The sequence below is a fragment of the Diabrotica virgifera genome, chromosome 6 (assembly GCF_917563875.1).
Source record: "Diabrotica virgifera virgifera chromosome 6, PGI_DIABVI_V3a".
NCBI lineage: Eukaryota > Metazoa > Arthropoda > Insecta > Coleoptera > Chrysomelidae > Diabrotica > Diabrotica virgifera.
The window spans coordinates 22,609,911-22,754,089 of NC_065448.1; the positions used below are offsets into that span (position 1 = coordinate 22,609,911).

The 144,179-nt window shown below is 33.1% G+C and overlaps 1 protein-coding gene across 1 annotated transcript; it reads left to right on the forward strand.

The window, feature by feature from the left end:
- The first annotated feature begins 23,894 nt into the window (after positions 1-23,894).
- On the forward strand, positions 23,895-111,400 carry LOC114331432 (doublesex- and mab-3-related transcription factor A2-like). The gene is made up of 3 exons (XM_028281015.2): positions 23,895-24,384; positions 105,770-106,175; positions 110,395-111,400. The coding sequence occupies exons 1-3, from the start codon at positions 23,931-23,933 to the stop codon at positions 110,693-110,695; spliced, it is 1,161 nt and encodes a 386-aa protein (XP_028136816.1). The 5' UTR covers positions 23,895-23,930; the 3' UTR covers positions 110,696-111,400.
- The last annotated feature ends 32,779 nt before the right edge of the window (positions 111,401-144,179 follow it).

A 144,179-nucleotide genomic window follows, 5' to 3' on the forward strand; every position in this document is an offset into this window, starting at 1 on the left:
TTGTGGTCGTACTTATTTTCATGTACTTCGTTTTGTTGGTGTTTATTATTAAATCCGTTTTTTAGTCGCTTCTTTTAGTGCTACATACGCCTCTCGTACAACGTTTTTCATTTTCTTAACAATATTAAGAATATCTTGGGGGCGGACTTCCAATGAAAATCATTGCGGGAGGTAAAAATAAGCCATTTAAGGGGTCCAACCGCCTTCTTTTTCTTTCTTCTTTATTCGTAAAGATAAAGGTTCAGAAGAGAAGACCAGATAGACGCGTAGAAACGTGGAAAAAAGTATCGAGAAAGAAGTTTATGCTACTGGGAAAACCTGGGCAGAAATAAAGATCAATGCAAAGGATAGGACAGAATGAAGGCAGACAGTTGACGCCCTATGCTCCTCACGGAGTGAAGAGGAATAAGTAAGTAAAATCTAATCCTTGTGAACGTTACTCCACTAATAACCCTGTGTGTTTAATATGACCTGTAATTTTCTAAATAAAAAAAAACAAAGATCTTGATAAAAATTGAGTAATTTATCATATTTACCGAGTTCAGTTGTGACTATAAAATAAGATCGAGAATAGAACAGGCCAGAAAGTCATTCTAAAAAATCAAAAAACTGCTTTGTGATTCTCGAATAAAACTCGAAATTCGACTACGTTTATCAAAATGCTACGTCTGGTCGACCCTTATTTATGCATTTGAGACATGGACCCTTTAAACATCAACCGTAACTAAATTGGAGGCCTTTGAAATGTGAATCTACCGGAGAATCCTTAAAATTTCATGGACATTGCATACCTCAAACGAAGAAAGAGAACTTTTCAACACAGTGAAAGTTAAAAAAAACATCATACCTAGGCCACATACTGAGAAATAATAAGAACCAGTATGCTAAAACTTACAGTGAAAGGAAAGATCGAGGGAAAGAGAGGACTAGGAAGGAACAGACTAGCGTAGCAAAGAGACAATTGACAAGGAACAGGGCTAAATTTTGAACAGCTGAAGACAGAGAAGAGTTTGCAGTTGTAGTAGCCAACTTCCATTGAGAAGAGGGCACTTTAAGAAGAAGAGGAAGATGAACAATGGCCCAAAATTATACACAATCACCATTTTAATAACATTTACGATAACATAAAATTTCTCTATGGCGCAGTCAATAGGATGAGATAGATAGAAACCTGCACCGAAGCGAGTATATCTTTTAAAATAAAAAAAAAGTCCCGCATCCGCGAAATTAACAAGAATCCTTCGAAGTAAAATTACAAATGAGATTTCATCTGAGCGCTGATCTTATACAATGGAACGCTATTTCTGAAGTCATTCCGCGTGAGATGCGCCATTGTCGTGCGGTTTCTTACGTCAGAGATAGACTCTCGGACTTTTATGCACAATTACATGAAATTGTCTCTTTGAATGCGAGGACAAAGAGCGGTATGTGAAAGGTTATATGTAGAATAAAAGAAGGGGATAATGACGGCTGAGACGCAATGTTGCCGCTGTCTCTCTCCCGTTCTTCTGCTCTTGTCTGGAATTTTCATTAAATAAGGATTAAGTACGACTGCGGGACGGAGAATGGATACATTCGGTACAAAAGATGATGGATAATACAGTTAAGGGGTCGCAGTATTGAGACACCTTTATAATTAACTTTATTTTGAATAAAGATATTTCGAAGGGTAACTTTTATTAGTATTCCAGGCGTAACACAAACGAAAGTATGTCGAATGAAATGGAAAAAGAGTTTGAATGAGATTCTGAGATAATGTGAGTTCAATTTTTGATACAAAAGAATCTAAAAGTATTAATAGAGTAGAATATAAAGAATATAATAACTAATGAAAGGAACATAACATAACTAGATACATTTTCATTTTAGAGAGTTACAGTGACAGTTTGGTTGATGAAGTTTTTGTGATGAAGGACGTTTTTGTGATTGAGAAATATGAATGTGGTTACTATATCACTATATCACTATCACTATATCAATGAATGTGGTTGACCAGAGTATCACAGATAGATCTAAAGGCTGAAAATATGGGCGTATGAATATGGGGAACGAATTATGGGCGACGAAAAGAAATAAAGGGAGATAGAGACATGAAAGTGGCAGAGTGGTTAATAAGATGTGAGAAGACTGACTGACTACATGAGAAAAATTTCAGTTACATTGTATTCTCTATATCTGTATCTCAGTTTCACTTTTAAAGATTTTAAAGACAAAACATTTATGTTGTAGTGTGAACGGAGACAGACATTTAGAGAGGAAATGGAGGGATTTATGTATTAATATACAACTATGCTGCCCTGTTTAAAAGGCATTACAACAATATGCTTGAAAATCAAGAAAACGAATTGTAACATGCAGAACAGCCTTCTATATAAAAAAAGAGAATTGTCAATATAAAGGTGTTCAAAAAATATTACGGATAATTTGGTGGACTAAATAAGTACCCAATGAAACAGTCGAAAGAAGCGTGCAAATAAGATAAAAATTGACATACCCTCTTAGAAAACTAAGAAGTCGATAAAAAAGAAGAATGCATACACAAGCCAACTTTTTAGAGTAGCGGCAAATAAAATCAAAATTGACATAATAGTCCAAGAGGCACCGCTGAAAAATCTCTTTGAATTTACTAAAGCTAGATTTTTCACAGTTGATTACTGTGAGCGTGTAGAGAAACATACTGCGGTCGGTCAAGCGAAACATAGAACAGGGGTTACTGAGAGGGTATCAAAGTTGCTTTCCTACGAAGGTAATTAAATCCATTTACTAAGGCTGAAAATCAGTACACACATTCTAAATTAAATATAAATAAAAGTTATTATAGTCGGTCAGCTGTATGACGGGACAGAGCCGGTCCGTCGGCCCCAGTGAATGTACAGGGTTATTCACTATATTTTGACTCCTTGTAAACTGCTTTATTTACAGAATTAGAAAAAAATGTAAAATACAAAAGTTATTCAAATTTTAAATTATGATTTTTTGACATATATATCTTACTAGTGACGTCATCCATTTGGGCGTGATGACGTAATCGACTATTTTTTTAAACGAGAATAGGGGTCGAGTGCTAGCTCATTAGAAAGGTTATTCAATTCCCTATTCAGTAATATAAACACTAACATGATTAATTATACAGGGTGTCCAAAAAAATTCTTTAATTAAATTAATTGTTTAATTAATAATTCAAAAAACTTTTTTGGACACCCTGTATAAATAATAATCTTAATGTTTATAGTACTGTATAGAGAATTGAATAACCTTTCAAATGAGCTAGCACACGACCCCTATTCTTATTTAAAAAAAAATAGTCGATTACGTCATCACGCCCAAATGGATGTCGTCACTAGTACGATATACAGGGTGAGTCACCACTAACGGGACGGAAGATTACAGCGAAATGGTAAAAGATTTGAAAAAAAATTTAAATTAGTAGTTTGTAATTTGATAAAATCTACATTTTAAAATTATTTTCAAATATACAGGATGTCCCAATAAATGGCGGCGTATCAAAGTTATATTTTTTCTTATGGAACACCCTATATTTTATTGCATTTTTTAATTATCCGCAAAAAATAAGGTATAGTTTCATAAGGCTTCCCTATACCTATGTACGGAGTGTTCTGAGTTATATTGATTTTTCTTAAAATGTAAAGTTTTAAAAGAAGGCTTATTCTCAAGTTATTTAAGAAATTATAAAAAAATTACTTTTATATTTAAGTATTTGGATATTGGTTGAATGTATTTCATGATTAATTATTACACATTTATTTACAGGGTGTTCAAAATTTACAGTTTCATTATTAGATTATTCAATGTGTCATATGATTCTTATTTTAAATAGAACACCATGTATATTAATAAATAAATATACTAATCAATTTTACCTCTTTCGAATGGTATATGGATGTCCTATACCTAGGTCTCATCGTTTTTGCGTAATTTACAATTATTTAAATTCTTAATCTGTAAATCGATTTTAAAACAAAAGATGTAGTTAATTAATGGCATTGTATGACATTGTCACCTTATGACAGTATGGTCTGGTTTTTATTTTATAATTAATGTATTCCGTGATTGATTATTACACATTTATTTACAGGGTGTTCAAAAATTACAGTTTCATTATTGGATTATTTAATGTGTCATGATGCTTATTTTAAACAAAACACCATGTATATTAATAAATTATTGTACTAAGCACAGGTTCCTCTTTCGAATGGTATAGGGATGTTCTATAACTAGGAGTCATAGTTTTTGCGTAATTTACAATTTTATTAAACGGTAAATTGATTTTAAAAATAATATTTATAGTCACTCTCGATTTTTAAACAGTACGAAATAAATGTTTGTTTACTGTATCATAATGAAATGAAAATTATGTCTATTTACTAGACCATTATTATGAAAAGTAGGTATATTGGTCTGTATACAATACATTAAAAAAATTAGGATCTTCTATAAAGTCTAAATTCCATAAACGATAAGTTAAATATTTACCATAATCCTGTTTGGTCTAATACTGGTGTAGTTGAGTTTTATACGGATAATAATGGTTTTCCTTAAGTATTCTAACAGTCGTTTGACTGATTTACAATTCACCCGAAATTTTTTTCTTTGCTAATATTTGGGTTTTCCGTAACAGAAAGCAGGACATCAAGCTCCTTGACGTCATCACAAATAACTGGTTTATTTTTATTTAACTTTCCGTATGCAACATTACCAGTAGCACGGAATCCATTGAAATCTCTCAAAAACGTCCAACGTCCTTTTTGGGTGTCTTCTATCAGGATAATTTTCAGCGTAAACTTAAGAAGGTAACATACAATTTTGCAAACACTCCCCAATGCAAAGTAAGTACCATGCAGTGGCGGATCCAGAAATTTTGTTTGGGGGGGGTCATAGGTCTTGAGAGATTTAATTACCTATCTCTGATGCAAGGTGACTTAAGGTTGGTCTTACCAACCTTAGGATACATGGATTTACAATTATGGGGGGGGTCATGACCCCCATGACACCCCCTGGATCCGCCAGTGGTACCATGTCTACTTTTTCGTAGATTATTCATTTTTAGGAACAATTAAATTTGAATTTCATACACGGATGTTTATATTGTTGATAATTACCAGACCGTACTGTCATAAAATGACGATGTCATACAATGAGATACATCTTTTGTTTTAAACTCGATTTACAGATTAAGAATTTAAATAATTGTGAATTACGCAAAAACTATTAGACCTAGGTATAGGACATCCATATACCATTCGAAAGAGGTGACTCCGTTTAGTATAATGGTGTATTAATATACATGATGTTCCATTTAAAATAAGCATCATATGACACATTGAATAATCCAATAATGAAACTGTAAATTTTGAACACCCTGTAAATAATTGTGTAATAATTAATTATGTAATACATTCAACCAATAACCAACTATTTAGATGTAAAAGTATTTTTTTCATATTTTCTTAAATAACTTGAGAATAAGCCTTCTTTTAAAACTTTACATTTTAAGAAAAGTTACCATAACTCAGAACACTCTGTACATAGGTATAGGGAAGGCTTATGAAACTATACCTTATTTTTTGCGGATAATTAAAAAAGGCAATAAAATATAGGGTGTTCCATAAGAAAAAATATAACTTTGATACGCCGTCATTTATTGGGACACCCTGTATATTTCAAAATAATTTTAAAATGTAGATTTTATCAACTTACACACTACTAATTTAAAAAAAATTTCAAATCTTTTACCATTTCCCTGTAATCTTCCGTCCCGTTAGATGTGACTCACCCTGTATATGTCAAAAATCATAATTAAAAAATCGAATAACTTGTATTTTACATTTTTTTCTAATTCTGTAAATAAAGCAGTATACAAGGGGGTCAAAATATAGTGAATAAACCTGTACATTCATTGGAGCCGACCGACCGGCTCTGTCCCGTCATACAGCTGACCGACTATAATAACTTTTATTTACATTCAATTTAGAATGTCATTGTGTGTATTGATTTTCAGCCTTAGCAAATGGATTTAATTACCTTCGTAGGAAAGCAACTTTGATACCCTCTCAGTAACCCCTGTTCTACGTTTCGCTTGACCGACCGCAGTATGTTTCTCTACACAATCACAGTAATCAACTGTGGAAAATTTAGCTCTAGTAAATTCAAAGAGATTTTTCAGCGCTGCCTCTCCGTCTATAATATTATTTCCAAAGACTCAAATCTTCCATGAGGAAATGAAACTAAAAAAGAAGAAGGACTGATAGCTGTGTGCGGATATCTGGGTATTAATTCCAAAATAGAGTGTTCTAAAAGCACTATATGAAATTTAGATAGAATTTTTATTTTACAATTAAAACAGCTATTAGAATGACTACTTTTCTATGCTTAAGGCCTTTTTAATACTTAGACACTGTTAGTACTGTTATTGTCTTATGTTGTGTAGTTGATATTATACTGCAATTGTAACATCAAAATAATAATAATTAAAAAAAACGGGACCTAAAATAATTGCGTAGTTATTTTATTCTACCTACTTGTAAAAAACGTGTAAAAATTAACGATAAAATCAATTTAGGTCTATTTATCTGTCTATTTACGGGTACAATTATGTTACCATAATTATTTAATTGTTAACAGCATCTTGCCGTATTCCCGTCATCCTTTGCCCAACCTCTCTGTCCAAGGCATCGTCTTCTTGTACATTTCGGTCATACATCGATTTCCTGACGCGCTCATTCTACGACCCTCGCGGTCTACCCCGCTTTCTTCTTGCTGGTGGTCTGCACTGAAATATTTGTTTAGGCCAACGTTTGTTTGTTTAGGTCAATTAAGAATGCCTGAAGAACGGTAAGAAGAATTCTTAATAGGTCTCCAAATCATTGCAATGATCTTCTTTCTATTTGCTTCCCACAATTTGCCTGCCTTTCATGATTCTCTGCTTTATCTCTGCTCCCCCCAATCTGGTCTTATCAGGCAATGCTCCTAGGTATTTTAATGTTAGGAATTAATCAGGTGGAAACATTTAAATGTTTCCATCTGACATTTAAATGTAAAACAATTTAGGTCTACAACGTTTAAATTACCCAATAATTAAAACATCAGTTATACAATTCAGGCGGTACCATAAATTCATTTAATTGATCCACCCACTATTCTATACAAATATGTTAATTAGCTAGGTGAAAAGAAGGCGGTTATATTCTTTCACTAACATCTATCCTAGTACCACCTTAGATCATCCGATTGGCGAGTGGTTGCTGTAATCAGTCGAAATACGAGTATGTGATTCATCACCAACAATAATTAACTTTTAGTAATTAGCATGTTTGTCAGTTTTTCGGTATTACTCACATAAAATGAGAATATAAAACGTGCTTTTAATGGAATACATAGAATGTAATACGATTACAATATATTGATTTAAAATTTATTGGTATTAAAAGTATTACATTTATTTGCAGTTGTTTAAAAAATAATCCCAGAGGAGGGTTGCTCCTGGTTGTTTCTTATCGTCCTTTTTGAATAATACGATTAGCTGACTTGTTATCCATTGTTCTGGTGATCTTCAGTATTAACTGAAGAATTACTGAAGATACTTTAAGCATGTGAAATGCGGTGCTATAGACACATGTTGAGGATTTCCTGGATCTGGATAGATAGGTAAAGTTACCAACGAAGAAATTCTACACAGAATGGGTAACGGGGCGAACTAATTATAACCATACCATGTTGCAAACTAAAATACCTGGGTCATATAATAAGTAATGAACAACGATATGACCTACTTCGGACCATACTTCAAGTCAAGATAAGATGGATGGAAAAAGAGATCCACTAAGAAGAAGATCCTAGCTTCATAACACAACAAAAATTATTTAATTTGACTACTACCGGCTTTAGGGCAGCAGTCAACAAAGTCAAAACAGCCATCTTAGTGTCTTACATCCGTATAGTCCGTTCTTTAACGGTAAAATATTGCAAAACCTCTAAATTTTAAAGAACCGCTTGGATTGACATGAAATTTGGCATACACATAGCTAACAAGTCAAAGAAAAAAAGTGATATTGTGCCGATATGTGCTTTTGCACTGGGGGTGGTTTCCACCCCCTTTTGTGGGTGAAAAAATATTCGTCCAAGGTAAGTCAGAAAATGGATAAACTGGCTAATTTTAAGTAACTTTTGTTCTATAGAATTTTTTCAATGAGTCAATACTTTTCGAGTTATTTGGCAGTGAATATGTTCATTTTTTCAACAAAATAACCACGCTTTTAGACGGTTTTTCGCAAATAACTCAAACAGTAAGTAATTTGTCTAAAAAACATTTTTAGCAAAAATATAGCCTGTAAAAAATTTAAAAGAATGGTGTATATATCACGTCTCTATACCTAGTAGAAGCAGAGTTATAGCTAATGAAAAATAGGTTCATATTCGTCAAATTCCAAATTGAATACTTTAACGTGATATAACCAAAAATGAAGCACATTTCGGGGAAAACTCATTACAACTTATTTAAAGTTTTTAAAAAAAGCTTCATTTTTGTATTATAAAAAAAATTTCTGGCACTAAAAGTAAACAAGTTACGCTCAAAATAAAGTTAGTCCCTTTTTGTTTTGGTAAAAAAATCGAGAAAATCACCCCTTAATTAGTATCTTAAATGAACTTAATCGTTATGACTTCACAAGTTTCTTGACTCGTGTATGTATTGTTTATATGATCTCTAAGTTTCATCGGTTCAAAGTCCTTATTATTGAAAGGGCTGTAGTTAAAAGGGTTTGAACGAGTCACTGATCACGAATGTATGCAAATTTAGAAACACCAAATCTTAATAAATTTTTGTCTAACAGAAAAACAAAAAAATACATGATATTCAGAAAAGCAATGCTGACTTTTTTTGTTTTCCGAGATTTTTGGTATCTAACAATTTTTAAGTTATTTTGAAAAAAAGCATATTTTTCAAAATTAAAATTTTTAAAAATTTTTAAAAATTTTATTTGAAACCAATTTTTTTCAAAAATAAGCACTTTGAATCGATGAAACTTACAGATCATATTAAACACAACACAAGTAAAATAATTTGTGGAGCGGTAACGATTAATTTCATTTAAGTTACTAATTAGGGGGTGGTCTTCCCGATTTTTTTTTGCCAAAACAAAAGGGACCAACTTTATTTTGAGCGTAACTTGCTTAAATTTAATGCTAGGAACTTTTTGTAAAAACATAAATAAATCTTTTTTTAAATAGGTACTTTAAAAAAGTTATAATGGGTTTTCCCCAAAAAGTGCTTAATTTTTTGGATATTTCACGTCGAAATATTCTATTTGAAATTTGGTGAATATGAATCTATTTTTCATTGGTTATAACTCTGGTTCTACGAGATCCAGAGACCTAACGCATACACCATTTTTTTTTACTTTTTTATAGGCTATATTTTTGCTACGAACGTTTTTTTCGACAAAATACTTACTGTTTGAGTTATTTGCTAAAAACCATCTAAAAATGTGGTTATTTTGTTGAAAAATAAACATATTCACTCGCAAATAACTCGAAAAGTGTTGACTTGGCGAAAAAGCTCTATAGAACAAAAGTTACTTAAAATTAGTCAGTTTACCCATTTCCGGACTTATTTTGGACATATATTTTTTCACCCCCAAGAGGGGGTGAAAGTCACCCCCAGGGCAAAAGCACACATCGGCACAATATCACTTTTTTTCTTTGACATGTAAGCTATACGTATGTCAAATTTCATGTCAATCCAAGCGGTTCTTTAAAATTTAGAGCAAAAACCGTGAAATAATGTACTAGTAACGGATGAGCACCATAAGAAGAAAAAGAGATTGAAATGAATATCAGGTAGCTTTGTATGCTATCCCGAATGAGTACTATGTGTTTGTCCATTAAAACAAATTCTTCTTCTTTTAGTGCCTATTTGTTTCGAATATTGGCGATCATTCTGTCTATAAATATTTTATTAACTGCTGCTCTAAATAGATTAGTTGTTGTGGAGAACCATTTCCTATCTTTAACCATGCTTTTCCGAATACTTTGTCTTGAGTTGAGGGATTATTTTCAGTAATCATTATTTAGTGCCGTTTCTCATTATGTGTCCGAGATATTCTAACTTTCTCTTTTTAATTGTAAACATCACTTCTTTCTCTTTCCCCATTTTTAGTAGTACGGTCTCGTTGGTTATCTTGTCCGTCCATGATATCCTTAGGATTCGCCTGTATAGCCACATCTCGAAGGCTTCAAGTTTTATTAAAACCAATAACCCTTATATTTTTTATCAAACAAATAACCCTTATATTTTTTATTTACCTACTTAATAATACTAGAACAAATTAATGATTTCTCAAATGCTTAGTTATTTTTTGGTAAAGCAGAGGCGTGCGGTCCATGGAAGCGGGGGAAGCACCGCTTCCCTATTTATACGTCGGTATAAGAAAATATATTATTAATTAATATTTAATAATCAAAAATTTTTTCCTAATTCAAGTAATCTACATATTACCTAGGCAATAGGTATTGAAAAATATTAAAAATTAATCGCGTACGAACGAACTCAATATGCACACAATTCAACTATTCGGTCCACTCCTGACAGAAGCGCATCTCAAAATCGCCGCTTGTCATGCAGTTGTCCCGTTTAAAAATTGGTCAGGGTTCAATGACCGCACCCACTAGTCGCGCGAATTTTGGTACCCTCTGGAAGCGACCGTCCTATCGCCTTCCCGAAAGTGAGATGCCCCGACTGTTACTGCTGCGCTAAGGGGTGCTTAGGTATTACATACATTCGCTTAAAGAATATTTCGATTTAAATTTTTTTCAGAGATTTTTCCTTTTACTGATCTTTTATTTGACATTTTACAGAAATCAAATGGTATTGCATTTTGTATAAGACAAATTGATGACTTTATTAATACGATAATTAAAAAAACGAGAGCAGTTTAAAAATATTTGGGATAAAACTGAACATATGGGGTTTGAACATAAAAGAAAAATAAGGAAGATTGATAATTTCGGAGACAGAGAGACAGAGAAAACAGAGGAAACAAAGAGACCTTTTGATAATATTCTACAACAAATGAATTCTAGCTTTCAAAATTTTAACGATTTAAAATTTGTAGAATTATATATAATCTTAATATTTCTAATTATAATTCATCAAAATTTCCCACAGAGGAATTTATGTCACTACGATTAAATAATGAAAATTTTTTGATATCCCAGCTTTGCATTCTCAGTTAAGTGTCATTTATGAAACAACTGACATTACCCAGAAATACCCAGAAATCTGGGATTTCTTTATAACTACTGGTTTAAGCAAGTCACTGTGTGAAGTGGTCAAGTTGTGTGAATTAGTACTATTAACTATCCCAGCCACAAGTGCATCAGTTGAACGAAGTTTTGCAGTATTAAGATGCATTTAAAGTTTTAAATTAAGAGTTTAAAAGAAATTCAACAAGCGAAGACAGACTTTGAAAGTTAACCCTATTATCCATTGAAAAAGACTGCATTCAACAATAATTATCAGAAGTTGATAGGAGAATAGACCTCGAGTATAAATAAGTGTCATTTTAGTGAAAGTTGTGTGTTGTGGAAAATGCCTCGGAGTATAAATTTTTTTTTTAAATAGGATTCTTCTTTAGAAAACCAAGCCCGGCGCGAGGACTCAAGGCCCGAGCTAGCAATACAGATCAATGATAGGTCACTAGTCACTAGAAATAGCCAGAATAGAGTGCCTCACGCATTCACGCGTCACGGATTTAGTGTGTGAGTCCTTGTACCCAGGACGTCTCACATAAGTACTTTGCTACCTGCGCATCAGAGTGTTATCAGGTGGGAAGTGGCTCGACCCTCGACCCTTAAGAAAATATTTTTATATCCTTATTGAATCGCTTCCCCTTTCGAAAAAATCACCGCACGCCACTGGTAAAAAGTATATGACTAATTAAATAGACGGTTATAATACACGACACACAACTAATATTTTTCTTATACTTGCAATTTTCACTATAGAGATCGGTTAAATCTACACAACTATGAGAATAAACTTTCACTCACTCAACCTGCTAAATTGTTCAATGAAGGAGTACCTACCAACCTAAATGCGAACAATCTAACAGGTGTCCCCAAAATCTCAACGCCAAACAAAACCAACCTTGTACAAACACAAACACAAGCAACCTTATCAGCGAAATCGATCCTTTATCTGTCATCTACATATTGAAGATATGTCCCAATTTTTTCGCTGCATTTATCTACTGTTATTTCAGCTCCTATTTCTTGCCTGATAAACTTCTTCTTTGACTCTCGCAATTTTTCCTGCCCAATATTTTTTATTGTTGAGTCCTTGGACTAAGTACTATATTTTTTACTCATTTTTTACTTTCTATTTTTTCCACTCCTTCTTTCATCAAACGAACTCTTTTTTTAGTTGCTTCAGTTCTTACATGGCTTGTTCATTGACTTTCTTCAGATCTTTTATTTCTTTTTTGTATTCTTTTTGTTCTTCTTTAATCTCCTTGATCTCCTTACCAATGTTTTTCATATTATCTTCGCCATATTCAGGTATGTACTTCTTCCTTTATTTCCTTCGTGTCGTTTGTTAGTTGTTTTATCTTTTTTATCATTACTTGTAACAAGCTTTTACTTTCTTCTTTTTTGCGGTTCTAGGTGTTGCTTTTTTGTTCTTTTAAATATAATATCTTGTGACTCATCTGTTATATTATATTCCATTAACATAATAACCGTTGTATTTTATATCTTCTTAATGATACTAGAAAAATTGATTTCTCAAATTTTTAGTGATTTTTTGGTACAAAGAATACGACAACTATTTTCCATACACTAGCATTGCAATGTTTCCCCATATAAAACTGTCAAATCCACACATCCATGAGAATACACTTTCACTTAACCTGCCAAATTGTTCAATGAAGAAGCAACAACAAAAATGCGAACAATCTAACAGGTGTCCTTAAAACCTTACACAAACACAAACACAAGCAAACTTATCAGCGAAATCGATCCTTTATCTTTCATCTACCTATTGAAAACTGTCACTATACGTACCTACCACCAAAAATAAACTCGAGATAAGATCAGCGAACAATGGCAATTAGATCTTCGGTGGCTGTCTATACGCAGAGAGCCGGGATTGAATACCAGCCCTACTTGTATCACAATAAAGTTACATAATAAAGAATTAAGCCATAGCCAAGAGGGCTCATCTCTATCACCGTGGAAACCGCAGCTCCCACGCAGGGCAGTGACGTTCACTTAACGACGAATATTACAAATGAGACAAATATTACTATTTAACATTTGGTATTTTTTAGGCACTGAAGAAACACATTTATATAGATTTATACCGATAACTTTGTTTTCATATTTCATTAATCTTTTCCTAACAATGTTTGCAAAGTAGGTTGATAGACTGCTTCTAAAAATGCTACATCTCTATAGTTTTCGCACTCCGTTTTGTCGCCTTTTTTTTCCATTGATTCGGCATTTCTTCCTTTTGTCAAATTGGTAATATCAAGAGGATTACTCTTTTTCTGTCTTTAAAAATCTGCCATGCTTAAAAATCTCAGCTGAGAATGCTGAGATACCACTTTCTTATGTCCTTTTGTTATTTTTTAAGTTTCTTATTATTTATTTAACTTTATTTCTTTCTAGTTTCTTTTGTCTCTTGTTATCAGACCTTCCAAGTATTCCGGCTATCTGTTTAATTTTTCTGTAGTTTCTCCTAGGATTAGTGATGAGCAAAACAAGAACAAGACCAAGACCAGGCTAGTCTTGGTCTTGGTCTTGTTCTTGCAAGCTTGGTCTTGGTCTTGGTCTTGCAGCTAAAAGGCAGTCTTGGTCTTGGTCTTGGTCTTGCCCTAGCCGGTCTTGTTCTTGGTCTTGGTCTTGCTGCAAGAGTCTTGCTGGTCTTAATAGTTTGGTAGTAATAATTTGAACCAAACAATTTCGAATAAAATGTACATTGAAATAAATGAAGATGTAAAGAATGAAACTATATTTTTTGCTTTAAATTTTTAAAAGAATGTAGAATGTAGTTTCAAACGGATACCAATTTTAACATTATACATTCACCTAATTATTTCATTAAAAAGTATGTTTCAAATATAAAGGTTTATTTTCAAATTTCAATTTTAAATTGAATTGAGACACAACCTGCTTTTTATACATTCAATAGCATATGATATAAAAGAAAAAAAAAGTGGAAAAAAAAGAAGAAAAAAGAAAAAGTTATCAGTTACATTTTATTTTATTTGGAGGAAATACGCGCTTTATTTAATTATACATACTTATATACAAGGCAAAAGCAAAACTGTGTTTTTTATGTGGAGAAAAAATTTAAAAAACCTTCAATTTTAACCAGATGTAAAATTCCTATTGAAATGATGTATCGAACGTGAACACTGATTTCTCATTAAAAAAAATATTCTCAGTTCATATGAACGTTTAACCTATACGCTCTGAGCTTCGCTGGTGTCGCTCCTAGCGGATTACTAATGCAACTTTCAACGGTAATTTTTAAATTTATTATTTAATTGTTATCGCTTAAGAGGAAACAGTAGCGATCAACAGGTAGCGAAAACGCGTTGTAATTTTGAATATTTTTTCGAGATATTTGGCACACGTATTCGTAATATAATAAAGAATGGCGGTACAGAGCCCAATTTGAAAAATATATTAATATGTGGAAATTACTCTGTTATTAAATACAATATTAAAAAAACGAGCCTGTACCGCCATTAAAAAGAACAAAAAATACACTTTCTTCAAATAAACTTTTTTATCCGATGCCTAGATTTTGTGTCACTTTGGAACTACTAATGAAATAAAAAATTTTAGTAGTTCCAAAATGACACAAAATCTAGGCATCGGATAAAATAGTTTATTTGAAGAAAGTGTATTTTTTGTTCTTCTTAATGGCGGTACAGGCTCGTTTCTTTAATATTGTATATAATTACAGAGTAATTTCCACATATTAATATATTTTTTAAATTGGGCTCTGTACCGCCATTCTTTATTATATTACGAATACGTGTGCCAAATATCTTGAAAAAATATTCGAAATTATAGCCGCAATCTTGGAACGCGTTTTTGCTACCTGTTGATCGCTACTGAATCACCTTAATATTCACAACGCAAAAAAGTAATCAAATCGTAATCGATTTTTTAAAGATTTTGCTAATTGTTTTAACGTTCTATTAATGAAATATTAATTTCTTACTTTGGATACTTTCACAATTATCGTGTAGATGGCGCTTAGATTAATTTATAATTGCATATAATTACATATTATAAAATATTAAAAAAACTTAAATTCAGTATTTAAAACGTAAGTATATTTAAGGTAAAAATATACACCACAGCTTTGAACAACTAATATTATTTCCTATTAATGTTTATTTCAATGTTTTAAATTAATCACTTTGCCATTTATGTCAAATTTCCAGTAAAAGCTTACAGACTTGTCACTACTGGCGCTCGCGAATTTTTAATTATCCCCTCTACCTTCGAGCTCATAGCGTATACAGTTTGTACACATACTTAGTAAACATTCTGCATATACAGGGTGGCTGTATAGTGTGACAAAGCTCGATATCTCGGAAACTGTTCATAATAGAGAATAACTGAAAATAGAAAAATTAAAGAAAATCATTTTCCGAAGAATCCAGTATCACTCAAAAAAATTTCATTATTTTTAGATTTTACGTTCCAATTAGAAACAAATATGGCGGAAAATCTATTATACTGGAAACTGTTGAACTGTCTTAGGAATAATTTTATTTCCATTTCTACATATACGGTTTTTTAAATGTCATTTTTGGGTACTACAGAAACGACGTCATCAGTATTCTTTTCATAAAATGTGTTCTTATACGACATTCTAATACGGATCATTTTTTTTTAATTCGATTGTGCTCCCTTTTTTTGACGTTCGATTGCTTTTTTTGTTATTTGAGTGGCCTGCTTACGTTAAATACCCTGTACTTACTGTTGTAAAATTATAAGATAACGCTAGAAACGTTAGAAGAGGAATGTTAAAACCAATTCCATTTAATCTGTTTTACTAGGTACCGATCAAAGTATATATCAAAATTGTTGATTCTTAGCTTAAAATATTATGTATTTTAAAAATTCGATATTGTTTAAGGTTTATTACAATGTCAGTATATATTATTGAACTAAAAAATAAAGTTAAATAATAAAAAACCTATTTCGCAAAAAAGTGCAAGAGTCTTGCAGGTTGGTCTTGGTCTTGCGTAGTCTTGCAAGGTTCGGTCTTGGTCTTGGTCTTGGTCTTGGTCTTGGTCTTAAATACCTGGTCTTGGTCTTGGTATTGCAAACCAAAAGGCAGTCTTGGTCTTGGTCTTGGTCTTGCTGCAAGACCAAGACCCAGACCGCAAGACCGCAAGACCAGTCTCGCTCATCATCATCATCATTCTCTTTGCCTTATCCCTATGCGGGGTCGGCTTCCCTAATTGCATTTCTCCACACAATTCTGTCTTGGGTCATATCAATGTTAATCCCCTTTACCAACATGTCCTGCCTTATCGCCTCCCCCCAGGTCTTCTTTGGTCTTCCTCTCCTACTCCTTCCAGGAATCTGCACTTCAGCTATTCTTCGTATTGGGTGATTAACGTCTCGACGTTGAACATGACCGAACCATCTTAACCTATGCTCTCTCATTTTGGCATCAATTGGTGCCACACCTAGACTTCCCCTAATATACTCATTTCTAATTTTATCCTTCTTTGTCACTCCACTCATCCATCTAAGCATTCTCATTTCCGCCACATGCATTCGTTGTTCCTCTTTCTTTTTCACTGCCCAACATTCAGTTCCGTACATCATAGCCGGTCTTATGGCTGTTTTATAGAATTTTCCCTTCAGCTTCATTGGAATTTTTCTGTCACACAACACACCACTCGCTTCTTTCCACTTCATCCATCCAGCCCTAATTCTACTGCATGCATCTCCATCTATTTCTCCATTACTCTGTAATACCGATCCTAGGTACTTAAAACTATTGCTTTTCACAATCATTTCACCATCCAAAGATACCATTTTATTTGTAGTAGCTCCATCTTTAAATGAACATTCCAAATACTCTGTTTTTGTCCTACTAAGTTTTAAACCTTTTTCCTCCAGAGCTTGCCTCCACTGTTCCAGTTTTTGTTCTAAGTCTCTTTCACTATTTCCTACTAACACGACATCATCAGCATACATTAAGCACCATGGAATGTTACCCTGCAGTTTCGCTGTTATCTGGTCCAAAACTAATGAGAATAAATACGGACTAAGCACAGAGCCTTGGTGCAATCCTACTTTCACATGAAATTTATCAGTCTGTCCCATACCTGTCCTAACACTAGTCGTTACTCCCTCATACATATCCCTCACAATCTTTACATATTCACCAGGGACTCCTTTCTTATTGAGTGCCCACCACAGAATCTCTCGAGGAACTCTATCATATGCTTTCTCAAGATCAATGAATACCATATGAGCGTTTGTTTCTTTACTCCTGTATTTTTCCATCAACTGCCTTATAATGAAAATTGCATCTGTTGTTGATCTACCCTGCATAAAGCCAAATTGATTCTCGGATATTTCGGTCTCTTCACGTATCCGTCTGTCAATTACTCTTTCCCATATTTTCATGGTGTGGCTAAGCAGTTTTATAGCCCTGTAGTTTGTACATTGTTGTATATCTCCCTTGTTTTTGTAAACAGGTACCAGTATACTGCTTCTCCATTCGTCTGGCATTTGTCCGACTTCCATAATTCTATTAAATAGACCTGCTAGCCACCTTGTTCCTGTCTCTCCCAATGCTCTCCATACTTCCCCAGGAATATCATCTGGTCCTACCGCTTTTCCTTTCTTTATTTTTTGAAGCGCTTGAGCCACTTCCTCGTTGGTTATTTTGGTGACCATTGCTGCTACTGTCTCCGTTGACTCTACAGGCTGTCTGTCAAATTCTTCATTTAATAAGCTGTCAAAGTACTTTCTCCATCTCTTTTTGACTTCCCTTTCGTGAACTAGTATTTTATTATTTTCATCTCGGATACATCTAATCTGATTAAAATCATTTGCTTTCCTTGCTCTCTGTTTGGCTATTTTATATATCTTCGTTTCGCCTTCCCTGGTATCAAGTTGATCATATAGGTTTGAATACGCTTCTGCTTTGGCTTTTGCTACTGCTACTTTCGCTTCCTTTTTCGCCACCATATAGTCTTGAAGATCTGTGTCGGATCTGGTTTCTTGCCACTTTTTATATAATTTTCTCTTCTCTTTTATTTTTCCTTGTACTTCGTTTGACCACCACCAAGTCTCTTTATCCTCAAACTTTTTTCCTGACGTTTTCCCAAGTATTTCAATAGCAGTCTCTCTAATACTACTGGCCATTTTTCTCCAAATTGTATTAGGGCTTCCTTTCATGTTCCACCATATTTTTTCTACTATTCTTCTCCTGAATAGACCTTCTTTCTCATCTTTCAGCAGCCACCATTTGATTTTTTGTGGTCCTCTCCGATATTTTTGTTTAGTTTCGCTTTTTACTTCGATGTCCAGAACAAGCAGCTTATGTTGTTGGCTTACTGTCTCACTCACTATTACCTTGCAGTCCTTGCATTCACGTATGTCTTCTTTCCTTATCATGAAGTAGTCTATTTGGGATTGATGTTGTCCACTTTTGTAGGTAATAAGTTAAGTTTCTCTCTTTTTAAAGAATGTGTTAACAATCGCCATATCCAATGCTGTTGCTAATTCAAGCATGTCATCTCCAGCTTCATTTCTAGTTCCAAAGCCTAATCCCCCATGTATTGTTTCATATCCTGTCTTGGTTTGGCCCACATGTGCATTGAAATCACCTCCTATTATAACTTTCTCCTCTGCTGGAATATCACTCAGTACGTCTCCTAATTGATCATAGAAAGCTCTTCTTTCATTCTCACCCAGACCTGTTTGGGGAGCATACACACAAACAACATTCAATACCTCTTTATCAATTACAAATTTCACTGACATCATTCTATCACTCGTTCTTACAACTTCTACTACGTTACCTTTCATTTCACTATCAGCAATTATACCAACTCCATTTCTAGTGTTACTACTCCCTACATACCACAATTTGTATCCTTCACCTAGTTCTTTCGCCCTTTGTCCTTTCCACCTAATTTCTTGAATACAAGCAATTTGAACTCTTCTTCGTTTGAGCGCATCCACTAACTCCAGACTCTTACCTGTAAGACTACCAAGATTCCAAGACCCTATCCTGATTTTTCTAACCTGCAATGGTGTTCCCCCTGAGATAGTCCTCACCCGGAGATCCGAACGGAGGCTCATTTTACTTCCGGAACATTTTACCTCAGGAGATGCCATCATTTCAGTATAAGTTTTTACTGCGTTTGGAGAAGGTCTTTTCATTATTATGGCCTGAAAAGATTTTTGGATATTTGATGCCTGAATGCCTTTTCTATCAGCACCATACCCTGCCCTGCACGTTTAGCCAATACACCACCAATGCAACCAAAGTGCAGTATTACCCCACACCCGCCTGCATTTTTCTGTATAGGCCAGGATCCCTACTGTAAGGACTGCCCTATAAGCCAATGTATTGTTGCCCGTATCCCGCCGCTAGGAGGCACGTACTTTGGTTATTTCGGGATACCAGTCTCGCTCATCACTACCTAGGATTAAACCTTCATGATTTTTTCAATATTTTGTATTATTCTTTTTAGTGTTTCTGTATTTTTTAACTTGGTAGAAATTTTATACATCTTTGTTTATGTATACTTCTTCTATAAAGAAGCAATATAGTAGGCCTGTATCCCGCGTACCAAAAAAAGTTTATTATTAGCAAGCTGAAAATTTGTCAATAGCTTAACGATGTCCAGTCGGACAAACTTTGATGCATGGGAACACTGGTACAGGGGAAGTTTTAATAATTGTGGAACGTGATTTTAATTGCGGAACTTGTTTGTCATCCTGACAAGTTTATGATTGTGAAAACTAGTAGGTTGTTTTTAAGATTATTCAATAGCAAACTTTATATATCTAATAACGTCAGTGATGTGACAATACCTCCTATCTGTTTTTTCATGAATTTTGTAAGAGAGATTTCAAACTTTTTTTAGGGTCATCTCCTGTTTTCATATGATATTTTTTGACTGGTTTTGTAGTAAATTCAACTATTTATTTACTACAAAACAAGTCAAAACTTATCTACATATGAAAACAGTACTAGGTGACCCTAAAAAAAGTTTGAAATCTCTCTTACAAAATTCATGAAAAAGCAGATAGGAGGTATTGTCACATCACCGACGATATATGAAAAAGTGTGTTCGACTAGTCCGACACATGGAACATGTCAAATGACTATGACAGGAATTATGTTGGTGATAAATAGCAGTCTGACTTTTGCATGAGAGTTTAATGAAAGGGCAACAAATCAATTGGAAGTTCTGTCCGACAAAATACATGGGACGTTTTCGTAATCTGACGTTCGAAACCTGTAACCTGTTCCACAATTAAAACTTCCCCTGTTCCAGTGTTCCCATACATCAAAGTTTGTCCGACTAGACACCGTTAAGCCACTAACAAATTTTCAGCTTGCTATTAATAAAGTTTTTTTGGTACACGGGATCCAAGCCTATAGGTTATCCGTACGTGCAAATGTTTGGAATAAATTCGTTATTTCGTAAGTAGGCGACTTTAAAAACTTTTGAGAATAAGTGGACCTATAGCTACCTAATACAGTACTCCAAGAAATTAACGCGCCACCTTAAAAATGGGTAATTTTTGATGTCTCGAATTTTCTAAACCTGTTGTCCGATTTATACAGGGTGTAACAAAAATACAGGTCATCAATTAAATCACATATTTTGCGACCAAAAATAGTTCGAATGAACCTAACTTACCTCGGTACAAATATGCACAGAAAAAAAGTTATAGCCCTTTGAATTTACAAAATGAAAATCGATTTTTGCGAATATATCGAAAACTATTAGAGATTTTTTATTGAAAATGGATATGTGGCATTCTTATGACAGAAGCATCTTATCGAAAAATTATAGTGAAATTTGTGCTCCCCATAAAAATTTGATGGGGGTTTTGTTCCCTTAAACCCCCCCAAACTTTTCTGTACGTTCCAATTAAATTATTATTGTAATACCGTTAGTTAAATTCTATATTTTCAAAACTTTTTTGGCTCTTAGTATTTTTTCAATAAGGCAGTTTTTATCGAGTTGCGGCTTCTTTTTTAATAGATATGTTTACATAAATATTTTATGGGGGTTTTGTTCCTTTAAACCCACCAAATGTTTGTGTACGCTCCAATTAAACTATTACTGCGATACCATTAGTTAAACAAAATGTTTTTAAAACTTTTTTGCCTCTTTGTATTTTTTCGAGAAGGCACGTTTTATCGAGATATGGCTTCTTTTTTAATACGGTTCAAAATATACCTAAAAATGTAAATCATACATAAATTTTCATATTATTACCAAGTCTCCATAATCGTACTTAACCATATACAAATATGTGGTGGATTTGACAAATATTCAAAATATCTCGATAAAAACTGACTTTTCGAAAAAGTACTAAGAGCCAAAAAAGTTTTAGAAATACTGTGTTTAAGTAATGGTACTACAATAATAATTTAATTGGAACGTACACAAAAGTTTGGGGGAGTTTAAAGGAACTAAACCCCCATAAAATTTTTATAGGGTGTCCAAATTTCACTATAATTTTTTCTTAAGATGCTACTGTTATAAGAATGCCATATGTCCTTTTTGAATAAAAAATCTTTAATAGTTTTCGATATATTGAAAAAAATCGATTTTCATTTTGTAACTTCAAAGGGTTGTAACTTTTTTTATATGCACATTTGTACTAAGGTAAGTTAGGTTCAATCAAACTATTTTTGGTCCCAGAATATGTGATAAAATGTGTGACCTGTATTTTCGTTACACCCTGTACATATATGTATATCTAAGCGATTTTTTTAATATATTGTAGGCTTATTCTTTAACAATATCGCTGTAATAATATTGTTGTTAGACAGCTAAATTGTCATTGTATACCGGGTGTATCAATAAATGTGTTTTATTCTCAAAGTTCACCACACCCTGTGGAATAGTCTAGCATTTATAAAATACTGAAATTAAAATCCAACTATAGCCTCAGTTTTTCTTAACATTATGTTTCTTTATTCATTCGCTTATGTTGGATAATAAAAAAGTTAGGTAGTTTAACAACTAGACATGTTCTTCGCCAATAGAATGTGTTTTTAGTGCGACAAACTTTAAGGGGTAATTTTGCATGAAAAAATTATGACAGTTTGCTTTATAAACATACCTATGTCCGCAAGAGCTGCGTTTCCGAGATATGGGATGTTGAAATGTTTCTTGAAAACTGACGATTTATTTATTGCTTTAGAACTGGTTGAGATATGGAAATGAAATGTGGTGGGTTTTAAGAGGTAGTTATTGCGGATTTTTTGAGATACAATTAAAAATTTTATATTCTCCATTGGCGCGCATACGGGTCATATTACTATAAGTTTGTTAGTTCTAAATTTGTTGGCACATTGATATAAAAATTACATTTAATAGGTACCTATACAGTTAACCAGTTTTAGAAAAATTTACAATTACGGTATTACTTTTGTATCAGTCACCCTGTATATATATTTTTTTAAATTGTAAAGAAGTAAAATTAGACCGTTCAAGTATTACGTAAAGCAGGTTCGGGGGGAGGGAAGTAAAAAATCTTCAAAAATTGCGTTACGCAATAGTTATAAACTCCCATAAGAGTGCGTTACGTAGGGAGGGGGGGTTAGAAATCTTCAAAAATCGCGTTACGTAATATGAAGAGAAAGAAAAACGGAAATCTCTTTTTCCTCAATGTATAAGTTTCAAGTCGTTATTTAATTCCCCAAGGAACATTTAAAAAAATTCAACATTTATACCTACAAGAAAGTGAGAATAAATTGAGAATAATGCGAGAATTTTTCGAAAACTTGTGATCTGGCAATTGACACGAGAGCCCGGAGGGCTCGAGTGACTTGTTAAATGTGAGAGTTGTTAAAACTAGGAAATTCGTTGTAAATAAACAGAAACAATCTACCTATAAATATTCCCACTATAATAACCTAGGTAGAAAATTCCCACTATTATCACTTGATGAAAAATCTTACCACAGAATTGGAAATTAAAGTTTAAAATCATTAAAAAATAATCGTTTAAAAATCTCTAGTTTCATTCGTCTATTAGCTTAGGTTGTTCTTATACTGAATAGATAATTTTTATATTAACTTTTTACTCGAAGAATTAAAAGTGAACTGAATCTCTTCCAATCCCTACGGATTTTCGTAAAGTAGGATTTTGAATAGAATTCTAGCTGATTCCAAACTCACTCCAATACTCCAAATAATCTCCGAACTACATCCATTGTTCACATATTAATAGTAAAACATTTAATTCCCATTCAACCCTCAATAGACTCCCATAAAATCTATCCAAACTAAATTATATAGTATCGCACTCAAAAAGCCCAACAATAGCATGTTAAGAGAAACTAGGACCCTCCTTCAGAGTCCTATTATAATACCGGCAATATATTTGCCATTCAAATCTAGTTTGTATATTCCTATTGTATATAATACACTGAATATCCTGCGAAGGAGGGGCAGAGCCCTACGTCATCTGAATAGAGGCGCGGCTTCTCTAAACTCTCGCTTCTCATTGGTCGATGTAGCGAGGCGCAAGCGACCAACAGATGGGGTACTGTATCCACCACCGGTAACCGTATCATTTGACAGTAACTGTCAGTGAGTGCAACATCCCCGATTTGTGCGGCATAACGTCACCCCTTCACGTATGTTTTTGAACTAATTGACAATGAGTATACCCGGTGCTGGAGTGGACATGTCTGCTCTAATGTCTCAACACCCTGTGCTAGGAGCTATCCCCCCGGCTTTCTTTCTAAGAGCCTCCGAGAGATACCAAAGAACCCCTAAATGTGCAAGATGTCGAAATCACGGTGTTGTCTCGGCTTTGAAAGGACACAAAAGATACTGTAGATGGCGGGATTGTAATTGCGCCAAATGTACCTTGATCGCAGAGAGGCAGAGGGTTATGGCCGCTCAGGTGGCTCTCCGGAGGCAGCAAGCTCAGGAAGAAAACGAGGCTAGAGAGTTAGGGATCCTCTTTCCCACGCCGATGACCCAGTCCGTTGGGGAGACCCCTGTACCTCCTCCGCCAGTATCCAACGCATCTGATATGGGGATGGCTCCTGTTTTACAAAGAAGTACCTTCACCACGGCGTCTGATTCTTCAGAGGCTTCTAGTCCAAGTAAGTGTTTATTTATTAATCAAAATAGAAACATATCAGTGGCAAACTTTGGTAATGAATCACATCAAAACACGATTGTATCACTTTAATTATTGCATCAAAGAATAAACGTGAAATAATAATCCAGTTTTTTAATTGAAAACATTTTACGTAGACAGATAAATGTTAAAACAGTAGCAGGACTTAAATAGACAATTAAAAAATAGGTCTTCTCTTTTCAGAAGTTTTTTTGTTATACCTTTTGTCTATAGTTGAACCTATAATATTAGATTTATTTTATTCTGATAGACCCACAGGCCACAAGTGTATTCCATTTTTTAAAAACAATTTTGCGTGCAGATAATAAATAATATCTACCCTTCGATTGTTTCTCTTTTTATGTAATATTTTCTTCTGCTTTGAGCATAGAGTATTTTCAATATCAACAATGCCAATAGGTGTTGACTACAAACTTTATTAAAAATAGAAAAAGAATCCATTCAACCATGGATAGTAAATAAAGTACCTATCCAATTTTGATAATTTTGCACCAGTTTTTGCCTTCCACCAAATAGAATGCCCCCTTAAAAATTAATTTACAGTATTGAACAATAATTGTCCATTGTTTTACATTAATAGGGTCTTAAAATTGCCGCTTTAATAGTTTAAAAATCTCCATCTTTTTCAAAGTTGGTTCTCTTTAAAGCGATATTAGATGATATCTGCGTAGAAGATCTTCAATAAGAATCTAAGCAACAATATTTAAAAAATGTTTGGAGTAGTTATTTTTGTGATTTATGTGAAGTGATATGTTACTGCCTCCTACTAAAATACCAGGAATGTGCGATATGTATTCAGTTTGACTATAGCATGTTTTTATGTTGAATTGATTTATTTTAATATGATTAGATGATTTAATATTAATATCTTCTAACGGAAAATTGTTCTTGATTGTAATAATTGTTTGCTTTCCTCTGTTTTACTATATTTATAAGTTTTTATAAAATTCCGAATAGGTAGGTAGGTTATTCCCTATATAATATTTGAGCACGTCATTGTATCATTTGCTTGTCTTCTATAATACTTACCTATGTTTTTTTATTTTATAACATGCCTTCATAAATTTCAACTAAATCCTTGCTAACTATGGATTAAATATCAATGATCCTTGTAGGTATAATAGGTATAAGCTAATATACCAGACCTCCGAATGTACTAAATGTCTTTATTTCGTTTCCATCCGACCTCTTCATGTACTGTAGTAATACTAAAGTTACCTACTATCTACTATCAAACTTCTAAGTTACTTTTAGGTATACATTATTCTATATTTGTTATTTAAAGTTGTTACAGTATTATTTATCTAAAAACGTTATATAGGTCTGGATCCCGCGTATGAAAAAAAAGTTGATTAATAGCAAGCTGAAAATTTGTTAATAGCTTAAGGGTGTCTAGTCGGACAAACTTTGATATATGGGAGCACTGGAACAGAGGAAGTTTTAATTTTGGAACGGTCAGACCACGAAAACGGCACATGTATTTTGTCCGACAGAACAGACTTAAACCCTCCGAACAGAGATGAAACTCTCATGCAAAAATCAGACTTCTATTTATCACCAAATGGGCGTTTTAATGAGTGGAACATGTAGAATATGCCAAATGACAGAAATTATGAGAGGTGATAAATAGCAGTCTGATTTTTGCATGAGAGTTTAATCTCTGTTCGGAGAGTTTAAGTCTGTTCTGTCGGACAAAATAAATGTGCCGTTTTCGTGGTCTGACCGTTCCAAATTTTTAACCTGTTCCACAATTAAAACTGCCCCTGTTCCAGTGTTCCCATATATCAAAGTTTATCCGACTAGACACCCTTAGGGCCGGTTGTTCGAATGCTAATCAACAATGATCATTATCAAATATTTAATTACTGTCACCAAAACTGTCAATGTCAACTTTGTTTGGGTTGCTGAAAACATAATTAATTACAATTATGAGATTTATTATTAATTATGTTAATAATTATTGTTATATTAATTGATTATAGACTCCACAGACTTTTTAACAACCCAAACAAAGTTGACATTGACAGTAAATAATTATTTGATAATGATCATTGTTGATTAGCGTTCGAACAACCGGCCCTTAAGCTATTAACAAATTCTCAGCTTGCTATTAATCAACTTTTTTTTCATACGCGGGATCCAGACCTAATAGATTTATTAACTAAAACACATTTTGATTCGAACGGAATAATAATAGTTGTTTTTTAATAACAATATTACGGTAGCAAGCTCTATATTTCTTGTAGATCTTATTAAACATGTTTAGAAATCCTGCTGTATGCGCCAGTTATTACAGCAATATATTTTCTATAGTTTTCACTTTATTTTCTATAGCTTCAAATGAAGAGTTATAGCGACAAATATTCAAAATGATGTATTATTGTTCTTAAGCTTGATTTTAGTAGATACACTGTTAAAATGGTGTAAGTTTGATATCAGTACACTGTTAAAATGGTTTTAGAATTACACAGGACAATTTTGTTTGCTATAACTTTGTTGTAATAATATTGCGATTCAACAGAATACCTATGTTTTACTATATGTGCTGTATGCTCTTTAATATTTTATTCATCATAACAGAAGCTTCAAAAGGGGAAAGAAAGCTTAAATGAATACTGAATGTGAATGAGTTTATTAATTAATCTTAAAATATGATTACAGTAAACCTGGAGGAAAGCAATATATTGACCAACTTCATATACCTACTTGATTCATATAAATACGGACTCATAATAATCATGGTATAAATTTTTTTAACATCGACCTCGTGCCATCTTTTAATATATAGGTATATATTATAATTAATTTAAAATATAATTAATATATAATTAATTTTAAAATTTAATAATAGTACCATATTTATATTTTAATAATCTTTTAAATAGATATAAAATATATAAATAAATTTAATAATCTTTTTTTCTTAACATTCTTCTATTTCTGTAGAAGGAATAGAACCAGTGCATTTTGACATATTTTCTTTAACATATTTAATACGTATCGTGAAAACTATATTTTTTTCCAAGGTACAAAATTGATCCTAGTAGGTATAAATAAAATAGCGAGGATTAAGTCAGGGCGAGAATAAATGAGCGAAATAAATAAAACAAAATATAAAATAAAATAAAGCAAAATAAATAAGCGTAGAATCATAACACGATTTAATGTCCGCTGGTATATTATTTGATAAATAATGACATGATTTCGAAGTCAGTTAAATATGAAATAATGCCCTAGGGCGTTATTTTGAAAAATAACGCCCTTGGGCTTTAAATTTAAATAACTAGTTAAATACTGTCAAGTTGACAAATAACAACCTAAATAAAACTATGGTTACAATTATTGCGTTACGACTATTGCTGCTAAATTAAATGTACTTATTTGAAAACTAATTAATTCAAAATTCATTCAAATTTTTTGCATATAAAGAAGAATTTAGTCGGACATTACACGTTGAAGGCACCACGGATATTATAAATAATAACGCTTTCGGTCAACGTATAGGTATACTTCGGGCCATAGGCCCTCTGTATATATGTTATAGTCAAAGCCCGAATTTTAGATACTCCTAGGTTTGACTAGGCAATCCTCAGGTCTGACTGACTGACGGTCTTAGTCAAAGCTGGAACATCTTCGAAATTAGGAAATTTCTCTTTGCATTCTCTTATTTGAGTTCTTGAAAAAAGTGTGTTTACTGTTCCGTATTTCGTACCAACTCTGTATAAACCGTCAATTGTTTTATCTTGTATGCTACTCAAAATATTTTGAGAATCCTCTTTGGTTCTATCAACGCTGGGGATAAGTATTATTATTACAGTTCTTCCGATCGAAATTGAAGGATATTTTTTTTTCACTTAATTGTTTCATAGCAATAGCCTAGGCATGAAGATCTTTAATCGCATTTCCTTTATTTAGTTTAATCTTTTCTGTCTGTGCCCAACGCATGCTCGAACGAGTGCCAAGGAGATGCTCGAAATATTTTTTGTATCATACAAGATAAAACAATAATTTACGGTTTGTATAGAGTTGATACGAAATACGGAACAATAGACATACTTTTTTCAAGAATACAAATAAGAGAATGCAAAGAGAATTTTTCTAATTTCGAAGATGTTCCAGACGTTAAGCTGTCTCTAAGAGAAATTAGTACAAAAGGTTCTAAATTTGGAGGACAAGGATTTCTAAAATACCACTGCAATAAGAAGTGCTCTTCAAAACCATGTAAGTGTAAAAGATCTAACGTATTGTGCAACTCAAAATGCCATAATGTTTCAACATGCGAGAATAAACACTAATTTTTTTATTTTAATTACGACAATATAAACATTACAACTAAAAAATGACATTTTAATAGCTGATCGGGGTTTGACTAGTCAAACCCCGATTTCATAAAATTAAATTTCGACCTTTGCCTGACCAATGTAGTCTCTCCTAGGTTTGACTAATCAAAGGCCGATACTTTAAATTTATTTCGGGCTTTGATTAAGACCGTCAGTCAGACCTGAGGATTGCCTAGTCAAATCTAAGAGTGCCTGAAATTCGGGCTTTGACTAATATGTTACAGTCAAAGCCCGAATTTCAGGCACTCCTAGGGTTGACTAGGCAATCCTCAGGTCTGACTGACGGTCTTAGTCAAAGCCCGAAATAAATTACAGTTTCGGCCTTTGACTAGTCAAACCTAGGAGAGACTACGTTGGTCAGGTAAAGGTCGAAATTTTATTTTATGAAATCGGGGTTTGACTAGTCAAACCCCGATCACCTATTAAAATGTCGTAATTTGTTAGATTATGTTTAATAGAACATCATTTTTCAATTGTAATGTTTATTATTTTTATATTGTCGTAATTAAATTATGGCATTTAGAGTTGCACAATACGTTAGACCTTTTACACTTACATGGTTTTGAAGAGCACCATTGCAGTGGTATTTTATAAATCCTTGTCCTCCAAATTTAGAATCTTTTGTACTAATTTCTCTTAGAGACAGCTTAGTGTCTGGAACATCTTCGAAATTAGGAAAATTCTCTTTGCATTCTCTTATTTGATTTCTTGAAAAAATGTGTTTATTGTTCCGTATTTCTTACCAACTCTATATGAACTGTCATTTTATCTTGTATGAACCCCAAAATATTTCGAGCATCTCCTTGGCATGCGTTCGAGCATGCATTGTGCATAGACAGAAAAAATTAAAAAAAAAAATAAAGAATATGCGATTGAAGGTCTTCATGCCCAGCCTAATGCTATGAAACAAATAAAGTGAAAAAATGTCCTCCAATTTCGATCGGAAAAACTGTACCAATACCTATCCCCAGCTTTGATAGAGCCAAAGGGGATGCTCGAAATATTTTGAGTAGCATACAAGATATAAACAATTGGGGGTTTATATAGAGTTGGTACGAAATACGGAACAATAAACGCACTTTTTCCAAGAAATCAAATAAGAGAATGCAAAGAGAAATTTCCTAATTTCGAAGATGTTCCAGACGTTAAGCTGTCTCTGTCTCTAAGAGAAATTAGTACAGAAGATTCTAAATTTGGAGGACAAGGATTTATAAAATGCTACTGCAATATGAAATGCACTGCCTTTACTGTCTCCATTAGCTCAACTGGTGTTCTATCAAATTCTTCAATTATTAGACTGTCAAAGTACAGTTTCCATCTCTTTTTGACATTTATTTCATGAACTAATATTTTTTTTATTTCATCTCAGATAAGTATAAGTATAGTCCGTCCGCTATAACTTTTCCCATGCGGTACGATTCATTTTCAATCAAATTAAGTCAAAACAGAAAGTGAAACGTACGCCGATGTGTGTAGTATATAGTATACAGTATACAGTATACAAAATGTATGTACACATCGACGTTCGTTTCAATTTATGTTTTGACTTAATTTTATGGAAAATGAATCGTACCGCATGGGAAAAGTTATAGCGAACGGATTATAAGTATCTAATCTGATTAAAATCTGTTGCTTCCTTTGCTCTCTGTTCGGCAATATTATACCTATATCTTTTTTCCCTCTCCCTGGTATGAAGTTTATCGTATACGCTTGTGATTTAGCTTTTGCTACTACTACTTTCGCTTATTTTTCGTCTATTCTTCTACTTCGGTATGTTTATTGGAGTAATGTGCTTCGGTTGTCATTCCAGTTTGTTTTTGATGAGATTTTGTAACTGTAAGAAGGAATACCTAGTGCCAGTGAATTTTGATAGTTTTTTAAAACTTTTTAATACGTATGTACTTTAATACTTTTTAAACTTTTAAACTCTTGTCTCTGAAAAAAGTCAATTACAAAAGTATCTATAGAAGAATTGTACAAAGCGTTGTAGGTTAGGGATGTTAATATTGTTTTATTTCAGTTGTATATTCAAAATATAAAACACACTGTTTCTGTCCTTCTTTATATTAAATAAATAAAATCATTATTAGACTTTGTAAGTGTTATATCTATCTCTCTAAGTCTCTAAACCATTATCAGTAACAAGACTAACAAGCTACTGAGGCAAGCATAACATTATTGAATGATTATTGTCTTAATATATTATAGCTACCAAACTTTTCTTTTGAATAGTCTTAGAGCCAGGCCCGGCCCCAGGGGTGGGCGAACTGGGCGGCCGCCCAGGGCGGCGAATTCAGGGGCGGCAAATTTTAGAGGAAAGCCAATTTTTGAAATTGAAGAAATAATAACTTATGTGTTTAATATTATAAAAAATCAATATTATGAACAAGAGCGGCAAAAATGCAATTGTAAAAACGAGAATTAAGTAAGTGAAACAATAACAAGTCAAGGTTCATTCGACGGAAAATCGACAACACCGCCTTCTTCTCCATCATCGCATAAGAACAGTAGGATTAGAACTAAACTAAATTCACTGAAATTCACTTAAAATTAACTTTACTGAAAGTGGATGTACCTAATAATAATTATTAGAAACATATATGGTTAAAGCTTTGTCCAGCCACGCTAAGTCTCCATCTCATCTACAGTCACAGCGACAGTGGGTAGAACTAGCAATTAGACTAGAATCGGGAAAAATCATAGATGAAGAAACACAAATAGTTCTAAATTCAGAAACTGGTCATTGGAAAAATGTAATAAGTACAACGACTTATATTAATAATACAGTTCTTAGCACAACCGTGGCTTTCATTGAGGGGCGATTCTGATAAACATTTTCATCAAAACAATAATTATTTTTTAAGGTTTTTGAGCTCTTTAAAAATTTTAATTCTGTTTTACAAGAGCACATTAGGAGAATAACTAATGGAAGTAACAAGCAGCATCACTATTTGGGAAAACGTATTCAAAACGAAATTATTCAGCTCCTCCATGACCAAATCAAAAATAAAATTTTAAACTTTTTGAAATCAGCAAAGTATTATAGCATAATTTTAAATTGTATATCTGATATTGCTGGGGTGGAACAGATAGCTATTGTTGTACATTTTGTCGATTTAGGTTCTTGTTCACAAAGTGTTAAAATTGAAGAACATTTTCTTGTATTTGTACCTGTAGAGGAAACCACTGGCTTGGGAGTTCAAAACAGAATTTTGAAAATGAATCCTAGAGCGTTTTTTGTCCCATGTTCTAGCCATTCACTTAACTTAGTCGTGAACGATGCTGCTAAAACCTCACAGTTTGCAGTTTCTTTCTTTTCCTTAGTGACAAAAATTTACAACTTTTTCTCAGCATCTATTCATCGTTGGACTTTGCTGAAAAATCATATTTCTAGCCTAACATTGAAACCTTTGTCTGAAACTAGATAAGAAAGTAGGATAATTGATGCAATTACTCCCATTAGATACCAAATTAAAGAAATTTACGATGATCTTGTAGAAATCAATGTGAATAAAAACAACGATAAAATGGTTGCTCATGCATGAGGCAAGCTGTTTGGCAAATCAAATCCGTGATTTTACTTTTCTTTGCCCTGTGGTAATATGGCATGACATTTTACTTCACATCAACGTAGTCGCGTATGCAGAGGATTGATATGGGAGCGTATCAAGCTATCAGTTTATTAGAAAAATCAGAAATCCATTTTAAGTCTCTCAGAAGTGATTTAAAATTCCAGTGCTAGTTGACAGACGCAAGAGAGCTCATTAAATTTAGAAATTGAGAACCCGAAAAGAATGTACAGTAATAGCCAGAAAGAGAAAAGTGAAAAGACAATTTGGCCATAAGGCTGAAGATGAAAGTATGGACTTAGATCCAGAGACACGATATAATAAATTTGACTTCTATTTAAAATTTATGACACAACCTTTAATGCATTAAGTGATAGATTTAAGCAAATTAAGAGCCATGGTGAAATTTTTGAGTTGTTGGGTATACCAAGGGGGAGAGGGGCGGCGGTTGCCGATCTGGCCCAGGGCGGCAAAATCTCTAGGGCCGGGCCTGCTTAGAGCTAGTGAACCCTCCGAGTAACGGTCTTCCTGTAAGGCTAGAAATTTGTATCTATAGTGATAATATAGCACACCAAGGCTAAAAACCATGACCTGGCAGGCATCTGCCCTGCACGTGTATCTACCAGGTGAATCGAAAAGTGCATAGTTTTGGGGGAAAATAAACATTCTCCTGTAAAGTTTAAATTTAAGTATGTGTTTGAGTAAGTCATTTAAAAGAAATGTGTACAATGACAGGCGATTCTGAAGAGCATAAGACCTTGCCAGGCGAGGGGAAAGATTAGGGGTTTTTCCTAAAATTATTTTTTTTTCGAACAAAGTTTTTTTAGGATTTTTTAATCATTCCAAACAGAAAAGGTCTTTAGTGACTTTTCTCTTAGGTTAATAGTTTTTGACATATAAGCGATTAAAAATTTACAAAATCGCGAAATCGGCCATTTTTAACCCTGAATCGGACATTTAACTGAAAATTTCAATGTTGCTAAGGTAGGTAGTAGATATTCTTTAAACATCGACGATGAAATCCCGAAGGGTTTTTTGCAATACAATATCGAAAATCTCTTTGTTTTTTAATTGCTAATCAAGCGGGCGCGACACTGTAGTATAAGTGAGGACGTTTATATTAAAATCCATAAGGAAAGATTTTTTCCTGTAGCTGACTCTATACCATTAATTACAAAAATTGAAGAAAAATATCTTCTGTGTAAAAGGTATATTAGTTTGACAACCATAATAAAGGGGAACAATAAAATACAGAACGTTTAATACGAAATAATAATATTAATAAATAATATGCCAATATAAGACCTTTGGTCGGCATTTTAAGGGTTTTAACTTTTAACCCATGTATTTTTGGTGGCTTAGCATGTAGAGCTTGCTTAGAACACTGATGATGCTCTCTTTAGAGCGAAAACGTTATGTATTTTAATGTAGCCCTTTATTGGGGTTTTCAAACTAATATACCTTTTACAAAGAAGATCTTTTTCTTCAATTTTTGAGGATGTTTGAGTTTGCATAAATTCATTATCTCGAGAATGGGCAAATTTGAAGAGAAATTCTCAGACACTTCGATTTTTATTTTTAAATTAGGACTTTTTGTCCTAATTTTTTTAAATGAGAGTAGGGGTTGTGTGATAGCTCATTTGAAAGGTTATTTAATTCTCTATTTAGTAATATAAGCATTAACATAATTATTTATGCAGTGTGTACAAAAAAATTTTTCTTCTTTTTGTGTAAATTAATTTAATAAAAAAAATTTTTTGTACACCCTGTATAAATAATTATGTTAATGTTTATATTACTAGATAAAGAATTAAATAGCCTTTCAATTGAGCTATCACACAACCCCTACTCTGATTTAAAAAAAATCATCGATTACGTCATCACGCCCAGATGGATGACGTCACTAGTATTATATATATATGCCAAAAAGTCCTAATTTAAAAATAAAAATCGACCTGTCTAAGAATTTCTCTTCAAATTTTCCCATTCTTAAGATAATGAATTTATGCAAATTCAAACGTCCTCACTTACACTACAGTGTCGCGCCCGCTTGATTAGCAATTAAAAAACAAAGAGGTTTTCGATTTTGTATTGCAAAAAACTCTTCGGGATTTCATCCATCGATGTTTAACGAATATATACCTACCTTGGCAACATTGAAATTTTCAGTTAAATGTCCGATTTAGGGTTAAAAATGGCCGATTTCGCGATTTTGTAAATTTTTAATCGCTTATATGTCAAAAACTATTAACCTAAGAGAAAAGTCACTAAAGACTTTTTCTGTTTGGAATTATTCAAAAACCCCAAAAAAACTTTGTTCGATGCAAAAAAATATTTTAGGAAATACCACTAATCTTTCCCCTCGCCTGCGCCTGGCAAGGTCTTACGATGTTCACAATCGCTTGTCATTGTACACATTTCTTCTAAATGACTTACTCAAACACATACTTAAATTTAAACTTTACAGGAGAAAGTTTATGTTTCCCCTAAACTATGCACTTTTCGACTCACCTGGTAGATCCACGTGCAGGGCTGATGCCTGCCAGGTCATGGTTTTTAGCATTGGTGTGCTATGAATTATCACTATACAAATTACAGGAAGACCGTTACTTGGAGGGTTCACTAACTCTTAGACTAGAAAGTTTCATTTCAAATAGCTAATTTTGTTTTATAAATTCTCTACTATATATTTATATTCTCTATTAAAGCTACAAACAATAAAAATATTTTTCTTCGAAAAGTTTCATTTCAGAATTGTTTCCCTATACATATATATTCTTTTCATTAAAATAAAATAATTTCCAGAGAAGCTATAGAACGATTAAGTTGGCTCTAAATTAAATATGTCAGTAACAATAGGTCGATAAAGTCAGAAACTTTTTAATGAGAGATAATAACTTGGGAGAACCTCGTAAATTCCCAACAAAGGCGAAGATTTAACTTCTAACTTCTCGATTCGATATTGAATTATTTTCTTCACTTTATTGCATTTTAATTACCGATCCCGTTTCTTATTAGATATTTGCAGACAAACTTTTAAAATACGCAGAAATTAGATAAAAGAAGCTAACTCCGAAAAGGAAGACAAAAGTTATGGCTCAAATACTGTTCTATTTTATTAATACTCATTTTAGTATACGAAAGAAACTAATTAAACTGAAGTTGTGTTATAGAACGTAAAATTGTTACGTTACATTATCAGAAAAATACCTTCATCATCATCATCATCATTTGGCTCTACAACCCTATGTGAGTCTTGGCCGCGTTTACTATTTCCCTCCATTGTTATCGGTCCTGAGCAGCTATTTCCCATTGCTGTACTCCCATTTTGCGTAGATCACTGGCTAGTGCGTCCTTCCATCCCTTTCTTGGGCGACTGACCTTTTTTCATCGGGCCTTTCCCAGAATGTGGCGTTCAGAAGTCTTTCGTCACTTGATCTTAGCACGTGACCCGCCCATCTTATTCTGTTTGCTTTAATGTAGCGTACTATGTTTTCATCTCCATATATTGTCTCGAGTTCATCATTGTGTCTTCTTCTCCATTCTCCTGTTGTCTCTTCCCTGCAAGGCTCATAGATAGTCCGCAGTATCTTTCTTTCAAGTACCAGTAATTTTGCCGTTTCCCGCTGATTCAGAGTCCATGTTTCGCTTCCATACGTTATTCTTACCTTAATGAGTAATATGCACTGTTTCCTGCAATGATCCTGGCTGCCACGTCCTTTTCATATTTATTTTCAGATGTTATGATCGCTCCCAGGTACATACTTAAATTCTTTGGCGACTTCAAAATTGTATTCATTAATTGTTATGTTTTGTCTAACCCTTGGTCTTGGGTTCTTCGTAACCACCATGTACTTGGTTTTGTCCTCGTTGACCTTAAGACCAACTTCCTTGGCTCTGTTCTCGAATAGGGTGAAAACTTCTTTTGCATCTCTGGTGGATTGTGCAATTGTGTCCCAGTGGCGGCTTGTCAGGGTCGGCAGGGTCGGCAGGGTCGGCAGTGCCGACCCACACATTTATGGACACATTATAGATTTTTTTAAATAAAAGTTAATTTAAGTTTTTTTAAGTTAAATTTAATCAGAGTTAATGATATTCGTTTCTGTGAAAAAAAAAATATCTGTGAGATAATACAGACTAAATTTTATTCATTGTTTTTAAAAGAATTCGAACGATCTGATACGTTAAGTGATCCCTGTGCGCTGTGCGTAAGAGACTTTTCAAATTAACGATCCTAGCCAGCCATACACCCGACTGCGATGGCCCGCTTCGGCTAGCCGTACCCAGTTGACCATTTGCTTGTAATAAGACGCTATGGAATATTAGCCGATAGGCAACCAATTATACATTCCCCGTATTTATTTGAATGACAAGTGCGGCAGAAAAACAATCTGCCGAGCACAGCGGTGATCTGCAAACCACCATCCGGTAATACTATATTATTTATCTATGCTGCAAACGGCAACAAGACACGTACTTGGACGTTGAGAGGTGACTCTATATTTGTTTGCAGAAATTGCTTGAAAATAACTCATATAATAATATTTGAGTCATCCTCCCACTCAAAAAGGTCCGGAACATTGTTTAAATAATCAAAATGTCAAAAAATAAAGGAAAAATTCGATTTTTTTCTTCATTTTTTGATTATAACTTTAAAAGTCGAGATTTTCGAGAAGAGTTGCACTGACATAAAAGTTGCGTAATTAAATTTTCTACAATAAAGGATTAGCTAAAAATTTTAAAAATTGTCACCCTTGTTGCAAAATAGCAATAAATGCGAAAAAATCATAAAAAACAAGTATTCGCATTTTTCGTTTTTCAACCGTTTATGATACACTTAAGACCTTCATAATTTTACCCAGAAAAACTATATCATATAATAAAAAAATACTGTAAATTTCATTAAGATCGGTTCAATAGATTTTGCAAGATAAATTTTGCAATCCAGCTTTCGCAAAAAAATTAATTTTTTCAAAATGTTGCAGAACTGAAAATAAATCAGACAGCAAGTTGAATTTATTTTTACGTATAGAAGAATACTGTACCTTTCTTCTATATGTAAAAAAATCAACTTGCTATCTGCTTTATTGTCAGTACTGAAACATTTGGAAAAATTAATTTTTCTTGCAAAAGCTGGATTGCAAAATTTATTTTGCAAAATGTATTGAATCGATCGTAATGAAATTTACAGTATTGTTTTATTATACCATAAAGGTCTTCTGGTTAAAATATGAAGGTCGTAAGTGTTAGCATAAATGGTTGAAAAACGTAAAATGCGAATACTTATTTTTATGTTTTTTTCGCAATTATTGCTGTATTGCAACAAGGATGACACTTTTTAAAATTTCTAACCAACCCTATATTGTAGGAAATTTAGTTACTCAACTCTTATGTCAGTGTAACTTTTCTCAGAAATGAATACTTTGAAAGTTAAAATCAAAAAACGAAGAAAAAAATCTAAGTTTTTCTTAATTTTTTGACATTTTGATTATTTAAACAATGTTCCGGACCTTTTTGAGCGGAAGCATAACTCAATTATTATTTACAAGGAATTTTAAAAATATCTATTAGACAAGTTCATTAAAAATTATCCATCATTCTTTATTCAAATAAAATAAGAAAGTGGATTAACAGTTTTATATGCTGATCTAAATATTTTTGGAAGGTGGAATAAGTTGCAAAATATGTTTAATTTTATATACTGCAATTCATTAGGTACAACAAACTGTTGTCGAATTTAATAAATTATTGTGCTCAAATGTGGGCAAATTCTGCCTCAAATGAACGGGATTTCTCTTTTCTCAAAAAAGTCAAAACGTATTGTCGAAACACCATGAAACAAGAGAGAATGTCAAACTTGTCTCAAATGTCAATAGAAAAAAAACTTTTAAAACCTCTCCAAAACAATAATAAATTTTACAATGACGTTATAACCCATTTTGCTATTTCGAAACAACATAGACTAGAGTTAATTTATAAACAGGTTTACAAAAAAAAAACAAAAAAAAATAAAAAAAAAACAAAAACCAAAAATCTTCTATGAAATTGAAGCTTTTTAATTAGATGGCATACCTATCTGAGGAGACAAAACCTTGCCGACCCTGTCCCTAAAGCCACGAGCCGCCACTGTTGTGTCCACATCATCCGCAAAGGCTAATAGTATTTTTGATCCTTGGGCGGCAAATCCGTTTGTCAGTTTTGGCTGAGCTTTCCTTACTGCATGTTCCAGTGCAAAGTTAAACAGCAGGGGGGCGAGAGGATCTCCTTGTCTAAGCCCGGTGTCAATGAGGAATTCCTCCGACGTGGTGCTGCCAATTCTGATTCGTGCGGAAGCGTTCTCCGTGCTCACCTTTGCTAATCGGACCAGCTTTCCAGGTACTCCCATTTCTACCATATTCTCCCACAATGCTTCTCTGATAACAGAATCGTAAGCTTGTTTGAAGTCCACGAAGATTTGGTGTACATCGCGGTTGAATTCCCAGTTTTTTTCCAACACCTGGCGTAGGATGAATATCTGGTCTATGGTCAACCTTCCCGGTCAACCATAAAAATACCAACCAGAAAATTGGTCGACCAGAAAAATACCAACTTTAAGAAAATCTTAAACAACAACAAAACTTAGGGGGAGGCTTCATTTAGGTATATTATAAGTGATCGAAAACTTCTGTTTACATACACTAAGCACCAAAATTAACGCACCACCTTAAAAATGGGACATTTTTGATGTCTTGTATTTCCTAAACCTGTTGTCCGATTTTAGTGATTTTTTTAATATGTTATAGCTTTATTCTTCAAAAATATCGATGTACAGTGGAACCCCGATAAGTCGGCCTCCGATATCCCGGAAGTCCGGCTAACCCGGACCGAATTTCATCAGACAAAACAAACATTTTTCAGTTTGACTGAGTTTTTTTACCAAGAAATGAACAATACTGTAGGTATGCAACTGCACGTAATTTACATGTACTATGCATATGTATTTCATGTTTTTGCAATTATAATGGAATCTGTAAGTATACTGTATTTTATTAATTTTTACCATATTCTCCGACTAACCCGGATTTTCGATAAGCCGGATCGGCCGCGGTCCCGATTAATCCGACTTATCGAGGTTACACTGTAATAATATTGTTGCTAAACAGATAAGTGTCATTGTATACCGGGTGTAACAATGATATTGTGTTTTTTCCTCAAAATTTGGAACACCGTGTGGAATATTCTGGCGTATATAAAATATTAAAATTAAAACTTAACTGTAGCAGTGGCGGCTTTTGGGGGTAGGCAGGATAGGCCGGGCCTACCCAATAATTTTAAGAGCTTTAAAATAGAAAAAGACATTCAAAAATTATGTTAAAGCATGTAAATAACTTTTCAATGTACTAAATCACTCAATACATTAGCGTCCGTTAAGACAACTTTGTTATTACCAAATTCACAGAAAGCATCGAATCGTATTCAGGCATTTTAAATATCATAAATAGGCCCGCTCGGAGCTGGCCGACTCCGCTCACATACGATCTCCGTACAAAAAGCGTTCGAAATGAAGCAGTTTGCCGGACAACGATTTTTATATTGTCGTGTTATGCCTGGTATATAGGCCCGATTCAAACTGGCCTTCGCTCACTTCGCCGTGCCTCGTTGCTACTTGTAACAATTATCGAATTGTAACGGACAAATTTGCACAAAGCAAAGAGAGAAGAATAAACCTGCTCTATAAATAATAAACTATGTAAACTATTTGTATATTTTAGTTCATAATTTGATTTAGTTTTAAAAATATAATTAAATGTAAATCTGTTACAGTTAAAATACCTTCTAAGTATTTTTATAGTGTGGGAAATAGAGGTTGAACTTCGCAAAATGGACACAAGTCCGGTTTTATTTTACTTCTGGTATATCAAGGGGAGCTTATTATGAGACTAACTTTTTCTTAAAAAATTTCGCCGCGGAACCCCCATTTCATCCCTTTAAAGGGGGTAATTTGTGGGTTTTGCGAAACGTAGCCCTTCCTGTACGTTTTGCAAAAAATTGACTTAATAGTAAAATGAAGAGGACTATATTTCCTACCATCTATTTCCCGACAGCATATGTCTATCACCCACCGTTTAGCGGGAGTGGCGCCCCAAAGTTGACAAATTTTTAAAAAAGATATTTTAAAAAAAATGTAATGAACTGTAATGAAAATTAAGAAGAAACCCTAGGGAAATTAATCACAAGTAAGTGGCTGATTTTTTGGTATAGGTTTCATTTAAAGGGAATTGCCCATTTTTTAATTACGGGGTGTTACATTTTAAAAAACCCCTTTTTATACCATGTGAACCGCCTATGCTCTTTATTAAAATGCTTCATATATCATTTTGTGCACGTTCTTATTATTACCCATGCATGGACAACAAAAGCGATTTCTTAATGCAACCCCTGCAACCAAAAAATAAATAAAGGGGGGTTGAAAAAAAATTTCCTACACTATTATACATAACAATAAATTTATATTTGCATATTATGTATTATTATACATTATACATAGCTATATTTAATTTGCTGGCTTGGCCTACCCAAAATTTTACCCCACCAGCCGCCACTGAACTGTAGCCTTATGCTTTCTTAACATTATGCTTTTTGATTCATTAGCTTATGTTGGATAATAAAAAGTTAGGTACTTTAACAACTAGCCATGTTCTTCATCAATACAGGGTGTTTCTAAATAAGTACGACAAACTTTAAGGGGTAATTCTGCATAAAAAAATAATGGCCGTTTGCTTTACAACCATATGTCCGCAAATGCTTCGTTTCCGAGATACGGGATGTTGAATTTTTTCTTACAAACTCACGATTTATTTATTGCTCTAAAACCGGATGAGATATGCAAATGAAATTTGGTAAGTTTTAAGAGGTAGTTATTGCGCATTTTTTGGCATACAATTAAGAATTTTATATTCACCATTGGCGTGCATACGGGTCATATTACTCGGTCGTATTACTTGTATGCACGCCAATGGTGAATATAAAATTGTTAATTGTATCCCAAAAATGCGCAATAACTACCTCTTAAAACCTACCAAATTTCATTTGCATATCGCAACCGGTTTTAGAGCAATAAATAAATCGGCAATTTGTAAGAAAAACTTCAACATCCCGTATCTCGGAAACAAAGCATTTGCGGACATATGTTTATAAAGCAAATGGTCATTATTTTTTCATGCAGAATTACTCCTTAAAGTTTGTCGCACTTATTTAGAAACACCCTGTATTGATGAAGAACGTTGCTAGTTGTTAAAGTACCAAACTTTTTTATTATCCAACATAAGCTAATGCATCAAAAAGCATAATGTTAAGAAAGCATAAGGCTATAGTAGAGTTCTAATTTCAATATTTTATATACCCCAGAATATTTCACAGGGTGTTCCAAACTTTGAGGAAAAAACACACTATCATTGTTACACCCGGTATACAATGACACTTATCTGGTTAGCAACAATATTATTACATCGATATTCTTGAAGGTATTCTCTATAACATATTCACTAAAATCGGACAACAGGTTTAGGAAATACAAGACATCAAAAATGTCCCATTTTTAAGGTGGTGCGTTAATTTTGGTGCTTAGTGTATTTACAAAAATTTGTTACAATGTATTATCACTGTAGCTGTTCGGCAGAGTGACTTTCTCAAATGATGTTTTTTTCACTACGCCTCTAAACTTTATAGTCTTTAACTGAATAAGTTGAGGAGGGGAAAGTTGTTGGTCTCAAGCTGGTTATTCAGGATTATCAACTTCCCTCCATCTTCTGACCCTTGGAATCTTCAGGTCTTCTTCCACATCATCAATCCATCTTCTTCGTGTTCGTCATCTATTTCTTGTGTCTTCTGGTTTTGAAAATGTTAATATCTCTTCGTGTATTCGTGATTTGATATCCTAGCAAGTGTCCTGCCCACCTAAGTCTCTGCACTAGAATTTCACAATATTGGAATCGGTGTATACCTGATATAGTTCAAAATTGTATCTTCAACGCCATAGCCCATTTTCATTTACGGCCCCAAAAACCTTTCTAAGAGTTTTTCTCTCAAAAATACCAAGAAGTCTTTCATCATTTTGAGATAAGGTTCACGTTTCAGCCTCATATACCAACACCGACCTTATTAAGGTCTTGTATATTACCAGAGAACGGCAGTTCTCGCCAGTGGCGCACACCCAAACCCTACATGCGACACTATTATATACACGAAATTATCGATTTTCTAAATCTGACTGAATTGAAAATTGGGCCAACTCCCACCTTAAAGTTCAGGAAAAGACTCACCCATTCATATGTCAACCATTCATTTTGATTCAAGGGTGTGGATTTTACGGCCCTTCCTATTTAAGGTCTGTTTTTCGTTCTCGTCCCCAAAACTCCCCAAAACTTTAATAATTTAAGTCCGGCCTTTGCGGCTTCTGATAGTACTGATCATTACCTTTCCAACGCATGTTTAATTTTGAAAATAGGTTACACCATTCAAAAGTTACCGAGCTCAGAATTATGACTCAATTTTTATTTAAAAAAGGAAAAATGTTTGTGGATATGTATGTATGTCATGTATGTGTGTAAAGAAGTTAAACCGATTTAAATTTTCTTTTCTTCGTTTGAAGAGGGGATCAGGGCCGATTCAGAACCGGTGTAGTTTGTGACTTTTGACCACCCATAAGCCAGCTATAGAACTTGGTAAGTACAAAACGGCATATTTTTGGGGGTATATATCTTCGGATCAAGAAGAGACAGAAGAATTGCAAATACATCAAATCAATAGTGTTGAGTTAAGATTTTAAATGATGTCTAAGCTGTCAGGATGAGATATACACACGGCTCAGTATAGCCGAAAAACTGAAAAACTAAACTTTGAAAATTTTGGTTTTTCGACAATTACTCAAAATTTCAACCTACGAATTGTGCCAATAACTGAGCGTTTGTAGAAGGACTCTAGACGAATCTAACGGTGTATATATACCTCATATCCGTATAAATTTGAATTTTTATGTTATAGGCTTTATAAGTATGATCAAATTTATTTCCTGTGGGAAAACGGTTTCTCAAGCTCAATAATTCCTGTAATAGCTTCAGTTATCATACTTGACCTTAGATCCATCAGATACTACTAGTCAATACGTTCCAAACTCATGTTTACTGATCAAAATCGGTTAAGCCGTTTAGAAGTTATTAAGCTAAAAAAGTATAATCCAATTAACGATTATTCCCGAAATGGTTTATGCAGTTGTAGTGGTTTGATCTGGCAACGGACAATCCGACTTCATTTACCGGCCATCTCAATATTCTTTTCTAATCTATTTCGAATAGAAAAAAATCTAGTGTACATTCGATGGAAACTAGATCATTTGGGAGATAATGCAACAAAGGTGACCATTTATAAAGCTTCATACATTTAATTTATAAATAACTTTGAAAAACTCCTGATACAAGAATAAAAAACCGCTAAACGCCGTAAAAATGAGTGGCGCATACAATATTCCAGCTACAAAAGATCTGACATGAATATTACGTGGCGCGAAAATGTATTTTCATTTTGATGCAAAACAAAATTCTAGTTTTATTTTAAAAGATTTTTACATAATATTTGCTAAATTTGAAGTAAACGCGCCACAAAAGAGTTTCAAAATTCAAACTGTATACTCTTTTGTGGCGCGTTTTTCTTCAAATTGTGCAAATATGAAAAAATCTTTTAAAACAAAACTAGAATTTTGTTTTGCATCAAAATGATAATACATTTTCGCGCCACGTAATATTCATATCAGATCTTTTGTAGCTGGAATATTGTATGCGCCACTCATTTTTACGGCGTTTAGCGGTGTTTTATTCTTGTATTGGACTTTACTGAACGTTTTTTTTTGTTTTTTTTTTACGATTTTTACAAATGGGTACAACAAACAAACAATAAACAATATATTAAACCAAAAACTGCGTAAGAAAGCCCTGAAATTAGTCTTTTCACCACCAAAAAAAAACTCATAACACATTAAAAGAGAGGAATAATACCAGCTTTCAAAACAAACTACAACTTAGTTAAATATAATAAGAACAACAAGAGAAAAAAAGTACCTACTTACCACTACAGTAGTTAGTACCTCTGTATACGATCTTCTGTGGTGACTGCTCAAAAACTTACATCGGTCAAACTGGAAGGACTTTAAAAAACGCAGTATACAAAAGGGCTTTCAATAGTAGAAAAATAAATTCGTCATATTCACTTCACTTTCGAGATCATAATACTTATGATCGTGAACATTAAAGAACACTAAAAGACAAACAAAACATTAAACATTTACCAACAACTACAACATAATAAAATGAAACCAATACAAATACATGCCACAATGTATAAAGGCTACCTAGTTACGAGAAACTAAAGAGGAATAGATAGAAAATATGGGAATCGAAAGAAACAAAGAGAAGAACAAGGCTGTGTATAATAAATAATAAAAACAAAACGCAGACCAGAACAATAAAAACTAAAGAAAAAATTGGAGACAGTAGAAAAAAAACCCAGGGACCATAATGTCTAATGATGGAAAATTAAACTTAATTATAGCAAGGAAGGCAACTAGCATAGTTAAACTATGTATTTAGTAAATAGAACTACTGGTAAAGCGTGAACATTACAGCAAAACACGAAATAAAGATAACAGCTATGATAATAGGTAGGTAAATCAAAACCACTATTTCATGAGAAAAAAACCAAAACAAATTAACCAAAAGGATAATAGTAACAAAGAGAAGGACAGACCAAAAAAAATTTAAAATGAACGATATCGGACAAAAAAAGGTGAGATCGAATAAATGAGAACAATGAGTGCAGACGAAGAAACAATCAAATCAAATAAACAATCCAACGCTGAAAATATTAACGTGAAGAAAAATAATTTTTACAAGATTATTAAACTTCGAGATTTCATTATTTTCTTCTCATACCTCTGTACCTATTTAGATATGTTTTATTCAACATTCCGATGATATTTTCTGCAAAAATAATTATTAACCTTCTTTGGATCCATCTGACCGTGAAAATAATTTAAGGGCCTCGTATATCTAACAATAACCATACACAAAAGTTTTGCAAGCATTTCAACATTCTCGATGAATTAAGCCAGGAATCGAGATCGGAAGCTGAGCATATGGAGTGTTTTATTAGTGCGGTTTGCCTTCATTCGTACGGATAATAATGGAAAGTAATAAAGGAAAACGCGCTTGAGTGTTGCACCACGAGCCTAAGATTCAATACTTCCGTGGCTAGGCAGTAAATCTCTTTAATTGAGGCAGGGGAAGCCCCTCGTTCGCTAATGACTCTTGAAAACGATACACGAATCATTAGCGAATACTTAACTTACACCACTAGGGTGAACCGCATTCATTTTGAGGCTCCGAAATCAATCGAGACTTTAAATTTAATATTGAAAGAAATACATACAGTTAATATTTTGTTATGTTTGATTTTAATATTGAAATATCCTTCCATTGTGTTGCTCCTTAATAGTGGAGTCAATGAAGGTGGATATGAGTTATTACCTCAGATTTCGTTGAACCTCCATCGATTTTTATAAAAATTGGTGAGTGATTAAAGGATACCTCAAGGAACAAAGGTGACATAGTGCCAACTTGCGGTTTTTGCATTTTAGGGGTGAAATACACCCCTTTTTTAAAAATTATTTTTTAGATTCCCGAAAGTGCAGTCACTTTAAGTTTTCACTTCCTATTTTGTTAAATCTTCATTGATTTTCATGAAAATCGGTAAGTAGTTAGAGGATAACTCAAGTAATAAAAGATATATAGCATCAACTTGCGCTTTTGCATTTTAGGGATGTAATACACCCCTACTTTTTAAATTGTAAAAATGCAGATTTCCGCATTATGGCGCAATTAATCTCGTTTAATTAAGAAAAATAAATATTTTTTTATATATATGTGCATGAATTACATTTTTTTTAATTTTTCAAACCTTATAGCAACCAAAAATCCGAAAATTAACAAGTCGAAAATCACGAAAACCTTATTCTTCTATATTTCTGAAAGTGTAGTCACTGAATGTTTTCACCCACGATTTCTTTGAACCTTCATTGATTATCATGAAATTTGTTGATTAGTTAGAGTAGAGGTTCTCAATCTTTTTGAGTCAAGTACCACCAAATACTTTTTATTATTTTTGGCACCACCTAACTAAAATACCTGTCTAGCTAGGTGATCTAATTAACTATAATTGTGCCAGTGGTGGTGCTGATTTTGGCTGTTTTGAGTTTTGCGTACCACCTCAAATAATGAAATGTACCACCAGTGGTACATGTACCAGAGATTGAGAACCGCTGAGTTAGAGGATACTTCAAAAAACAAAAGTGATATGGCACCAAGTTGCGCTTTCTGCATTTTAGGGGTGAAATCCACCTTTTTTTTTAATGATAAAAATGCAGATTTCAGCATTCTGGCTCAAGCAATCTCGTTTAATTAAGTAAAATAAATATTTTTTTACATTTATGTGCATGATTTATAATTTTTATTAATTTTTTAAACCTTATAGCATCCAAAAATCAGAAAATTAGCAAATCGACAATCACGAAAAAAATTAATCTTTTATATTTCCAAAAAGGCAGTCACTGAAGGTTTTCACCCCTGATTTCGTTGAACCTCCATCAATTTTCATGAAAATTGGTAAGTAGTTAGAGGATACCTCAAGAAACAAAAATGATGTGGTACCAACTTGCGCTTTTATCCTGGGGGTGGATGTTACCCCTTCTCATTGGTGAACACTATTCTATTAAAAATAACCCCATAATTAGATAGAGGAGTACATTCTAAGCAAACTTTCTTTTATCAAGTTTATAAATTTTTTATTTAAATAATATTTCATAATTTAATAAAATATTATTGGTACAGTAAAACCTGACAATAACGGCCACTAAAAATAGAAAACAATTGGCCGTTATAGAAATGTGGCCGCTAATGCTAGGTTTCCTTTTCCACAAATACATAAAATATAATTGAAAATTTATTTATTTTAGTAATTAAAGCAAATCTAATTAAATATAATTCTACAAACAAACGGAACATACTAAAACTAAATTCAATTTACTACAATATAAAACAATATCTATACGAAAAAACAACTACAAGAAAAACAGAATTTTTGTTTGTTTTACATTTTTTAGATAAACGAAACATACTAAAACTAATTTAATATAGGTAATACATAATATAAAACAACATACTATAGCTACTACGAAAAATACGCTTATCACTAAAGTATCGTCGTGCTTCCATGCTATATTCAACAAAACCAACTTGGTAGGGCCTTTAATTAGATATCGCAAATCCCTTTGGCTGATTTTGTCTGCATCTATATTATGTTTGAGGAATCCCTTTTTTTTGGTGAGACTGGATATAGGACATTTCTCAAGTATGAATTCACATTCATGGTATATCGTTGCTATACAGGGATAATAATCTGTGCAATGTTATGGTACAGGCTACGTTAAATATGAAGTAAATGTGGAAGATATACACTGGTTACTCATTTCAATTTAATTTGATTGTTTTTTAATCGTTTACAATATTTAAAATAATTAATAATTAAATAAAGTTAGGGATTTCAAAAATAAATTCAGTTCTCACTGGCAGGGTGGGAAATAATCAAGTGCCATACAATAGCATTTCATTATAATGCTCATTACAGGCATTACAGGCTGCTCCGTTTGAGAAAACTCATACTCTCAAACTTTGAGAAAACACTCATTCAGTTTCGACCAACCCTGTATTAGCTAAAATTAAACGTTTTGCTAGATTAATAATTTTTAACAATAATAGATTATATTAAATTGATTTTCTGATGTCAAATCACTACAATTATACAGGGGGTTAATATTGCTATGAAATTTGAAAATAAAAACGTAATTATCTTTTAAACTACTTCGTATAACATCACAAAACCTGATATTTTAAGAAATAAAACATAGAGGAGAACCCAAAAATGTAAAAATATACAGGGTGTTCCATTAAACAACAGATAATTTTGTTTCACCCTGTCAATATGGGTGGCCCTGTATATTTGGAAATGTATTTAAATTCTGATATTATCTATGCCCCAATCTCACCTAAATAAACTTTTTTCGTATCTCCTACAACAAACGACTAATTGGACTTCCCACAACCTGTATACATACAAAATCTCCGCTATAAAATTTTTTCAAAGAAAATGTTATTGGTTTTTTTTAAATAACTCCGTTAAATTTTGAAATATGAGATTTATCCAAAAACCATTACAAAGCTAAGTAAAAGTTCTATAACACTGTATTAAACATAATTTTCTAATGCCCGGTTGCACCAACAGATCTTAAGCTTAAGTCGAGAATATCATAAGAATTAATATACTACAATTATAATATATTACAATAAGAATACCATAATATAATAACAGATATATTTGATAATAAGGTAAGAATCTAAAATTATGGTGCAACGTAAGTGATACTCAAGGAGGCCCTATATATAAGTAGAGCTTAGCTAAGATGGAGCTTAAGATCTGTTGGTGCAACCAGGCATTAATCCTTTATTTTTTTTAAATACAAGGTGAAAGGGCCCCGGTTACATGGTTCTCGCAGTAAAATTTATGTTTAAATGTTTTTATCTCGGTTATTTTTTGTCGTAAAAAAATATTAAAAAAAGAAAAAGCTTAAATAAAGTTAAAACTAAAATTTTGTTCTCTACCATTTTTTAAGTATATCGAGAATTTTTGGAGTTATTATCAAAAGAAAATGAAATTCACGAAAATTTGAAAAATTCTAATTTTTTTTAATCGTATTTTTTTTTCAAAAATATGCGTTCTAAACCGGTCAAAATTGTTGAAGTTATTACTCATGTTAAAATAAATAAAGTTTTAAATTGGTTACTATAAATTTTAATTTTTGTGGAAATGACGTATGTTTCATTTTTCATTCTTCCCTAAAAAATCTGAAACGGTCCTCTTATTTCCATCATAACTTGCTTAATTTTGATGCTATCGACTACTTATGTAGCTTTTTGATAGTTACCTTTAAGTAGTTTATTAAAATGTTTAATATCTATATTTAACAAAGTGCATCGTTTTCCTGTTATTTAAGCTTGAATACTAAGATTTGAGTACTCGCGGAAAAAAAAATATACATTCAATTGCATATAACTCACTTTGTATATGTAATAAAGGATTTTTCGATCAAGGAGCTTATTTATTTTTATATTATCTTCGATTTTGGTAATAACAACTTTTTTGAAGAAACTTATGGTTTTTGAGTTATTTATGAAAAACTGCTTTAGAACATGGATTTTTTTCAGGAAAAATCAAAACTTTTGATCTTTATTAACTCAAAAACTATTGATTTATTGAAATAACTTTATATAACAAATTTTACTTATAATTTGTCCCTCTATCGATTAGTGGTATTATTTTTAATAAAATAATTTCCACCCCCGAGAAGGGGTGGCATCCCCCCCCCCCCCAGAGTAAGAGCGCAAGTTGGCACCATGTCACCTTTGTTTCTTGAGGTATCCTCTACATACTTACCAATTTTCATGAAAATCGATAGAGGTTCAACGAAATCGGAGGTGAAAACCTTCATTGACTCCACTATAATAAGTTGTAAGTAAGAAGTTGTAAGTAAGAAAAAATTGGTAAATAGAATTAACGATTGCATTAGTTATGGACTAAAAATAAACAAGAAAAAAACTAAATTTATGATTGTCTCACCAACACAACATGGAAATGAAAGGTTAACGATGAAGCAAATCGCAAACCCAAATAGAAAAAGTAGAGATATACAAGATAAAAATATCTGGGAACCTGGGTTGATGACAAAAATGACCAAAGCAAAGAAATTAAAGACCGAATTGAAACTACAAGACAAGCATTTACAAAAATGAAGACAATGCTTACAAACAAAGACCTTCAGTTGCCTCTCAGGCCACGTTCGAAATGTGGTGTTACAGAAGAATATTGAAAATTTAATGGGTTCAAAGGATTACCAATGTTGAAGTGCTACGACGTTTAAATAAGGAGTTAGAAATTGTGAAAATTATAAAGATAAGATAATCCGGCACTAAGCAAATCATATCATTACAAGACTGATATATAATTACAAGAAACAAAACAAGTAAAGAAACAAATAGTGGAGATAGTGTAAAGTGGTGGACATAATAGAATGTTAGAACTTACTTACTTACTTAATCCTAAGCCTTTCTAACTTTAGGTGTAAGGCTAGTGGAGTTGAGTTTGGCATTGTAGTCTTCATGCTTTCCGATCTTGCGTTAGGTTTATTGCACTTTCCAATGTCAATCTCTTCTTCTCGACTTCTTTCCTGATTTCGTCTACCAACATAACTCTTGGTCTTCCTCTTTTATTTTTCCCCTGCACTCTCGTTTCGAACACTCGTTTTGTCTAATTGTTTTTGTCTCATTTCCATAGCATTGACTCTGGATTTTTGTCTCCCCGTCAATGTCCATGTATCGCTGCTGTACATAATTGTTGGTATAACTACTGATTTAACGACTGCCGTTTTTACTTTCTCCGGTATCTCTTTTTTCCCCAAAAATGTTGTTTTCATAGTGTTAAAGCTTCCTGTTCGTCTTATTCTCTCGTTTATTTCTATGTCCTGTTTACCATTTGATTCGATTATTACTACTAGGTATTTAAAATATTCCACTTGCTCTAGTTCTAGTTATTTCCCGTCTAATTCTATTGCGTGTGTCTTCCTCGTATTTGAAATTATCATTGTTTTTGTTTTCTCTGTATTAATTTTAATATTTATGTTTGATAGTTCTTCTTCTAGGATTTCAAGATTGTTCTGTAAGTCTTCTCTGTTTTCTACTATCAATACCATGTCGTCTGCAAATAGTAGCTCCGATAGTTGAGTCCGTTTCATTTGCCAGTATCCTAATGTTAGTTTTCTCATTCTTCTCTTGGCTTTCTTTATCGCTTCATCCAGTACCACTGAGAATAGCAGTGGGCTCAGCACGCATCCCTGTTTGACACCTTGACTTGTAGTAAATTCTCTGGATTCCTCGTTATTGGTTCTTACTGTATTTGTATTATTTTTGTACATATCCTTTATTACTTCTATTATGTGTCTGTCGACTCCCCTTTCTTTTAGTGTCTTCCATACGTCCTTTCTTCGGAGTCTGTCAAACGCCTTTTCCAGGTCAATGAAACACATATGTATCTATTCTTCTTGATTACCTTCTCACTTACTTGTCTTAATGTGAATATTAGGTCTTGCGTGCTTCTGTCCTTCCTGAATCCACACTGCGTGTGTCTTCCATAGTTGTTTCTATTTGAGTTTTTATTATTGTTTCTATTATTCTTGCGAATACCTTCCCAGGGATACTTGATATGGTGATACCTCGGTAATGATTATAGTTTCTCCTTGTTTCCCTTTTTTTGTATTGGTAATATAATGTCTTTCTTCCAGTCCTTTAGTAATTCTGCTCTATTTATGATATCATTCATTAGTTCTTTATGCTATCCATTCCTTCTGTCCCGATGAATTTTATCATTTCCGGGGTGATATGATCCTTGCCTGCTGCTTTGCCCAATTTTACTCTTTCTATTGCTTTCTCTAATTCCTCTCTTGTTATGGATTCTACTTGTTCTTCATTCCTTTCTTGTATCTCCCCTATGTTGTCCGTGTCTGCATGAGTTAGCTCCTTGAAATGTTTTCTCCATCTATCCATTATTTGTTTTTCTTCTGTTAGTACGTTTCCATTCTTGTCTTTTATATTCGACATCGTGTGCTCTTTCTTTTGTCTGAGTTGTTTTAATGCGCCGTAGAAGAGTTTTTGGTTTTTCCTATAATTTTTTGTCATTTTTTGTCCAAATCTCTCCCATAACCTTTCCTTTCCTGCTTTCACCGCTATTTTAACCTCTTTCCTTTTTTCTTTATATGCCTCGTAATCTTCTGGGTGTTTTGTGTTTAGGTATCTCTTCCATTTGTCTTTTTTGTTCTTTATTTTCTCTCGTATTTCTTCCTCCACCATTCCGTTCTTCTCATGTTAGTATTTGTTATTTTTGCTTTCCCGCAAGTTTCCTCAGCTGCTTTGATTATGCTGGTTTTTAGATATTCCCATTTTTCTTCTGTATTTGTATTTTTTGCCCTACCTATCACAGTATTATCTAATTTTTCTTGGAATTTCTTCTTATATTTTTCCTCTTTTAATTTGTAACAGAATGTTAGAAACGGAGTAAGTAATACCAAGAAGGGGTCCAAGTCCAACTGTTTTACTTTTCTTTATTTTTAAAAAAATTGTGCTGAGAAATTTTCCTTTAGTCACTATTATAATATCGTCTGTGAAACCCTGAACCAAGAGTATTTGAGTGCTCATATAAAAAATATGTTTAATTTGTTTTTACTCGACTGAAACAAATGAAAAAGGCTTAAAGCACTTCAAAAATTAAAGAAACGTTAAGCAGTTAGACCAAATTTTAATAATATTCCTGAAGAGGCGAGACTGCTTAACGTTTCTTTAATTTTTGAAGTGCTTTAAGCCTTTTTCATTTATTTCAGTCGAGTAAAAACAAATTAAACATATTTTTTACATAAAGATTAATTTCCAATAAACGTTTAAAAACATATTTGTACGTTAATAACATTATTCCGAGTTAATAATATGATGACCTATGTGAAATTATTAAATATTTGTTCTCCATTAAAAATAACACATTTCTGTAGTTGATTACTTTAAAAATTCTTACGTGATTAAATTTTTTTGAAAAAGCGGCCATTGTTTGTCCAGCCATTATCTTTGTCAATATTAAAGAGTTACTTTGCTGCGTAACAGTGTCACAAGCAAGAAATCGGTAATTCTCTTTGTTTAAGTAACACTTATCTTCGAAGCTAATTCTTTAATCGAAAATTGTTTGGTTTGAGGATTCCTGTTTTAACGGGATTTTTCAATGCTGCATATCAATTTTCTACTTAAGGTTCGTCAAGGTTGTACCCTACTTCGATGCTTTTTGACTTTTTGTTATAGGTGTAATTTTTTTGGAAATCAAAAATTGTAATGATAGGTCTGGATCCCGCGTATGAAAAAAAAGTTGATTAATAGCAAGCTGAAAATTTGTTAATAGCTTAAAGGTGTCTAGTCGGATAAACTTTGATATATGGGAACACTGGAACAGGGGCAGTTTTTATTGTGGAACAAGTTAAAAATTTGGAACGGTCAGACCACGAAAACGGCACATTTATTTTGTCCGACAGAACAGACTTAAACTCTCCGAATAGAGATTAAACTCTCATGCAAAGATCAGACTGCTATTTATCACCTGTCATAATTCGTGTCATTTGACATATTCTACATGTTCCACTCATTAAAACGCCCATTTGGTGATAAATAGCAGTCTGATTTTTGCAGGAGAGTTTAATCTCTGTTCGGAGAGTATAAGTCTGTTCTGTCGGACAAAAAAGATATGCCGTTTTCGTGGTCTGACCGTTGCAAATTTTTAACCTGTTCCACAATTAAAACTTCCCCTGTTCCAGTGTTCCCATGTATCAAAGTTTGTCCGACTAGACACCCTTAAGCTATTAACAAATTTTCAGCTTGCTATTAATCAACTTTTTTTTCATACGCGAGATCCAGACCTATGAGTTTTTTCGGAGACATTAAAAAAATTTAAAGATAGGTAAAGTTTATACATTCTAAATCATGATTCGAGAATGCTCCTCATAACATTCAACGTGTCTTGATTTGTTTATTTCTAGTGCATCTTTATTATGATTTTATAGTCCAGGAACCGAAGCTTTTCACCTCGCAATTTTTACAGAATGGATCGATTTGCTTGAAAATTTGAGAATAAGTAGTGGATAGTCCAAGAATAAAAATCTATATGATGCCGAAAGGCGTTTTTACCATGGGGGTGGTTGCCACCCCATCTCGGGGGTGGAAATTTTTTATTATATTTTGATTTGACCGCAAAAGTTGATAAAACGGTCATTCTAAGCAAAAAATTAATAGTTTTCGATTTATTCGCTATAGCAAATGTTAGTTTTATATCGAAAAATTCAATGTTTTTTGATTACTTACTCATTTACGATTCACTCAATTTTTACCGTAGAAAAAAATTTTCAAACCAAATTCTTGGGAATTAAATAACCTACAATTTAATATTTAAACATTTTTTCGTATCTCTGATGCTAATCTTTCTATTCTGAAGAAAATGTCATTTTTACCGAACTACAAAAATTCGTTATTCGCTTTTCACTCCAGTTTTTTAAAAAATAATCGTTCTAAGCCAGTCAAACTTCTAGGATCTATTATTAATACATACATTAAGAAGAATAAATAAGGCCAACGACTAAAAACACCGCTAACTTACATTAATATACTTCCAATTGAATTTCTTCTTTTTTTGTTCAAAAATATATTGATTTTTTAACCGTAACTTTTTTATTTTTTATCTTAGAAAGTTTGATAAAAAAGAATTTTGTAGGTTTTTATAATATCTATAAGGCTATTAATAGTAAATCCTTTTAATAACCTCAGTCGCAAAAAGAGGTGACTTTGAATGGGTTGGTAAAGGTGGTTTTTGCATGTTATTACAAGTTTTAATTATCAATAGCTCACTCAGTTTTTCCCGTAGAAAATATTTTTGCAAGCCAAGTTCTTGGGAATTAAATACGCTACAATTTGATTTTGAAACATTTTTTCGTGTCTCTGATGCTAATCTTTCTATTCGGAAGAAAAGGGCATTTTTTACCAAACTACAAAAACTCGTTATTCTCTTTTAACTCCATTCTTTTTAAAACTGATCATTTTAAGCCGGTCAAACTTCTAGAACCTATTATTAATACATAAATAAAGAAGACAAAATAAAATAAAAAGGAAAAGATTCCTCTCATTGGCTGTATACCATAATAAAAAACTTACTAAGGAAGTAAAACTTCGCTTGTAGGTAAATGGTATATAAATTTTTATTAAAATTTTATCTAAAATGGTCCAAATTGGATAAAAGTGGGTACATCTATTTATAGTACAAAATCACACTAACGTTTTCGGACCAATCAGTCCATCATCAGGTGGTAGAAACCTAAAATAAGCAAACCACTGCATTAAAACAAAATAAGGTAAATGACTAATTTTAATTAGAGTGGTGATTATGGGGTTGATTGCGATCATTTTTTCGCTGAAAAAAATAGGGAGTGACATTCTTTTCATTATAAATCACTTAATTTTTGAGCTAGAGACTTTTTTTTATTTCTATAGATAGATATGTTTAAATACTTTAAATTAGTTTAAACAAGTTATCCCCGAAAATGCATAGTTTTCCCGTCTTTTGACTTTGAATCTACAATATTTAGCATTTGACGAAGAAGAGGTAAAATATAATAAAGTATAGCTCGATTAAGATTGGTCTTAAAGAAAATAAAAAAAAAACGGTTTTGTTTATTTTTTCAAAAGGTACATTTTTGTTAAGCAAAGTTGTTTTGATAGAACGAAAACTTTCTGGGTTTTTAGCAGAAAACTGATTAAAAACATTAATTTTTTCGATATAAAACTAACACTTTCGATAGCGAATAAATCGAAAACTATTAATTTTATCAAAAAAAGGTATAGAACGTTTTTTGCTGTTGAATGAACGTTTTTACCAACTTTTGCGGTCAAAATATAATAAAAAAATTCAACCCACGTGATGGGGTGGCAACCACCCCCATGGTCAAAACGCCTTTCCGCATCATATAGATTTTGATCCTTGGGCTATCCACTACTTATTCTCAAATTTTCAAGCACATCTATCCATTTTGTAAATTAGCATTGGTTAATACATCATTTTAAAAATATTCCTACCACAATTCTGATCTAACTTATAACAATATTACTGACGATAACGTTGTCATCGATCATCAAAAAAAATATTTTTTACCTCTTCTGTTCTTTCAATTTTAATTTTTCTATTTCCCATTCTATTGGGTACTATTCCCAACTAAAACAGTAAATTGCATTAAGATGCCACAAGAAAATAGTTTCAGAACAATATTTTTATTGTCTATTTCTCTTCATTTATCTTAAAACCGATTATCTTTGACATTTCGAACTTTCTTTTTGATTTCGATCTTGTTTTTCTTAGAACTTTTTTGTAAAGTTCGTATGTGGTTGTTTTAATTTGATATTGCCTTTATAAATATTTACTATTTTAGCAAAGGTTTTTGTTAATCCTTGAAACCAGCTATTTCCGTACTGGAATATTTTAGGTTGTTTACATTTTTGTGTCTGCGGATTATGTTTCTTTTTTAATATTTTTAGTTTTATCTTTATTTTAGCTATAATGGGGTTATGGTTGAATGCTACATCTACACCAGGTATGACTTTATTTACTTAATAATCATAACACTCAAAGTAATGTATTCAGTTTCGTACGATTTTATCTTTAATTTAGGTCATTTCATAAACATATCTCCAAATTCAAGAATACGGCCAATAATTGACAGGATATCATCGGCAAATCGGAGATGAAATCAGAGATGGAATCCGTCAACATTTATACTTAGTTTTCCACCGTAGTAATTTGAAGAGCTCCAGGGTAAATCTTTGGAGATATAATGTCTCCTTGACGTACCTAGGGTGGAGTGAAAATAAAACAAAATTTTTTTTTTTCTCAAATTTTTTCGCCTGTATGCGGAAAAGTGGTCTCACGTGTAGTGTAAGTAGCTTGCAAAAAATGAATTTGATGGGATAATTTTTTCCGGTGCCCCAAGCCACCTAAAAATTAAGATAACGTGAAAATAAAACAAAAATTTTTTTTTCTCAAATTTTTTCGCCTGTATGTGGAAAAGTGGTCTCACGTGTAGTGTAAGTAGCTTGCAAAAAATGAATTTGATGCGATAATTTTTTCCGGTGCCCCGAGCCACCTAAAAATTAAAATAAAGTGATTTTTTTTGCAGCTCTTCGCTTGTTTTCCGTGAAAACAACCCAGAACTCACCACGAGGAGGTGGCTGCAATTCGAGTTCCACCCACCCACCCACCTTTAAAACGTTTATGATTTAATGCTTGAGATTAGCTAAAAACTCAACTTTTGTGTTAAATTTAGGTAATGCTTGTCGGGAAACTATTTGGGACCTTATGAAGCCATCTCTTGCTTCAGGCCCACATACTTTTAAGGATGCCTCTGTTACCAACTTAACGCAGCGTTCTATAGCTTGGGAGTGACAGGGAAAACGTAGTATCTCCATTTCTTCAGGAACATCTTTAATCATCTGTTTTAGATCTTCTGTTGAAATTTTTTTTGTCATTGGAGGTTCGCTTATCACTAATTGTTGCCAGTCAATCATTTCAATGTAGTCATTTGCGTTAAAGTTAATTTCTGGGACTTTAAATTTTCTTATTTCATGGGAGTTTCTGGATTTTAAGATTCGCCGCAAACCTAACTCTCTGATATGCTGCCGTTCATCACAAAGCATTGCTATCAACACATTTTCAGGATGTGCAAAATAACCATTAATTTGTATTATCCTGTCCACTATTTTTTGCAGTTCAGGTGACAAATACCTCGTCCTTTTTACTAAATTAAATAAATGTACTGGTCCATCAAAACAAAATGGTCTTGCTTTAATCTCGAACCACAGTGGGGCATATACGTTTTGTATATAGCATACCAAAGATTTTAGGTTTTCCGAAGGAGGATCTGTTGCTACGTAAAGACGAAGAATTCTGCTTGCAGTTGTTAGCCATCTAGCATGTGAAATTTTTCCCGGTTGTCTTCTTGCTAAGTCACTCGAGATTTTACCGTTAGATACTGAATTACTAATTTCAAATAAATATTTCTGATCCGTGCTAAGCTTCTCGATTTCCTTTGCATCATATTTGGGTAAAACTGATCGAATTTGCTCAAATTTAACTACAGGAAGATGCTCGCAGTTTTGTAGTCCTTTTCCAATTTGTCCTGAAAACTCACGTGGTCCGGTAGTTTCTCCATCCAAGTGCTTTATTAGATGGCGCAGAGGTAGTTCATTGGTATGTAATATGCAAATAAACCATTGCATTGATCGACCAATTGCAAGTTCTACTTTACGGATAACACCATTGTGAATACCTGTATTGACAGCAGTTCCGTCGCATCCAACAGCTACCAAATTATCAAGGTCTACATTTTTATTTAGAAAGTCCAACATTGTCTTGCTGATTTCTTCTGCACTACCCGACGATACACTAATATGTCCTATATATTTTGACTTGGGCTCAGAGACTAAGACAATATGTTCTTCAGATATGGTAGTTTTGTAGTATTTATTATCCTTCATTTCATTTTGTAGAGTTCTATCTTTTCTACCATCAAAATAGATTCCATGAAGAAATTTAAAAATTTTTGTATCATCAATTTTAATCTGGTTGCGCCTTTTTTTTCTCTCCCGCCTAATTTTACTCCGATCTATGATTTTGTCATGACTTTCTACCGAGATGAAACTTAGATCTTGCAACACCGAGTTTGTTATTATGGATGCTACTCTATCAGATACTCCTGTACGATCGCATGCTTGAGCTAAGTTTGGCAAACTAATTCGCATTTGTTTTGTTTTTTTTGTATTCGGTAAATCGTCTTTTGTTCCGGTTTTTGTATTTTTCTCGTAGACACTTGTGGCACTTTCATCTGAAGACTCACTTATAATTTGTTCTACTGGAAGATGTGTTTCGGATCTTGATGAAGAAGATGTAGCTATTGGAGATTGTGTTTCCACAATTTTCCGGTAAATAGAGCGTTCTAGTTTTTTGGTAATTACTTTATCCACCGAACCAATTACCATTTTTCTATCATGCCTCTGATCTTTAATGAAGTCATGCTCTCGAGCCGGTATTTTATTTTTGCATTTGCATAATAAATAGTCAGAACATTTGCATGATGCAATATCAAACAATTTCTTTTCCAATAAATCTCTAAAATCTTTAACCTTTCTTTGCATATTGGCTGAGTTTCTACTTTTCATAGGTTTTTTAATATTTCTGTATTTTTGATGTAATTCCTTTAATTTAGATTTAATTTGTTGATCGGATATTATCGGAATGGATGCTTTAACCCACAGCAATTTTAATTCAACAAGAAGAATTTCATTAATGTCACTAACAGTTGGTTCAGCATTATTTGCTGCAGCTTCTTTCATAAACTGGCGAATACACAAAAAGTTTCTGATAACATCAGCACAGGTCGGTAACATATTGTCTTTAAACTTCCTTGGTGCTCCAAAAACACAACAAGCGACGTCTGTTCGTGTTTTAGGCATGTTTTCTTTTTTTACGGATCTCACGGACACAGTTTAACAACACAGAATAAAACAACGGTTCACTGTATTGCATCTAAATTGATACTAATACAAGAAACGCAGTTTGCTCTCGAATCGAACTACTACCAAAATTAACCAAGTAAGTATTAACGAAGGCGGGCGCATCGGCGCATTACTTTAGTGGGAGGCCAATAGCCTCAAATTTCGAAGTAGTGGGGGCACCGCTAAACGAAGTCCGATCGATTTGAAATTTTGCAGGGTATTACAACAAATATGCAGACCACTTTTCCGCATACAGGCATTTTAAATTTTAAAAGTTGATTTTTTCGCTCCACCCTAAGTACACCTCTAAGTCCATCTGTTTTCGTATTCTAATTGACTTTTTTTATGAAATGTGGCATTTTCAATATTATTTAAAAGTTTGTATAAGTATAATCATTCTAGCATCCAGAGGCGTAGCTAGCCCCACAGGGGCCCCGTATCAAAGTTTATGGCGGGGCCCTTTTCCACGACTGATATGGGATAATGCTAAAATATGTTTAACAAAAGAAGCAAAAACGATATATTGAACAAAATATGTATTAAATATAATTATTATAAGGTATAAAAATATAATTACAATTACAAATACTCTTGCAAACCAATAATATGTTACCCAAATCATTTAAAACTGAACTTTTCTTGCCTTTTTTTCGGCAAACTTATTTATTAAAGCATCCATAGCTGAAGAAGATTTCAATTTATCTAGATTTTCGGTTTCTATAGACAGCACCGACAAGTCTGATAGTCTGGGACATTTTTTATAAGAGCTTGTAATCCTCCATATGCCGATGCACCCGAGATAACGTTTGCTCCATCGTAATCCTACTCTCTACTTGTAGATAAGCAAATTCTATATTCCATCATAGTATTCAGAATAAAAGTTTTAAGCCCTTCTGCACTGCAATCAGCAATGAACCCTAAAAAAGACTCACAGATTTTGATTTCTTTGGGTACACACTCATTGTTTTCTATCATTGACACGTATCGAAAAACTACAGAAAGTTGGTTATTGTTTGACAAGTCTTGAGTTGTAGCCAAAATAATCGCCATAAGTGTAACTTTTTTAATTTCTGAGGCAATTGTTTCCCTAACTGCAGTACCAAGTAAACTAATAACTTCATTTTGAATTGTGAAGCTTAAATAATTTATCTCATACCTTCCTGCTTTAAAATAAGTTCTTTTAAAATAGGATCATATTTTGATATTCAATTAAAGATAAATAGATATACATAATTTATGGATATAAAGAATATATTACACGAAAATCCCGATACTTAGACAATACATACTGTTTCGAATATTCAAAGGTAAAACGATTACAAAAATTGGAATTTGGCATTAGACAGTGCCTCACACACGGCGAACGGTGAATGGACAATGAAAATTAGCTTAAACAAAGAAATTATGGTCTTATGATATAACAGCGAACGGCGGCAAATAGAGTACGAAAATGAAAGATTACCCATGAGCGATCATATTTAACACATATTTTCTATGTTCCAGAAATTAATGAACCAGTACCAGTATTATCTGAACAAGAAAATATCGGTCAAAATCTAGATATCGTGAATTCCGCCATGGTCACCATAGCAAACGAAGTTTTGAAACCAGAAAAAGACTCAATAAAGAAAAAGGATTGGATGACCGATAAAATACTAGACCTTATTCAACAAAGAAGAAATTGGAAAAACACAGACGAGATTCGGTATAGAGAGATATATCGACAAATAAGGTACGAGGTTAAGCGAGCAAAAGAGGACTGGATGGAACAAAGATGTCGTGAAATGGAAGAACTACAAAGAAAACATGACGAGTTTAATATACATAAAAAGCTTAAAGAAATTACCTACACTCAGAGAAAAAGAACTCCTCACTTTATGAGAAACTCCAAAGGTAAAATAATTCTCGACTTGGTTGAAAAAAAGGAAGAATGGACTAACTATATAAAAGAGCTCTTCCTGGATACGAGGCCACCACTTAACACCACAAAGTATACGAATACTGGTCCTAGCATTTTAAAAGCGGAAGTAGAGAAAGCCATCAAACAGAGCAAAAATGGGAAATCTCCAGGCCCTGACCAAGTACCATCAGACTGGCTCAAACTTCTGGATGACGACAATGTCTCACAACTAACAAACATTTATAACCATATATACGAGACTGGAATGATGCCACAGATATGGTTAGAGTCTACATTTATTCCACTCCCAAAAAAACCTAATACATCATCATGTAAAGACTTTAGACTAATTAGTCTCATGAGCCACTCTCTCAAGCTACTTCTTAAGATAATTCTTAATAGAATCAAGCAGAAATGTGAAGAGACAATGGGAAACAAACAATTCGGTTTCAGAGAAGGATTGGGAACAAGGGAAGCTTTGTTCTCAATGTTAACATTACTTCAACGATCATGGGAAGTACAGAAACCAATTTACGTCTGCTTTATAGATTTTGAGAAGGCGTTTGATAGAGTTCAACATGATAGGTTGTTTCAATATCTAGAAATGATTGGAATAGATGATAAAGATCTGAGACTTTTACAACATCTATATTGGAATCAAGAAACTTCTATTCTGGTAGACGGCAAAGAAACAGACAAAATTTGCATTCAAAGAGGTGTCAGACACGGTTGTGTGTTGTCCCCAACTTTGTTTAACGTATACTCAGAAATAATTTTTAATGAAGCCTTGGAAGGACAATGTGGAGTTCGAATCGGGGGTGAAACGATTAACAACATCAGATATGCAGACGACACCGCGATCATGGCTGAAAACATCGAAGATCTTCAATTCCTTATAGATCGAGTCACTAGAGAATGCTCCAATAACGAACTTAACATAAATGCAACAAAGACAAAGTTACTTGTGGTTAGTAAACAAGACGTCGGCCCTATGCAACTAATTGTCAGTGATGAATCAATAACAAAAGTTAACCATTGTAAATACCTAGGATGTTGGATAAACGAGACACTAAATCCGGATGAAGAAATTAAAACTCGTATAGAAATTGCAAGAGGAGCATTTATGAAACTTAGATCTATTCTGAGCAACTCTCAGCTGAACTTACAACTAAGAATCAAGTTCCTAAAATGTTATGTGTATCCTGTATTACTATATGGACGTGAAACCTGGATCATGAAGGTTAACATGATGAACAAATTAGAAGCCTTTGAGATGTGGTCATATCGTAGAATGCTCAGAATATCTTGGGTTCAACGCATTTCTAACAGAGAAGTCTTAAACAGAGTAGGTCAAGGCGAAGGTGACTTAATGAAGATGATAAAAAAGAGAAAACTTGAATATCTGGGGCATATAATGAGAGGTAGCAGATACAGGATGCTGCAGTTAATACTCAATGGAAAGATCGACGGAAAAAGAGGAATTGGTCGAAAGAAATATTCATGGCACCGAAACCTTCGTCAATGGACTGGCTTATCAGCAGATCAATTGTTACATGCCGCACAAGATCGAGAACGATATCGGCAAATTGTTATGGAAGCTACCCACGCCTAAAAATTTGGGCACGGTACTTAAAGAAGAAGACCAGTATTATAAGAACAGTTTAAATAATTATTTCATGTACTTGCGCTGGCCAATTATTTTTTGTGACACGGTGACATGAAAATACAGTGTGTTTTGTATGTGCATTCATGGGTCATCTTTAATTTTTCATACTGTAGGTATACATAATAGATAAATATAATTTATGTATAGATAAAGAATACATTATACGAAAATGCGTATACTGAAACAATAGATACTGTTTAAAAACGACCTAATAGTGAAATTGTAGAATGTTTTGTTAAGTTTTTTTAAACTGAATTTTTGTTTCGATATGGCGGGGCCTCTGCATGTTGGATGCCCCGTATAATTGATACGGCTGATACGGCAGTAACTACGCCTCTGCTAGCATCGTTCGCAGCTTATATGAAGTCCCACGTGTTCACTGAATCAAACGCTTTGTGAAAATCAATGAATTCCAGGAGTAGGGGAACATTATATTAGGTGTCCTTTTCTATTAATTTTGTGATAGTCTGTAGATGATCAATGGTGCTAAATCCTTTTCGAAACCTTGCTTGCTCTACTGGTTGATATTTTGTCGAATTTATTAATAAATCTATTGGTTATAATAGTGAGGACTTTGTATGAACGAGAGAGGAGACTGGTTGGTTGACAGTTTTCTATATTACTATTATTCGCTTTTTGCATAATTACTTGTGCGTTTTGCCTCGTATCTTGAATGCAAAGATAAAAATTTATTAAAAAAATTTAGGTTTTTCGACGATTGATTCTTTTATTTTTAATATTTCGCATGTAATTTGGTCCCATTCTGGGCGTTTTCTTTATTTCTCATTTGTTTAAGAGCAGCCTGTATTTATTCTTATAATATTTCTGAAATATCTTCACAACCTGAGTTGCAACTGATCGTATTTGCAACTCTGGGTCAGGTCTAGTAGAAGTGTAGAGTAGGAGTAGGGTTTAGAAGTCCTGAATGTTCTTAGCAGTATTTCTTCTATCAGTAACTGCGTTACCCTACTGACTGTTTTTTTGTAATCTTACATTTGTCTGGGGATAGCTGTGATCTTAAAACCGACATATTTGTTTTATCTTTTGGTGCTGTTTTCAGTATTTCAGTATTATAGATTTTGACGTTTTTTCTAACCTCTTGGTGAATTCTTTTGTTTAAATCCCGATATTATGTTATACAGGGTGTAACAAAAATACAGGTCATAAATTAAACCACATATTCTGGGACCACAAATAGTTCGAATGAACCTAACTTACCTTAGTACAAATATGCACATAAAAGAAGTTACAGCCCTTTGAAATTACAAAATGAAAATCGATTTTTTTGAATATATCGAAAACCATTAGAGATTTTTTGTTGAAAATGGACATGTGGCATTCTTATGGAAAGAACATATTAAAGAAAAATTATAGTGAAATTTGTGCACCCCATAAAAATTTTATGGGGGTTTCGTTCCCTTAAACCTCCCCAAACTTTTGTGTCCGTTCCAAATAAATTATTATTGTGGTGCCATTAGTTAAATTAAATATTTTTAAAACCTTTTTGCCTCTTAGTATTTTTTCGATAAGGCAGTTTTTATCGAGTTGCGGCTTCTTTTTTAATATGTTTACATAAAAATTTTATGAGGGTTTTGTTCCTTTAAACCCCCCAAATGTTTGTGTACGTTCCAGTTAAACTATTACTGCAGAACCATTAGTTAAACACAGTGTTTTTAAAACTTTTTTGCCTCTTTGTTTTTTTTTTTGATAAAGCATCTTTTATCGAGATGTGGCTTCTTTTTTATTATGGTTCAAAATATACTTAAAAATGTAAATCATAAATAAATTTTCATATTATTACCAAGTCTCCATAATCGTACTTTACCATATAAAAATATATGGTGGATTTGACAAATATTCAAATATCTCGATAAAAACTGACTTTTGGAAAAAGTACTAAGAGACAAAAAAGTTTTTAAAAACTTGTGTTTAACTAATGGCGCTACAACAGTAATTAAATTGGAACGTACACAAAAGTTTGGGGGGTTTAAAGAACCAAACCCCCATAAAATTTTTATGGGGTGTCCAAATTTCACTATCATTTTTTTTTAAATACTACTACCATAAGAATACCACATGTCCATTTTCAATAAAAAATCTCTAATAGTTTTCGATATATTGGAAAAAATCGATTTTCATTTTGTAATTTCAAAGGGCTGTAACTTTTTTCCGTGCATATTTGTACTAAGGTAAGTTAGGTTCAATCGAACTATTTTTGGTCCCAGAATATGCGATTAAATTTATGACCTGTATTTTTGTTACACCCTGTATATTTGGGAGTTTTTTTGTAATGGACGTTGAATTCAAATATCTCTTAAATATTTATAGGTCAAAATAGTACTTCAAAGAACTTAATAGACTATTTAAAAGCTATCAATGTATTCCATAAGATTTATTTTTCTTGGTATCAAATTGTTTAGTATTATTTTGTAAACATTTCTTCTTTATAACAATGTAATATACCTATATATACTTGTAAAAGTGTAAAATTGTATGGATCCCTCGCTAATAACCATGAGGTGTATGGCACTTACCAATAAATAAAATAAAATAAGAATTTTATGAAAAGTGAGTAAAAATACCTACCTTTTCGTCATTTATTATTTATTGCCAATTTTATTTTATAAATTCATTTTCACAACTTCAGTATAAAAGTAAAAACAAAAAAAAGTAAAAAGTGTGAAAATAAATAACAGCTAAAATAAAAAACTTTTAGAGAAAGAAATTTTGAAAGTATACTTTTTCAATTTTAAAGAAGCAGATCCTAGGGCTTCGTGATTGCATTACATTTTTATTAATCGTCCAAAATGCAGCGCTTCACAGGATTCTATTTGCTTTTTTAATTAACTTGATAAAAGAAATTCTTATTTATATAAGAGGTTTACGCCTCCCAAAAACAGTGGCGTTGAGCATATCTTAATAATAATTAAAAAAAATTAAAACAATTTTGGAGAAGGTAAAACATATTTTGGATGAGTAAAAACTCTCAAATTGTTGTAACTTATTACGAATAAATACGATTAATACGAGATATAATAAAAAATCCACAAGGAACAGTTTTCCTGTAGTTGCCTGTATACCATGTAATACAAAAACAGTAAAATTCTTTATAAAAGGTATATTTAAAATCCCTAAAAAGGGCTACATCACAATCACATAACTAGTTTTCAACTGGTTTACCAGTCATCATCAGTGCTTACCTAAAATGAATATAACCTGGTAAAATAATGCAAAGATATTGAAATTTTTACTACGGTTAAGAAAAGTTGTAGGTTATACTCACGAGAGATGTACATGCTAACCACCAAGATATAAATTAACAAAAATATGTGGGTCAAAGCCCTGTAAAAGTAGTCTGTCAAGGAAACATTGGTTTAAAATGCTTTGCATTGTTTAAAATGGAAACATTAAGCATGAATGTTTAAAGTATTTTACTAATATGCAACAGGTAACATCTGAGCTGTGGATTTGACTTGTTTATATGGTGAAAGTATGACAGCAAGTGACAATTAAATGGATAGAGACCTCCGAACGATGACAAGACAAAAATAACAGTTCCACAGGAAGTTGAAAAATTAACCTGTCATATTTAAAGACTATGATATACAGCTTGTTAAAATTAGAAATGATGTAACAACACACTCCATTGTGAAAATTATCATTTAAAATTCAGTAAACTAGATGTTGTAGTTAAAAATGTATTCACGTATACTGTAAGTGGAGGTGGTTAGGCAAACCACATTACACAAATGTTTGTATTCGAGAACTAAAGTCAGTAATCAAATCTTGTTATCAAGAGATCTAAGATTTAAAAAAGCAATTTTGTGTTGATTTAAAGTTATTGAATTTATTTAACTTATTGGTAACGGTTGGAATTTGTGTAAGTAAGTGTGTAAGAAATCACCATGGGGGTGACTGAGGTGTAAAAATATCTTAAATAATCTAGGGGGATATATCATTAAGAAAGCTCAAGCTCAAACTTAGGCGACTAATTCCTAAACACCTCGCAGGCTGCACGGATCCCTAAGGGTCCAAAAACCAAAACCGTCATAAGATGATGACAGTAGGGGCTGGGGGGTATGAAATGTCTGTGAGAAAATTAGTGAGGAAGGAACATGAACGGGACCCAGAAAAAAAATAGACTCTTGATTTGGTTTTACTATAGATTAGTGTTATATGCTGGTAATGACAGATTGAATAGGTAGGGTGAGTAAGGTGGTAATATTCAATCTGTCATTACCAACATATAACACTAATCTATAGTAAAACCAAATCAAAAGTCTAATTTTCTTTCTGGGTCCCGTTCATGTTCCTTCCTCACTAATTTCCTCACAGACATTTCATACCCCCCAGCCCCTACTGTTATCATATTATGACGGTTTTGGTTTTTGGACCCTTAGGGATCCGGGCAGCCTGCGAGGTCTTTAGGAATTAGTCGCCTAAGTTTGAGCTTGAGCTTTCTTAATGATATATCCCCCTAGATTATTTAAGATATTTTTACACCTCAGTCAGCCCCATGGTGATTTCTTACACACTTACTTACACAAATTCCAACAGTTACCAATAAGTTAAATAAATTCGATAACTTTAAATCAACACAAAATTGCTTTTTTTAAATCTTAGATCTCTTGATATAATGGGAAACTGGCAAAACTATTTCACAGAACTGCTAAATAAAAGCGAAGTACAAAATGAAACAAACCATGAAATTGAAGATGATCAGATAGAAATAGAAATACCCACAGAACAAGAAATAAAGAACGAAATAAGGAGCTTGAAAAATAACAAAAGCCCAGGAATAAAAGAAATATCGGCCGAAATGATAAAATCAGGAGGGAAAAGACTACAGAAAGAGATATATGACCTGATAAAAAGAATATGGGAAGTAGAAAAAATGCCAGAAGAGTGGACCATAGCAAGGATATGCCCTATACATAAAAAGGTGATAGAATGCTATGCGAAAACTACAGAGGCATCGCACTATTAGAAATAGTTTACAAAATCGTGGCACAAAGTATAAGAAAAAGGCTAAGTCAATATTCGGAAAAATACTGGGAGAATACCAGGCAGGTTTTAGAAACAACAGATCAACGACTGACCAAATATTTGCCTTAAAAGAAATACAGACTACCTGTTACGAACACAAAACAGTACTATATGCTTTGTTCATAGACTTTAAGCAGGCTTACAACACAGTAAACAGACAGCAGATGTACGAACTGATGAAAGAATTGGGGATACCAAGTAAAATTGTCAGGATGGTAAAGATGACGATGGAAAACACAACAAACGAAATAGCTTGGAAAGGGTATACATCCAAAAAGTTTGAAACCAAGGAAGGATTGGAAGGAATAATCAGGATAAGCAGAATAAACATGCAAGAAACGATATTTAAAAACGGCCACCAATGCATAGCATTTGCAGATGATCTGACGCTATTAACAACAAGCAAAAAAGAACCACAAAAGTTAATGAAAAACATAATAACAGAAGCCAAAAAATTCGGACTTAAAATAAATGAAGAGAAGACAAAGTATATGATAATGGGAGAGATCCAAAAAGACAAAGAGAATAACATCATAGTATAAATAGATGGAGAAATAACATACTCGTTCAAAAGAGCCAAAGAAATTATTTACCTGGGAGCCAAAATAGATGAAAATGGTCATGAAGAAGGGGAGATAAAGGCAAGAATAGCCAAAGGAAATAAAAAATATGGAGCATTACGCACATTATTGAAATCCAAATACGTATCAAGAAAAACAAAAATAAGAATTTATAAGACTGTTATCAGACCTACAGTAACATACGCATGCAAAACATGGGTGCTCAAAAAGTCAGAAACATACCTTTTAGAAAGATGGGAGAGAAAAATGCAAAGAGCAATGTATGGAGGTGTGAAAATAGAAGGTCAGTGGAGAAGAAGAACCAATAAAGAATTGGAAGAACTATATCAAGAGCCAACGATCACGACGACGATCAAAGCACAGAGAATACGATACTTGTGGCACATCGAGAGAATGGGAAGTAAACGAATGCTAAAAATGGTACTTTCACGAAGACCAATACAAAATAGGAGGAAAGGCAGGCCAAGGAAAAGATGGAAGGACAGTATGTATGAAGACTTGAAGAAAAGTAACATTGAGAGATAGAAAAAACTAGCATTTGACAGAAGGAGATGGAGAGAGGTGGTGAAGGAGTGTATAGAATGACTGAAGTGTAACTAAATAAAATTTATAAGTTTTGTAAGTTATGTTAAGTTATTTATTATATTATTTATGTAACCAGAAATGTAAACATTTTAGCCCTAGGCCTACAAGGCCTGTTGCGCTTAATAAATAGATCTCTTGATAACAAGATTTGATTACTGACTTTAGTTCTCGAATACAAACATTTGTGTAATGTGGTTTACCTAACCACCTCCACTTATCAGTATACGTGAATACATTTTTAACTACAACATCTAGTTTACTGAATTTTGTGAATTTTTTGTGAATGAAGTGTGTTGTTACATCATTTCTAATTTTAACAAGCTGTACACCATAGTCTTTAAATATGACAGGTTAATTTTTCAACTTCCTGTGGAACTGTCATTTTTGTCTTGTCATCGTTCGGAGGTCTCTATCCATTTCATTGTCACTTGCTGTCATACTTTCACCATGTGAGCAAGTCAAATCCACAGCTCAGATGTTACCTGGGGCATATTAGTAAAATACTTTACACATCCATGCTTAATGTAGCATTTTAAACCAATGTTTCCTTGACGGACTACTTTTACAGGGCTTTGACCCACATATTTTTGTTAATTTATATCTTGGTGGTTAGCATGTACATCTCACGTGAGTATAACCTACAAGTTTTCTTAACCGTAGTCAAAATTTAACCGGTTGAAAACTAGTTATGTGATTGTGATGTAGCCCTTTTTAGGGATTTTAAATATACCTTTTATAAAGGATTTTACTGTTTTTTTATTATTATAATAATTTTCCGGACAAATATTCACTCTATGAAAACAAAACTGAAAGCGTCATTTAACAGAATCATCATCATCGGCTCTACAACTCCTGGTGTGTGTTGGCCTGTTCTCGAATCAGCTTCCATTCCTTCCTATGCTAAGCTTTGGCTTCCAATTTCATACTCTTAACACTCGTAAGTCGTCTTCTACCTATGTAGTCCTTAAATCGTTCTTTGGGCCTGCCTCTTTTCCTCACCCCTTCTGGTCTTTGGTTATAAACGTGTTTTGACGCCTCCATTTCGTTCATTCTCTCTACGTGGCTTAGCTACCGCAGCCTGTATATTCTGATGGGCCCACCAATGCTAGGTTCACTAAAGAGGCGGTAAAGCTCAAAATTATAGCGTCTACGCCATAATCCATTTTCCTGCATGCTTTTATAAATATTTCTGAGGATTTTACGTTAAAAGCAGCCCAAAAGGCATCATCGCTTTTTGTCAAAGTCCACGTTTCTAAAGTGAGGGCAGGCTTGATAAGAATTCTGTATATCAATATTTTCTATTTTTGTTCTTTTTGTGACTATGTTTTATCTTAAAAGTTTCTTCAATCCTAGCCGAAAACCTAAAACCTAATTGTCTCAACAAAATAAACGAAAAATACCTTAGTTAATTGCAGAAAATTAGATCTAATATCTATATGTACTTAATAATACCTCTATTCAACAAGATATACAGCTTAGGAAAATACCTAACCCAGCCTACCCAACCTAGTTCCTCATACTGCGATGAGCTACTCAATAATAATTCTGGTGCCTTATGTTCTTGTTCCCTGGGCCGTCTGATTCTAAAGATCTACGTTATCACTGAAGCTGAAGCTTATTAAGCTTATTTTGTTTGCTTCCCATTGTTATTTCCTACATTCAGTCTAGAACTTTTGTACCGTGTACAAGTTCTGTACAGGTATTTTGCTTGGTGGGCCCTAAATATACCAGAGTCTCCTCTTGGTTGTCTATATGGTTTTTGTCTTTTACGGTCCAGCACCTCCATTGTAAATATGTACCTATTTTATTCAGGACTTCTCTTACTGGTTCATACAAAATCAACATCCCGGTTACTGTTCTTAGTTTATTCCTGTACACATGGGGCAGTTCCACTGTTCTTTTTGTATATCGTCCATCATCAATGAAGATTTTCCCATGTGACTTGACAGCCCTTCTAATTGCAGCCCTTGGTGATGTGATAGGGTCATAGCTGATCCGCTTGATTCGTTTGTTCCTCTTTTAGCAAGTTGATCTACCTTTTAGTACCCTTCGATTCCTTAATTCATTCGTAACCCAGATAAGCCCAAACTTGTCAACCTTATAACCCAATCTCTCAGTTCATTCAGTTCTCTGATTCAGTCCCTCACCGGTCTGGAAGTCATCTTCTGACATGCTAGTGCCAGGAAATTAAAAATGTCCTTCGCCACAATCTTTGTGGTACCTACTAAGATGACCTATCCCTTCATTGAAAAGTTTCAATGATTATTTTATTATGTAGGTTTCCAATCTTGTCTCTCCTTTATATTATCAAATACAAGGCATGGCAGTCCTAGTAGAACCTCTATAGATGCTTTTGTAGTCGTGTACATGGCACTAGCTACCAACAAACACCAAGTCTTTGCACCTTGCTGAGTTTGACTTATGCAAGTTTTTGAAGTGTCTTAGTCTAGCTAGCACATCGTCGCTACACAGGTAATTAATGGTTTGATCACCGTGTTATACACCCAGTGCACCATGTCCGGTCTTAATTTTATCCGCTGTTTATTATTTTTTAGAATTGCCGGTTCCAGGTGTGTTTCAAGTCTAGTATAGCCTAGAGGTATTTTACCTCTCTATTTAGCTGAATTTCGTATCTCTGCAGCTTTAAAGATCCTAATCATCTAATTTAGATTCTTTATTCCCTTTGGGGGTACTGAAGTTTTATGTATTTTCTGATCTTTAGTCAAGGACTCTTAATAAACAATGTCTCAATAAACTGGAACCATTTGAAATGTGAACATATCGAAGAATACTGAGAATCTCTTGGACAGACAGACATGAATTAGAAAGGTAATTATCAGTAGTAATTGCACAAGAGCTCTAAAATTCTATATTAATTTTAGAGATGGAGTGCAATTTGTTGCGATTATTTCATGAATAAAACTGTTCAAAACCAAAATTTTATTGTAATTTATTTATGCAAGTACAAATTAGTACAATTAAACATACAGTTGTTATAAATATTTGACGGTTGAAACTCATCACTTTTATAATTTTTAAAACATTAATGTCACTGAATGTATACTTTCATAGCAACGAAGGGAAATTGACGACGGGAAATTATCAAAAATTATCAGTTTAATTTTTATTTCTGTAGCTTTCTATTGGTAAAATTTCCTATGAATGAAATAATCAGTACTATCAGAAGCCGCAAAGGTCGGAGTTAAATTTTCGAAGTTTTTGGGGGTTTGGGGACGAGAACGAAAAACAGACCCTAAATAGGAAGGGCCGTAAAATCCACACCCTTGGACCAAAATGGTTGGTTGACATATGGATGGTTGAACTTTTCCTGAACTTTAAGATGGGAGTTGGCCCAATTTTCAATTCAGTTAGATTTAGAAAATCGAAAATTTCGTGTATAAATAGTGTCGCGTGTAGGGGAGTGTGGATGTGCGCCACTGGCGAGAACTGCCGTTCTCTGGTAATTTGGATCCTTTAGAGATCACTAAAAGCAAATAACACAGGTCTGCGACCAAAAAATTGTTTAAAATTTAATAAGTGATTTTCATTATGTTTTCAACACTGATGCCGGGAAAAATAGTGAAAAAATTCCATCACGTACAGTTATTTCACAAAATGATAATAAAGAGTTATTAGGAGAAACCAGCCATAAGTGATTTTCATACTGTTTTCAACGCTGATTTCGGGAAAAATAGTGAAAACATTCTATCAAACACAGTTATTTCACAAAAATAAAGAGTAATTATGAGAAAGAAGCAGTATTTCGTACAATACTACTATCCTGGCACAACCGATCCCATTCCATTTTCACAATTTGAGTTGAAGGATTTAGTAAGAGATCTAGGCCTTTCTAAACAATCGGCAGAAGTTTTAGGATCTAGAATAAAAAATAAACATATACTGTCTCCGGATACATCTTTCTCTTGGTATCGAAGTACGGAAAGGGAATTTGTATCTTTTTTCTCCCAAGAAGATGACCTGGTGTTAAGGAAACTCTGCTACTCAGATCACAAATGTACACTATGTGGTGATTTAAAAGTGATTTCAATGCTGCTTGGTCAACAAAGTGGCTATATAAAGTTCCCTTGCTTTCTCTATGAATGGGACAGTACAGACAGAAAGCAACACTACATAAAAAAGATTGGGCCCTGAGAGAAAGCATACAAGTAGGAGTTAAAAATGTTGAAATGAAAAGCTTTGTGGATCCCAAAAAGGTCATACTTCCACCACTTCACATTAAGTTAGGGCTAATTAAACAATTTTTCAAGGCACTGAATAAAGAAGGGGAGGTTTCAGATATCTTTGTGGACAGTATCCTGGTTTATCCACGGCAAAACTAAAGGAAGAAATCTTTGTCGGACTGGGCATTAGAAAACTATTGAGAGATCCCAACTTTGTGAACAAAATGAAAAGGCGACTTGGACATCTTTTAAATTAGGTGTTACCGATTTCCTCGGTAACAAAAGAGATCCAAACAGATCGACAACTTTAAGAAGTTTGGCTGTAACATGAGCATTATAAGCTTTACTTTCTCCAGGGCGAAAGATTTCACCGAGACATCAAAGAAATGGAAAGAAGATACCAAGGAAGATGAAACGTCAGCATCATAGCATACTACTGCTGGGTGATGAAAAGAGATGATCCTCAACGAGTCCACAGCCAGAAAAGCAGTAAAAGAAGCTTCGACAGAAAGCGTTAGCGTTATTATAAGGACTTTTGAGCTTAAAAAATAAATGTAAGTGTACCGGCAATGTAGATTAGAACATGACTAATAAATAAAATAATTTTATAACGTTGAAAAGAGGTGACAAATTGCTTACATTTTGATATTATACCCAAATATACCCCCTAATTTGTGAGAAAACCTGACGTGATAGACAAAAATGGTTTACATTTTTGAAATCAGCGCTGAAAAGTACATAAAGTCAGTTATGAAATTTCAAACAACTTTAAAAAAATATTTTTTGCAGGCCTGTGTAATTGTTATAAAAGATTATATTAATTTTCTACCAAAATTTGTAAGTATTATTGTCATATACGTCATCGTGAAAGATATATAAAAAATTTAATATTTCTTTATTGTGGTGTGATAGAGATGATAAACGTGACGACAAAGTGTCAAAACTCCTTGAAACGTTAGAGCTAATTGCACTAATTTGTGAATCCTTGAAAGGGATGCGTGCGAAGGATAAAGAGAGCAAGATGACTGCGGAAAAGTGGAAAAGAGGCCATAAAAGGTCTGTCGCCACTTCATTACCCCTCAAACGATACTTGTGGAATTCGCAATAACGCAAGAATGCGAGATGTGCGTCTATAAATATGAGTATCTATTTAATATAGAACGCGAAGAAGCGACGAGGGGCAGTAAAAGAGCTTTTTATGTGCCACATTAGGATGCGATTAGTGGTCACTTTTATTCGACTTTATTGACACCGAATTACCCAATTATTATATCGGGAACACGAGGAGGAGATCGTCACACGAAACGTGAACATCTACGAGGGGGTTACTAAGTTTATGAAATATCCAAATCAGTGCCGGCTCGTGACCTCAGTATGCGGGTAGGCTACACATATACTTCGGGTAGGCGGCAAAAAATATCCTACAATTTGTAATACATTTTGAGCCGTCTTGCAATACTAAATGTAATCTATGAGCGCAACAATGTGTAAAAATTGCTTATGGAGCATCTAATTTAATTTTTGATTGTAATCCGTTTAAAGAGCCAGCCATTACACTTGCACCATCGTAAAATTGAGCAATTAAATTATTTTTGTAATCATATGGCTCAAGCACGTTTGAAATTAAACTATATAGAGCGTCTGCAGATCTATTATCGCTAACATAAAAAAACCCTAAAAATATTTCTGTTACCTGACCAACTTTGTTAACAAAACGGATTGTTAAAGTACACTGCGATTTTTCGGGTATATCAGTAATATCGTCCGCTAGTATAGAAAAAAATTGACTTTCATTAATTTCTGTTGAAATTTTATTTTTTACGTAATCGGCAAGGCAATCTATTAAATCATTTTGCATTGTTTTTGACAAACCCGTGAACACCCCTTCAATTTTTTAACATGATCCTGGATTTCCTGATCGCGTTTAACTACTAAATTAAAAATGTCTTTAAAATTACCCATGTTTGAAGAATTATGGCTCTCATCACGACCGCGAAATGCAAGTTCTTGTTTTACTAACAGAAGTGTAACATCAATTTCTTCAACTTCTTCAATCTTTTTCAACTTCTTCATTATGTATCTTATTAGATAGAGAAATTTGTCCAGCTAAAGCACTGTCAATAGTTTGTTTATTTTTTTCTAACCGTTTTAAACCTAAGCAATTGTTTAAATGTTCTTTCGAAGATTCATGTTTTTTTTACACTAGCTGATAAATTTTTCAAATTTGAATATCCCTGACTCACCCAAACATTTTGCTTCAAATTTGAGAGCAACAGACAAGGCCAACAGAAAAGTGAATTTTTAAAATAACTTCCGCTTAGCCATTTATGATTTTCATACCATATTGTTTTAAACGATCTCGAAAATGGTCGATTGTCTTTTGTCTTATCTGTGGATAAAATTGTTAAATTTGGTAAAGGCCGGCCCATTGAAATAATTTCTGATCTTTCTTGATTTCGGCGCCTTGAAAAAGGCGTCTCGATCAAACTGCATAGTACATTGTTTAAAATATTCATATTCGATGACTAAAGTTTTTCCACCAACAAAACTAACACACCTACGTTTCAACAACGTCAAATATTACTTATTTTATTTATGTATCAAATAATAATTTACTCTTCGAATAAATTGATAAGTTAACAATTAACCTCGCTTTAAATTTTTAATTATCTATATAATCTAATAACACAATTCGTCAGTTTAACTTTAAATTATCCAAATTGTATTGAAACACAATAAAAATATAATGGACGACTGACAAATAACTATTCATAGATTTATTTGTCGTTAGTGAATTATTACTAAATTAATATAAAATTAAAATGCCCTTCAATAGACCGACCTCAAATTTACCTGTTTATTATTCAGTTTTCATAAACAAATTTAAATTGTCCTACCTAGTTTTATTCAATACTTAACCTACTAATAACAGCCAAAATCAAAAAACAATTATTTAAAACAGTTTCACAAGACACAAGAGAAGCAACTAATAAAATTTTGTAGGTCCGGCTATAAGACTCTGTGCCTATCCGCCCTTTCAAAATCGTAGAATACGGTCGCTACCAGCAGACCTGCAGCAGGCCTGCTCGCGTAAACAGAGAGAAATCGCACGTCAATTCGGTGTTGGCTTCGTTCTATTTCAGGCTAAGTTTTCAAGTGCCTGACCAAGGAACAATATAGAATCTTATACAGTACTACTGATACTACAAGGAGCGTACAATAATGATAACTACGGAGAAAATTTTTTGGATATTTTTAAAAATAATTTGGATAATTTTTGCTATTTTACTGTAGGTATTGTGTCAAAATTTATAAATTACAATTTTGAAATAAGTAATTTATATTAATAATTTATATTATTGTACTACATTTGAAGAGGGTAGGCGGCGCATACCTTGCCTACCCCGACGGGCCGCCCCTGATCCAAATTATTGTAAAGTTGAAGTTTATGAGTTAACGGAGACAGTGGCAGCAATGGTCACCAAAATAATAAATAAGGAAGTGGTTCAGGCAATTCAAAAAAAAAAAAAAATAAAGAGAAAGGAAAAGCAGTTGGACCAGATGCTATTCCTGGTGAAGTGTGGAGGGCATTAGGAGAGACAAGACGGTAGAATTATGAAAGTTGGACCAATGCCGGACGAATAGAGACTCAGAATATTAGTACATTTTTACAAAAACAAGAGAGATATACAACAATGCACAAACTACAAGGCCATGAAATTACTTAGTCACACAATGAAAATATGGGAGAGAGTAATTGATAGACAGATACCTACGTAAAAACCCGAAATACCCGATAATAAATTGGGCTTTATAGGCCAGGAACCAAAGCTTTTCACCTCGCAATTTTTAGAGAATGGATCGATTTGCTTGAAAATTTAAGAATAAGTAGAGGATAGTCCATGGATCAAAATCTATATAATTCCGAAAGGCGCTTTTACCATGGGGGTGGTTGCCACCCCATCTTGGGGGTGGAAATTTTCTATTATATTTCGACCGCAAAAGTTGATAAAAACGTTCATTTTAAGCAAAAACTTTTCTATATATTTTATTGATAAAATTAACAGTTTTCGATTTATTCGCTATCGAAAGTGTTAGTTTTGTATTGAAAAAATCAATGTTTTTCGATATACTTACTCATTAACGATTCACTCAATTTTTGCCGTAGAAAAAGTATTTTTAAACCAAGTTCTTGGGAATTAAATTACCTACAATTTCATATTTAAAAATTTTTTCGTATCTCTGATGCTAATCTTTCTATTCTGAAGAAAATGGCATTTTTTACCAAATTGCAAACATTCGTTATTCGCTTTAAACTTCAGTTTTTTAAAAAATAATCATTCTAAGCCAGCCAAACTTCTAAAATCTATTAATAATACATAAATAAATAAGAATGAATAAGGCCAATCACTAAAAATGCCGCTGACTTACATTATTATGCTTGCCATTGGATTTCTCCTTTTTTTTTCAAAAAAATATATTGATTTTTTAACCGTAACTTTTTTATTTTTATCTTAGAAAGTTTGGTAAAAAACAATTTTGTAGGTTTTACAAGATCTATAAGTCAATTAGTATTAAATTTTTTAAAATCCTCAGTTTCAAAAATAGGTGACTCTGAAAGGGTTGGTAAAGGTGGTTTTTCCATGTTATTACAAGTTTTAATTGTCAATATCTCACTCAATTTTTGCCGTAAAAAAATGTTTGCAAACCAGGTTCTTGGGAATTAAATAAGCTAAAATTTCACATTTAAACATTTTTTCGTATCTCTGATGCTAATCTTGCTATTCTGAAAATAATGCCATTTTTTTTCCAAACTTCAGAAATTCGTTATTCATTTTAACTCAATTTTTTTAAATATCAAACATTCTAACCCGGTCAAACTTCTCGAACCTATTAATAATACATGAATAAAAAAGTCCAAATAAGGTCAAAGACTAATTTTAATTAGGGTGGTGATTAGTGGGTTGCTTGTGATCACTTTTTCGCTGAAAAAAATAGGGACTGACATTCTTTTCATTGTAAGTCACGTAATTTTTGAGCTAGAGACTTTTTTTTATTTCTGGAGATAGATATTTTTAAGTATTTTAAATTAGTTTGAACAAGTTGTCCTCGAAAAATGCATAGTTTTCCCGTCTTTTGACTTTGAAACTACAATATTTAGCATTTGACGAAGAAGAGCCAACATATAATACAGTATAGCTCGATTACTATTGGTCTTAAAGAGAATTTAAAAAAACGGTTTTGTTTATATTTTTAAAAAGTACATTTTTGTTAAGTAAAGTTGTTTTGATAAAACGAAAACTTTTGGAGTTATTAGCAGAAAACTTATTAAAACATTGATTTTTTCGATATAAAACTAATACTTTCAATAGCGAATAAATCGAAAACTATCAATTTTATCAAAAAAATGTATGGAACGTTTTTTGCTTAGAATGGACGTTTTTACCAACTTTTGTGATTAAAATATAAGAAAAAATTTGCACCCCCGAGGTGGTGTGGCAACCACCCCCATGATAAAAGCGCCTTTTGGCATGATATAGATTTTGATCCTTGGACTTTCCACTACTTATTCTCAAATTTTCAAGTAAATCGATCCATTCTCTAAAAATTGCGAGGTTTCTTCCTATTTTAAGCTTCATTACTTGGACTATTATGCAGAGCTGATCAATAACAGATGCAACTTTCAAGATAAGGCAGTTGATGGAAAAATAGAGGAATAAAGAAAACGCTTATAATATGGTATTCACTGATCTTGAGAAAGCATATAATAGAGTTCCTCGAGAGATTTTATGGTAGGCACTCGAAAAGAAAAGAATCCCCGGTGAATATGGAAAGATTGTGAGAGATATCTATGGGAGGGAGTAACAACAAATTTCAAGTGAAAGTAGGATTGCACCAAGGCTCGGTGCTTGTTGTTTATTTACTCCCGTTAGTTTTGGATCAGATAACAGCAAAACTACAGGGTAACATTTCCTAGTTATATGCTGATGGCTTGGTGTTGGTGGGAAACAGTGAAGGCGACATAGAACAAAAACTGGAACATTGGAGAAAAGTTCTTGAGGAAAAAGATTTTTCTCGAGGAAAGAAAATATTAGGGCAAAGACAGAGCATTTGGAATATTAGTTTAAAGATGGAAGTACTGCAAATAAAATGATTGTGACAAGTTAGAGTTTAGAGAAGAGAAAGATCGATATTAAAAAGTAATGGGGTAATAAATGGAGATGAATGCAATAGAATAAGGATTTAATAGACGCAATGGAAGTTGGTGTGTTGTGACGAAAAATCCAATATCCGTTAAAAAGAAGGAGGAACAATGAATGCATGTGGCGGAAACGAGAATGCTTAAATGGATGAGTGGTGTAACAAAAAAGGACAAAATTAGGAAAGAGAAGATTTGAAGTCTAGCGGTGGCACCAATTGATCCCAAAATGAGGGAGCATAGGTGTGACGGTTTGGTCCATCCGATGTTCATCGTCGAAACGTTAAGCACCCAATACGAGGAATTGTTGAACGGTGGGTTCCTGGAAGAAGTGGGAGAGGAAGACCAAAGAAGACTTGGGGCGAGACGCTTAGGTAAGATATGTCGGTAAAGGGGATTGTTGTTGATATGACCCAAGATAGAAACTTAAGGAAAAATTCAATTAGGGAAGCCGACGGCGCATATGGATAATGCCAAAGAGAATGATGATGATGAGTAAAGTTAAAATTTAATTAAATTTTAATACAATTTTTATAAGCAGTGATATCGGTCTGTTCGACAAAACATTATGTGGAGCTTTTCGTGATTTAGAAGGTAAAATTACTTTGGCCATTTTTGATATTATTGGCGAAAGTAAATTTCTTCTTCTAGTTGGAGTAGTTATTGGCACTTATTTCTTCATCATATTATTGATTTGAATTGGACTTGAATTTGAAAATATTTTCACGATCTGTAGCAACCGTATGAACTTTTTATGTTATCTCTTACCTTTTCTCATTTTTCTGGTATATTTATATTACCCTTCTTTCTCTGATTTAATGGGAGCTCTAACTTAGTGTTATGAATCTTGATTACAGATAGGAGAGCTGTAGAACGACTTAGGAAAAGATAGAAAGATGTAGTCAGAGAAGATCTAACTCACGGCGAATTGTAAAGCTCTTGATGATGATAATATTTCTTTCTCATTTTAAAATAGTCTTGTACTCCTTTGTAAATATTTTCACAATATATTCTATTTTATATCCTTCCGAGTGCCCAAAGAATTTATGCCGTCTCATCCCATACCTGATTTCCATCCACAAACAATTGAGAACACGGGAGAATCAATTATTTTGCGAATATAGCAAAATATATCAAAAAAGACATTTGAATGAAACGACGTCGAATGACTGGCGTAGAAACGCTTCGATAGATATAAGACGTCAGACGCAACATTCGCCATGAGCGTCTTGGAAAATAGTAAACTGTTTATTTTATTTTTCGTAGAATTGCTTTTATTGTGCTGTTTGGGAATTTAAATAGTCTATTTATCTTTTTCAGGGTAGGTTTAAAAAAGTCAGTGAATTAGGAAATAGATTTATAAAGATAAACTAGTTATTATTGAAAAATGTTTATTACGGCTACATTAATTATTAATTTAAAAAAATAATTTGTACTAAATCATCAAGCGCCATAGTTATTGAGCGTGTGAAAACAAATTTCACACTGAACTTAAAATAATACCAAAAATTAAAAATAACGTTAATACGTAATTTTTTATGAACTGTAACCTCCCGCACTTACTTTTCCCTTGATGAATCGTAGAAAATCTAAAAGATTTTTAGTCAGATTTTCTACACAAATTTTTAGTTTTCTTTTCATTATGTTTTAAAACTAATTACCCTATTCCCAAAGAAGACAAAATTAAAGACACTAAAATTATAACAAATATGTTAACTAAAAATTATAACTTCAAAAATACTATTTTTTACATATCATAATAATAAAATGAGTGAAAGGAAACATCGAGGGAAGGAGAGGACTAGGAAGGAACAGACTATCGTGGCTCAGAAATATCCGACAATGGACAGGGCTAAATTTTGAACGGCTAATAAGAACAGCTGAAGACAGAGAAGAGTTTGCAATTGTAGTAGCCAATCTCCATTGAGGAGACGGCACTTTAAGAAGAAGAAGAATAATAAAACAATTATATAACCAACGAACAATTAGACAATTAGTAAATGATTAATTTATAATAAATTTACTATAACACCTATCGTATGATTTTTTTGTTATGTATGTCACAGATACATCAAAATCACCCCAGGTAGCAATTGTTACCAGATACCTTACGTACCAATAAGAGGTAAGTAATCGTTTGAAAATAGATACTTTTAGTAACGTGAATGCAATACACAGTTTCCCTCTTGTGTCTCGTCTCTTTAAGAAGAAGAAGCGGGCATGTAGAAACTCGGCATTTCAAACAGATAAAAAGTAAAAGAATTTCAATAAACAAACACTTCTTTCATTTCTACGAAAGGTAATTGTACACCGGGAGAGTTTCTCTGACTTGTAACACGAAGTTCAATAGAAATTTTTAAGCTGTCGGGAGTCCTTTCAAAATGAAATTATTTAAGGGGATCGATACTTAGATTACTCTTACTTAGAGACTGGGGTGTTTGTGTACAGGAATTACTTTTAAGGATGTTTGTCTTTGATTTAAGAAACGAATATTTTTACCACTTTTAACATTATATTTTTTAGGATAGAAGTTAGTAGGATTTAAGTAGAGGACTGAGACAGGACTGTGTACTTTCACCATTACTATTTTAATATACACTCCGAAGAGTTATTTATACAAGCACTTGAAAACTGTACAGAAGGGATCAAGATAAATGGTGAAAATAAACATTCGTTATAGGTCTGGATCCCGCGTATGAAAAAAAAGTTGATTAATAGCAAGCTGAAAATTTGTTAATAGCTTAAGGGTGTCTAGTCGGATAAACTTTGATATATGGGAACACTGTAACAAGGGCAGTTTTAATTGTGGAACAGGTTAAAAATTTGGAACGGTCAGACCACGAAAACGGCACATTATTTTGTCCGACAGAACAGATTTAAACTCTCCGAACATAGATTAAACTCTCATGCAAAAACCAGACTGCTATTTATCAGCTGTCATAATTCCTGTCATTTGACATATTCTACATGTTCCACTCATTAAAACGCCCATTTGGTGTTAAATAGCAGTCTGATTTTTGCATGAGAGTTTAATCTCTGTTCGGAGAGTTTAAGTATATTCTGTCGGACAAAATACATGTGCCGTTTTCGTGGTCTGACCGTTCCAAATTTTTAACCTGTTCCACAATTAAAAGTTCCCCTGATCCAGTGTTCCCATATATCAAAGTTTGTCCGACTAGACAACCTTAAGCTATTTTATCAAATTTTCAGCTTGCTATTAATCAACTTTTTTTTCATACGCAGGATCCAGACCTATTATGCTGACGATACAATCACAAACACAATTTGTGACACTGGGATACAGCTTGGTTTAACAATAAATATAAAGAAAACAAAAACCATGGTTATCAGTAAGAGGGGTAAAGTCATAACAAGAATCCAGATAAAAAATAAAGATATTGAACAAGTGGACAAAAGGAAATATTAATATTAAATTTCTGAGTAACCATGGACTCAATCTGTAAATCCGATATCGAATGGTAAAATGTTATATCCACTCTATTCTTATTTATGGTGCCGGAGCTTGGACTGCTAACGTTGACTTAATGAGAAAGTCGGAAGCTTTTTAGAAAGAATTTGAAAATTTTATAGACTGATCATATTACGAATGAAATGGTGTTGTACAGAATGGCTGAGAGACGTTAAACACACAGACGCTTTTAAGAAAAGCAGAGGATAGAGATAAATTTGCAACGGTTATACCCAGTGGTGGATTTAGGGGGGGGCTAGAGGTGCTGTAGCACCGGGCCCCCAGGTTGAAGGGGCCCCCAGAAGACCTACATATTTGTCTAAAATTACGTATTGGGCATTCTGACGCGCCGTCGTACTTACCGTACCAAACTTCTCTTATTTAGTGTAAAAATTACTTTGAAATTATTGTTGGATTAACAATTTCATATAATCTTTTTTCTGAGAGAAAAGGAAAGGAACACCTGATAACCACCCTTTTATGACATGACATAAATGGCAACAGATTAGCAGGTATACTTTTACATCTCCTTTTCCGAAATCTTACAATACAATGCTTTTAAATCGCTCTGAAAGTTAAAGGTGTTTGACAAAAATAGATGTCTTTCAATGGGTGCCATAAAGTTAAGAAATGAAATATAAAATATACCTACTTTACCCTTTAAGCTTAACAACAAGTAAAGTTTTTGTTTACAACCAAGTAAAGTACCTGAAGAACGTCAAAGACGACAATTAGTAATTCATACCTACTTGTGTTGGCGTTAGCTTTTAGTCATTTATCATTAGATTGTGAATCGTGAGTTGATGCTGGTGATTATTGAAAGGTAGTGGACACGTGTCATATTTATCAAAAACTATATATGAACAGTTTATTGATATTATTGGCGGTGAAGTGAAAAACAAGATTATTGGTGAAGTTAAAAACTCTAAATATTTTTCTTTGATCGTGGACTCTACGCCCGATATATCACACACCTACCAACTTTCAGTGATTATTAGATATTGCTCTTCTAATAAAGTTCATGAACGTTTTTTGACATTTTTACCTATATTTAGTCATACTGGTGCTTCTTTGAGTAGTGTAGTTTTAGAATTTTTAGAACGTCATGATATTAACATTATGAATTGTCGCGGTCAATCTTACGACAACGCGAGTAACATGTCTGGGAAATACAAGGGACTTCAAGCGGAAATTAAAAACAGGAACAACCTTGCGTTTTATATGCCGTGCTTTGCATATTCTTTAAATCTAGTGGGTCAATGCGGCGTAGAGACATCTACAGAAGTATCTCATTTCTTCATGTTGTTACAAAAATTGTACGCTTTTTTTGCTAGTTCAACTCATCGGTGGGATGTTCTTACAAGAAAGATGCAAGAAAATCGTACAAAATTTACACTCAAGTCACTTTCGTCCACCAGATGGTCATGTCGAGAGGATGCTACAAAAGCATTAGAAGCTAGTTATGATCAAATACACGATGGTCTTACTGTTATTCGCGACGATCCCGATGAGAAAAAGGAAACAAAATTAGAAAGCGGAACTTTAGTAAAAATCCTTGAGAAATTTGAAACTGCTTTTTTAACCGTATTTTGGAACGAAATTTTAAAACAACTTGAAACAGTTAGTACCATTCTTCAAAAACCTGGTCTGGATCTAAACACTGGCACACTTCTACTACAAGGACTACACAGTAGTATACAAAAACACCGTGAAAATTTTGAATACTTTGAAGAAAAAGCAAAAAAATTGAGGTTATACGTTAAATTTGAATATTCAAAAAAACGAGCAGATTCAAAAAAAATTTCCAGACGGGCCCTCTTCACATTTAGAAGGTTCAAACAAATTTAAAGTCGAAACATTTTATTTATCGGTCGATACATTAGTGACAGAGTTAGACAAGCGACGTGAAGCATACGGTTATGTATCTAATCTTTTTGCATTTTTTGGAAATTTTCGCACTATTGAAGGTGAAACATTAAAACAATTTGCGCGAAATCTTATCGAAACGTACCCGCTTGATATAGATCAGGCATTTATCGAAGAGATTATATTTTTTCAAAATTTTATTTTATCTCTTCCTAATTCCGAGAATTCTGTAGTAACACCTAAAGACATATTGGATATTATTATCGAAAAAGACCTTGTTTCAGTGTTTTCAAATACCTATATTGTTTTAAGAATATATTTAACTATACCTATCACGAACTGCGAATCCGAAAGATCATTTTCAAAATTAAGCTTAATTAAAAAAAAAAATTAGGTCATCAATGGGCGAGAACAGATTAGTTTCGTTATCGATCTGCTCTATTGAGAATGACGTATTGGGGGAAATTGATTTTAAAAGTGTCATAAAAGCATTTGTTGAAAATAAACAAAGAAAAAAAGCGTTACCTTGTTTTATTTAGCCTTGTATCTTCTGCATAATTTTAAATGTACTGAAGTTTATATTGTTTTAATTTTTAAATTGCCTTGTCAAAAAAGAGTTGGGTAGGGCCCTCTACAGGAATTAGCACCGGGCCCACTAATGAATAAATCCGCCCCTGGTTATACCCAACCTTCTTTAGACGAGTCGACACTAGAAGAAGAAGTAAAATATATTCAAAAGACTAAGTTTTCAATCTAATGGCATATAAAACAACATAATGTTACTCTACATCCCACCAGACTGAAAACAATGGGAACCTTCTCTGGTTACACCTCCGAGGCTTCTACAATTTGCAAGCCATAACGGATGCTGAGACTAAGGAAGATGAGGGAATTTTACAATTTACAATTCACGTCCCATCTTTGGAATTTGTTTTGGTTGGATCAGAGAGAGAGCAGCATATGTGCCTCCTGATGAGAGACTAATAAGTTTCGAAACCGGTAGAGGTGCTTGCTGCACTCTCTGATTGGACTAGAATATGATGCGGCTGTATTTTCGTTTTGCAACGAAATTGAAAATGGTTATTCATTTTTGATTTACATGTTTACTCTGATTGGAGTACGAAGGGAATCATTCTCGTTGTGCCACGCTGAGCAGATGGGACGTGAATTATAAATTATAAAATTCCCTCATCTTCCTTAGTCTCAGTATCCATTATGGCTTGCAAATTGTAGAAGCCTCGGAGGTGTAACCAGAAAAGGTTCCCATTGTTTTCAGTCTGGTGGGATGTAGAGTAACATTATGTTGTTTTATATGCCATTAGATTGAAAACTTAGTCTTTTGCTAGCAGTTGCCGCTAAGGCATCTATGCCATTTCGTTCAGTGCAATCCGTGACTGCACGCCGGGGTTTGTCTTGGTTGGATCAGAGGGAGCAGCATAATATGTGCCTGCTGATGAGAGACTAATAAGTTTCGAAACCGGTAGAGGTTGAGGTGCTTGCTGCACTCTCTGATTGGACAAGAATATGATGCGGCTGTATTTTCGTTTTGCAACGAAACTGAAAATGGTTATTCATTTTTGATTAAAATATATTCGTTATTTTGGCGGTTTTCAAAATTTGGTTATCATATACATATTCGAAAAGTGTTTCTTTCTGAATAGATAGGCTTTTGTCATTTTAGGAAACTTGGGGAAAGATGTTTAGACAAGGCGAAAACGGCGGGTTCGTTGGGAAAAATATTCCCATGAGATTTTTTTGCATCATTACATTCGTGAGCCATACCAGAATAAGGTTCTAGAAGTCGAAGTAGAATTTTTTTTAACGATTTTTTTTTATTCAAATTTCAAAAATCAATATTTTTGGCCTGGACAATTTTTTATTTCTTTACTAACTCAGTGGATCGTTCAATAAACATTAAAAGTTGAATTTTGGGATGGAATAGTGTAGTCTTGATTAGGTTTTGATGGAAAAACATGATGTATTTACGAATTAAGCAAACAGTTTCTAAAATATATAAAGAAGGAAGCGGTAAAATTCCGTGATTTTTTAAGTAGCTTCTGCAATGTGTTTTCTTCTGAATTCTGAGGCCAAACGGATACAGTATTGCTCTTTTTTGTAATTTAAAATAACATCAGATTAGGCAGCTGTAGTAGAAGCCCAAAAAGCAAGACCATATCGAATATAATCCTCGAACAAATAATAATATGTTATTTTGGAAGAAGATTGATTTCCTTCGAGACAGATATTATTGCATATAGCGAGGCTAGTTTCTTATTTATCAAATCGATATGAAGGGACCATTTAAGGTTGCGTTTGAAGATTGAAAAATTGGAACGAATTCAAATAAATACCTCGAATTCCGTAGAAATTCAATCAACGGTAGAAATTTACTTTTTTGATCAAAATGTCGTGATTTACACAGTGACGCCTTTTCGCATATTTTTATTAATCGTAAATTGTTGAAACAATACGACCCGATAGACTACCTCAGCTAATTGAAACATCATCCGAAGATAATACTTCAACCAACCAAGATAGCTATCGTTCACCCTGGCCTAGCTCAGTCTCTCCCGCTGTCTGTTCGTCTTGTCTTCTTAATGAACTCTAAAAATTTAGAATGGAAGCAAACAAAACAATACTTTAACTAATCATGTTGATTGTTCATAAATGTATAATAAAAATATGCCTTATTAAATGCATTAACAAATATATTAAAATTTTTGCCAAAAACTAACAATTTCTGGATTATACTTATGGCTTTTGGTATCTGGTTCGCTGGTAACTTCTTGATGTCAAATGGTACAGCTGTTGACTTGTAGACCTGGGAAATGTTGTGGCCCTAGATCCCTGCACCTACGGTCTTGGTGGTGTTGCAGATGTTGGGTGCTGCTGTCTATCTAGATGCATCCTGTTGTCTTCGCCTTATAGTGGTACATCGCCGGCGATGGGTTTTATGCTGGAGGCTACCGAAGGGAGAAAGATTTGATTCCTTTCCAAAAACTATAAAAGTTAAACACATATCAAACATCAAGAAGTAAAAAACCAAAGTGTACCTTTGCCAAATAGTATTCAAAAACTAGCAGATGGCAAGGGTAAATTAAATGGAATTAAGATGAGGGGAATAGTTAAATAATTTAATTACTAAAAGCATATCAATAGATGAAATGAAATATCAGAACACATGTTTTTAGAAAATGGGAGGTTAGGTATAGAAACAGAAAAGGTTATAAAAAAAAATAATACAGGCTTAGAAAATCTTGTACAGTGATGGTTAAAAACTTACACCAAGAGAGAATATGATGGTCTGGAAATAAATAGCTGGTATCAGCGTTTTAATTGGATTTTATAGCGAAATTAATTTTCCACCACCATTTTGAGAGACGAAGTGTCACTGTCATATCAGCGAAACACACAACACAGAACATGAAATTTGAAATAACGACTATGGAACACAAGATTAGATCAGATGCTAGAATGTAAGATTATGAAGTATGTTCAATATGACTTAGATGAAAAGAGACTTGTCTATAGAACGGGCGCCAAACAGGTTTTTAACGGAAAAACAAGTTAAAACGAATACAGAAGATAATTATTAATGATATATTAAAGAAAATAAACTAAATAATTATTGTTTAAAAATACAATAGCAAAGATGTGACGTTTGTAACGTTACATTGTGTCCAAATTAGTGCTTCATTAATAAGCACTCCTTACATAAAACAATAAAAACGAGCTTTCTGCAATAATATTATTTTCGACATTTAACCGAAACACGCCGAAACTGAATCGCAGCTTTTTAAAGATATAAATAACGCCCGAATGATCCGTGTTTTTATTTGATATACACAGTTTACACATGGAACAGTTATACCACGTCCCCAACAGCAGTCTATATATTCTGAGTGATATTGTGTAAGACAAAGCAGACAGTCCTGATCGTCGAAATCCATTCAAACAATAGCAAGGAGAATACACAAGGCAAGGGTAACTAGATTTATAACGTCTACTCTTGACGGCGAGGGCGTTACTAGGGATTCTGTATCATATTTGACGATAACTGCAGACTTGTTCTATTATTCCGGTATCTCCGAATTCAAATTTCTTGTTGTAAGACAACTATTAATATTAGTACGGTTTTTTATCTCTACAGGTACATAGATAATGCACAATATGATTTAGATAAAACCTTTGGTTTGGCAATGATACCTTCATTTTTTTTTGGAGGACAATACTGTGGCAAAATACGAAAGTGTAATGGTTTTCCTAATATAAATTTGAATACTCTTATATGTATATATGTTATAGTCAAAGCCCGAATTTCAGGCACTCCTAGGTTTGACTAGGCGATCCTCAGGTCTGACTGACGGTCTTAGTCAAAGCCCGAAATAAAATACAGTTTCGGCCTTTGACTAGTCAAACCTAGGAGAGACTAAGTTGATTAGGCAAAGGTCGAAATTTATTTTTATGAAATCTGGGTTTGACTAGTCAAAACCCGATCAGCTATTAAAATGTCGTAATTTGTTAGATTAGGTTTAATAAAACGTCATTTTTGATTTTAATGTTTATTATTTTTATATTGTAAAAATACAGTAGACTCCCTCTATAACGTGAACTGAAATGGCGGACTAATTACCTCGTTATTAGCGAATCTCATTATATCAAACAACAATAATATTCAAATGTTTCGATGCCTCTTACGTAGTTTATTAGGTGTCGACGGTCGACCTGAACAATGAGACTTCGCCATCGTAAATGATAAAAAATCGCCATTCTACAATATTCAATATCGGTCGATAGATAAACAGAAAGAAGTTTATTACAGGCGGTGAAGTTTATTACAGCACTGGCCTCGATAATAACACAGTGTTGGGCATTTCTATATACAGTCAGTTGGGGTATTTATTTATAGCCATTACTGCACTAAAAACAGGTAAAGAAACATATTCTTCGATTTCAAATTTATAATCAGGTGGTACATGTTGTGTGTGCTGACAGCACACATGGTGCATACTATGAAGGTTTTGAAAGAAAAGTTACATGCATGCGTTGTGCATAGAGAGAAAAGATTAGAATAAATAAAGGAAAGGCGATTGAAGGTCTTCGTGCCCAGGCTAATGTTATGAAACAATTAAGTGAAAAAAATTTCCTCCAATTTGATCGGAAAACCTGTAACAATACCTATCCCCAGCGTTGATAGAGCAAAAGGAGATGCTCGAAATATTATGGGTATCATACAAGATAAAATAATAATTGACGGTTTATATGGAGTTGGTACGAAATAGGGACAAAAAACGCACTTTTTTAAGAAATCAAATTAGAGAGTGGAAAGAGGATTTTCTTAATTTCGAAGATGTTCCAGACGTTAAGCTGTCTCTACGAGAAATTAGTACAAAGGATTCTAAATTTGGAGGACCAGGCTTTATAAAATGCTACTGCAATAAGAAATGCTTTTCAAAATTATGTAAGTGTAAAAGGTCTAACGTATTATGCAACTATAAATGCCATAATCCCTCAACATGTGAGAATAAATACTAATTTTAGTATTTTAATTACGACAATACAAAAATAATAAACATTAAAATCAAAAAATCACGTTTTATTAAACCTAATCTAACAAATTACGACATTTTAATAGCTGATCAACTAGTCAAACCCCGATTTCATAAAAATAAAGTTCGACCTTTGCCTGATCAACTTAGCCTCTCCTAGGTTTGACTAGTCAAAGGCCGAAACTGTATTTTATTTCGGGTTTTGACTAAGACCGTCAGTCAGACCTGAGGATTGCCTAGTCAAACCTAGGAGTGCCTGAAATTCGGGCTTTGACTATAACATATATACTAAATAACCGGCAAAATAACGAAAAAGGGAGAAAATATAATACATTGTGATATAAAAAGAGATGACACTTGTAGAGGTGGGAAATTAACATTATATTGATCATTTCTCACCTTTAAACGTATCGGAGTCAAACTATCACAGGAGAATTTTATAAAATTTTATAAAATTCTTCTGTCATAATGGCAGTTGGCAAACTCTTCCGATACGTCTAAAGGTGGGAAACTATCAGTATAATGTAAATTATCTATATTTTTATTGATAATTTCCTACCACTACTAGTTTCATCTTAGCTGTTTTTCACGTATAACTCATAAGTAAACTATAAGCTTTTACAAAAAAGTTATTATTAACAAAATTAAAGATAATAAAAAGTTGAGTACACTACTCACCTAAGGAACTAAACTTATGTTAAGTCAAAGTGAGTTATGGGTAAGTGAATGTAAATTTTCTTCGATGAGTACTCAAATCTAAGTATTCAAGCTTAAATACAGGAAAACGATGCATTTTATAAATATATGTACCTGATAAGCACTTGTCAAAGCACTTCGGCTTCTCTCAACTGAGCTTCATAAGAAGTTAATAGCATTAAACTTAAGCAAGTTATGATGAAAATAAGACAACCCTTTCGAATTTTTTAGGAAAAAGTGAAAAATAAAACATACCCCACTTCCATAAAAATTAAAATTTATAATAATCCTTACAATAGTATCTTTATGTTAGCATAAGTAATAATTTCAACAATTTTGACTGGTTTAGAATGAAAATTTTTGAAAAAAGGTATAATTTAAAAAAATCAGAATTTTTAAAATGATCGTAATTTTCATTTTCTTTTGATAATAACTCCAAAAATATTCAATATACGTAAAAAATGATATATAACCAAATTTTAGTTCTTTCTATATCAAATATTTTACCTCTTTTATTATTTCTGTAGGGTAAAAAATAACCGAGATAGAAACGTTTAAAGCTTAAATTTTGCTGCGAGAACCATGTAACCGGGGCCATTTAACCTTTTATTTTTAAAAAAGTAAGACGTTTAAAAGATTAAATTCAACGTCGTTTAATTGCCCTTGAAATTAACTTTCAAATGGTTTTTAGGTAAACCTCATTATATCCTAACAATTAACGAAGTTATTTAAAAAAAAAACAAGAACATTTTTTGGAAAAAACTTAAAAAAATAAATTTTGAAAAATTTTTTTAGTATAACTTTTAATGCTATCAACTTGTTCGAGGACTCATTTGATAGATATTTCTAAGTACTTTGACAAATGTTTAATAAGTTTATGTTATAAAATGCATCATTTTCCCGTTATTTAATCTTGAAATCTTAGATTTGGGCACTCGCCGAAAAAAATATACATTTAATTATCTATAACTCACTTTCAGTTAATATTAAAAGGTTTTTTTAGTAAGTGATTTATTTCTCTTTTTATTAGCTTCAATTTTGGTAATAATAACTTTTTTGTAAAAACTTATAGTTTTTGAGTTATTTATAAAAATCGGTTAAAAACATGCATTTTTCTCACGAAAAATTAAAATCTTTGATCTTTAATAACTCAGAAAGTTTTGATTTATTTTAATAACTTTATATAACAAATACTTAGAATTTGTCTCTCTATCGAATTATGTAATTATTTTTAATAAAATGATTTTCTGCCTCGAGGAGGGATACACCCCTAGGATAAAAGCGCAAATTGGTACCATGTCACCTTTGTTCCTTGAGATATCCTCTAACCACTCACCCATTTTCATCCAAATCGATGGAGGTATGGTTTGTTCAACAGTAAATGGTTTGAATTCAATTAGTGCGGTCATAAATAAGTATTATTAAATTTATCTGACCTGGCCCATCGTTAAGACCCACCCGGAGCGATAAGCCACCGAGGTAGACAGAGTTGGTCTTTTGCAATTAACACTGACTAGATGGTACTCCCATAATAAAACCTAAAATAAATTTTACCTGAAACCGGGCCTTTTATACTATTATCGGTTAATCCGGGCTGTTTATAGTGGTAACTAATTGAACTTAACCATTTACTGTTTAACATACCATACAACGAAATCGAAGGTAATAGCTCATATCGAGTTTTTTTAGTTTTATCGAATTTTGACTTTTGATATTGCTCATAAATCAAAACAACCATTTTTTTGCAAAAAGGGTAAAAATCAACTTATTTATTATTGCTAAACAAAAATAAGCATAAAACAAAAAACATCTCGACAGCATTACCTCAAGGAACGTCTAAAGGAAATATATACAAAATTCCTTATGAGAGACTAATAAGTTTCTCGAAACCGGTAGAGGTGCTTACTGCACTCTCTGATTGAACTAGAATATAATGCGGCCGTAGTTTCGTGTGGCAACGATATTGAAAATGGTGATTCATTTTTTATTTACATGTTTACTCTGATTGGAGTACGAAGGGTACCATTCTCGTTGCCACTTTACCGCGCTGAGCAGATGGGACGTGAATTATAAATTGTAAAATTCCCTCATCTTCTTTAGTCTCAGCATCCGTTATGGTTTGCAAATTTTAGAAGCCTCGAAGGTGTACCAGAGAAGGTTCCCATTGTTTTTCAATCTGGTGGGATGTAGAGTAATATTTTTAATATTATTTTATGTGCTACCAGATTGAAAACTTAGTCTTTTCCAGTATATTTCATTTTCTAAAGTGAAGTTGCCAGCTCAAATTGCCGTTAATAAAACTCCTACACATTAAAACTTTTTGCTCGGCTAATTGTGACGAAACAAACTTGCAGTTATTTTGACGTTTTCCTCCATTCACTCAGCAAAAGGGCAACCAACGCGCTTGATCGTTCTGAGCCTGAGCCGACCACTCGACCACAAACTTAAAACACAAATTGTTCTCATTTGAAAAGAGTTTTAATGAAGCCGAACGGGAATGTAAACTGTTTTTTAAAATTAAATCTCGGACTGACCGCACTTCAAGTGAGTTGTTTTCATGGAAAATTCTATAACAGCCCTTTTGAAAAAGGCTCTATTCAAAAAATGAACAGAATATAAAAGAGTAAAACTACGAAGTTAATTTTTTTCACTTTATAGTAGGTACTTGACATTTTATTTTCTGTTTCAGAGAGACAGACTAAACCTTTTCAATGCCAGGATTGGAGTAGGGTTTTTAGTTCTTATTAAAGAGATGTACTGTAAATTCTATCGATTTGCGACTGTTTTGGATTGAATACGAAAATATCGACTTAAATTATCATCATCATCAATCAGCCACGTACCTCCGCTGCTGGACATAGGCCTCCCTCAGTAATTTCCAGTGTTCTCTACACTGGGCCGCTTGTAGCCAGTATCTAGTCGGTGGTCGTACTCGGCTTCTTTATAGTTTCTGAGCGTGCCATTTCATCATTTTTCTTGTCCACCGTCCATCTTGTGTTCCAGCTAAGTGCTCTACCCAGTTCCTTAAGCTTCGTAGCTCTTTCGATGACGTATTGAACTCCTGATTTTTGCCTGATTTGTTGGTTTGTTGTGTGGTCTCGAAGGGTCACGTTCAGCATTGCACGCTCCATGGCTCTTTGTGTAACTCTGAGTTTATTCGCGGATTTTTGCGGACTTGAATTATAATTTGTGCTTAAAGGGATAATATAATAGTAAATTAGCCAGTTATGGAGTACCTATAAATTTACTCTAATCAGTACAGGCTACGTGAGATCATTGCTTGTAGCCCCTTGACACTGAATCCAACTATCTCCAGACAGACTCGCTAAATGAGTCTCTAAGGAAAGAAGACAATAATATTCTCTTTGTGATGATGATTTTGGTGGTGTATCAATATTCGTTTTATTCGTTTGTTCTCTTCGTTCTCTTTTTTTTTTCAGTTGATGCTTCAAGCAGTTTTTTCTTTATTTGTTCATTTTCAACCGTCTCTGTCGCTATCCATACCCTTTTCTACCAGCTTCCTTTTCAGAAGTATATGTATAGATCACAGATTTTTTCGCTTTTCGACCTCTGATAATTTTCCAGGAGGATAAGGTCATAATGTGTCAGGCGAGAACACAGACTGATTGCTTGTAGACTTCAAGTGATTTGTTTTCATGGAAAATTCCATAAGAGCCCTTTTGAAAAGGCTCTATTCAAAAAATGAACAGAATATAAAACACTAAAACTACGAAGTTAATTTTTTGCCCTTTATAGTAGGCACTTGACATTTTATTATCTATTTTAGAGAGACAGACTAAACCTTTTCAATCCCAGGATTGGGGTAGGGTTTTTAGTCCTTATTAAAGAGATGTACTGTAAATGCAATCAATTTGTGACTGTTGTGAATTGAATACGAAAATATCGACTTAAATTATCATCATCATCACTCAGCCACGTACCTCCGCTGCTGGACATAGGCCTCCCTCAGTAATTTCCAGTGTTCTCTACACTGGGCCGCTTGTAGCCAGTATCTAGTCGGTGGTCGTACTCAGCTTCTTTATAGTTTCTGAGCATGCCATTTCATTATTCTTCTTGTCCACCGTCCATCTTGTGTTCCAGCTAAGTGCTCTACCCAGTTCCTTAAGCTTCGTAGCTCTTTCGATGACGTATTGAACTCCTGATTTTTGCCTGATTTGTTGGTTTGTTGTGTGGTCTCGAAGGGTCACGTTCAGCATTGGCTCTTTTTGTAACTCTGAGTATATTCGCGGATTTTTGCGGACTTGAATTATAATTTGTGCTTAAAGGGATAATATAATAGTAAATTAGCCAGTTATGGAGTACCTATAAATTTACTCTAATCAGTACAGGCTACGTGAGATCATTGCTTGTAGCCCCTTGACACTGAATCCAACTATCTCCAGACAGACTCGCTAAATGAGTCTCTAAGGAAAGAAGACAATAATATTCTCTTTGTGATGATGATTTTGGTGGTGTATCAATATTCGTTTTATTCGTTTGTTCTCTTCGTTCTCTTTTTTTTTTCAGTTGATGCTTCAAGCAGTTTTTTCTTTATTTGTTCATTTTCAACCGTCTCTGTCGCTATCCATACCCTTTTCTACCAGCTTCCTTTTCAGAAGTATATGTATAGATCACAGATTTTTTCGCTTTTCGACCTCTGATAGTTTTCCAGGAGGATAAGGCCATAATGTGTCAGGCGAGAACACAGACTGATTGCTTGTAGACTTCAAGTGATTTGTTTTCATGGAAAATTCCATAAGAGCCCATATGAAAAAAGCTTATGAACCATGCCATATGAACTGACAAAAGTGACTTGATTTTTATTGCATGTCAATATATTAGCTTAATTTATTTTTGTTTGGTCTTTAAAATTACCCCTAATAGTGGGTTGATATACACAGCACACGACCAACACGCCATATTTACTACCTATGTATGACACGACAAACTAGACTTGTCTGAAAGATCTCTATTTGCCTTACCTTTTCTAATATTTATCTAGATTCAGTACCTTTGTTTGTCTCTACCATGTAGTGATTAAATAGTACTGATTGTGTATTGAGAAATTTCAAGAAAAAATCATTCTGTCTTTTAATATTTGGTAATAACGTTATTTGTCTTGTATTTCATGCGTAGGTTCTTAAATTCACAAGTAAATGGATAGTAAGATGCTTTACAGTTAACCATTTTGTTTATAGTTACTCCTAAAACATTTGTGTGTGGGTAGGTTAAACGAAAAATAATTATTTCCAGCAACTTTAGTTAAACAAAAGTTTAAAATTATGGTGGAGACAAGTAAACTATTACAAATTATAAAAATAAGGGGGAATATAGTAATTTAGTGGACGGATAAACTGTTTTGCCCTAAATGTCCTAAAAGTCCTAAAAGTTTGGGCACAATTTATCGAATTTTTTTATAGAAGAAATTTATGTATAAACTAGTTATTTTAATTTACAACTGAATACTTAACTAAACTTCTTCTTCTTGCCTTCAGTAAGTTATCGTTTTCGAGGTCTTCCCACTGATCGTCTTCCTATTGGGGAACCGTACTACTCTATTTATTAAACTCATACATAAGTAAAAACTTCAAGTTGTACACTGGTATAAAATCGTTTATTAAAAAACTTCATAAAATGTCGTGCAAAACGTTTTCGTTCTAATTCAGAACATCTTCAGTGCATTCTGCTAAGTAATTGTAACTAGCACACTATTCAAAGTGTCAACTTCATAATATATCGTTTACATGTTAAATTTTATGAAAATATGGTGACTAACAGTCGATGTTATAAGATTAAATTAAGTGCATGCTTAAAGGGCAACATGCTTCCCTGCTCGAAAAAAAAACTAGGTACTTGCCAGTTCAACGCATGGGCACAGATCAACTGTGGTATACTGTCAACTAGGTTTAAACTACGGTATACAGTCAACTATTGGGATTTTCCCATTGATTTTACTCTATTTATTGTCATTCGGCTTATGTGGTCATTCCATTCTACTCTTCTGTTTTTCACCCAATTATTAATGTTCTCCATCTTGCATCTCCGTCATAAATCTGTACTTCTAGCTCTGTACCATAGTGTCTTACCATCGATTTTTTGAAGAATTTTCATCTCTGCTATTTCTAGCGTTCTGTTTGTTCTCTCTGTGTCAGGTGATGTTTCTGCCGCCTATGTCATTATTAGTTTGATGACTGTTGTAACGGTCACGTTACAAAATTAGCTCTTTAATTATTATTATAATTATTTTTCCTCGGTCTCCATTTAAATTCTCTAATTTCTCGTATAGGACTACTGGGGTGACGTCATACCTCGGTGATGGAACGTACTCCACCTATCGAGAATGATTTCGTTTTCTGAGAGAGTTTGACGTTTACCTTGGCGGAGAAGCGCCTCTCGTTCTTTACTTGACTGTTGGCTGTTGTGTCGAATAGAGGTACCATATAGAATGGCGGATGATTTCATCCAACTTATTTTATAACATCAAGCAATTTAAAGTAAAGTAAAAAGTTACCAGCAAGGGTTGTCTGGAGTTAGGGAGACATGTGTGTGACAACTCCTGTTGGAGCCTAATAGGAATCATTCGGTGAGATTTATTTTTTTTGTAATAATTTTTTAATTAGCCATTGTCATGTGTTTTTTGTTGTGGAATATTTAAAATATTAGTCCCATTGTTAAACTTTCTTAGTCAATCTATTAAGGGAAGGGTGTAGATGATTTCGATCTTTATATTATCTTTATATCGATCTTTATATTAATGGGGTTTTTGGTTTTACATAACCAAACATTTTTGAAGTCCTCAAATTAATATTGGAAATAATTACCATTTCTCTGTAGGTTTTAAATTTATTGAACATCCAATATTTTATAAATTCAATATATTTTTACAGATATTTCCTCAAATAAATCATTTCAGTGTCATTTGTCCATGTATTCACACTCAAAACAGTTCAAGGTTACCTGAGATTGGTTTTTGTTCCAGTTTTAATGGTCGGTTTTTCTATACTATTGCTTCTAAAAAGTTCCTCAATTATTTCTTCTTCCCTTTACTTTTTGCTCATGTTTAAAATGAGAAATAAAACTGGGAATGTTTTTTAGCCATTTGGGAGAAACCCTACCATGAAGTCATAGACCTTATTTGACCACCTAGAGAAACCACTACAGCCACAGTCAAGTCATCATGGGAGTATGTCGATTTGGGAACAAGCTATGGGAGCGTTCCAGCTCAATTTTCGTCTTGGCACCTGGGCCTACAGGAGTCATGGGGTCGCACCATCCTGGTGCATCATTTTCTAGGATGCAACCGCAACCTCGTTTGGGAACATTTAGTGAGGTGTTTTAGTAACTATTGGTTTTTTTATATTTCAGACTATCTGTTAAATACACTATGTTTTTTTTTCAGATTTAGGTTACCTCTGGTTTTTTTTGACATATTTGTATATTAGATTATTTGGTTCCCAAACTTTGTATCTACGGTAACTTCTTGTGCACAGGAATAAGCCTAGAGAAAATTAGGTTTTTAATACTTTATTATTGGTTTATGTAATTCGGGTAAATTTATTTTTTAATATTACTAGCTTGTTTCCCAAATATTTTACTGTTATTTGCTTTATTCCATTTGTTCGGTTAATTTATGTCATCGTCGGTATTTATCTCAACTTCATTTCTAGTTCATTCCTTGTATATTTAACTTGCGTACTTCATTATTGTATTTTCCCTTAGTGAGGCTTGGGCCTATTTATTTGTTGTATTTTCATCTTTATCAGTTTCCTTTAGTTGTACGTAGCAGGCGTACTATAACCATTTGGTAGAAGACTTATGTAATTTTGTACCCTATATGTTAGTGAGAGGTACTTATACCTGTAATTTTGTAACAGATAACATTATTGTTGTTATCTTAGATATAACTTTTGTATAACTTATGTCATTTTAGAGTTACATGATATATGCTTGTCTAACTCAGAGATTGTTAAAAATCTAGTAGTTATTTTAATAAATATTTATTTATTTTGTATATCATGAATTTTATTATTCCTTTATGTTTGTTATTACAGGTTTGATATATTTAATATTTGACAGCAGTATAAGATACCTGGGAAAATGATCGAAGATCATTTTCATGGCGCCCATGATTTGTTAGATTTATTTATTTTGTTCGTCTTTAGCAATTATCCATCTTCATTCAGTTTCAGTACATTATTCTTATTTTATTATTTCATCTTTTAGTCATCATTACTATCTATATAGAGCTACTGTTCTTCGACAGGCATGCAAACGAGCCGTATCCATCCTTGAGTGTCAAGTGGTTTTCTTGCATCTCTTGCTAGCCAACTCTATTCAGTTTGCCTCTGTCTCTTCCCACGTCTACTTCTATCCCTTCTAATCCCCCTTTCTTCAGTACTACTGCAAAGTAGTATTTTTTCTATTGCGGCTTCTCAACGTAGAAGCCACTACACCCCTTTTCTTTACACACATCCCACATTCTCTTCATTTTTATACCAGTTCTTTTCTTTTTTCTTTTTCCTTACTTCTGTTGGAGTATATCTTTCTTTTTGCTTTCACTCCAACAGAAGTTTTCTTATTTTTGTTACACTGTGTTGTAAATTCTGCCTTTCATTTCTTTTCCGATATTTTTATTTATCCACATTGTTTCATTACGGCTGTTTGCGGACATCAACCTGCGGCTCTGTTTGCTCTATTAACTTGATCTTCCACTTCTGTTTGGATCCATCCGTAGCTAGACATGTTTTTTTCCCTGAAAGCCGTCTGTTGTGAACCGGTTGTACTGCAGACACTTGGCTTATTGTACATCTTCCATTCGTTTATGAAACCCATTCCAGAATTCTGGAACCCTGTACCAGCTTGTACATGTCTAGTGGGTGGGTGCATATATATTTGGAGTCACTTCGATGTGTCCCAAAAATTTTTGCCGCCTCCGATCCAATGCCTCACAGTTATGCAAAATATGGTTGACTGTTTCAAGTTCTCTGTTACAGAGTCTGCAGCTCAAGTCTCCATGAAATAGCCCCATTGTATGCAGGTGACCCTTAACTGTCGCATGTCCAGTGAGGTAAATTGTTATGACTCTGAGCTGATTCCTGCTTGTTTTCAGCAGTAATTCAGCCCTACTAGCACATGTCCGTCCGATATACATCTTGCAATGTGTTTGACCTGGTTCACTCTCCCAGTGTCAGTTGTGTTGGCTTCGGATCCAGGCTTTTTTTCGTTCGCGGACGGTGCTTTTTGGCACTCCCACGGCCGGCTCTGGACCCAGGTATTTTGTAGCTGATGCTCTCTTGCCGAGTGCATCAGCTCTTTCATTGCCGTATATGCCCCGATGACCTGGAACCCATACCAGTATAACACTGTTATGTTATGCCAGTCTGTCAAGTTCTTGTCGACATTCCCACACCAGCCTAGAGTTCTTCTTAGGGTTTATAAGAGCCCCAGTGGCTGCTTGGCTATCTGTGCATATGTTAACCCGCTGCAGTTCGAATGCCCTCAGGTTGATTTCTCTTTCACATTGCAAGAATGAAAAAATCTCTGCCTGAAATACGGAGGTATATTCTCCCAGTGGTAGCTAGACATGTGATGCCTAGAATATTTAAACTCCATCACTTGTTCCATTACCTGACCGTCAAGGTCTAATTTACGTAATAACCATGCATTTATGTTAGTGGATTTGTTGTTACAACCATGCATTTTGTCTTTTTTGGAGAAATTACATGACATATTAAATCTGTAATGATAAGTAAAAAGATCTTACGTTAAGTTTTTTAGTACGTTAAAAAAAATCGATGAAAAGTAATATAAATCGACTGATTTTCATCTATACGCTGTGAGCTCGTACGTCTAGGGGATATTTACAAATTCGCGAGCGCCAGTAGTGGAAAGTCTGTAAACGTTTACCGGAAATTTGACATAAATGTCAAAGTGATTAATTTAAAATTAAAATTAAAAACATTAATTATAAAAAATATTAGTTGGTCAAAGCTGTGGTAAATATTTTTACCTTAAATATACTTACGTCTTAAATACTGAATTTAAGTTTTTTTAATGTTCCGTAATATGTAATTATAAATTAATCTTAGCGCCATCTACACGATAATTGTGAAAGTATCAGAAGTAAGAAATTCATATTTTATCAATAGAACGTCAAAATGATTAGCAAAATCTTAAAAAAATCGATTACAATTTAATTACTTTTTTGCGTTGTAAATATTAAGCGATGACAATTAAATAATAAATTTAAAAATTACCGGTAAAAGTTGAATTAATAACCGCTAGGAACGACACCAGCGAAGCTCAGAGCGTATATTGTAATACTTCAAAAATGCGTTGACATTAAATCGCTTTTCAGCATTTTTTATCGATTTTTTAAAATACTTATGTACTAAAAATCTTAATCAATATCGATATTTTTTTACTTAAGACTTTTTACTTATCAGTACCTACAATTCAGGGCCGGCGTAGCTAAGCGGTAGTGTGCTTGGCTCGCATGCCGGTGGTCCGGAGTTCAAATCCTACCGCCGGCAAGAACAACTAGACATTTTTAAAATGTTTATAGGCCCCAGGTCGACTCAGCCTGAATAAAATGAGTACCTTGGGTAAATCCAGGGGTAATAATAGGCGGTTGAATAGTAGAACTGGACCTGTTACCTTCCTTGTATACCGTAGGCCCTAGATATAGCAGATTACGCTGCTATACTTCCAAAGCCACGTGAGCGGTATAAACCGGGAGACTATTATTTAGTCTGGGCTGATTATCGGAGAATAGGCCATTTTTGGGAAAAGTTATTTACCAGCAATTTTATTGCTGGAATCGAATTATAAGATCCTATTTATTAATAATATAGGTATGCAAAGTCCTCAGATAGTGTGCTACTTTTTTTATGAACAAAATGGCCCCGAAAATCGTGTTTTTTCAATTATTGCTCTATAACTCCAAAGATTTTAACTTTACAACAAAAACACCCAAATAAAAATTCACCGTGATTAAATTCTGCATAGATACGTGTTTTTCCCGATCTGCTCCGACGAAAATTTTCCTCGGAAAATGCGGGTTTTCCCAACAAAATCTTTAACTTTCAAATAAAGTTTTAGATAAGTAATTATTTACCAATAATTAAATAATTTGGTGACTTAAAAGCCTTCTTGGTTTAGATTATAGTTCCAGAAGCTGGTGAAGATTAAACGAATATTTTAGCAACAATTCAATTCTTAATTAATAATTTACGGTCGCAATAATAACCAAAATAATTATGATACACTGATTAAACTTTGAAATCTTATAAAGATGAGATGCCTATTTAATATTTTGTCGACAAAATATAAATTTTTTATTTTTTTGCATAATCTTTAAATGTTAAAAAAAATAGTTATAAACAAATTAACGTTCCTCAGAAAGTTTTTATTATATTATAATTTTAAGAAATAGCTAAAATGCGCATTTCAAATATCTTGAAAATGAATGCCTTAAAACTTTTTTGCAACCATTTGCAAAAAAGTTATGAAACAGCAAAATAAACATACGATTACTACGGTATTTAAAATTTTTCTTATTTCTTTCAAAGCGTAGAAGTGAGTTTAAAGTACAAGCTAATTATTTATACAAAAATATCGACTATCAGTTTAATGGTTATATTTTAATTAAAGATTATAAATATATTTTTTTGTAATTTACACGCGCGAAAGTAGAATAATACAGTACCGTAGCTACCCGCCCACATACACAACTCGCGCGAGTTTAAGCGTGTCAGTCGCTTCGAGTGAACATTTTATCTCCGGCTCTGTATCAAGCCTACTTTCGCGCTAAAAATTACAAAAAAAAGTATTTTTAATCTTTGATTAAAATATAACCATTGCACTAATTTTTTACATTCTTTGTGAGTAATTAGATTGTACCATAAACTCACTTTTAAGCTTTAAAACAATTAAAACAAATTATAAACAACGGAGAATTCGTATATTTACTTTGCTGTTTCATAACTTTTTTGCAAATGGTTGGAAAATTTTTTTAAAGCATTCATTTTCAAGACTTATGAAATACGCTTTTTAAGTATTTTTTAAAATTAGAATATAATAAAGAGTTTCTGAGAAATGTTAATTTGTTTATAACAATTTTTTTTAACATTTAAAGATTATGCAAAAAAATGAAAAATTTATATTTTGTCGACAAAATATTAAATAGGCATCACACCTTTATATTCTTTCTAAGTTTGATCAATGTCTCATGATTATTTTGGTTGCTATTGCGACTGTAAATTGTTAATTTACAATTGAATTGTTGCTAAAATATTCGTTTCATTTTCACCGGCTTCTGAATTTATCATCTATAACAAGAAAGCTTTTATTTCACCAAGCTATATAATTATTGATAAATAATTACTAGCCCAAAAAATTTATTTGAAAATTCGAGATTTTGTTGGGAAAACCCACATTTTCCGAGGAAAATTTTCGTCGGAGCAAATCGGGAAAAACATGTCTCTATGCAGAATTAAATTGGGGTGAATTTTTATTTGAGTGTTTTTTGTGTAAAGTTAAAATCTTCGGAGTTATAGAGCAATAATTGAAAAAAATACGATTTGTCGGCGCCATTTTGTTTATAAAAAAAGTAGCACACTATATGCGGACTTTGCATACCTATATTAATAATATATAGGATCTTATAATTCGATTCCAGCAATAAAATTGCTGGTAAATAACCTTTCTTTGTACTTTACTAATTAGACCAGCGTATTATAACTATTTTTTTTTCAAAATTTAAAGATTATGCAAAAAAAAAGAAAAATTTATATTTTGTCGATAAATTATTAAATAAGCATCTCATCTTTATAATCTTTATAAGTTTGATCAATGTATCATGATTATTTTGGTTATTATTGCGATCGTAATTTTTAATTAACAATTGAATTGTTGCTAAAATATTCGCTTAATTTTCACCGGCTTCTGGAATTACAATCTACACCAAGAAAGCTTTGATGTCACTAAGTTATTTAATTATTGATTAATAATTACTTACCTAAAATTTTATTTGAAAATTAGAGTTTTTGTTAGGAAAACCCGCATTTTCCGAGAAAAATTTTCGTCGGAGAAAATCGAGAAAAACATATCTATATGCAGAATTTCATTGCGGTGAATTTTTATTAAGATGTTTTTGTTGTAGAGTTAAAATCTTCGGAGTTATAGAGCAATAATTGAAAAAAATACGATTTGTCGGCGCCATTTTGTTTATAAAAAAAGTAGCACACTATCTGCGGACTTTGCATACCTATATTATTAATATATAGGATCTTATAATTCGATTCCAGCAATAAAATTGCTGGTAAATAACTTTTCCATGAATTTTGCTAATTAGCCCAGAGTATTATAGTACAGAAATTTTCTGACGGTTATATCAAATTGGTGCCTCATACGTTGTAAAATCATCTTCACTTTGAGAGATTAGCATTGCATGGCATCGTCTGCATAGCTGATTAGTTTAAGGTGTTTTCCCCCCATTTGGCATCCTTTTGTAGTTCTTACTTTTTTATTATTTCATCCATGATCAGTGAACAATAGGGTACTCAGTGAATCTCCCTGTCTTATCCAATTACCAGCTTCAGTTGGGTCAGCTAGTTCTTCTTCTACTTTTACTTTTATTGTGTTGTTCTAGTGGATATTTTAGATCGATTTAATTATTCCTAGGAGTACCTCTCTTGCGACAATAAATGTATAGCGTCCTTTAATTTGACCCTGTCAAATACATTCTTAAAGTCCACGAAACATAAGTATGCCTGTTTGTTGTAAGTTAACGAACTAAACTCTACTATCGAATTATGTGGAGTGGGCCATTCTGTTTTACTAGGAGCAAATTTCTTCGAATGTTTCTCATGAGGTGCTGGACGGGATTCAGATCAATTTCTCTGTTTTTCGTAAATTCGTCATCTTAAAATTGTTCTTCATTTTGGGCTTCCCAGCCTCCATGAAAAGCCTTCCTAAATAGTAAAGTCTCTTTCCTATAAAGGTTTTTTAATCATATTTAGGACATTAAAAGAATATCCGATTTAGATCTCCCAACCCAACAGTATTATTATCTCTGTTATTATATCTCTGTTAATATATCGATCATATCTGTTACCACAAGAACAGTTAGGTGACTCAATAATATTAACTCTTTATCAGAGGGCAGGAAAACCTTCCTGATTTAGTTTCCAGTTTCAATTTTGTAATAATAGATTTACAGAATTGGCAACTGGGCATGAAAGATGATAAACGCTTGTGGCAAGGTGTTTACATAAATATGTAATATTTTGATATATGATTTCCCACTGTTTTCTACTCATGTATCTAAATATTAATGTTTTAATAGTTATTTCAATGACTAGTGTTTTAATACTCTATTTTGTTTCAGCTTCCAAAAGGCCCAGAATCAACGTCGAAGAATGCCAGTTAGAAGAATCAGACTCAGATCAAGAAGAAATTAAAAGAAGTCAGCACTCGTCGCCAATAAATCCCCAACCTACTCCTTTAGCTCCTACCCCATCACCAGACCCAGTAACAAGTCCAGATCCAGACCTAGACGTCGAAGAAGACACGCAATCAGAAGCCCCCGAAAACCTTTCAGTCAAAAGGGAAAAACCGCCAAGTCCTGAAACCCCTCCCCACCAACAGGCGTCAAATTTTATGCCGTACCAACATCCCTTTGCACAGTTTCCACCTCAATTTCAACCTGCCTATCCGCAGAGGAGCCCTATTGATGTATTGATGAGGGTGTTTCCGGGCAGGCGAAGATCGGACGTCGAGGCACTTTTACAAAGGTAATTTCGCTTCTTTTTACTTTTCCTTCTTAAAAACGCTTTTTCCCTCCAATTTCTTAAGTCTATTTCTGACAAGTCTTGCTTTACTACTTCCAACCATTTCTTCTTTGGACGCCGGTTTTATTTTTCCCTCCTTCCGTATGGTTTCGGTAACATTTCAGTTCTCTGGCATTCTTATATTATGACAAAGCCATCTATCTCTTTGAGCTCGTAATTCTATACTCTCCTATTTTCCTCCGAAGATTTTTCAGAGCACCTTCCTTTCCCAAATCTCATTCGATTTTTGTCTACCTCTTTTCCTTTCTTTCCCGTGTTCATTATAGTTACTCCTAAGTATATAAATTCTGACACTTTTTCAAAACTATAGACAGCCTCTGCTATAGACTCATTATTCACTATTTTTGAATAGATAATAACACCCATTACTTTACCCGTGAGTAATAGTTCATTACTCACGGGCTGAAGTTACTCACGGGTCATTACTCATAGGTTGAAGTTAGATTCAAGTGGTGCATGGCACTTTTAATATACTTATTATTAACAAATAAAATTACTTAAACTTGTTTATTTAATAAAGAAATCATTGTAACTTATATCAACATTATAAGATATAACGAAAAATGTTTAAAAGATTTTTACAATTGATCAGTACATTTTTACGTCTAAATTTCAACATTTGACATTTTAGGATTGACGTTATTAAAAGATAAATATAAACAATGGGTATTAATTCCGTAAAAGGGTTTACGGATATGAAATTTATATCAATGAATTCTGTTTCACTTACTGTTGATTGTACAATAGATTTTTATTTGGAGCACACGATCTTTTTCATGTAATTGCCTTAAAATATGTCTTATTTTTAAAAGCCACGCCATTATATTCCATGACATTAATGACAACTGTTATCTAACAGTGTTGCCATAGTTATATAAAATATGTCTTTTTATGAAAAAATAAAATCTTTCGATTTTAAATAATGTTAGTAGTTGATAATTATATTTTTCTACAAATCCAAATAAAAAAAATCGTAGAAAAAGTATAGTATTCTACTCGCCTACGGCTCGTGTTGCAAACTTCATCATCGTGAGCAATAGCCATCATTACATGCTCGTTGAATAATATAATAATGTAACCTTAGTTTTGACCGTAGCCATTATTTTGAATTAATTTTAACATACTTATTTGATCAGTAGTTGTTCTTCCTGGTTTAAACCCTCTCTAATATTCTCCGATAATTTTGTTTTTACATTTCATTCATCTTTTTCTAACAATTTTTGGTAGTATTTTACAGACTACTTCTAATAATTCTATAGTTTTCGTACTCCATCTTGCCACATTTTTTGTATTATGTAGAACAAATAATGCATTGTTTTGCATTTCTAACTTTTGCTAAATTGCTAATTAGTACATTCATTAACGGTAAAATATTGCAAGACCTCTAAATTCTAAAGAACCGCTCCGATTTAGAAAAAATTTTGCAAATAAGCTCATTTTATCCTTCTCTTCAAAAGTGATATGACTACAATGTGTGCTTTTTATTTTTGAGGGGTGAAAACTACCCTTTTTTACCAAAAATTAAAAACAGCCGATATAAGCGTTATTTAAATCTAAATTATGTGTAGGTAGGTTAAATAGTATGTTAAATATAGGAATTTTATTGTTTCTCATATTGAAATGTATTGTTTATAACTATTTTTAAACCCTTAAAAACTACCCTCTAAATAAGAATTTGTATAAAAAGAATTTTGTAATTTTAAATTAGGTAATGATGTATTTTGTAGTGATCTAAACTTTATTTTATATTTGCAATTTAGTTTATTAAGTATTTAATATTTTCAACCCTTATAAATTACCCCTACAAATAGATTTATTAGATCATTCACTAACGGTAAAATATTGCAAAACCTGTGAATTTTAAACAACCGCTTAGGTTGACATGAAATTTGGCATTCACATAGCTAATAAGTTAAGGAAAAAAGTGATATAGTACCGATGTGTACTTTTGCCCTGGGGGTGAGTTTCACTCCTTCTCGGGGGTGAAAAAATATAGGTCCAAAATAAGTCCGAAAATGGATAAACTGACTAATTCTAAGCAACTTTTGTTCTATAAAGTTTTTTCACTAAGTCAATACTTTTCGGGTTATTTGCGAGTGAATATGTTCATTTTTCAACAAAAGAACTACGTTGTTAAACGGTTTTTCGCAAATAACTCAAAAAGTAAGTATTTTATCGAAAAAATATTCCGAGCAGAAATATAGATTATGAAAAACTGAAAAAATCTGTGTATGTATGAAGTTTGGAGACCTAGTAGAACCAAAGTCGTAGCTAATGAAGTTCCAAGATACGGGGTGTTGAGATTTCTCTTACAAAGTGGAGATTTATTGATTGCTCTAAAACCGGTTGAGATATGCAAATGAAATTTGGTGGGTTTTAAGAGGTAGTTATTACGCATTTATTGACAGACTTACTATTAAGAATTTTATATTCACCATTGGCGCGCAAACGGGTACTAGTATGAATTAAAAAAAAAATAGTACGCCACTGAGGTATTTCAAATTAAAAAGCATTTTTGAGTTCCCTATTTTATTTTTGACAGAAAATATATCTTCCCTTTTTTTCATACGATGCGCCTTTTTCATGAAAAAAGAATAAAATACTTATATCAACGCTTAAAAAGTATTCGACATAAGTTTCAATATGGTTTTTTAACGATAACTTCTGTAGTTTTCAAGATATTTCATTGTTCCAAAGCTTATTTTGTGGGGAATTATAGGTGCTAAAAGTATTCAGAAGCTGGACTTTCTGGAGGTCTTTGATTTTTAAAGCATGCGATTCAAAGTATATAAATATCTCACTCAGTGTTTACCATAGAGACATTGAAAAAACTGAATAAGTTTTAGTATAAAAAATACTACATTTTAGTATTGACATATATTTTTCAGATTTCTTTTAGTTTTCAAGTAATTTTGGAAAAATGGAAAACATTTATAAAATATCAAAAAATAATTTAATACTAAATTGAAATTTTTTTCAAACCTAAGCACTTTAAACTGGTTAAAATCTAAGAACGCATAGTCAGGCTATAAATAAACCTAATTGTTTATGGAATAATGTTAATTTTTATTTTTGTGGAAAATTCACCAATTTAAGTAATTATTCTTTTGATTTTTCAACGACATAATCGTTTTGTTTTTGTAATAACTCAGCCATTTTTTATCCAAATCACTTTTATCATAGCACCTTTTAAAGGTATCAGTAAAATATTTAAAAGATGTCTCCAGAATTTTTTTCTAAAAATCTCTATTTCTTGCGTTATTTAATGATAAAATGTTTGATTCAAGGTTAATTCGAAAAAACCCCGATTTTAAGTAGGCTGTAACTTAGGTTGTGCTATTGCTATAATAATTTAAAGAACACCACTCCATTCACTAATTGAATAGGTTTCTTTTTGATTATAACGACTTTTTCGTAAAAATGCATAATTTTAGAGATATGTTTGAAAATCCACTCAAAAATATGCATTTTTCATGTAGGAAATCATCAATTTCGATCGTGAATAACTTGCTAAATATCAATTTACCGAAAAAGTCGTATATAAGATTCTTTACTCAGAATTAAAATATCTATCAATTGCCGAGGTTATTTTGAGGTTAAATATTTCCACCCCCGAAAAGGGGTGGTACCCACCCCCAGAGCAAAAGCACACATCGGCACAATATCACTTTTTTTCTTTGACGTATTATCTATATGTATTCCAAATTTCAAGTCAATCCAAGCGGTTCTTTAAAGTTTACCGCAAAAACCGTCAAAGAATGGACTAAATATCAAACGGAATATTTTTTTTCAGTTTTTCACCGCCTTCCTTAAAAATTTCAGCTTTGATACCACTTTCTCCTGCCAATTAGTTATTTATTTGTTGGTTTATTGGAATAAAAACAATTAATTTAGTCAAAGGCTTTTTAATGCCCTTTTATTTCTTTTCTTTTCTTTTCTTTTCTTTTCTTTTCTTTTCTTTTCTTTTCTTTTCTTTTCTTTTCTTTTCTTTTCTTTTCTTTTCTTTTCTTTTCTTTTCTTTTCTTTTCTTTTCTTTTCTTTTCTTTTCTTTCTTTTCTTTCCTTTTCTTCTCTTCTCTTTTCTTTTTTATTTCTTTATATATATTTTATATTTTTTTTATTTATTATTTATGAATGTTTCAGCATGATGTATATTGTTACAGATGTAAAGGAGATGTTCTCCAAGCCATGGAGCTTATGGTAAGCGGCAGCCACGAAGAACTATCCACGCCATCAGCATTTTCTCCACTCGGCCCACCGACAAATTTTCACAGGTACAGTCCATCAAGGAGGTTTCTCTCCGCTCCCTATGCCGGCACTGGCTATCTGCCCACAGTCATTAGACCGCCCCCAGACTACATGTCGCTCGTGGGACCAGTACACGATCTCTACAAGAACGAGAACACCGCAGCTTCCTCTCCTGGTTCCAACACTGGATCAGATAAGACGAGTTACTCGGAATAGCCCCAAATGTTCGACCATCGGGGTTACGAGTATCACTAAGAGTAAGCAGAAACCTGTAAAATTTGTGACCAATAGGTGTATATAATTCTGGATAAATTTTCTATAAAAAAGATGGTGGTGCTTTTTGTAGAAATTATCCATAAAAAGTGAAATTTAGGTGTACATTTTTACAAATAACTAGAGAATGTTAAATTGTAGTGGTACAAGAGATGATAGGTTGATGATGACGTTAATATTATTAATACTTTTTTTTATAAAATTCCAGTTAAAATCGACGATTTTAATAATATTCTATTGCGTATTGATACATAATCTTTCGCATATTACTGTAAGTTGGTCGATCCGTCTTGTTGGTCGATGATCCAAATAATATTTAAGATTCAAATCAGGTGAACGAGGGGGCCATTCAATACTACCTAATGACCTAATCCAGCAATCCATTGTCCGAAAAATGTCTGATCTAAAGAACGCCGAACATTTGCACCAAAATGAGCTGAATCTCCGTCTTGCTTAAACTATATCAGATTAAAATTTACTCCAAACTTGTTTTTCAAGGCAGGTATAATCTCATTATTTCTAAGTAGTATTTCATAATTGAAAGGTAAAGTTTTCAATCCTAATAGCGACATTAAAGAGATTGAAAAATATTAAAAATATTACTAAAAGATTTTTAAATCGAAAACTTATTGGTCCATTTCCTTGGTAACACCTCCAAGGCTTCTAAAATTTGCAAGCCAGATGGATGCTGCAGTCAAGACAAAGGGAGGGAATTCTAAAAAGTTGCAATTCACAACCCCCGTCTGCAGCTTGGTAAAGTTCCAACGGAAAATGGACCTAGTTACTCTATAGAAGTAACACTAATATAAAATAAAATAAAAATGTATACCATTTTTATTCAGTTGCAATGCTAAGGCAAAACAATCTTACTTTCACTTAGAACAGGGAGCACAGTGCAGCATCTGAATCGACGATTTTCGACTCTTATTGGAGCAGAGAGCAGACTGCAGGCCTACGCCTCTCCGATGATGACTCCAATAAGAGTCGAAAATCGTCGATTCGGAGTGCTGGACTGGGCTCCCTGTTCTAAGTGAAAAATAATATTATTTTGCCTTCGCATTGCAACTGAATAAAAATGGTATACATTTTTATTTTATTTCATAATTATCGCTATTACATTTCCTTCTATAAACAATGGACCAATTAACTGAGTACTCACTATACCCAACCATATATTTAGTTTAGTTGTTGTGGTCTTGGAGTAGTTTTCATGTGTCCAGTATAGATTTTACCTAACTCCAATGCCTTAAATTTTGGCAATTTACAGTCCCAATCAGTATAAATATTGCTTCGTCGGAAAAACATATCTTGTTAACGAAGATCTCGTCATTTACAATTTTATTCATCATTACTTCACGAAACTCTAATCTTTGTTCGTAGTCACCTTCATTTAGTTTACACGCTAGATTGAAGAATCACCTACATAATGTATTTGTGCAGCTCCGCATGAGGATTTATGTAGATCTTCAATGAAACTCTGCATTAAATTCAAGTTTAATTGCAATTTATAAAAGATTTTGGTCTACTTCTTCGAATGTGGTACTCCAGTTTCCTCAAAGAGCTTTACAATTTTGTGTACCGCCGTCTTATGGATAGACAAATTTCTTGTGAAAGTATCGCTGAACTGGCTACTTCACTGAAGATCTTTTTCTATTTCCGCAGTCTGTGATGGCAGATCTTTTAAAAACAAATAAAACAACTATTCTTCTTCTTCTTATGCAATCCACTAATGGATGTTCGCGATCCCGTTTGACCATTTTTATCTCCTCTTGCAGTATGTATTAGGTCTCCTATATTTCTTAGCCCTGCCCATTATTTGACATTACGGAACCATGACAATTTCTTCCTGCCCACTCCGCTTCTTCCTTTGATCTTTCCTTCAATTAAGGTTTGCAGAAACTGGTATCTTTTGTTTCTAATTAGGTGCTCCAGGTATGCCGTTTTCCTCGTATGCCGTTTAATTGTGCATAGCAGTTGTCGTTCTGTACCAATTCTTCTCAGGATTTCTTCATTTGGTATTCGTGCAGTTTAAACAACTCTTAGCTTTAGTTATTAATACAATTTGAGCTGTATCAGCCAAGAGAGCAGGATGGTTTTGGCTCCAACAACGGTACAAATGATCACCTACAGTGTATAAAAGTCTTGATTGAAAAATCAATTAGTAACAATAGACCTCTAGTTCTAACGTTTACAGATTTCCATAAAGCGTGTTTGATGCTATCGAACTACCCGCACTTCTAAAGGCATTGGAAGAGTGTCGCATTAATCATAGGTACACCAATATTATAGAAAATATATACAGAAATGCTGCAACAACTATAAATCTGCACGGTCCTACTAATAAGATACATATTATATCAGGAGAGGTATTTGACAGGGAGATACTATGTCGCATAAATTGTTCATTACTTGAACATGCTTTGAAGACACTGGAATGGGAAAATAAAGGAATAAATATCGATGATGAGATGCTTAGTCATCTACGATTCACAGATGATATTGTTCTGATTTCAGATGACCTAAAAACTGCCAATAATATGTTGAATGAACTCAGCGATGCAGCACGTAAAGTAGGTCTTAATATTAATTACCAAAAGACAAAAATGATGACGAATTTAGTTCTAAGCCATCCTTTAAAGGTAGAAGACGTCGAAATTGAAGTTGTTTACAGCTACCTTGGACATATGGTAAAAATTAGTAGAGACAATCAAACTGCTCAGCTGCTAAGAAGAATAACTCTGGGATGGGCTGCATATGGAAGACTGCGTGATATTTTTAAAGGTGATGTACCTATCAGCTTAAAGAGAAGAGCTTTTAATCAATGTGTTCTGCCTGTTCTTACATATATGGTGCAGAGACATCTGCACGAAAACTACAAGTGACGCAACGTAGAATGGAAAGATCATTGTTGGGCATAACGTTAAGAGATTGGGTAAGAAACGAAGAAATTCGTAGAAGTGGTGTAGAAGACCTTATAAAACATATAGCCAAAATTAAATGGAAGTGGGCAGGATACGTCGCTAGAATAAAATGAAACGATGATATGTGGACCAAAAAAAAACTTGTAGTCGAGACCTAGAGCGGATAGACGAAACCCGGGAAGACCACCAACAAGATGGACTGACGACATAAAGAGGATTTATACCAACTGGATTGCACAGCGCAAGATAGATTTGATTGGAAGTTTTTCGAGGAGTCCTATATTCAGCAATGGACGACTATGGGCTGATGATGATTAATACATTAACAAATTTTTTTGTTTGCATGGAAAAATAAAATGAAAACTTTAATAAAATAACTTTTTCGTCGCAGCAGATATGGGAACAATTAAAAGAGAGCCAGGGAGCAACGGGAGTTTAGAAGTTTAGTCCGTGAGTTTCCGGTCGAACAATCACATCAAAATTTAATTATAAAATACATATGAATCAAGTCTCATCCCTAGCTTTTCATCGGGAAGGGCGACCCTGTCTGTATTGAATACATGAAGCCAGTTATTAGGTCTCTATTGTTAGCCTGTAGCTACCAGATCGTATAAATTATATTGTAAACACAGTGGCGTGTGCATACGCTCATTGTATGAATTAAGCTGTGGTAATTTTCCCCTCATTTGCCACTGTCTGGATTTATTAGATCGAGAGGGGGAGGGGACAGGGTCGGCCACTTAATAGCGGCATTGAGAAATTGATTTTAAATTCACAAACGTTGAGTTGGCTGGAATTTAATTCAACATGAGTAGATAAGTATTGAGATGAACAAGTAAAAACAAATATTTATCGTCAAAAATGGATTTTTTATTTGTCGATATATTTTAAAATTCCGTGATTAAGTATTTTTAACATTTTTTTTACTGATAGACAGTTGTTTTTTTTTCACGGTTGTTAAATTAATGATACTGTGCAAATAAATCTTTTGATAGTCAAAACATTTATATCTTAATAAATATGAGACTGAATTAAATATGATTCCATAATTTTCATGAAATGTCTCCTTAGTAAATTACGACTTGCTTATAGTGATATACCTCTTTATGGAGTTTTTGTGGTGGATTAGTTAGAACAGGGTAGTGGTTCGTCTAGCAGGGCGCTTTCTTGATTTTAGTCTCCCTATTCTACTTTGCAAAATACATACAATAATAAAAAACCGCTAAACGCCGTAAAAATGAGTGGCGCATACAATATTCCAGCTACAAAAGATCTGATATGAATATTACGTGGCGCGAAAATGTATTTTCATTTTGATGCAAAACAAAATTTTAGTTTTATTTTAAAAGATTGTTCCATAATGTCTGCTAAATTTGAAGTAAACGCGCCACAAAAGAGTTTCAAAATTCAAACTGTATCAAAGTTACTCTTTTGTGGCGCGTTTTACTTCAAATTGGGCAATTATTATGAAAAAATCTTTTAAAATAAAACTATAATTTTGTTTTGCATCAAAATGAAAATACATTTTCGCGCCACGTAATATTCATATCAGATCTTTTGTAGCTGGAATATTTTATGCGCCACTCATTTTTACGGCGTTTAGCGGTTTTTTATTCTTGTATCAAGAGTTTTTCAAAGTTATTTATAAATTAAATGTATGAAGTTAAATGCAATGTATCTCGATTACACGTTAAGCATTATAAATAGTCGCCTTTGTCGTATTATCTCCCAAATGATCTAGTGTCCATCGAATGTACACTAGATTTTTTTTCTATTCGAAATAGATTGAAAAAAAAATATTGAAATGGCTGGTAAATGAACTTGAATTGCCCGTTGCTAGATCAAATTTAGCGTCGTAACCACTACAACTACATAAACCATTTAAGGAATAATCGTTAATTGGATTATACTTTTGTAGCTTAATAACTTCTAAACGGCTTAACCGATTTTGATCACTAAACATGAGTTTGAAACATATTGGCAAGTAGTATCTGATGAATCTAAGGTCAACTATAATAACTGAAGCTATTATAGGAATTATTGAGCTTGAAAAACCGTTTTTCCCATAAGAAATAAATTTGATCGTACTTATGAAGCCTATAACTTAAAAATTCGAATTTTCCCGGATATGAGATATACACCGTTAGATTCACCTAGAGTCCTTCTACAAACGCTTAGTTATTGGCGCAATTCGTAGGTTGAAATTTTGAGTAATTGTCGAAAAACCAAAATTTTCAAAGTTTAGTTTTTCAGTTTTTCGGCTATACTGAGCCGTGTGTATGTCCGATCCTGGCGGTTTAAACACCATTTGAAAGCTTAACTCAATACTATTGATTTGGTGTATTTGCGGTTCTCTTGTCTCTTCTTGAACCAAAGATATATACCCCCAAAAAATATGCCGTGTTGTACCTACCAAGACCTGTAGCTGGCTTATTGGTGGTCAAAAGTCACAAACTGCATCGGTTGTGAATCGACCCTGACCCCTTCTTCAAACACAGAAAAAAAATTCAGATCGGTTTAACTTTTCCACATACATACTGTTATGATCTGCTTTCTATTACTTTGATATTAATTATTATTTATTTGATTAATTATTTAATTGTCGCAAATCATACATAAAAATTAATAAAAATACTCAGGGTGCCTTTTTGTCATAAAAAAATAATTAAATTATCTTAGGTTATACTTATCCTTTCTCGTGGCTTCAGTATCTCTTAGTTGATCCTTATGATCTTTACAAATGTCTTTAATTCTTCATGGAAAAACTCATTAAGGAAAAACCACCTTGCGTGAAAGCTAACTTCTAATAAATATTTACAAATCAATATACAGGGTGTATCAAATTTATGTGCCCGCGTTATATTAAAAAAGTAAAAATTTTATTCTATCTTTGATTGATAAATTGATACACAATAATACATACATATTGAATGGGTTGCATATGTGAGTCCATATTAAATGTAGTAATGAAACACAGACTTACTCACAATCATTTAATAATACTTTGACGACCGGTTTCGATCTCTACACTATTCAGATCATCTTCAGGTCGGCGTTACAAGTAGTTAAATGCTACAATTAAAGAAAACCAGAGTTAGAACATTGTCTGGTTATACAAATGCTAATAGAAAGCCAAAATTTAAAAAAAATTTGAAAAAGTATGCAACTGTTGACATTTCAGAACAACAAAACCGATACATACAAATGCACACCTATGAGAAACAGATACTCATAAGCATGTATAAGCACACATGGATGCATGCAGTTTATGACTATTTGTTGAAAAAAGTAAAAACTTTAAAAAATATTCGAAAATTATTAAAATTATTAATCAAAATTAAAAATGCTTCCAAAATTCAAAAAATAATAAATAGTAATATTGTTTTGATCCACTTACATGATGTTACAAGGGATGCGTTGCCAGTTCGTTGATAACATGTTTATACGTCCAACTTATGCTAATAGGATAGCTTATGTCATTTTAGAGTCACATGATATGCACTTTGTGTAACTCAGAGATTGTCAAAGATCTAGTAGTTATTTTTTAATAAATATTTACTTATTTTGTATATTATTTATTTTTATTATTCCTTTATGTTCATTATTACAGGTTTAATATATTTAATATTCGACAGCAGTGTAGATACCTGGGAGAATGATCGAAGATCATTTTCATGGCGCCCATGATTTGTTAGTTATTTATTTTGTTCGTCTTTAGCAATTATTCATCTTCATTCATTTTCAGTACATTATTCTTATTTCATTATTTCACCTTTTAGTCATCATTACTATCTACTTAGAGCTACTGTTCTTCGACAGGCATGCAAACGAGCCGTATCCATCCTTGAGTGTCAAGTTGTTCTCTTGCATCTCTTGCTAGCCAATTCTATTCAGTTTGCCTGTGTCTCTTCATACTTCTACTACTATCCCTTTTAATCCTCCTTTCTTCAGTACTACTGCAAAGTAGTATTTTTTCCTACTGCGGCTTCTCAACGTAGAAGCCACTTCACCCTTTTCTTTACATCCCATCTATTTCCATTCTTGTCCCATTTTGTCCCACTAGTTACTTCCTTTTTCCTTACTTCTGTTGGAGTATGTCTTTCTTTTCACTTTTACTCCAACAGAAGTTTTCTTCTACTTGTTATATTGGCTATCCTATTAGCATAAATTGGACGTATAAACATGTTATCAACGAACTGGCAACGCATCCCTTGTAACGGCATGTAAGTGGATCAAAACAATATTACTATTTATTATTTTTTGAATTTTGGAAGCATTTTAATTTTGATTAATAATTTTAACAATTTTCTAATATGTTTTAAAGTTTTTACTTTTTTCAACAAATAGTCATAAACTGCATGCATCCATGTGCTTTATACATGCTTATGAGTATCTGTTTCTCATAGGTGTGCATTTGTATGTATCGGTTTTGTTGTTCTGAAATGTCAACAGTTGCATACTTTTTCAATTTTTTTTTAAATTTTGGCTTTCTATTAGTATTTGTACAACCAGACAATGTTCTAACTCTGGTTTTCTTTAATTGTAGCATTTAACTACTTGTAACGCCGACCTGAAGATGATCTGAATAGTGTAGAGATCGAAACCGGTCGTCAAAGTATTATTAAATGATTGTGAGTAAGTCTGTGTTTCATTACTACAAATAATACATACATACACATCGACAAACAAAAATTGAGTCATATTTTTGAGCTCGGTAACTTTTGAACGGTATAACCGATTTTCAAAATTAGACATGCGTTAGAAAGGTCATGATCAGTACTATGAGAAGCCGCAAAGGTCGGAGTTAAACTTTCGAAGTTTTTGGAAGTTTTGGGGACGAGAACGAAAAACAGACCCTAAATAGGAAGGGCCGTAAAATCCACACCCGTGGACCAAAATGGATGGTTGACATATGAATGGGTGAGTCTTTTCCGGAAAATTAAGATGGGAGTTGGCCCAATTTTCAATTCAGTCAGATTTAAAAAATCGAAAATTTCGTGTATTTAATATAGTGTCGCTTGTAGGGGAGTGTGGACGTGCGCCAGTGGCGAGAACTGCCGTTCTCTGGTAATAACGTCACAACACTTGCTTATACATTTGACGCACTGTCCGTCAATGTGCGACAAAACACACAAAAAAAAGTGTTGAAGTCGCTACTACAGTTTCGTTAATTGCAGGGAGGAAAAATAATGTACGTGAACTGAAAAAAAATTGGATAACGAGAAGACAAGCAGATGAGGTTCAGGCCAACCACTTTTCTTTTTTTTTTTTTTTATTTTCTAATCTTCGAATTCATTCAACATCTCAAGTTGTACCCCTTTCTACTTACTTACATTTCGGTATTTTGCAGAGCTTTGCAAACTAATAAGTATTTTTGAAACATTTAAACTCAGAATGAAAAATTACATTATTACTGAGGGCCAAAAGTCCATGAAAGCTTCTATAATGTTTATTTGAATAATGTTACAGGAGTAAAAATAAAATTTAGTGTGATTTTTAATTGCAAATATTTCATTCAAAAGAAACTTTTTATTTATTCTAAGGGACTTTCAGCCCTCGGTTATAACGTAGTATTTTATTTTGCGTTTAAATTTTTCAAAAATACTTATTAGTTTTTTTCAGGATTCAAATTTTCAGGATTAGTTTTTTTAGGTTTTCAGAACAACACCTATTCCATCCATAATCGGATGTAAGCTTCCCTTAGAGCCGTTTTACATGACCGAGATTTACTTCGAAAATTATTTCAAGAATAATAACGAAAATTTATGTAGTAAAATTATATAATTTTTCCATTGTTCCTTGTTTTACACCTACAGTTAAATCTTAACATAATTGTTGTGAAACGCATGCGTAGTGTGTAATGTGACTGACGTTAAATAGAATTTTGTTATAAATAAAAGGCCACCGATGAAAGAAAACTAAGTTAGAGGTACCATAAAAAAAGAAGAAATATGGAATGACATTTTAAGGTTATAAGTTACAACTTTCATTTGTTTATTTTTTAGTAATATATTTGGATAGAGAAGTAAATTCTTGTGCAAAAATAATTATTAATTTGAACAAATCAAAGATACTTCACTGAATAAACAAATCGTAATTATTGTGATGAATATCAACAAAGTTTTAATTATAAAGGTTATGTTATTGTACACACCACCGCGTTATTTAACGTTCTGCGCAGAGACTCGCGCAGTTTACTCTGAAAACTTTCTAGAATATAGAACAGGTTCTAAATTTTTATATTGGAAATTATCATGGTAAATTTCAGAGTAAATCTTGTGTTTTACATCTAATATTTTTATTAGATAATTTTTCATGGTAGTTATCAGCGTCAGTTTCGAAGTAAATCTCGGTCATGTAAAACGGCTCTTAGGTGTGTTCATTCATATCTGTTTTTTGTTTTTTTCTCATCCATTTGTGGCTAGCCATTCACTTGATGTCATCAGGCCATCTTGTTTGAGATCTGCCTCTACTTCTTTTGCTTGCCCTTGGTCGCCATTAGAGAATTCGCTTTGTCCAACGGTTGTCTTTCAACCAAATAGAGTAGAACAAAGTAAAATAACACCATACGGCAAACAAAAAAGAAAAAATAAAACGATTGTTGACAACTACGAGAACAAAAATACTTTATTTCATACTTTTTTCAATTTTTTATACGAGAGACCTTTACTGTATTATAAAAATCAATTTTAGAGTTATAGTGCAGTTATTGAAGGTGGATATGAGCTATTACCTCCGATTTCGTTGAACCTCCATCGATTTGCATAAAAATTGGTGAGTAGTTAGGGACCGTTCAAGTATTACGTAACGCAGGTTGGGGGGGAGTCAAAAGTCTTCAAAATTGAGTTACGTAATACTTGAACGCTCCTTTAGAAGAAACCTCAAAGAAGAAGGGTGACATGGCGCCAACTTGCGCTTTTACCCTGCGGGTGGACGCCACCCCTTCTCGGGGGTGAAAATTATTTTATTAAGGATAACCCCATAATTCGATAGACGGATAAATTCTGAGCAAAATTTGTTATATTAAGTTATTAAAAGTTTTTAACTGATTTTTCACAAATAACTTGAAAACTATAAGTTTTTACAAAAAAATTATAATTACCAAAATTGAAGCCAATAAAAAATGAAATAAACTCCTTTCTAGAAAAACCTTTTAATGTTAACTAAAAGTGAGTTATAGGTAATTGAATGTATATTTTTTTCGGTGAGTAGGTACCCAAGTCTAAATATTCAAGCTTAAATAACGAGAAAATAATGCATTTTATGACATAAACTTTAAACACTTGTCAAAGTACTTAGAAATATCTATCAAATAAGCTCCCGAACCAGTCGATAGCATTAAAATTTATGCTCACATAATTGCTCAAAATTTATCTTTTAAAAATTTTTCCAAAAATGTTGTGTTTTTTAAATAACACCGTTAATTTTTACGATATCAGATTCATCTAAACACCATTTGAAAGTTAATTCCAAGGGCTATTAAACTACATTGCAGTTAATATTTTAAACCCCTTAATTTTTAAAAAATAAAAGGTAAAAGTGACCCGGTTACATGGTTCTCGCAGCAAAATTTGAGCTTTAAACGTTTCTATCTGTTAATGTGTACCTTACAGAAATAGCAAAGGAGGTAAAATATTTGCTACAGAAAAAACTAAAATTTGGTTATATAGATTTTTTTACGTATATTGAGTATTTTTGGAGTTATTATCAAAATAAAATGAAAATTACGATAATTTTAAAAATTCTGATTTTTTAAAGTCATATATCTTTTTTTCAAAAATATGCCTTCTAAACCGGTCAAAATTGTTGAAATGATTACTTATGCTAATACAGTGCGTCCATAAAGTAACGCATAAATTCAGTATCTCGTAAACCGGTGACATTAAGAAAAAATCCCGAAACAGGTCGATTTTTATTTTTAAATTTCGATTTTTTGGCATATATATCATTCTAGTGACGTCATCCATCTGGGCGTGATGAAGTAATAGATGATTTTTTTGAATGAGAATAGGGGTCATGTGATAGCTCATTTGAAAGGGTATTCAATTCTCTATCCAATAATATAAACATTAACATAATTATTTATACAAGGTGTTCAAAAAAACATTTTTTAATTAAAATAATTGAGACAAAAAGAAGAATGTATGTAATTTTTTTTAATTCAAAATACGTTTTACTGTTGTCAAAAAACAGGAAAAAAATGTTTATTTGACAAATAAATATTGTTTTTCGCTTAAATTCAAAGTTAAAGCTGCCACCCACCTGTCTCTTGGCAGTTTGAACATTTCGTTTAAGCGAAATACAATGTTTATTTATCAAATAAATTTTTTTTCTGTTTAGTGACAGTAGTAAAATGTATTTTGAATTAAATAAATTACATAATATATTCTTCCTTTTGTCTCACGTATTTTAATTTTAAAAATGTTTTTTGAACACCCTGTATAAATAATTATGTTAATGCTTATATTTTTGGATAGAGAATTGAATAACCTTTCAGATGAGCTATCACATGACCCCTATTCCCATTTAAAAAAAATCATCGATTACGTCATCACGCCCAGATGGATGACGTCACTAGTATGATATATATGCCAAAAAATCGTAATTTAAAAATAAAAATCAACCTCTTTCGGTATTTTTCCTTAAAGTCGCCGGTTTACGAAATAACGAATTTATGCGTTACTTTATGGACGCACTGTATAAAGAAATTCTTGTGAGGCTTACAATAAATTATAACTCACTTTTTCCTAAAAAATTCGAAAGGGTCCTCTTATTTTCATCATAACTTTCTTAATTTTGAAGCTACATATTAACTTCTGGTGCTTATTTGATAGGTATTCTGTAGTGCTTTGACAAGTGTTTAGCAGGTATATTTTATAAAATGCATCGTTTTCCCGTTATTTAAGCTTGAATACTTAGATTTGAGTACTCGTCGAAAAAATATACATTCAATTACCCATAAATCACTTTGAATTAACATTAGTTTAGTTCTTTTAGTGAGCAGTGTATTCAATTTTTTTATTATGTTCAATTTTGGTAATAATAACTTTTTGCAAAAGCTTATAGTTATTGAGTTATACGTGAAAAATAGCTTTAAAATATGCATTTTTGCGAAAAAATAAAATCTTTGATCTTTAATAACTCAAAAAGTATTGATTTATGTTAATAACTTTATAAAACAAATTTTGCTTAGAATTTGTCCCTCTATCGACTTATGGTATTATTTAAAAAAAATAATTTTCACCACGAGATGGGGTGGCATCCACCTCCAGGGTAAATGCGCAAGTTGGCATCATGTCACCTTTGTTCCTTGAGATATCAACTAACTACTCACCAATTTTCATGAAAATTGATGAAGGTTCAACGAAATCGGAGGTGAAAACCTTCAGTGACTACACTATTAATGTCCTTATTATGATAATTCGAGGTTTTCATAATTCGTAGACTTTTGACGTATTGGTTGATACTATAAATCAGTATTTTCAAATATAAAGTAATTTATAAAAAATACTTTTTTTAACATCATCATCAACTTTCTTCGAAAAAAATGCTTTAAAATAATTTATATGTCGGTAGAAACGTACATTTTTGTAAAATATAACAAATAAACTCGATAAAATATTTCTTTTACCTGTAAATAAATGTGTATAGTAAACCGTTGTGAAGATTAATGTAGAAAATATAGATAGAGAATTATTCCATTATTTGTGTAACATATAATATATCTATTCTAGAAATAAACTGTCTCTTTCATTTTTTTGAAGGAAATAAAACTGTATACGAAAAATAAATGTTATTAAATATATAATTTGGCTTTTAATTAGAACAATTTTACCTAAGCCCCCTATGTTAAAAAGAATATGCCTCCTGGACTAAATAAACATTTTTCCAGTTATGGAGAAAAGAGAAAAGTCATTCAAAAGCTTCATGAGACACTAAAAAGTAGAGAGAATGTTAAAAATTTTCCTGAAAATTATGTTCATTATCACTTAGATTAATAATATCATCCTTCATATTTTCTGTGGAGTGAACATATTCATCAATAACTCAATCTTCTATAATCTCAGTATACATATTGAAAAATCCTATTTTTTAATGCAATCCATTTATCAGCAAAATCCACGAGTTCTTCTCTAATTGCAGTCGCAGATATGGTATTATAAAAATTTCTTAATTTTTCAGTAAATGACTTAAATGCCGCTAAAGGTATACTATTTTTTAATGTATGAAAATTTCTAGGATGTAGAGTTCTTATATCATCATAACACGATTTGTCTTGATCAAATCGTTTTTCGATACTTCCAATAATTCGGACAAAAATGTGCAAGATGTTTTTCCATTTTTTATTCTGCAGCGTACATACATGTTTGAAGAAAATTGGCAAACCCTAAATGTACTTGTATGTATGAAAATAAATATTATCTGTATTTTACAATTCTTATTCATTTACAGTCTTATTGATTTATTTAAACTGTATTTTACAATTAAAAATCTTAAATTTTATTGAAATGTTTTATTAATATTACATATTAGCGAATTTAACATTCCGGAAACATTAAAAAAGCTACTTGACCGGCCTCAAGAGGCCGCGGCCTCTCGGTGATTGCACCGATTTATTTATATGACCAGCACGCCACTGAACCTGCGGCTCTGTTTGCTTTATTCACTCTGTTTGCTCTATTCAGATGAATTTATGTTATTTCTTTCTATAGAGCTTTTCATTCACAGTCATTTGTTACGAGCTTCTGTCATGTGTCACATAATATTAATATATCTACGTCATACGTTATTGGCATATACCAATGATACAAACCAAAGACGTATGACGTAGATATATTAATATTATGTGACACATGACAGAAGCTCGAAACAAATGACAATCGATGAAAAGCCCTATATAGTCTATGCAGGCACTAAATAGAGGTCACCGTGGCCTTTTCAATTCTGATGGGCAAACTCAACGATTTCTCATGGATTTTTGGCTGCTGATTACGGGTAACCGGTGAATTGCTCGAATGCATTTACTCGAAATCAATTGCTCGAAAACGAATTGCTCTACATGAAAATTGCTCGAATAAAAAAGAAAATTATACATCCATATATTTAATCACAATAATACTTCCTACAAGACTAAATACTTCCCTAAGACTTCCTAAAACAAATAATTTTAACGAAGGTAGGCATCGCGGATTCCAAGTGCAAATAAGTGCTGACCATCCAAGCATTTGGAAATTTATTTCCGCCCTAACGAGAACAGAGTTTAAATGTACTAAAAATTGAACAGTACATAAGTGATGAACAATGAACAACCTTAGAGGGTCATATAGAAATAGTCCTGATGGGTTATTGCGTTTAATAAACAAATATGAACCACAAATTAATTTCTGTGATTATATGGCTGGAATATCACATAATTTGTCATATTAAAAGTATATGTCTTATGTATATTTATGTATATATTTTGCATTATTGAGAATAAATATTTGGAAACATAACTTTTTTTTTATTCGAGCAATTTGTATTTCGATTAATTTTCATGTCGAGCAGTTGATTTCGAGCAATTGCGTTCGAGCCATTGAACTAGAATCCTTATTACGAACATCGAGGGTGGATAACTCTCTATATATTCTGGATGACTCTCTATATATTCTTCCACTCCTTCCGGTCCATGGTCAATTATTTCATTTCTCTCACGGTTATTCCTCTTTTGTATGTATTGACCAGGTTTTCCCTGGTTTTCCTTTCTTTCTGCTATTTTTTCTTCTTGCTTCGTATACTCTTTTGACCACTCTACTATCTTCCATTCTGCAGATGTGTCGCTGGTTATCCATAGTATTTATTATGAGTTCCTGTTCAGTTCTTATTTTGTTATTTCTAATTTTATCAAAAGTTGCTATTACTTCTATTCGTCTGAGGTATTTCGTTTCCGTTGCATTTGCATTACTATGTCGTGCTTAGATTTTATCGTCCATATTTAACTTGTGTATAGTACCTATTACTGGTTTGACAAAGTTTTACTGTACCTTTTTTTATTTTCCAAGTTTATACAAATGTAATTTCGTATTTCTTCCTTTCTCGTTTTTCGTTAGTGTAGCTTTATTTATAGCATATTATATTTGGTTCGCTTTCTTTATTCTATTTGCTATCTCAACATGCATTTTTTCATCATTTGTTATCATATCATCAAAGCTTAGACTTATAGGCAACAAAAATTAAGAAAATGAAAAGCTTATTTTCCCTCCGTCGTGATTTCTCAACAATAGGGATGTTCACTAATTTTTAAATATAGTTAAATTCAATAGATTACAAGGTATATAAAAACGTAACAATCATAAAACTGTTTAAAAATGTATATTTTTTAAGATAAATGAGTTCATAATGTTGATTTTCTTGGAGGCTAGAAAAACGGTACCCTGCAGCGAGGCTACGGTCTGTGACGTCAGCAGTCGTAACGTCTTTGATCGACGACTAGTTTTGTATACTTATTTACGAAGTGTATTTGAATGTGCGCAGTTTTTTACGTACTTGATTATTAAAAATGAAGCCAAATAAGTGGTGTTTTGTTCCTGGGTGTGTAAATACATCAAAAAACAGTTCTGACAAGATTTTTATGACCGTTCCAGCCAATTTAAAACAGAAAAGAAATGGTTTGTTGCAGCTATAACTTAAAATAACTAACTTAAAGAACTAACTTAATAAAATAAACACTATACAAGTTTTCCAGAGACTTTTGGCCCTTGGTAATAATGTAATTGTTCTTTCTGCATTTACATTTTTCAAAAATACTTATTAGTTTTCTCAGAATTCGAAAAAAATTAATGAATTTAAATAGCATTAGACCAAGATTTTGCACCTACCCCCTTAAGGAGTAAATGAAAAAGTTTCGGGACCTCAAATTTGTATTCCTTAAACTGGGATATTCCTAAAAACGAGACTCTAATAATACATACAGTAAAAGTAAACCTTGAAATAACTACATGTGGATGTAGGTATGACTTTATATTATATTAAAATCATTAATAATTTAGTGAAAAGATTGGTTGAAATGAAAATGTATAATACCCAAGTTCAAAAATATTTTTTACCTTGGAACAGTTGTCAACTCGAAATACGAAACAACCGAAATAAGATCTAGAGTTGAAAAGGACAGAGTAACATTTAACAACATGCATGAGAAATATTTTCACCCATTGCGACATATAATATCTCTTTCACTAAAAATGCTGCTGCTAAAATGTTATTATTTCCGGTCTTGCTATATGGCGCAGAGGCCTGGACAATAATGGAAACGTTAATGAAAAAGCTAGAGGCATTCGAGATGTGTGTGTACCCACGTATCCTCAAAATATCCTGGCGACCCACACCAACGTACAGGTATTGCGTCGAATGGAAAAACAAAAAGAAATCTCTTTTACAATTAAGAAACGAAATCTTAAATATTTCGGTCATCTCATGAGGCATGATAAATATCGTATACTCCAACTGATAACGCAAGGTAAAATAGAGAGCAAACGCGGACCCGGAAGAAAAGACACTCATGACTTAAAAACTTACGCCAATGATTTGGACAAAAGTCGATCGAGTTATTCAGAAACGCCGCAAATGAAATTAAAATTGCCATGATGATAGCCAACGTCCACAACGGACAAGGCACATGAAGAAGAATAAAAATAGTTTTAATACACCTAACCAAGGTAAGGTAATAACCAGCCAATGTATGTATATGTTACAGTTCAAGTTGATTATCCAGTTGGAGTTGACTCCAACTAGTTGGAGTCAACTCTAACGGCTGGTTTCAGTAAAAGTTGATTATAAATATAAAATGTAGATTTATATTCAACATTTACTAGTACAAGTAGACTCCAACTAGGAAAAGTATACTCTTCCCAATGCCATTTAGTAAAAGTTGATTCTGATTCACACAAACAGCCGATTCTAGAAATTAAATGTTACTGAATATGTTCAAATTAGTCTAGGCTGTATCGTCGCCCCCGTTAGGTAAATTACTCCGATTCGAATTTTTTGCACAAACTTACTCAAAAAGAGGTCCTTATAACAAATCTACTGGGTGCCAGGCAGTACCTTGATCGATAAATTGTTTAAACAATTTTTTTTAGACAAATTCACAAAAATAATTTTTACACTTCACAAAATAATTTTCCTAACAAGTGCAGAAAGTCATACTTTTCCGCACGCGACTGCAGTTTGCCGAACGACGCGGAGTTCGGCAAGCAGGTCGTTAAAAGGTCGTTAAAGCAATTACACGTATTTATATCGCTGTGTATAATTCACGTAAAAAGAGTGGTTTTTTTCAATTAAAATTAGTATCAAAGTATGTATTCAAAAGTAATAAGTGATAACAAACGCATATTACAGTAAAGGGGTGAGTTCATCCAAAGTATATTTTATTGTGGTTTTTCAATTACAGTGGAACCTCGATAACTCGGATTAATCGGGACTGCGGCCGATCCGGGTTATCGAAAATCCGGGTTAGCCGGAGAGCATGGTAAAAATTAATAAAATACGGTATACTTATAAAGTCCATTATAATTGAAATATATATGCACAGTCCACATCTAACTTACCTATAGTTGTATAGAGTATAGTATAGACAGTATAGATAGAGTATTGTTCATTTCTAGGTAAAACAACTCAGTCAGTTTCGGTTGTGTCAATTTCGTCTGCCATCGGATCGATGTTATGTTATTTAAGAACCGTGGCTCTTTCATTGTTTAAAAGACCATTGTTTAAAAAACAATTTTTTTAAATAGTATTTTAGTCTTTTTTTAAGCAATGCTAAGACAGTTGGAAATAAATAAAGGAATAACAGGCGTCTGTTGTTTCGGATAGCCCGATATAATGAGCGTCGCTCTGCCGCCGCCGTGTGTCATGAGTCATTTTTACTATCGTATAGTTCAAATTACACAAATACCCATTATCTCTCAAATATTATATTATGGTCGAAGCGAAGATTGGTGGGATATGCGCATTTTATCAATGAAATTCGGTATTTTTAAGACATTCAAGAAGCGGCTACAGATAAAATGTTTTAACATAATACATACATTTTTATTGTTGAAATGTTTGTCTGATGAAAATCGGTCCGGGTTAGCCGGACTTCCGGGTTATCGGGGGCCGACTTATCGGGGTTCCACTGTATTTACGACTGTACATATAAGTATCGAGTGATACCTATTATTATAAAAACAATAATTGTCTGCTATAGTCGTACTTGTACCTGTAGCTTATAGAACCAGAATTTTAGAAGTCATTACCAGTAATCAAGTATTAGGCCAGTCAAGTTTCAGAATCCCAATAAAGATGAGCAAATGTCCAAATTGTAAGTTGTCGATTGTTGACAATAAGAATGCGCTTAATTGTATGTCGTGCAATTTACCGATTCATATTCAATGCCTAGATATTGCACAGGAAGAGGTTATAAGAATAACTAGGGCAAAATCAAAGTCATTAAGAATCGTCTGTAACACTTGCTGTACATTCGAAGATAAGTTCAATAAATTGACTCATTTAATTTCTAAGTTGTCTGACAGATTTGCATCGATTGAGGAGCGTCTTGCGGTCTTGGAACAATCTTCAAAAACTAGTCCGATGAAGTTCGAGGACTGTGTTCAGGAATCAATTGCTCGTCATCAGAAATCGTTTAACCTAATTTTGTATAATCTACCAGAACCAGAAGGTGATGATAAGGAGGCGGAGGATGTATCCACAGTTTCCACGATTATAGATACAATAAAACCGCGAAATCCTTCATTTGCGTCCGTTTTTAGAATTGGAAAATTTAGCAATAAGCCTAGGCCAGTAAAGGTTAAATTTTTCGATAATGATAGTCCTTTGTTTATGTTACGAAATAAGAGGAGGTTGCTAGGTACCCAATTTTCTAGAGTTGTTTTAAAGGATGATTTAACCAAATATCAGATTAACTATTTGCATAAAGTGCGAGAGGAACTGGAAAAACGAAAAATACTTGATAAGGATCTAACAATAAAGTATATTAATAAGGTTCCAACCATTGTTAGTACTAACCAACAACCCACCGCAAAAAACGAATAAAGTTGACAACAATAAATACTTTTTTAAACTAATATTGCTTCTTTACATGCTAAGTTTGCTGATGTTTTGTCATTTTCATCTTCTAATCCCGATATTCATATGTTAACATTTTTTTATGAAAATAGTTGTTATAAAATGTAAAGGATATATTTTATGTTTTCTCTTTATGAAAAAAAAGATTTGTAATCTTTATGTATACTTTCTAATTTTTGTATCTTTTTTTTTTAATTTGCTATTGTTGTAAGAACTTTTGTAAAAGAAAATACTTTTGAATATTTATTTATTTTGTAAGAATATTTATTTTGTGAATATTATGAATTTTATTTATTTTGTAAGAATTTGTTTTATGTTATATTATTTAGTTTAAGACCTACAATTATTTTGTATTTTGAGCCACATAAGCTTTGCTTTGGCTCGATATTATTGTATAATAATAATAATAATAATAATAAGCAGTCGAGTGCGGAAAAGAGACTTTCTGCAAGCGTTAGGAACAATATTTTTTCTACGAGTCTTTAAAAAATGACCAAATCTTAATCAATTAATTTAATTAATATGAAAATACATACACAAATTAATTCTCTGACAAGGTTGTCAAAACCAAACTTTCAGCATAATTGGTTAGCATGACGACGATCTTGGTTTCCATGACGACGATTCAAAACCACTGTTATTGTCTACTGATTTGACTTTCGAATATTATGTCAAAATTATTTTATTTCATCGAATTCTCGCGTTAGTTTCATTAAAACATGAACACAATAAGATATATTTGAAATAAATTAGTAAATAATATCTAAATATTAGTTTATTGTATGTATTATAATTACTTTAAGGCCATATTAACATATCTAAATTAACACGCGTCCGGAAAAGTAAAATGCGTGCGGAAAAGTAAAACGCGTACGGAAAAGTAACACGCGTGCGGAAAAGTAAAACTTTCTAAACTAAAACGCGTTCGCGGAAGTAGACATTTTTGCACGCTCGTAGAAAAAAAGGTATTTGTGATTTTTCTCTAAAATTGATTGTTGTCGATTTATACGCGATTTAAAATTTGAAAAATGCGAAAATAGCCATTTTCAAGGCTTAATAACTCGGTTAAAATCCATTATTATGAAAGTCAGAAAGTGACCAAATCAAAGTTTATAGCCCCCTCTACAAGATCCAGCAGAAATTTTTGTCACTATTTTATTACTAAGCTTTATCTTTAATTATTAACAATGAGCGCTAAGTGCGTATTAGGCGGCCGTCAATGGTGAGTGCTAAAGAGATGCACCATTCCAGCCGTCCAATGGTGAATCTCACTCGCACTCACATTGACGGCCGCCTCAATATACGGTTAGCGCTCATTGTTGATAATTAAAAATAATATCTTATTAATGAAATAATGACAAAAATTTCTTCAGGATCTTATAGAGGTAGCTTTAATCTTTGTTTTTTTTTTAATTTCTGACTTTCATAGTATATAATATCGTATGGCATTTTTGTCTTTAGGACAGTTCCGGCGCCAATTACATCATTAACCCTGTTTCAAGTAACTAGTGTCGATGTACACTAGCCCAGGGGCACCGACGGCTTAACGTGCTCTCCGAGGCACGGTGAGACGGCTCGTGTCATTATTGGAAATGAAAATGGTTTGTCTTTGGCAGGGCTCGAACCCACGTGCACTGGCGTATGAGGCCAGCGATTATGCCGTTACTCCACGGCCGCTCGCTCGACTTTCACAATAATTATCTTTAACCGAGTTATTAAACCTTGAAAACGGTTATTTTGGCGTTTTTCAAATTTTAAGTCACTAATAACTCGACAACAGTCAATTTTAGAGAAAAAAGCCCAAAGGATCTAAAAAAAATTTGTACGAAGTGAAAAAATTTATTTTTGCGAATTTGTTTAAAATCATTGTTTATCGCCAAACGTCACTAAAATCATTCATTATTGTACTCATTTGCCCTTATTTTCGGCAGTAAAGTAACACTTTGTTGTATTGAAAGAAGGATGTTACTTTACCTGCCGCGATAATTAATCAAATTAACCGAGATTGAATGTAAGTGGTCAATGGCAGCAATCGATTATTTATTTGAGTGAAATTAAAATTTATTTACTTTAATTATTAAAAATATTGTACAAAATTTATCTTATTATTAATAAAATTTATGTCAAAAAGTAAAATTCTGTCGTGTTTCGCAATTATATTCATACAAAATAAATCAAAACTTTACAGATTTAGTAATTAGGTAGCGTTTCCCAACCGGTGGGTCGCGACCCACTAGTGGGTTGCGGGCAGATTTCAGGTGGGTCGCGGCGTGGCTCTTACAGTAGCCGAGTGACGAACAGAGTACAGAATAGCGTATCATCATGGGTGAGAGATGGGTCGCGAATATGAAAAAACATCAGAAGGTGGATCGCCAGATATAAAAGTATTTATTATGGGAAATTATTATTATTTAATAATATTATGGCTTATTTCCCATAATAAACAGACATAAAAGGTTGGGAACCACTGAGTAGGTATACAATATTGATAACTATTGATTAAACATAAAAACCGGCCATCATGCAAAAGTCATCTGTCATTACTGTCATTCGAATTTTTTATTTCGTCTAAAATTTAAAAAAATTCCTCAAAGTTGTAAGTAAGTGTTAATGTTTTTTATGATTGACGATACAATTTTGTACGCACCACCTCAATACTCTTTATCGAACGCGTCTGTTCCTCTGCTCGTAATATCAGACTCGTTCGATAAAGAGTCACTTTACTGACTGACTTTACTGAAATTGGTTAAACAATTTTTCGACCGCGGTACCGCGTGACACCCTGTGTATTTGTTATAAGGATTGTTATACGGATGTATTTTTTTGAGTAAAAAATCGAATCAGAATAATTTACCTAACGGGGGCGACGTTACAGACTATACTAATAAGTAGTTGAAACGGTCAAAACAAAGAAACGCACACTCATCAAAAATGCACTTGAGATTCTCGTATAATCAACAGTTACTGAATCGATCCAGGAAGAGTCAACTCCAACTAGTAAAAGTTGATTTAAATTTTTAAAATCAACTTTTACTGCTCGTTTCAGTTGGAGTTGACTCCAACTAGTTGGAGTCAACTCTAACTGAAAATCAACTTGGACTGTAACATATACAATATGCATGCGTACAATGCATGTATACAACTTTCTCTATTTTTTTGTGGAGTATTAAGCATTTATTTTTTTTAGGTTAAAGAATACATGGAAAATTATATGGAATATATACTCAGTAAAGCTGTGGTAGATTTATTTTTTTACAAGATGCCAATAAATCATACACCATTGTTACATCTACACTACAGTCAGTAGTTTATACGAATCGGCTTTCTGAAAACCTTCTTCCATTTTATTTGTTTATTTTTGTACCACCCAAAATATGTTGTTACAAACAGTCTATCCACTTTAAACTAAACAAATTCGCTATAAAACTCCACTTTAACTCTGATAAAACAAGAAGAGAACAAAATAAAATGACCTGAAACGTCAAACAGGTAAACAATAACACTATGAGAATGGCGCGCGCTTGGGGTATGCAACTAGTGACGTCAGGCCAATAGAGAAGCGTTCTTGAAATTTAAAATAATGCTAGATTTCTAGTAAAGATTTTTGATAGAAAGACTTTTTCAATTTTGTTGAAATTTTGGACAATTATTCCTAGGATGTTTCTTAATCGTTTTACATGGTTGAAATTACTTTTTAATTTTTTGTGAACATCCCTATTGTCTTCTTTCTCTAGTTCTCCTTTTCATTATACTTCTTGTTTGCTTAGTGTCTTTCTTGTATGCTCCTTTTATTTTCTTCATTGTATGATTCTGCTCTTTTTTTTCTGCTATGTCCTTCGGTCTTTGCTGCTGCTGCTAATACTATTGTCTTTAATCCTTTTTAAGGTACTTTACTGTATGTGTTTATCAGTACTTGAGTTATTTCTGTTTTTTTTTATTTAATTTATTGGCTTTGGTAAAGATCAATTACGTAGACAATTATATTCATAACAAAGTAAGTCATCAATCGAAGTAAGTAGCACAGAAAACGACAATAAAAATATCGTTCCCATACCACCAGATTGACAACAGGTGGAATACTTTCTTTGGTTACAACCTCCCGAGATTTTCAAAAATTATAAATCATACAGGATGCCGAGGAAATTAAGATGAGAGAATTTTAAATAATTCACAATCCACCTGCTCAGCGTGGTAAAAGTTCCAACAAGAAAGATTCCTTAGTACTCAACAAAAGAGTAAATGAATTAAAATGTATAAACATTTTCAATTTCTTTGCAACACGAAAAGGCAGCAGCTGCATAATACTCTGGTTAAATTGGAGAGTGCAGGAAGAGTCTATACCGGTTTAGGAGGTTTTTTCCTCCTCATCAGTAGTCCCATATCCTCTTCTCTCCGATTTCCCCAGGCATCATACGCCTGGGCCTTTCTGAATTGCAAAGAACGAAATGTTACGAACGATATTTATTGTCGTTTTCTGTGCTACTTCGATTGATGACTTACTTTGTTTTTCGGTAGATGGCTTTAGTACATCCGTGACATTTCCTTCTTTGCAATTCGGAAAGGCCCAAAGTATGATGCCTGGGGAAATCGGAGAGAAGAGGATATGGGACTACTGATGAGGAGGAAAATACCTCCGAAACCGGTATATACTCTTCCTGCACTCTCCGATTTAACCAGAGTATTATGCAGTTGCTGCATTTTCGTGTTGCAAAGAAATTGAAAATGTTTAAACATTTTAATTATATTTATGTTCTAACTATTGTTTATCCGTGCTTATTTTTGTTTCTCATCAGGATCCTGAAACTATTTTTTTTGGGACAATAAGTGATCACATTTACAATATGTAGGGACATGCTCCTCTTCAGTTTCCTTCATATCGGATAGATAGGTATTTGTGGTTGCCAAATATCAGGGTGGACTCTTTTGAGTGGCCAACCCTGTATGACACCATATTAGAAATCGACTTTTGTCATGTCATGTGATGACAGAAACTTGACACTACTTATTTAGAAGTTTGCATGATGTTATTAATATGATGCTGAATTATAATACTATCTGGAAACCATATTTTAATACACTGGTTCATGGCTGAAAATCGTGGTAGAGTATTTTTAAGGGCAGTAGCTCCAGCTGTAAATGAGTATCCTACAATTACACCTTACGAAGAGGAGAATTTTTATGAACCAACAGAAGACAAACACGAAGGTGCAAGGCAAACAGTGCTAATCGTGCTGATAGTGATTCATGGAATAATCGTTTTGGCGATGGTTTTAGCTATTATTGTACCATTATTACGAGATACTTGTAAATAATCTTCACGAAAGTAAAGATAATTTGAAAACAATATTAAATAATTTTTGTTTCGACTGACACGGTAGTTATTGTCTGTCGACCTATTGTCATAAATTTGATGTTAGTAGCGTTGATCTTAAGTTCAAAACATTTACCAATGGCGTCAATCCTATCTAACATACGCTGCAGATAATCTAAACTCTAAGGTGTTGTTGCTAGAATTGCCGTACCGTTAGCATATCGTATATTTTCTATTACAATCCCATTTATTTTAATGCCTCCACTACCTCCTTCTAATAGTGTAGAGGTAGATAAATATCTGGACCTACTAAAGAAAAATGAATAAAAGTTTTGAAATTAGTATGTACTCTCTCTGCAATCTTGACCCCCCGGGCCCCCGGAGGGAGTGTAGTGGTCTACGTGATGATGTCTCCAAAGATCTCTGTCTCTGGTCATTTCTTTTAACTCATGCATAGGTACGCATGTCTTTTGCATATTCTTGCAATTTGATCGATCCATCTTGTTAAGTAGGTAACTTCCTTATGAGATCTTCGGCCTTCCACCTTTCCGTGTATAATGAGTCTTTCCATGTTTTTTCTTTCTCAAAACATGTCCAAAGTATTTTAGTTGTTGGAGATGGACTTTACTTGAAGAGTCGTGGGCTAACTTTTAGCTCTCTCAAAATTGAATTATTTGTCCTGCGGTCGGTTCAAGGAATTCGTAGCATTCGTCCAACAGAACATTTCAGTGGCGTCTATCTTTCTTCTTTTCGATTGTCTCAGGGTCCAAGATTCACATCCGTAGGTCAGTATTGGGAATATTAAGCAGTTGATCAACCCCATCTTTACCGCTCTTGAAATTTGACATTCCTTCCATATTTTCGTCATTTTTTCTATGGGAAGTTTTACTAGATCATATCTACGTTTAATCTCTTCCTGTAATGTCCCTGTGTTGTGATACGCCTACTTCTTTTAGTATTCGCCATAAGTGTCTCCACTTGACCCTGTCGAACGCTTTTCGATGATCTATAAAACATATGTAGGTATATAGATTTTTCGATTATTTGTCTTATACCTATTCAACAGGTGTTCTCGAGTGCCTCTACCTTTGGTAAATCCAGTTTGCTCTTGTGGAATTTCTCTTTGAGGGAATGTTTTCAGTCTCTCATTAATTATTTAGCTATTATACGTCATATGACTGATAATAAAAGGTACAAGGCGGGTTTCTCGCGCCTAAAAAATAAATGAAACTTATAGACTAAGCCAAAAACTAGACAAAATAATAGATTGGAAGGCTCCCAGTTACCCGGCCAGCATCAGAAGTACCTATATGTTAGGCAATACATCTTCTTTAGGTGAAGTGGCCATAATGAGACGTTAAGAAGTTCCTGAAACCTTTCTCTATCGGTTGCTGCGCGAAATAATTCTACTCTTGAACTACACGCATTGTTTAATATTACGCAACCATGAAAGTTTCTTTCGACCAATCCATCTCTTTCCCTTTCTTTTTCCTGTCTTATAAGGCGAAGTAGATGGTAGGTATTTAGGTCCTCTAATTACTTATATAAAAAAAGTAAGAACTAAAAAAGGATACCAAATGGGAGAAAAATAACTTAAAATAATCTGCTATGCAGACGATGCAATACTAATCTCTCAAAGTGAAGCTGATTTACAACGTATGCTGCACCAATTCAACATAATCGCTAGAAAATTTAACATGTTAATTTCCTCCCAAAAGATAAAAAATTTATGGTTATAACAGCAGATCCAATAAGATGTAAATTGGAGCTGGAAGGGTGGAAGGTCAGATAATAGAACAAGTGATGGAGTTTAAATACCTAGGTCTATCTACGAAAGTCTCGAAACAAAAGTGGAAGATCAAGTGAATAGAGCAAACAGAGCCGCAGGTTGCCTGAATGACACAATATGGAGAAATAAAAATATCGGAAAAGAAATGAAAGGCAGAAGTTACAAAACAGTCATCAGACCAATAATGGCATACGCGGCAGAAACACGACCCGAAACAGAGAGGACAAAAAGATTGCTCGAAACAGCGGAGATGAAAACTCTTCGAAAAGTCGATGGTAAGACTCTATGGTACAGAGCTACAAGTACAGATATACGACGGAGATGCAAGGTGTATAACATTAATAACTGGGTAAGAAACAGAAGAATAGAATGGAATGACTACATAAGCCGAATGACAACAAATAGGTGAGTCAGGACACCGAGAGATGGTTCCCCAATAGGAAGACGATCAGTGGGAAGACCACGAAAACGATGGAACGACAACTTACTAGAGGCACATTGAAAAAACAGACAGTTATGTCTAAACAAAAAGAAGAAGAAAAAGAATTACTTATATGGTCGAAGTACATATTCTGGTTTTCTCTTCTGTATCATGTTTATGAACAGACGTTCTGAATTTATCATTTATCATAGGCCGTTCCAACATGCTGTCAAAATTAAATCAATATGGCTACTGGGAGTAAAAGATAAATGTTATTCTATCTGTTCTTCATGTGTTTTAGATCATTTTATTTGTATTTCTTTGTAATTTTGTGTTGTACAACGATTAATTTAACAGTTTATCTGGAGGTATTAATTTAGAAAGATAATATGCTTCATTGGTGTTGTGTTTTGAAGTGTGAAATGCAAAGTAATCGTGATAAAGTCAAGATAAAGTTCACTTTTAAACTGAACTAAATAAGGTATCATCTGAGAGACAACAATGGTTAAATGCAATACAATGTAAAGGTTTTACTAGCGAAATGAAAATTCTCCTGTCTGCTGTAATCATTTTATATCTGGTAAGTTACAATTACAACAGTAACCATTTTTGAAGATGTTTACATTTTAATCTTATAGGAAAACCAGCTGACTTAATCGATAATAACAATCCAGATTAGGTTCCTTCAATAAATATGGGCTATAAACACAATGAAATAAGTTCCCCAAAATCTAAATTGGAGTGGTATCAAAGGAGGTTCCCCAAAATCTAAAATGGAGTGGTATCAAAGGAGAATTAAAAGAAAAAATATTCATATTGAAATTATTTATAAGGCACTGGACTGTCTTAAATTCTACAAATACTAGGTGGGTAAATGATTTTAGACATTTTTCATTAATGATTGTAGGTTACTGTTAATTCAGTAGATTTGACTTGTTTACACGGGTAGAGTAATGATGCAAGTACTTGATAGAGTAGAGTAACTCTACCGGTAAAAACGCTCAGCACAGTAGAATAGCAAGTAGAGTGTATAGTAGGAGTTAAAGTAGAGTGACTAGCAACATATGGCAAAGTAACTACTCTACGACCACCACCACTGCCAAAATGTCTACTCGGCTGCGCACTCTACCCATGGAATGTCATTCTGGCTGCGCTGTCATTCGGGGGCGCTGTCATTCTGGCTGGAATTGTGTTTTGTGTAAATAGTGAAAATGAAGTTCACCGAAGATGAAACTTTAAAACTTGTAGAGCTATAATACGGCGAATACCAGTGTTTATGGAATTTAGGTAGTGTATACTACAGAAATAAAAGTATGCAGCAAGCTGCGGAGGATGAAATCGTCGAAATAATGGCAAAGGGGGGCTTTGGAGTAAACGAGCTAAAGCAAAAAATTAAGAATTTAAGGTGCACTTATAATCAAGAGTGTTTAAAAATACAAAAATTGGTTTCACTATACTAGCATCAGTACTATACTTGTACTCTCCTCAAGTGAATGGTATCAAGCCATTTTTGGTAGAGTACTACTGCTACTCTACTCTCCTCAAAACTCTACCCATGTAAACAAGTCTTAAGAAACAGTGCAAAATGAGGTAACTAGTTTAGTGTAGCTAGTAGAGTAGTAGTAGAGTAAAATATACTGGTTTAGCAAATTACAATGTTTTAAGATAGTTTTAATAGTTATTTATGATATAAGTATTAAAAGTACAATTTTAAGACACGCATGTGAAAGTTAACTTAAAAAAATAATTTTGTTAATGTTTTGACTTCCACATCAGATGTCATTGTCAAAATACAAAATATTCATTATTATTAGGTTTGTTCTAGCAAACAGTCAAACTAGTCAAAAACCGTCAGCAAATAGTTGGTCAGTGAGAGAATATAATAGAGTTACAAGTGCTATCCCCTCTACTCGCGCTGGTCCACTGTTTCAAACCGTTTGAAACTGATGCTAGAACAAACCTATTATTATTATGCATATCATTATCTGTAAATAATATTTCTTCTGATTGTTAATTGTAAAGGATAGAAAAATTACCATTTTAATTTTTTTTTAGAATCAGCCGAGAGAAGTGGTGTACAAAAAACCAGGAAGGGAATGGAATATGTGGCTACGAAAGGCAAAAGAAATGATTACAAAGCAAATGTGACACATTTTTTTTGTAATATGAAGGAATATCAGTAAACTACATTAAAAATGTATGAAAAGATTTTGTGCAATAAAAATGTTTATATTTATCAAGGATGTATTATTTGGTATGGCCACATATCATCGGTGATGTGACAATACATCCCCTCCGTTTTTTTATGTGTTTTGTAAGAGAGACTAAAAACTTGTTTTGGGGTCACCACCTGTTTCACATGATATTTTTTGTCTTGTTTTGTAGTAAATTACACTATCTATTTACTACAAAACAAGTCAAAACTTACATATGAAAACAGGATGTGACCTTTAAAAAGTTTTTCGACTCTCCTACAAAACTCATGAAAAAACAGATAGGAGGTATTGCCACATCAGCAAGGGATATATTTCTGGTATATCCAGGGAATGTCTAAAAAATATACTTTGAATGACCAAGAACATTCGTGGACATTCATGGATTCAGGGAATGTTTAAAATGCTGATACAGAATTTTCCTGAGATGTTCAGGGAACGTTATTGTGGTTTTGGGGATATTCCAGGAATTTTTTCAATGTCCTCTGTGTACCTTCTAGGAACATACATGGAATGTTTTGGTGTTAGCGCCGGACCCCACTTGCGATTTGTAGTCATGAAGATTGAACACATTGTTTCAAATAGGGCTTTTCATCGATTGTCATTTGTTTCAAGCCTCTGTCAAATGTCGTATAATCCGTGTATAACATTAATATACACGGATTATACGAAATATGACAGAAGCTCGAAACAAATGACTGTGAATGAAAAGCCCTATACAAGTCAATCCATTTGCGACCAAATAATCATGGATTGACTTGTATTTGAAACAATGTGTTCAATATTCGGGACTACAAATCGCAAGTGGAGTCCAGCGGTGAGGGTTACTTCCTCTTCGGCATTATTATGTATTACACTACAGAAATCAGGAACTTCCCTCCTAAATATAATGTATGGCCATCAAACAAATTCTTCCAACCACTTTTTTAATGTTTGCAGCACTTTCCATGCTGTAGCAAACTTGTCAAATTGTTGATTTTAAATTGTAACAGTTAAGTTTTGCAAGGTATGCTGCCCTCTTGTATCTTCTGCATTATCTTCATCATATACAGTAGAACCCCGCAAATCCGAACTAATTGGGGAGACAGCCTGTTCGGATTCCGAAAAGTTCGGATTATCCGAAAGTTAGCCTTAACTAGTAGTTCAAAGCTTTCATTGCGATTTTGAGTAGCCAAACGTTCTCGCAAGAGTGTGGACAATAATTTTGGACTCAAGTTGACTATGAGAGAACCAAAGTAAGTTTGTGTTTAACCTTTACAAACACTTTATAAACCTATATATTAAAGTATAATATTTATTTTTAAGAAATTTTAAATGTCAAAAGTCCTATTAATCCTACATTGTCCAATTTTCTAGCTTTACTCTGTATAATAAACATGTTTTTAAGTTTTTGTCTTGAATTTTTAAATTTTTTTCACTTTCCGTTGGTTCGGATTTGCCGAAAGTTCAGATTAGCGGGGTTCGGGTTTACGGGGTTCTACTGTAATTACTTCATCTAAAAACTTTCTGCGGTATATTCGTTTGGTTGCTAAAATTATTTCCGGAGCCATAGGTTGAATAAGCAATGTAATTTTTGGCAAAAACATACAACTAAAGTTGCCATGTTTTGATCATAGAATATTTTCAGAGGGAGGAGAATTGTCTAAAATCAAAAAACATTTCACCTCTTCCGGCAGTATTCCCAGTGTCTTCTCTTGAAATGTTTTCACTGCAGGTACAAATTCTTTAAAATGCAATTTTTGAAGATATCTGAGCTGAACCATGCCTTATTAGAGCTAATAAAATTTAAACTTACATTACCAACCACTATGATGAAATTATTTATTTTAATAGCTCCACAATTATATACAATTCCTGCCTCAAAATATTTGTAAGAATTAAAACTCTTAAATGCCTTCATTTGTTGACCTGTGTAGAAACTATCACTAAGCCCTAAATAAGTAACTATGTCCATGTTAGTTACCCTTGAAAAACCTTTTTTACTGTAGGTTACCTCATACCCCTTGAGGGAAATAGATCTATATACCAACAGCTTTTGAAAATATTCACTCAGGTTTATTTATTCACTGCTTAAAACTAAATAAAGTCGTTAAAGAACTTCAACAGCTAAAAGCTACACAATGTCAACAGCAAAATGTTCGGAAAATACAACTAAAAAAAACTATTTTTCAACTATTAAACAATTATATAAAAACTGTTATATAAACCACTATTTTATAACAACAATAACTGTTTTATAAAAAAACTATTATACGTAAAAAACTCAAAAAACTCAATGCAGTACAAATATAAATAATTTCAATGTTTGCCTCCCAGGTTTCATATTAGTCTCATAAACGTCAAAGTCTTGAAACGGCCTATTACAGATTAGGTCATCTGAGAACTACCCTTAAACGAAAAACCCTTTATGTTATGTTTTGGTTTATGTTGGATATTTCAAGTCATCTAAATATTTTTCATCTTTCCAGATTCTAGATAATTTGTAAAAAAATTAATAATCTCGTATTTGTACGTTTTGTATTTAAACCAAAATCCATCCACACTTCCGACGAATCTGAAACAAATCACTCTAAATGCAAATCAATCTTTCCTCGAGATTTTATTAACTTAAGCACCTCTCTCAAAACAGTTCTTCGAACGGTCGCCACTGAATCTGCGAATGACAGACATTAATGCCGCCCCTCACCCTTCACCCCACTATCTTGATTCGAGCTACTTAAAAATGAATTACAATTATAGACAGCGCCCTCTACGCCGTGACACGTTTGTTACAACCATTGTTGCGACCTGCGGTTCGGATTTTGTATGACCCTTCAAAAATTAATTACTTAACGTATGTTTGGTGGTCATGTGCGATTGTTGGAGTGACGGATACACTGTTTTTAGAGGTTAAGGGTCCTTTAAAGTTTGTTTCGTAGTTTGTTTGCTATAATTAGGGACTAAATAAATTACTGACTGATGGATGAAAACAGAAGGGTTTGTATTATGGATTAGGTATATTCGGAAATGCGTTACAAATATTTCGTTCCATATTCATGATTGTTAAAAGCTTGTTGATTTTATGTTATCCATCACGATTATTGTAGCATACCTACCGTGACGAAAAAAGTAAATAAAAATAACAAATAAGGAATAATAAATACAACACAGTACAGTAGAAATGATATGAGGGTATTAAACCCAAAGTGGTGTATATCCCAAAGTCATATTTTTGAAATGGTGTAAGTCTTGTTTTATAACTTTGTTATATAGAGCTCTGAAAAAGAAGAGTGGTGTCAGTTTTTACTGCATTACTTACTGTATTACTGTAACTACAGTTGAGTCCACGAGTCTTTACCCGTGCGTCATTAATAGAGAGATTTTAGACCCTCTACTTTTTGACGTACATTAAACGTAAAACGTTATACTTGTCATGCGCAATGAGTGATAAAATAAGGGATAACGTATTTGTTTAAAATAATTTTTGAAACCCTTCAGAAAATACACACACAGATTAACGTTAATTGACATTTGGCAAACGTAACCTATAAAACGGCAGTTGTGCGCTATAACTTATTTTATTGAATTATTTGCCATAATGGAAGAAAATGTATTAAGACGCTCGCCAAAGACAATTTACTACTTTAGGAACACAAAACATCCATCCTAAGTTTAACAAGACAATTCAATCAAGTGTCGGATTTCTCAAGAAATGGTGTAATTTATAATTATTCTACCAGGGTTGCCAAGCAGATTATATTCAATTATATTATAATATGTTTATTACCTCATAGTTTTTAAGAAAAACAAATTTTGATTACAATTTTATACATCGTTACTATATTTTTTATTCTAGTTGTCTTTGGTTCAGCTCATATGACTTTTTTTCGTTTTTTATGATTTAGATATATGACATTTGGCAATCTTACAAATACGTAATCCCTTAATAACGTGAACCTTATTTCTACCTAAATAAGGGGACACCTTATCCGCTAATAAGGTAATACTTACGTTATTTTTCAGTTATTGCGCATGAGCAGAATAGCGTATAACGTTTAACGTTGCTGAAATAAGGGGCTTAAAAACTCTCTAATACCTGACGAGATAAAACACATATTTGATAACTCAAATTTTAACCCGTAATAGGAGCAGTAGCTACTTACTATCACTTGCTGTTGCGTTTAGTAAATTTCAATTTCCGACTTATCATCGACTTATTTCGTATGCTTTAAATCAGCGGTGCTCAAAGAGTCGATCGCCAAAGTTTTTGAAGTCGATCGCGATTCACGGAAAAAATACAAATGAAAAAGATGTGGACACTAATTTACTTCTGCATACATATGTGAGGTGGTTGAGATAATTAGTCCTGAAATAATTTCTTTTCTAGAAGAACGAGGGGAAAATTTACTTCAAAACAAAAAGCTCAGTGATCAGCTCTCGTATCAGATTTAGCAAATCATTTGAATCTCCTTAATTTGTAACTACAGGGTAAAAATAGCAATTATCGATATGATGAGCGCAGTACATTCCTTTGTCAACAGTCAACAAATTGTTATTATTGATTAATCAAATGAACAGAAAGGATTTTAACAACTTTCTATCATTGAAAAAAAGGTTAACTGCCCATTTGAATTATATTTATTATGAGACGGAGATGCAGGTAGTTCATAGTTCATGGCGAGTTTGAAA

What these genes read in the sequence shown, in the direction of transcription:
- LOC114331432 (XM_028281015.2), top strand. Translation starts at nt 23,931, where the DNA reads ATGAGTATACCCGGTGCTGGAGTGGACATGTCTGCTCTAATGTCTCAA. An exon ending in TTCAGAGGCTTCTAGTCCAA is followed by an intron (nt 24,385 to 105,769) that starts GTAAGTGTTTAT and finishes ATTTTGTTTCAG; the next exon opens with CTTCCAAAAGGCCCAGAATC. An exon ending in GTCGAGGCACTTTTACAAAG is followed by an intron (nt 106,176 to 110,394) that starts GTAATTTCGCTT and finishes ATATTGTTACAG; the next exon opens with ATGTAAAGGAGATGTTCTCC.